The following is a 118,267-nucleotide window of genomic DNA, read 5'->3' as shown; positions in this document are numbered from 1 at the left end:
TCGATGTTCAGCCTGTGGATTTTGACTCCAGCCATTCTCCTTTTCCAGGTCTTCTTTGGAGTCTGTACATTTCAGGGAAACTTTTAGCCAGATCACAGCAGTGGAGAAGCACTGACTGTGCTCTCAGAACACTGGATACTCAGCTTCAACATGTATGTAGGAGCAAGCAACCAGCAGTGCTAGGATGGATGCTGGGATGTTCACAGCAGGTGCACCAATCTCCTCATAATCTGCACTTTCGATAGATGAGAGGTTAATTTCTCCCAACAGGTATATGATTTGTCCATAATTGCATCAAAGCCATGCCATTCTACAGTATTTCTAGCTCTGTAACTCACCAAGTGCAACCTGTAATTAGTGACAATTGCCTTCTTCTTCCAGATAACGACTTTGTCACTCGCGCAAGCGCTGAGCTGCGTGAAATCACTGAATTGCATCACAGCCTCTAAAGCTCCAGAGATATTGAGCAAGCTACCTGTGGAACTTTTGTGCTTGGGACTTAATATGTATTTAATCATCAGGAATTGTGCAATGATTAAATCCCTGCGTTTGGCCGTGATCCTTTCAGGCAGTGCCTTCTGGTGCCCTTTGCTCTGTCAAAGGAGCCCTAAGCCACTGGAAATTACAGAAGGGAATTTCCCCCATTCAGTTCTGTTTTTCCTCTATTGCTGTAATGCCTTATTTTCATCAGTTCAGACAAGGTAGTAATATGCATTAAAACAACATCTCTCTGTGAGGGTAAATAAACATGGAAGTTATGGTTAACTGCCAGTCAGTTAGGAATTGTCATTGTTTCTCATTGTAGGGTACAGGTAAAGATAGAGACAGCGTCCAACATCCAAATATGTAAGAGATGTTTTGGGATTTCTTATTTTATTCTATTTTTTATTTATTAGATTTATTGGATTATTAGATTTATTACTTATTTTGCGTTCTATTTATTAGATCTAAACCCATAAATTTACTATAAGCTAAAGTTTATCAATCAAAGAGTTAATGATCATAAGATTCCTTCTTTATCTTTCTCTTCAGAATTTAATAGTGTTTTAAGCCTTGTATCTGTAGGTCTGTTTTAGGAGCTGCATGGTCAAAGAGATTACCATTGTGGGGCTACAGTTTCAAAGGCAATCCCCCCAGAATAATGGCCATTTTCCCACTGATATATGGGTGTTTATCAAGGCTGAACTATTAAGTCCCTTCAGCACTTCAGACTTTGGGCAGGTCCTTTGGGATAAGAGAGAGGAGCGTTTTACCAGGATGCAGCAGCCTGGTGACCTGGAGACGTGCAGATCAAGGGGCTGTAGCTTTGCTGGTGGTGTCTGAGAGCAGTTTGACCTGGTAGCTCTCCTCTCTAACACCCCCAAACTGCTCAGAACTGTCACTTTCCCCACACATATATAAAAGTTATATATATATATGTATAGCTATTATATGGAAAAGACTCAGTTTTCCTTCCACAGCTCTAACTGAATGGCTCTGCAGCACTGGCACCTCAGATGTCTTTGCCTCATCTTCTGTAATACTGTTGCCTAAAAGCAGCACTTTAAAGAAACCTCCAAGGCCCAATTTGTGAGCTTTAAAAGCCAGGCATCCTTTAATCTGCTCTGGGTGCACTGGGTATCATCAGTACATGATCATTCATTTTTTGTTCCCCTCATTCCTGTTACTTATTCACAAAGTTTCCCAGCATTTCTTAGCATAGATGCATGTCCTTATAAAGTGTCTGAGGGTCTTCATCTGGGATCTTCAGTGGTGTCTCTAAGTAACCACGCTGTGAACTTCCTCAGGACAATGCACCTGGTTAAGAAGTGACTGGGTGTTGCCTTCTGGCTGCCTCACTTCTCGTCCTCGTTGTTTCTTTAAGTCACTTGGCTCGGGCTATCTGCAGTTTCTATGTTGTAAATGCTGTCACTTGTTGCTACATCTCTAAACCCCGACATCAATACGCTCAGAAGGGTTTGAGCTCGTTCCTTCTGGCCCCTGGAGCAACAGGAAGGGAAGCTGAGGAGAGGCTGAACACTTTGTCAATCTGTGTTTTGGTGCTTTGTCTTATTGTGAGTGCAGCACTGAAGATGGAGAGCAAGGTTTGTGGGGGAACCTGAGCAGGGACAACAGGAGAAGGAGGGAGCTGAGAAGCTTACAGCAAAGTCAAGTCAGGAAGACAAACAAGTTGGGAAACTAAAATAAGAAAAGGAGAGTTAAATGTGACAAAAACCTAGAAAAAATAATGTGGGCTTGATCATGGCTTGGGGAGGAACCCAAATTTAAGATCACGCTCAGGGAAGGGCCACGTGCGGATGAAGTTTGAGTATTTGCAGGTGTATTCAAACTGAGCTTTCACATCCTCTCCTGGCCAGCCTGTCCCAGTGCTTCCCCTGTTTGCTCTGGAGAGGGGGTTTCCCTGTGGCTGATGGGAATTTCCCTTTTCCCAACTTGGGGTTGATGCCCCTTGTGCTTTGGCTGTGTTTGCAATAAATCTTTTAGTTATTTATTTTTTTTTTAACTACTTTGTGCCAATAAACTGAAGGCGCTTTCTACACAAGAAGCGCAAGCAAAACGACAGCGCTCCTGGAGCTGGGGCCCCCTCCTGGCTTTTGTTTTAAATCTAAATCTTTACCTTTTTCCTAACTTCCTAAACAAACAAACCACGAGATAAAAGGAGCAGTCCAGCTGCCACAGGAGGAGGCACGATGCCAGCCTTGGTCACTTGGTGGAGCGATGAAAACTGCCTGAGGGCAGGAGCACAGGGTGAGCACAGCCTTGCTTCTGTCACTGCTCTGGCATCCAAACTGCTGCTGCTTAGGTAGCAGTGTCAATGCTCAGATGAGAAGATTCTCTCCAAAAAGCACTGACTGGAGAGGAAATATTGCTGCAGAATCAGAAGGGAGACTTGAGATGCAAGGCCACCTCCATGTAGAGAAGAGTGTGGCCTAGGAAATGGCATAAGAAACAGTGAAGTTGGGTGTAGGAGTAATAGATTTGGGATCCTTGAAATCTGTGTGTAAAGGAAAAAACTGTCTAGCCAAAGTGTCTCAGGTGTTACCATTCATGTTTGAGGCATTGCCTGATGTTGACAGAGAGTCACAGAAATAGCTATATACTGAGAACACTGATCTTTACGTATTTTTTATGGCATTTCACTATGATCCATAAAATAATTACGTCAGAGCCTGCGTTCTTTGTGGCCTTGTCCCTTGTCCAGGGGCTGTGACTCTGCAGAGAAGCATCTCCAGCGTGTGTGGTGCCATGCACACTGCAAGGCTGCTGATGTACACCCCAGCCACATGAGCTTCCCTAAATTCTGGCCATTGTAGGGAGAAATTATTTTCTCTGAACAACAATCTGTTCTAGAGTTGAAGCCGCTCACATTTCTAGAAAGAGGTACTGGCGGTCTGTGCAGGATGACCGTGTCCCTGAGCTCTACCTTAACAGAAGCCACTTAAAGCTCAGGTTACTCTGTAAGCACCTGGAGCCGGTGGCAGCTCCTGTGTACACTGGCTGACCAGAAAATGGCCTGCAGCCAACCCATTATTTTCACACAGGTCCCCAAACAGCACGGGAAAGCACCGTCCCTCAGTAGCAGCTCAAACACTGTGCTTGCAGTGATGACAGAGCCTCTCCCTGGGGTTTCTCCAGAGCCATGTGAGGCAATTGTAAGATTCTGTGGTTTTCTTTTGAATGTTCAGGAGTTGCAATAGCCAGGTACGGTTTGGGATGGGAAAGCAGTGAGCTACAGCTATTGTTTATGAAGCAGCATTAATGTATTCTGGACATCACAGATTCGGTGGAAAATACAGACCCTGTTTCAGGTTGCTTTTAAGCTCGCTCTGTTTCAGATTAAATAGTTCAGACGTGTAACAAATGGGATGAAATTGATGGCAGAGAATACATGGTATAGGAAGCTGAAGAAATCCATTTCTGTGAATACTCAATATTGCTCACATGTCCTTACCAATACCACAGTCTAGATTTCAGAAAGCAGTAATCTGCAAAGCCTGATGTTACTGTGTCAGCCAACCAGTAAATATTAATGTAGTGATTTGGTATCATCACAGCTTCTGTGAACACACCATACTGAAATGAATCTTGCTGGGTCAGCCCACTTCCACCAGCCCCCAGGCTGGGTTTATTAAACTGGAACACAGCAGACACACAGTTTCTGTAGGTAACATTGAGAGTCACCTACATGTGACTTTCCTCATTTCACAACCCACACTCCTACCCCTAAAACTACACATCCTTTACCCACAGAACCATTACCTCACACCCTTTTGTTTCCTTTTCTTTTAGACTGAATCTATTAAGCCACTTAAAAAAAAAAAAAAATATTCCCTAGTACACTGTTACACTCTTATCTCCGGTTGTAGTACCAGGAAGGTGTGCTGGGGCAGAATCAGGCGCAATGGAATTCGCTGTGGGGAAACCCGCTGATGACAGTGGAACCCGCCCGTGGGTGAATTCCCGTGGCTCCTGCCACCCCTTTATAAGCAGGTGGAGGTGAGGCAGGGCTGGCAGGGCAGGCAGGCAGCAGCTGAGCACTCGGTGGAGCACGGCAGTGTGTGTGGAGCGGGAATGGCTGGCTTTAGCAGCAAGAGCACGGTCCTGGTCTCCCTGCTGGGGCTCCTGGTGCTGCTCCTGTGCAGCCCCTCCGAAGGTGAGTGAGCTCTGGGTTCTGTCAGGAGGGAGCTGGATAGCTGGGGTGGGGGGGCTGAACAGCAAGTACCTGGAGAGCACGGCAGGTCGGGCCAAATGGGTTTTATTCACTTTGCTGTCTCCCTTCGTCCCAGCACACAGCAATCACGACTGCTGCCTGTCTTACACCAAAGTGCGTCTGCCTCGCTGGGCCCTGAAGGGTTACACTGAGCAGCTCTCCAGTGAAGTCTGCGATATCCCTGCAATCATGTAAGTCGCTTTTCAGAAGATCCTCCAGTTTTTCCGATGTGTTTTAACCTTAGGTTCTCTGTTTGGGCAGAAACAATTACCTGAATGATTTTTCTTGCTTTTTCAAAAAGCTAAATTAACTGAACAAATTGCATATAATACCTGTAAACAAAACACACAGCCTCTAGTTGACAGGGACAGCCATACAATGGCAATAATAAATCTGACTGTTTAGGAATCAGCTGTGCAAACAAAGACATGTTTTGTCTCCAGCTGAGGGCTGCTCCAGCCAACACAGGGTGTTCCCTTGCCAAGACCTGTTAGCAGACACATAAGTGATAAGGGTTCTTTTAATTCACAGGGATCGGATTTCCTTCTCCACAAGGTTTTGGCCCCACTAGGTGTTGATCTGTCACCTTAGCTTGACAGCGACTAATCTCCTTGACCTCACAAATTATTTCTGGTTAGCCAGCAAAGGTCTTTGTCCGAGTGGATCAAATAAATTGAACACAAATTTATGGTGCAAACAATGATCCCTGAGACTGAAGCAGCTATTGCATTTAAATTTCATTGGGTGTTTCTTTTTGTTCACATAATATTGGAGGAGTTTGCAGTATCCCATATATGAATGGCATTTACAAAAGCAGTTGTTATTCATTATATAGAGTAACTATGACACATTTTCTTTTTTTCAAAATATATCTTCACAGTATTTACTAGCAGGGATTTCTAATTATTTACTGATTTCTTTATCATTATTTCTTTTCCAGCTTCCACACCAACAGTGGGCTGAAGGCCTGTGCAAATCCTAAGGAAGGCTGGGTGAAGAAGTATCTTCTTTTCCTCAGGTAGGAATCTAAACACCTAAATACTGACAGGCTGATGAAAACAGGCCATGTGTGAAAGCTTATTTCTTACATCTCCTGAATGCTACTTCTGATGGCTCTGGTGAACACATTTGTCTTTCTATCTCCTGTCAGAACTGGCTACTCCTTCTTTGAGTCTTCTCAGGGACAGTCACGTTACGTGTCCCTTTTTCTACCTGAACTATTTTCTCAGAGAAGAAACCTATAGCTGGCCTGGGGCTGAGGTTTTTATTCATGTGTGTCCTCTCTTTCTTCCAACAGCCACAAGCTCAAGAGGATGTCAGTCTGATATTGTTCCCAGCAAGGAACCAAACAGGGACATGGCTGAAGAACCACCAGGTGCAACCTCTTGGTGGAGATTGTGTTGTACACTGTTGTGTGCTTACCCTCCTCTAACTCAGGCTTCTTTGGAACCGTTGAGCCTCTCCAGTCGATTCATATTGCATCGCTGGTTTGCTTGAATTAAGCATTTTGTTACAGTTTCTATTTTTACTAATAAGTGCACTAATATATGACATGATATTATTTAGTAAAGGCTACATTAAGCTGTTGTACAGTATGAATTTTATTTGGTTCATTGCATGTTGTTTTTGTTTTGTTCCGTGTGTGTAAAGTGGGTTATTTATTCTGTTTATTTTATTACTGCCTGGTGCCAAAATGTTTCCTTTTAGCTGTAGTTAGCATTATAATACTTCTTGAGCTATTGTTAAACAAAGTCTGCCTGTGGAAAAAAAAAAAAGGAAATTGCAGCTTAAAAAAATAAATGTTAAAATCAGCACTCTCTGTGTGATATGTTTATTTTTTCAATTGAAAAACCTGACTTCCCCCTGAAATTAATTCTTTTGCTTATGAGCCTCCAGCTGAAACAATTACACAAGTGTGTTGACACCTGTTAAAGGCACTTTCCACCTTGATCACTTTGCTTGCCCTGGGGGTAGCTATGACCTCCACAGGACATACTTGCTTCCTTACCCCCAGACAACTTCTACACATCAAGCTTTTGCTTAACATGATGACCTGTTCTTAGCTCATTTTGATCTTAATCAGACTTGAGAGACTTTCTTTTACGTGTTTCTTTGTTTATTCAGGAGGAATCTTACACATACTGTCACTGAGGAAGATTGATTATGGTAACACAATCTGCACTAAACTTAAAGGACTATCTCCAGAGGAGAAATCTGCAGAAATGTTCTGCCCTTTTTATGTTTCCTACGGTATCTTCTGGCTTCCACCATAATGAGGTTTTCCTGGAGCAGGATCTCTTGATGGTGGTCAATGATGCCTGATAAAAGTAACTTCATGGAAGGTAGCAGATGGGTGCAGGTTGAATGGGGAAAGCTGCTCAGCTTTTTATGTACTATTACATGGCCAACATGAAATTCAGGGATGTGACCATGTAGGCTGTGTAGTTCTCTCACTGTCAGCACTGGAGTCTTATGGATAAATTTACACCTTGGCTTGGTACCTCTTAGTCATAGACATTTTAATTTAAACTTAAATAGAAAATATTTTTGGTGCCCTTGAGAGAGGAGCTGAGATGTATTGGGTTCTTTAAAAGGTGGTCATGAGTGGAAGGCTGTTACTTTCTGGTATCAAAACTTGCTAGGACTTAAACAGTCTGCCTGTCACTCTGCAAATCTGGGAACTGTCAGTTCTCTCTGAGGGAAGCTCTGAAGGAACAAGATAATTTAGCTTTAATTTCCAGCAGGTGGATTCCATGCCCTGATGCCGAGGATATCAGGTGGGAAGCTATCAGCTTCCCAGGGAGGAGTTATTACCCAGTATGTTCCCTAACCTTTCCCCCCTTACCTGCTGGAACTGCTGTGGGCTCCTGTTTGGGATTAGAGAGTTTGTAGCTAAATCAGCTACCAACAAGATGGTACAGACAAGAGGAGTGGATCTGTGTTAGAAGTGTCAGGAGGTGGAGTTCCCCAAGCCTACCCTGGGAACAGGTGAGTGTTGGTGGAGATGTTAGGAACCAGAGCTGGAATGAATGTGGTGCAGAAAAGCCTAGAGACCAAGCTAGTGAATTCAAAGCAGAGGAACAAAATAAGAAAGTGAAGAAAAATGTGTGTAATTCTGTGGGTGGCTCTTTGCTCCCTAGTTTTGGGCCTGCTAAAAGTTTTGTATTGCTTCTGTAACTCGTCCTTGCTCTGGTCATCCATGGTCTCATTGCTACAAAACCCCACATGCTTCATCCATAGAGCTGTGGCTTATGGGATTTCTTTTTAGTTACTTTTATTCTGGTTGAACATTTTTTATACCCAACCTCTTTTGTAGGAAAGAAAAAAAAAAAAAAAGAAAATATTTGTTTCTATGCTCAGTATCAGAAATGGATAAAGTTGGTTTGTTACTGGTGCAAAAGTCTGTGTAAAAATAACATGTCCCTCCGTGTATTCCTGAGGATACAAACAGGTTTTATAAGCAAGTGCTGCAGTCCTCAGTGATTCTTGGACCAGCTGGAGTATTACTGTTGAATCCTATTTGTGCATATTCTTTCTGTGTGCTTTTTGTTTGTTTGTTTATTTTTGGTGGGTTTAAAAAAAAATATTTTTTGCTTCATTTATAGTTCTCTTCTTTCTTTCCATAAACCAGTCTCACACCATTCCCAGTCAAGACACTGCAGCATTTTGTTTTGTTAGGATCTTTGACAGAATACTTTCTGTTCACGTAAGAATCCTAATTAGATTTACTAATTTCTTGTTTGTTCTTTTTTAATCACACCCCTGCACAAAGCAACAAAATAACTTTGCAAAGAAACTGATTTTTGTAAAGAATAGCAAACCTTCTGCTGATTTAATTTTCTGGAAAATACAAACCCTGCCACATTTCACCTGCAGGGCAAATATGAAGAAGTTATTTGTTGTGTTACTCTTCAGTTGATAGTAGCTTCTAGCTATCAGTTGAAGACTGTTTCTTTGTTCCTCATCTATTTTTTTCCACCTTCCACGCAAAGGAGGGTTGAAAAGTACCTGCAAATCCAAGAGGCAAATGGGTGAAGACCCTTGGCCTGCAGTGTGCATGTTTCCAAGTATATCTGAAACCCAAGCACTCAATCACCAACACCAATGAGCCCACGTGGAGCCTGAGGTTTTTTAGCTTCCTTGAATTTATAGCATCATTCAAAGATTATGCAATCAAAAATAACATATTAAATGTAAAAGCAGCAGATGAAATTTAGAATACTGTGTGGTTAAAACAGAAATATGTCACAGGAGAAGTAGAGACTAAAATACTATTGTTAATTCTTATTATTAATTTACGACAGCATTTCTGTTGTTTTGCTCCTATGACTTCAGTTATACCCCCAAAATAAAGTAACAATTTTATTTGTAAGCACCTTCATCTACATTTCCATGTTCCTGAAATTTTGCTGCACCTTAACTTTATATTGAAAAATCCATTAATTTTTTTTTTTTTACACCCTCTTTGTATCAAGGAGACAACTGATAATCTGGGTTGAGACTCCCTGGGAAAACAGATATTCCCTAAATAGTGTCCATGTATGGAATTGTCCTGGATATACTTCCAGTGCATGTCCTATATGAGAGGGATTTTATCTACCCTTGCAGCCACACAGCTGCAGGTACAAAAATGAGGAAAGAGGGACTGCACATGGCAGATTCTCCAGGGCTAATAGTGCCAGCAAAGGGATAAGAGTGTCCAAGAACTACCTGACTCAGGAGAGATGACTGATCTAGAAGTGGGAGTTGACTTGGTATGGGTTTCTGTTCTATGCATAAAAAGTCTGGAAACAGGTTAGGAAACAGGAAACATTGAAATAGTCCAGTTGGGGTACCATGATTAGTGAAGCCACCTACCAAAGTGTACAAAACAGTGCCCAAAGCATTTCCAATTTCTTAGCCAAAATTTAGGTGCACTTGTGATTCAAGCTGTAACTTGAACTGTCTCCTCTCCTGGCAACAGGCCCATAAGCAAAGGCAAAACATTTATGTGCAGGCAAAAATGTTATGTGTGGGATGGTCTAGTACAACAAGTACTCAACCCTTCCTATAGCTCTTGGATGATAAAATTTACTCAAAACATACATTGTTCTAAACGTGGCTTGCAAGGGAATAAACTCTATTCCAAGAATTCGTAGACACAGCTATTGAGGTGACAGCAGATGGCATCCTAAGGTACCAAGGGCAGAGAAACATCACAGTCTGTTAGGAGCTGCAGACTGATACCTGGGGGAACAGCAGGTGCTATGCACTGACTGATCAAACCATCTGATTTGAGTTGTGCTGGTGAGATGGGTTCAAGCAAGGGGTCCAATTTGCTGTGAAACTGTCAATTCCAGTGTCAGGATTAAACTAGTAATTTAATATCCTTGCAGCATCATTGGCCAGGCACAAAGCAACTGATAACACTATGAACTTACCAAGCAGAAAAATGGGAATTCGATAGATTTAACGTGGCAGATAAATCAAGCTGAAGAGCAACTTCCAAATGTGGCAGTATGTCATGCACGAACAAGCTGTGTTCTGTAGCTGTAGTTAGGGAATACAAATCAAAATGTTCATGTAACAGTTTGTCGTGTATATTTGAAAAATAACATTTTGGCTGTATGTCCTCCTACAGTGATTTCTGTTTTTCAAATGTACATTTAATAGAGCTGGTTCAAAAAGATGATTATGTGTTGCTGTGAGCATCTGAACGTTTCATGTTGTTATGACTTGGAGTAAATGGTCAAAATGTCTTTCAGAGATGATGCCAGTCTCAGAGATATATGAGATATTTCAAGTCCCAGAGTTGCTCACTCTGTAGCATCCTCCAATTTGGTATGAGAGTAGGCAAAAATGTTTCATTGTAAAGTGGGTGGTGCTGTATTAGTGCTTATTACAATTAATGGCTGATATACACTCACTTCATACACCCATAGGAAGTACATTGAAATGATCTGTCCATGAAAACAACATGTACAAAACAGAATGGTTTATGTGGAATGTTTAATCAATGTTGGCAGTATAAAAATCAAACATGAAATCACAAAAGAGTTACTTTTTTTTTATTAAAAACAATGGTGAGATGAACATACTTCTCCTTTAGTGAAGCTGTCTTTTCTAAAACAAAGTGGTTTTCACTGCTTATCTTTTTCAATGTTACTCTACACTCACTAGAAATCCTGTTATTTGTCAGGAGTTTTTGCTTCTCCCAGCTCATGGTTCGACCCAATTGTGTATTAGGTAGATGTAGAAGAGCTCCTCTTTTTTCTAGCTAGAAAACTCCCTGGCTTTTATCTTGCAGCTCAGACAAGGTGACCACAGAATACTCATGTAATTACCCCGTACCGTCAGCTTTGCCTTGTCTGAGTGATGCAGAGCTCTACTTAACAAAAGGTCTTCAGCCCCCACAGTCTGGGCCATGGAAAGGAAGATTAAAGGCTTTCTGAGTTCTTCTCCGAAATGGTAAAATAAGTATCTCTTACTGGGTTCTTTGTGTGGAGGTTTTTTCACTGTCAGGTAAACTCATCAGTTTTGCAAGGTTGAAGAGAAAAGGCTCTCCCTTGAAAAGTGGACAGCAAGGAAAAACTTGTTTCAGCTAAGTGAAAATTTGACTGAAACAAGTAAGGATGTAGGGAACTGCCTGACTGGATGGGATATGCAAGCAATTTGTCAGTGATGGAAGATAGAAAAAAGAGCAAAGAAAAGACTGTTCCTTTTTGATACTCATTGTTATCTCACTGTGGGTGAACAGCACATCCAGCTACTTCTGTGAAAAGAAACTTGTAGGTGACACACTTTCTTGGTAAATTGCAACTAATTTTTTTTTTTAATTTGAGATTTTTAAAGTGATGAAAACAGCCATGCAAAGATTGAAAACAATCTGTGTGAAAGAGAACCCTCTGTCTTTTCTATAACACACTGTCATTTCTTTCTCCTAGAATAGCTCTTACCTAGCAAACAGCGAATTCCCAGAAGATCGTTTTCCTTATACAAATAATAGAGTTTTAACGTTTTTCATGGCTGTGGTGTAATGATTAGTACTGGAAATAACAGAGTAGAAGGGAGAAGGAGCTCTAGCAATGCACAGAGAAGAGTATGCATGTAGCTGAGTCTGTTTGGACAAGAGGAAGCAAATTATCTATGCCAGAAAAAAACAACCTTGAAAAAACATTATGTAAACCCATTTAATTCACCAAGCAGGAACAAGGAACTATCAGAGCAAAGTCCTTCTGCATTTGTCAGGCCTGACAATGATGAGAGAGGACAGCACACAAAAACTCCCCTTAGTAAAAATTCACTGCACCCAATACTGACATAGCAGAAATAGGAAGTGGCTTTCTACATCTTTCCCTTAACTCAGACTACTCTTGGGCTGGCCTTTCTGATTGAGTTCAGCATACCACAGACTGACCTACTTCAGAGCAAGTGGGTCACGATACAACTTTAAATCAGGAAGCCTAAACCCCACTCTCCTCTGCAAGCCTGTTTGTGTCAGAAACATTTGCTTCTTGTTATCCTTAGGACAGTTCAGCGGCTCGAGAAAAGAACGTCTGAACACGAAGAACTCGGGGTTCCCAAAAGGAAGCTCTTCATTGTAACTGAACTGATTTTGCTTCACACTGTCTGACACAGTTGTCTCCAGCACTGTAGATAAGGGTATATTGCAGTCTTTCAAAGGCTCTTGGATGTAGAGTTGATTAGGTTTATAGTGCCTTAACTTTCTACCACTCCTAGAAGCAGCCGACGTAAGCAAATAACTAATATGTAAGTTATCTTTCCAGGCTGATATGACCAATGCTTTTCATCTCTGTACATAAAAGCTGATGATTTCATCCTGAGCTCAGTCTGAGCACTTAATTTTTCTTTCCAGTTTAGGTATCTTTTAACTCCCTGCAGTGTGCATTCTTTAAAGCTTTCATGACTCAGATGCTGTGTGCAGTCTTGAGATACTAAAACTATATTAGGGCAACAGTTTTGCCCCACAGTAGGAAAATTTTCCATCTAAAAGCATGCACTAGTTGCTCATTTCCATGAGCTTGAAGAAGAGTTGTATTTCTGCTTAACAGTCAAGGTTTAATAATTGATTCAATGACGCAAACTCAGTCTTGGAGTACAGAATTGAAGAGATGCTTAATACGTAAACTACAGTGGAACTGCAGATACTCCTCATTTATGCTCTAGAAATGTATTAAACCTCTAAATTTAACGAAAAAAAATTAAATGTAGCACTTGCAGTAGGTGTTAAGTAATGCTGAAGGTACCAGAAAGGCTGCATGAATCTCTGTGTACAACAAACAAATTAATGTAGGAGGCAGTGTCCGTGCCATGTTCGTTGTTCACATCACTTAAGTTAAAAGAACAGAAAAATATTTATATTCTGTGTGGAAACATATCACGCTAAACAAACACAAAAAACTGTTAAGAAACTAGAGACCATCAAGACTTGGGGTTGTTCAAAGAGTTATTTTTGATTAGGCTCAATCCAAGTAAGGTAATTCAGTTGGAAAGTCGTTCTGCCTGTTTGCAACAAAAATATTCCTTATCTGCCCAAGACTTTCCACATACAAACAAGACAAAAGATTTAAACAAACTTTGTCCCCCAGCCATGTTCTGGGGTAAATCTGGAATTGGCCATTGTATTTTACTTCCTGGCTTTCAAAAACCAAAGGACTGTCTTCAAAGTGAAGCTGCAGGGAGCCATCAGGGTGTTTTTGGAAAAAGTCACGTATTTTTAAACACTGAGTGGGACTGTCTTCTATTGATACGCTGTCAACAATGCAGGTTGTGAGGCTGGTTACATGAAAACGTGTTTACTGCTTCCCCCTATTGATGCTGTACCATCATTTCAGCATAAAGCTCGGCTCAGATTTTTAGCTCTACCATTATATTTTAACGATTCCGTGTTGATTATCCTTTTTAAATTATGTTTTTTCCTTCTGCCTTTGATGAAATGCTTGTCCAGAGAAGGGTGAGGGAGCTGGGGAAGCATCTGTGGCACAAATCTGATGAGGAGCGGCTGAGAGAGCTGGGGGGGGTTCAGTCTCTAGAGAAAAGGAGGCTCAGGGGAGACCTTATCGCTCTCCACGGTTACCTGAAAGGAGCTTGTATGCGGGTGGGGGTCGGTCTCTTCTCCCAGGTAACAAGTGACAGGACAACGAGATGGCCTCAATCGTGCCAGGGGAAGTTTACATTGGATATTAAGAAAAATTTCTTCACGGAAAGTGCCGTGAGGCTTTGGAACAGATGGCCCAGAGAACTGGTGGAATCGCCATCCCTGGAAGCGTTCAAAAGGTGTGTGGATGTGCCAGTTGGGGACACGGTGATTCAAAGAAATCCTCGACCTATATGTCAAGCACACTTTTATTACGACCGGGGAGTTGCAGGGGCTTTTGCCCTCCCCGTGCATTCCACCGAATAAAGAAACACAACAGCTTTTCATACATTTGAAGGAGTGAGTTTCAAAATTATCTATCACAGACACTCTTTACAAAGTCTGCCTTATCTAAATAGACATTTAGTTACCTAACTCCTATTCTTACTACTATAGAGTAGTTACATAAAGTTTTATCCCTTCCAACAGTGACAGAAGACCCCTCTTCTGTCTCCCTTGCAATGCTCCATGCTGGAAGTCTTTCCTACTTTCCCTGGCAGTCCCTTTTGTTTATGTAAGTTAGCTTTATCTTAAATGCCCACAGTTTGGGCAGCAACCTTCTTTCGAGCAGTTACAATTTTGCGAAGTTACATTTTTTTAACATACGTAAATTTTATTAGCATAACTAATTTTTTATTGTATTTTATCTTGCCTTTATTTCAGCGGCTTAGCGGTGAACACGCCGGTGCGAGCTCGCGGTCGGACTCCACGATCACGGGGCCTCTTCCAGCCTTAACGATTCCGAACCCTATTTTCAACCTTGTGCTTCAGCCCCGGGGTTTACCTTTATAAAAGTTACGTTGATTTATTATTATTATCATTATTTGTTGTTATTATTTGTTTGCTCTCCGGCCCGCGGAGGGGGTGGTGCGGAGGGCCGGCGGGGCGGGCCGGGCCGTTGCCATGGCAGCCGGGAGGACGCGCGGGCCGGGCCGGGCCGGGCCGGGCTGGCCATGGGGCTGCGGCGGCTCCTCCTGCGCTACTTCCCGCCGGGTGCGGACCCTCCGGGGCTGGCCCCGCGCCTGGGGAGCCCGCTGGGTGTCGTGCGTGAGGCCGGGGAGGGGAGGGGGGGTGCGGGTTCCTCGCCGGGGCCGGGGCTGGGGCACGGGCGGGTCGCGCCCCGCGGCCGGAGGGAGTCGAGGTGTGGGCTGGGAGCAGCGCATCGCGGCTGGAATTGATGATTTACTGCAAAATAACGGCGCTCTTGTGATGACAATAGCTGGCACAAAACACTGTTGTTTAAAGGCCTGGTTAGCCAAAAAAAAAAGAAAAAAAAGAAAAAAAAAAAAAGTAGCCGCTCTCTACGACTCCCTGAAAGGAGGTGGTGGGCAAGGGGGATCGGTCTCTGCTCCCAGACAGGTAGTGACAGGATGGCACAGCCTTAAGCCGTGCTAGAGGAGGTTTAGGTTGGACATCAGGAGGAATTTCCTCATAGAAAGGGTGATTAGACCTTGGAATGGTGCAGTCACCGTCCCTGGGTGTGTTTCAGGAAAGACCGGACATGATCTGGTTGATCCTGGCACTGCTGTTCATTCACAGGCTCGTAGTTTGTTCGTGGTGGTGTCAGACCATGGGTTGGACTCAGTGACCTCAGAGGTCTTTTCTAGCCTAGTTGATTCTGTGATTCTTAGGTTTTTTTAGTTTACGAATTTTCTGAGCAGAACCACGCTTTGGAAAGTGGTGTTGCCACTGTTATCATCATTTGTCCTCAGCTTGGGCAGGAGCCTCAATGAAATTTCAGAAGGGAAACAGGATGGATATGGCCAGCTCAGGAAGTCTACTAGAATAAGAGCTTTCTTTCAAATGAAATACTTTTCTTATGAACTTCCTAAAATGCGGAGTGACACAGAAATTCATCTAAATTGTCCTTTCCCACAGAAAAACAAAGGAGGAGTAGAGCCCTATAATCAACTGTTTCAAAACAGGAAGCCACGTGGTTAAACATTTTAATACTTGAGCTCAGTGAAAGTTGCAGGGGTGCCAGAGCAACCCTAGAAATGGAAAGTGTGTTATAATTTTTTTATTCATTACTGCACACAGGCCTTTGCAAATGCTGGAATAAATATAACAGGTTTTGTAAAACATGTTTTCCAGGCTTCTTGGAACACCAAACTCCAGCAAATATCTTCGGTTCAGCTTCTTTAAAAATACACCCGATGAAATGATGCAAAAAGTTGTTGGAAAAAGGAGATGGTTCATTTCCAGAATAGAAAATGGCTCATAAATAATATCGTTTAGGATCTTTTATCATATAAGCACATCAGAGTTGTTCATCACTCTGCTTACTCTCAGCTAGAACAGCCAACCTCCCTCCAGTTCCAAAACTGCAAATACATCTCCTGAAGTCAGTGGAGTAGTAAAAGTGGAAGCACTGCTGTCTATAACACGTTATGAAATTCCAGAAGTCTAATTATGACCCATTTATCATTTTTGTTTAAAGGAATTATTTTGGAATATGTCGAAGGCGGTGAGTCAAAGACCAGACCTATAGATCTTCTGGATCTTAAACCTGAGTAAGTATGATGTTATTTCAGATAACAGTGCCCTACTGTTTTACAGCATGCTCATATACAACTCTCTTTGACTTATGTTTTAAACATAATTGAGGTCAGCTATTACACAGAGCCTGACCTGCTGTGCTCATCCAGCTCTGGTGGGAAGAGCTTCAGAAAGATGACAGAAAATGGCACCATTAAATAAAGATGCCAAAATCCGTGGAGTTTATTGGGCAGAAAGGCATGAGGTAGCATGATTGTCTTAATGCCAGCAGTGACATGGAAGAGTCCTTGCATGTAAGCCAAAGTCAGTAGACAATGTAGGCTGCACATGCAAGATGAAAAATCCAAATTTAAAAATTGCCAATTTTTTGTCTACCTGGAGCTCTCCAGAGTAGTAGTGTAGATAAAACCTAAGGAGGCACTTTGTTAAAGAAATAAATTGCCTGGTGAACAGGAGTATAAACACTGAGAGTGTACTCTTTATGGAGATCTTAGAGGACTGATACAGAAAATCCCCTTTAGATTGCAATAGTTTACATAAAATCAGAATTGCTTGGCTTTCTTCCTAGGACTTGTTTCAAGAGCATGTTGGTGCTTTGACTGCTGGGTATTGTCAGCTCTGTAGTTTCTCGTTCTGCTGGTGGCCAGGAATCAGGAGTTTATCTGATGATAGGAAGAGATGATCCAATTCCACAGACTGCCTGTGAGCCACTTCCTGGGAGCTCCATGGATATCATAGACTATAACTCATGGTAGTTATCATAACTAAGAGTTAGAGAAACAGGCATAAATTTGAAAAACCATAGACAGAGATATAACATATATATATATTTCTATATATAATTTATCTTGTTACTACTTCATGGGCAATTAATTTGGAATTTATGAAATGCCACTTTAATTTAGCTATTTATTCCAAAAGTAACAGATTGGGACACACATCTCCCATGTCTGACCCTCTATGGAAATCCTTTGGAAAAGCAGATTTCTTGCCAAGCTACAGTTTTGAGACAGTTAAATTTTTCTGTACAACTTTAGTAAAAGAGGGAAGGAAGCATAAAAACCAAGAAAGATTTAAGGCATTACAGAATGATATTTTTTTTCTCATAATTAGCACAGATGTCACTGCCTTAGTAGAAGAAATTCGAAAAGGAGAACCCCTCATCACAGCTGCCTATGTGGAACACGTCATACTTTTAGTACAAAGATTGCAGCAGAAGCTGGGGGAGAAAGAGAATCACAAATTCTCTCTTTTTAAGGTCAGAGACATGTTTAAAACAACTTGGAGCATTTGGGGGGATTTAAGTTGTGGTGCTGTGAGTATCTTTTTACTGCTGCATATTATGCTGGAGAGCAAAATTTGGACTTTATGGCTGATTTCTTGAATGTTTTCAATCCTCTCTGCACTGCTCAGAGCAACTGAGTCTGGCCTGGTTTTATCTGCTAGGAATTCCCCCAAAAGGCTGTTCCTAAACTTTACACAGGCTTTAATGCACAAGAGTGTGTTTTGAATGGAGAGAAATAAATCTTTTATTTGTCAAATAAGAATTTATGGACCAGCAACACCCCTGGTTTGTTTAAACAAAACCTGTAAATAGACCCCAAGCAAAATAGCTGCTGGGAGAGGACCAAAGTATTTTCATACCCTTTTCTACTTGTTTTTCATTTTGTGAAAATTATGGGGTTTGTGCTGTTATTTTGTGAAAGTTATGGGGGTTTTATGCAGTTGTCACTACTAATCCTGGCTTTCATTACTTTCTGTCATTACTATTTTGTTTGAATATTGATAGTTTGATCTTCAGCTTACAGACAGCACTTCAAAAATTTCAAACAAGTAAGCTTTTTAAGAACAATGCTTAAAGAGACCATTCAGAGCTCCAAATCCAGGATCCAATCTGTCCCATAACAGTACACAATTTCTTCCTAATATCTAACCTAAATTGCACGTTGCAATCTGAAATAATTAAATGTTGTGTCTTTATTGTGTCAGCAGATGGCAATGTGCAGCTGTTAGAAATTGCTGGTCAGTGCTATGTTGTTTATTGTTACTTTAACTGAGAGAGAAAAGGCAGAAGTTTTGTCCAGCTAAAAAACTCTTACAGGTTCCTAGATATAACTTGGGTTCTTTTGACCACTGGTACACACCTGGTTGAATTCTGCAAAGATAAGTGTATTTAACCTTGAAAACAGTGCTGTGTAATAGGGCATCTTAAATTTAAGAAGTTTCTGTTCTCTTTTAAGGGGTGATCTCAACTGAGATAATGTCTTGCTTTTCAAAAGCTTTTAAAATTGTTTATTCATCACAGAGACTGATAAATCCTCAAATGCTTGTTCACCTTTGAGTGTAAGTGAAACATGAGTATCGGGTGCTTCTGAGGTGGGGTGGGAGTGAGAGTTTTTTTCTTTTCTCCCCCAGAAATCTTCCATGTGTTTGCACTGTTTGGAAATGAATGGTTTTTTCCCTGTTGCACTGGAGCATAATCTGAACCAAGTGTCTGAACTCATCTTTCTGTTATTTCCAGTAATTGTGGTGGTGGTGGTGGTGTGTTAGGTACCCCGCAGAGAAACCAGCTTCTCTAACAATTCTCAGGTTTTAAACTATGACAGAGCATGGGATGCTTTGGAGATTTGCAGATTTTTATCTTAGGTCCTGCTGTAGCAGATTTTGCAGAACTGATGTATAATTTTTTAATATTGTTGTTACTGCACCATTTGCACAAGCAATTCTCCCTGGCTCAGAGTTATGTGAATGAAGAAACTGCAGCACTGGGCATTGGAAGAACAGAATTAGTCCCATGATATGAAGTTAAATATAAACCCCTCTTCTTTTCCTCCCTTTTTTTCATAACTTTTGAATATCTTTGCTCAGAGTTGCCTGCATGGAGTCCTAAAGATGTCACGGATCAAATTTCCACAAATTTCCGTAATTATCCATTCTCATGTGCAGATATTTGTATACTGTGGCTGTTTTTAAAAATCAAAATATTTTTGTCATTTCCACATCTTAGTTGATCACTCCCACTGCTGTAGCTGAAAGTACAACTTATGTTATTTTCTCAAGAGAAGAGAAATTATTGTTTCTGTAACATAAAATACATTTTCTGTTTCTCTCTCTCTCTCAGTCCTTCACTTGACCATTTTTATTTCCGTTTTGATCAGTCCCTTCTCTTCTGAGCAGAAGATCAATGAGCCTCTTTCATTTTCCTTTTGGAGACAGGCAGCTTGGAAAACTTGAGATAAGGACTATAAGTTGAAGCTCTGGTAATATGTCAGTGATTAAATGGCATTGCTCATAAATCAATTCTTCTTCATTCTTACCCTACAGAAGAGATCTCGTGAGCCACTGAGGTGTTTGTAACATCCCTTTACTTCCCTGGCAGCAAGTGCTGTGATTTCCCCGTTTATGATTTTATGATACTTTAGACTTGAGCAGAGGGCAGGGAATTGTTCAAATGCAAACTTTGTTGTACTGTTTGCTGTTTACTGTACTCTGTAGCCAGTTTATTCAAACACCAACCAGATTGTACGGTTTTTTGATCCTTTTTATAGTATCATGACCTGCTGACTTCCACTGGCAGTGTCTGAAACTATTTTCACCTACGTTTAATAAACTTTAGTATGTATTATTGTGGCCATAGAATCATTTCCATGAAACATATATACACTGTTTAAAGGACCTTAGAAATAACTTAGACAACAGTGACCTCCATAACCTACACAGCACAGGTAGACATTAAACTTGAAATGCTCTCTTCACATTTTGTCTTGCCAAGTGTCTTTGTTATGGTTTCTCATGTCTTGTCATAATCTCATAGGACATAGATGCAGTTTATGTATGTTCCTCCTGGTTTTTATAGAAAAATCATATGCTAGCTAGAAGTAGCTCCTATCCTAAAAGACTCAAATGCTCAATTCAGTTGGATTTCTTGATTCACTTTATAAGACAATATTAGTCTTAATATTAGGATTTCTTTCACCAGTGATCCCAGCAGGCATGGTCACCTCACTCATTTGTTTTACCTGTTCATCTCTGGTCTAGGGTTACTTTGCTGGTCTCAGAGAAGATGAATTAAAATCAAGCATGGGCAGTTAATTCAAGTAAAATGTAACTTTGAAATAATTTTAAATAAATAGTGTATAATATTTTAATTGATAACCTGATAACACAAAGGGAATTTTTTATTCAGGGATTAATGTATAACATCTGTAACTGGTAGTCTTACAGCAGAAGGAGAAAAAAATTGCTGAATATTTTGAGCAATTTTTAAATTTTGTTGGCATCAAATGTTTTTTTGCCCTCTCTGCCCCACTTCTGTTTCAGGTGCTTAGAACGCATCTCTTGCCACTGACTAATGTAGCGTTCAACAAATCTGGTTCCCGGTGAGTTGTTTTCAAAGTCAAAATACACAATCACTAATTGCAGTTTTGTATTTGTAAATTAAATGGGAAGGGAACTTCAGTGCTCTCCTCTTGCTGCAAAAAAGAATTCAGCTGTGCTGCTCATAAGCAGCTTCAGGCACAGCTGGGGATTATAGTTCAGGCCTCTGTGGGAGGAATAATGGGAGATGCAAAAAAATGGCATGAGAGATTCAATTTGTGCAGCAAGGTGATTGTTTGTTGATAATTAGCACGTTATAGTCAGAAACACCTTTATGGCAATAAACTATGTATTGCTAGAAGCTAAATGAGTCTTTGACATAAACTCAGTTGGGACTTTCACTGTAGTGACAGTGTAACTTTCATGTTCATTGATTTCCCTGTGGACATACGTCTTACCATTTTTTACTTCATGTCTCGAAAGCAGCAGCTTGCTTTCTAGTTGAAATACATCCAAGATTAGAAGAAAGGTGTTGTTAGGAATAATATGTTTTTAAAAGAAGAAAAGAACCTCTATGGTTATTAATCTGTATTTCTGAAAGAAAGAGATTTAGGATCTGAGACGGTGCTAACTGAAATCTGTGAAAATAACTCATCTGGCTGTGCATCAGGACCAGTAAGATATTTACTGTATTCAGAATTTAATTTCTCTTTGCTTTAGCTTCATCACTGGGAGCTATGACAGAACCTGCAAACTCTGGGATACAGCATCAGGAGAAGAGCTTCGTACGCTGGAGGGACACAAAAACGTCGTCTATGCAATAGCTTTCAATAATCCTTATGGGTAAATACATTTCCTCTGAGATACCTCATAATTGCTAACCACGTTGTTTTGCTAATACTCTAACGTAAAACAGACTATTTCAAATTGAAAGAGTTCAACTTCTGAATTTGTAAAGTTCAGCTATAGCTAATCACTGCAGGAAGACACCAGTTTATTTGTACATTCAAACATGTTTTCTGCTATAATTTTTTAAAATAAAATTTAGATGTTCTAACCACAAATATGATTACGTATTCAGTCTTGAAATATATATATATAAGTCAGTTTATTATATTGAAGCACAGATTCATTTCAGTAATACCTACATGATTGTGTTCTGAAGGTTGATCATTCTTTCTGCCTCCACATAATTGTGTGTGATGTGAGATATAAGTATTCATGACAATCTGTGTTGCTTCAGGAGAAGGAACATTTCTGTCACAACAGAAGTGGATTTCTCCATTTGACATTACACATTCATTATTATTTAGGGCATAACTTAGAAGTCCCCAGCTGTTGAGTAATATTTGTAAAATCCACAGGGGGCCGCTGTGTGAATGTCAAATATGAATCTGTGCACTAATAACTTTGCCCTAGGCTGGGATTGCCACCTGTTAGGTGAAGGGAATTACATGTTAGCTACTGAAGTTTCATTGTCATTTGCTTCCTGGGGAAGCTATCATGTGTGAGAAAATAATTTTGTTTCTCTGCAAGAAAGATAAATTAATTCCTATTTCTCTAATAAATCCTGTTACTTCTTTTGCTGTCAGGTGTCCTGTTTATCAGTTAAGCAATACACAGTTAACGTCAGGAAATAAATGTTAAAGACTTGTTCTTACACTGTTTGAAGCTTCATCTCCTTCTTTGATATGAAAAGGAAAACCTGCTTTGTCAATGTCTTATATTCTGATGTTATTCTTCACTTTAAAAAAAAAACCCATTAATGAAAATCTTTTATATACCTTGGAGAAACTAATGACAAAAATCTGTGCAAAAATCAATAATTAGATGGTAAAAGTGGGAGAAACAAGATAGACACAAGAGAATCTGATCAGAACCTTGAACTACTTTTACATTAAAGAGTCGTTTTAAAAAGAGGGTTTTTTTCCTACTAATCTTTAGGTTTTGATGCAGTGTCCCTGGCTACATTTTCTGGATACTTCAGTTCAGTCCTGCTCCAACTGCAGGTGGTCATACCACTTCCACTGATTTCAGTGGGAGTGGAGTTTGACCTCTGAAATCTGGGTAAACTGCTTACACAGGGAGTCTATAATGGTTGATAACAGAGCTGTTATCTGATGAAATCACATAAGTTTATAATGCACCTGCAAGTGCAGCAGGTAACATCATCCCTAAAGTAGGGTAGTTATGAACACTTCTGTGCTCACAGATAAGCACAGTGGCTCTCTTAGAAACTCTAATTCTGCTGCAGAATCTTGTGGTGTGGCAGGGCGTGCAAGCTTCAGTGGCTGGGTATTGTTTCTGTGAGTTCTGCTCTTTGGAGTCAGAGGTTTTTTCTACCTGGAAATGATGGGATTTTTTTTCCATTTAGTGACAAGATTGCCACTGGATCTTTTGATAAGACCTGCAGACTGTGGAGCACGGAAACAGGAAAATGTTATCATACTTTCAGAGGGCATAGTGCAGAAATAGTGAGTAGTGCTGGATATTTCTTATTCCTTTATGTTTCCTCAAACTATGGTTGGTGATTGTGGGTTCCAGCTCCCCATGAGCTCCTGCTGGAAAGCACAGCTATTCTGCTCCATCCATTCACACAGTCAGATATTAACATTTCTGCCTTGCAAGAGAAGATAGTCTGATAGTTCTGAAGAGAGAGAATGAACCATCATATATCTAGAAACATATAAATATTTTTACTTTTACTTTGTTCCAATTTCCCCTCGATTGCTAAATGTTAAAACATTGAAAAATACCATAGCATTTGGATTTTTCAGTGTATTGTACATATTTATTGCTCGATTACATATCACACTTTTTTCTAGCTATCTTGCATTGCCTCTCACATTTGCAGAACTAAATACAGAAGAACATCATTGCTTGTCTTGTCTTTCACACATAGATCTGAACTTCCTGTACAGAACCAAGTGGAGTCACAAAGAATGAATTTCTGAAATTTAAACTGTGTTAATTGGGAATATGTGGGATGCTGAAATGTCAGAGATCTATGAAATTTAAACAGTTTAAGCTTAATAATTCTTGGTTTCCTTTCCAATGCACTAGGACCCCTATCAGCAACAGCAATAGCTGTACAATCACTATTCAATAAAATATTGCTGGACATTGTTTCTGGGAAAAGAAAAAGGAATTTAATGTAGGTTGTGAGGCCTTAACTAGTACAAGAAAATGGTTTTTTACCATGGTGGAAGGTGAGGTTTGTTTCAGTGTGCTTTTGATCCTCTGGATACTGTGAAACAGTTATCCTTCACCATGGAGAAGATGTTTGCCTTTTGAGAAAGGCTGCAGTGATTTTGCTTCCCCAAATCAGTTAGGTAAATGTTTAAAGGCATCTCAATTTTTTCTGACTCCTGTAGGGGTTAGATTAGACCCAGAGTGTTATGAGTTGTGTCAGCAAGTAATTAGTAGAAGATAACAGCCAGCAGAAAATGATGTGTTTCTCTGAATGAGGCCTGTTTCTGAAAGGCTATTATTGCAGCTGATACATTGCTGGCAAGGGCATGTCCACAGTTATTCAGTATTCAAAAAACAGAGCTACTGTTTTCCTTTTTTTCGTGGCACCTCCCATTCTTTATTTGCAGAACAATCATATTGAGTAATTACAGAGAACGGGAGGATGACTGCATGATTTTTTAATGTGAAAAATGAGTTAAGCAAATTGTTGAGCTTTTGTTCTTGCTTATTCAGAAATAAATATGATGTTGTGGGGACGCCATTGGCAAATGACATAGATAACAACACCTGAGAGGGTAAGAGTGTGAGTGTACAGAGTGTGTCTGTGGTTCACAAAACTGTTTGGAGAGTCTTTGCCCCAACTAACCAACTTAAAGAGGGAGCCTACCAAATAAATGATAGTGTTAGGGAGGACTGTCAGCAGGATTGAACTGTGACTGGAGAACTTCAAGGAGAATTTTGAAATAAAGAAGTTGAATTTTGAAATAAAAAAGAAAGAAGTAGAAGAAGATAAAAACCTCTTTGGAGTTAGAGGAGGAGGTTTAAAAATTTGCAAGTGTTTATTAAGATTGCATAAGCTTATCTTTTGCATCATAGATACTGAAGACATAGTTCTCTGCCAGTTAATTTTGAGCTGTTGGAAAAACTCTGCAATTTTTCTGTATGCCATGAACTATTAATCTTGATCCTTTTTTTTTTTTTCAAAATACATATAAACAGACTCTCACTTTTTCTATCCAATGTTTCTTTCTACAGGTATGTTTATCGTTTAATCTTCAGAGCACAGTGGTGGCAACTGGAAGCATGGATACCACTGCCAAATTATGGGACATAGAGAAAGGAGAAGAAGTAGCCACTTTAAGAGTATGTTTGCCTTATGTTTTTAAAGGTGTTCCTTACTTTCTTGGTTTTCCAGCTGAGGTGAATAACAGTATAACTATTACAACAGTTTCAAAACTTGCATAGTTTCTTTTACCACACGGTCCCACAGTGACTGCAGTTACAAAACAGAGTAAGAAAGCTTGAAAGGAACGAGAAAGCTGTGGTATTTTATAAAAAGCCCTATTTATCAAAAGACAGGTTTTCTCATTTCAGTGATGTTCCTGCTATAGATTAGAATGCCCTCATTAAAACATGCTGCTATACGGTAAATTGTGATCACTTCTGTATGGATCTTCCTGGGAACATCAGCAGAGGACAGGCATCCAGTTACCTCTAGATTGGCATCTCTGCTTGGCTTGCTGGGATTCCACGGGTTTAGATTGGCCTCTGGTGTTTCAATGCATTTATCTTGTGTAAATCCTAAATAATATGCAGTGAGTAAGCTTCCTGCTGAAGGGGTGTGTGTGCCTGCTTTTTTGCAGCTGTTGGGATATTGACTGTTCCAAGCTGGGTAGGTCTTCCTGTCAAAATTGTGATATACTGGACAAGACAGTAAATAAAACATCAATGGGTTATAGAAGGGTTATGCTGCTGAAAAAATCCTACATATTAAACTATGTTAATGGAGAGGTCATAATCTGTATTCTCATACTCCTTTTTAAAAATCCTCCCAGGGGCACTCAGCAGAAATTATTGCACTCTCTTTCAACACCACTGGAGATAAGATCATCACTGGCTCCTTTGACCATACCGTAGCACTATGGGATGTTGGCACTGGCAGGTACTAAAGCACTAATAAACATAATTTAGCTACCCTTATATAGCTTACACAACGAATAAAAACATTTCAGTCACTTAAACTAATTTAGTTGTTTTCCTAGTCATTAATTTATCCATTATTTAAAGCGTGTTTCTATTAATGACAGAGTGATATTAGTATTGTGATAATAACCCAATTTGCTAATCCTATAATACATATATATCTCAATCTTTTTTAGGCTTCCTTGCCTTATCAGCCATTAATTCTCAGGAAGCAATAGCAGCTAATTGTAACCTCTCTGTTCTGATAAAGCTGAAGAATTTAATGGAACTTGTACTGCCAGTCTTGTGCAGCAAGAAATTTAGGATTAATGAGGATTAGAAATCGTATTTCAGTTTGGCCGTCATTTGCCTGTTATTTGGGAACATGCTCACATTAAGCACCTGATTAAGTCCTATTTGATCTTCAGTGGATTTTATAAAAGGTTTAGATTACACGGAGTTTTTTAAAGATGTACTGTTTACAGTTCATTGAAGTAGGATAATGGGAGAGTAATGTGGAAAAACTTGCTGTATATGTAGAAGAATACAAGGAATTCATCTCTGATACTGGCAAGTCTTGCATTTCATTGGAAATACATTCAGTAAAGTAGTTTTGAAAGAGAAGGGAGGACTCTTCCATTTTATTCCTTACTGCCTCTCTTTATCAAAGGCAGAAAATGGAACTGATGTAGTGGAAGAATCCTAAATGAACTGTACCACTCCATTTAATTGCTTTAATGGATAAAATGGTGAAGACGTGCACCTTAACTGTAACATTTTATAGACTTACTAATAATTTCTATATATTTATCAAAATAGACACTATAAATGTAAATTACCTTTTTTTTTTTCCTGTAGGAAGGTACATACTTTGATAGGTCACCGAGGAGAGATCAGCAGTGCCCAGTTCAACTGGGACTGTTCCCTCATTGTCACCGGATCAATGGACAAGACATGCATGGTGAGTATGTTGAGTATCTACTGAATACAGCTCCTTGGCATATAAAAAATATATATATTTTAAATAAAATAGCATTATTTTAGACTAGTACATGTAATTAATTAAAAAATTACAACTGAATGTAAAACCTATATGCTTATGCATTTCAGTGGAGTCCAGTTAAGTCTTGTTTAATCAATAGACTGAAATAAAAAAATATATAGGACTTTATTAAACTAAAAAAAGTGTCACTAAAGTGACTCTTTATTGATTTATATCCAGTTTTCTTGTTAATACATGCCAGATATCAGAATGGGCCTCTATATGCTGCTTTATCAAACAACTGGGTATCTATCGAGTAAATTAGTCAAAGTAAGCAAAACAATCCCCCCTGTTTATCTGTGCAGCTGTGGAATGCTGCGACTGGGACACATCTGGCGACTCTGGCAGGTCACAGGGATGAGGTGCTGGATGTCTGCTTTGATTTCACCGGCCAGCGCATTGCGACGGCCTCTGCCGACGGTGAGTGCGCTGAGCGGGCTGCTGCGAGAATCCTGGGGCAGGGGTTTGGCTGTCAGTGTAGCTTGGTGGAAGAGGAGTATTTGATTCAGAACTACAGGTCAAGCAATGTTTGTTGTATTACAGAAAGTTTGGCATTAACCTTAAGCAGTTTTCTCCAGTGAAAATGTTCTTATTTTCATACTTTAATCAACTCGGTGTGTCTGTCCGCTTTAACTTCAAGCTTGGAGGGAAATATTTCACTTGTGGCTGGAAATAAGTTTTAAATGTGCAGGTAAATAGCTTTTGAGGGAGTTGATTTTTATGGCTCAAATTTAGGCTTAAATGAAAATAGTTGGAATTTTACTGGTGGATTTACTACCACGCTTTCCAAATGCACAGGAAGAGAATGCACAATACAGAGGCAGTGAAAGAAGAAATTTTGGGTTGTTATTGGTATGCAAAAGTTTTACATGCTCATTATTTTTTAGGAATTGCAATAAAGAGGTTTTTTTCTATTTACCTGCTCAGTTATTTCTATTACAATGCATAATGACAATACCATATTATTTTTACATATATAAGGGCTTAGATTTGCATCTCTGAAAAAATTATACCAGACTGAGTGGGGGGCATTATTTTGGATATGTTTTGCTGTAGTTGCTATACTTAGGCGAAAGACAATGTAAGAAGTGTCCTGAAATTTAATCAATAGCTTATTAAGTATAATGAATGGCTTATTCAATAACAAGAGTATCTGAAATATAATGAAAGCTTTCTAGATACAGTGTACATGCTTTCTGAAACTGCAGACTTCAGTAGTCTGTGTTCTATGTGGACATTTGTATTTGCATTTTAGAAGTTTTCCAGGAGAATCCATTTCTGGTCAGGAAAGAAAGTCAGGCTATTCCAAACAGATTACAGATCCTTTTTAATAGACTTTACCCTTGGAGGAAGCTCTGTGAAGATTGCCTTCTATTTCTTTTGAAATGAAACCTGAGGATGAGTTCCTTCTGACCTCATTGAAATGTTCTTATTGAAATGCATGCTTAAGCATAACAGTCACATCTGGCTCCCCATTTACTGCAACAGGATCAGCAAGAGTCTATGATGCACAAACAAAAAAGTGCATTGCAAAGCTAGAAGGTCATGGAGGTGAAATTTCCAAGGTAAGTTGTCTGTGGCTTGCACCTTTTTTTTTTTATTTGACTATGTTTGACACCCAGTCCATGACACAGAAATACTGTTAAAGCATGTGGGGATATAATAATTAATGTTCAAAATTGAGAGGTCTGGCTAAGAAGTTATCTTTACTGAAAGAACATTCCTTTTGGCTAAAAGCTATCAGTCAATGGCTTTCTCTGCACATCTGATTTATGGAACAGCAAAAAATATTTATGTGGATAAAGACATGGAGAGTCTTATTTTCAAAAGTGCTTAAAGGACTGTTTCAAAAATCACTTGGTCATGAGGGGTGTGCTCGTGTGCTTTGCTGGAAGTCTTATCTGGCTCAACTTTGAACACCAAAGTTCTGTTCCAAATACATTTAGTTGCTTCCAACACTGTACATATTTTTCAAACTTTGTTCTTTATTACTTGCAACTTTTCATTATTCTTTCAAATGGATAGTTCTCACTAGCTTCAAAGCTAGAAAGCTAAGTCTGTGCTGCTTTTTTTTGGATATATTTTGAAACTGAATTATTTGTGTTTTGAAACTAGGGTGGTTCTTAGTGAACAGAACTCACATTCTTTTATTTGATTGTTTTGTCTCTTATAATCACTCTGCTGAGAGAATATTCAGTTTAGAAAGGCTGGTATTTCCTCATTTACCATAGTCACTGCAGCATTTCACACTCAGTGTAGATCCACTGGGTACAGTCGGGACACCTGCTGACATGTGAATGAGTTAAAGCCAGCTTCCATCATCGTCCTCAGAGCCAGCAGGATTTCCTTGCTGGAAGTGAGAATGTGCTCATCTGGGAGCGTGTTGAAAAGTCCATGTATTTCTGCAGATATTCTGTGTAGCTGTGACCACTTGGGAAGGTTATACTTGGAAGTTGGATTTCTGGGGAACAGACATTTTGCCTTCCGTGATCAAGCAATTTTGCAATATATAATGAGCTGGTATTGTCTGGGTAGTGCTAGAAAAATATACCTGATTATCTGGAAGTGCATGCAATTTTGGCAATGAAAGTTTAACAAATATGAAGACAAACTATAAAATGAATTGCCTTCAGTGCAAATTCTGATACTATAGAGACGTGTGTTATTTAATGTAGAACTCTATAAAATATGTATACATTTTACATTGGAATAATGATAATATTTCAATAAAGTTGCTACAGTTGTGGATCAGTTGTGATTTTGGGGCTTGGTATTCTGAAGTTTTGATCCTATAGCATGGTCATTGTTTATAGACCTTTGTAAATCCACAAAGTTTTCAACCAGAGAAGTTTGCCAGTGGGATTCTAGTGGAATACTATATGTAATTTTAGTTGAAAAACTGAATTCAAGAATGTCTGCTTGTATTTTCATCTTTTAATAACTACATACACTTCTTTCTCTGGGCACATCCACTTGCTAAGTAACAAAACTCATTTCTGTATTTTTTAAAGGTATGTTTCAACCCTAAAGGAAATCTTATACTGACAGCCAGTTCTGATAAAACAGCTCGACTCTGGGACGCTTCTACTGGACACTGCCTTCAGATATTAGAAGGTCATACTGATGAAATATTCTCCTGTGCTTTCAACTATAAAGGGGATACAATTATTACAGGTAACTAATATATTCCAATATATATATATTAAATTTTTTTTAGAGACATTTGAAATCTTGTTATGTGAAAAAAACATAGCCTGAAAACTGAACTCTGGTCAGATTTCCTGCATTCCAGAAAAAAAAAGTCCGAGGAGCAGGAAAAGACATGAATAGTCAGGTTGCTTCAGTCATTTGATTGAACAACCAAAATATGAGATGCAGGCTGATCTCAGCTGAAAATATTGCTCTAGACCTTGCTGCCCTGTTGCCAGTTATGGACAGGAAAATATTTATGTGGTTCCTCAGCATTCTGGGTATGCTGTTGATTTAGGTGATAACAAAAATATACAGACTGTGTGATACAGATAAATGATTCCTTCCCAATGTGTGTCTGTTACAGGGAGCAAGGATAACTCCTGTTGCATATGGCACTGACTGAAGAGAAGGAAGGATGCAGTTTGGTACCTGACTACTTTATGAGTTTCAGAGACAATAAACTCAGTCTTTGAAGTTCTGTTTTCTTTTACTCTCTTTGTTCACTTTCTGCCGAAGTAGAACAGTTACCGAGATTTGATAGGTTTGACTTAGAAGTCTGTTAGATATGCAATCATGAAATCACAGAAGCTGGAAGGGACCACTGGAGATCTTCTAGAACAACACCCCTGCTCTACTCAGCACCCTGCCAACCAAGCAGGCTGCCTGGGACTGACATGGTGTTGAAATCTCCAAGGATGGAGGCTCTACAGTTTCTCTAGACAGCAATGGAATAGTTTCTTGCATTTCAGTTTGTGCTATGTTAACTCTTCCCTGAGCACCAGAAGAGTGTGGTCTGTTATCTCAGTCACCTGAGAGAAATCATGATTAGTATGAATGCAGTAGGATGGCTCCATTTCTTCATGTGTAATTTTAACTTGTAACCTTTCTAACAAAAAAGAAATACAGCATTGTAATACTCTCAGGTGTGAAAGGAGTGTTGGTGTACGCTTGCTTGGAGTACTCTTGTATTATTATTTTTTTGGTGTGTAATAAAATACTGAGTTAAAATGCCAGTTTTGCTACTTGCAATACAATGTCCCATTAATATTTCTGGAGAAAACCAGCAACCATTTGGGAACCTCATTGCCATCAACTTATTGCAGGTGTCCTGTAGTTAAAATCCCCACTCATACTTGCCCACAGCTTTCCATTCATTCCACTCCTTTCTGCTCAGCCCTCATTCTCCCATTTTGACCTGAGATAAAAGAAAACTTTTATCAGCAGTCACTCCAGCTTTGAATTGTGGCCCAGACATGAAGTTCAGCATGAAGAAACTCTCCCTACCAAAGATTTGAAGCCAAGGATTATCACATAAACTGAAAAGCGGACGAGAAACTCCTGCAGGTTGTTTAGCAGCCCACAATGAGCTCTTCCCCAGGCTTACCTCGTGCCAGCAATTGGCAAAGGGCTTCACCTGTGCAGAGCTCATCACACATCGTGACAGAGCACCTGGAACTGCAGGTGCTCTTTGTAGGGGAGTGGTGAAGGAGCAAAACCGAGTGGTCTCTTCCAGCAGACTTGGAAGAGGAGGCAGAGAGTGTAAGAGTCTGCAAACTCTGTGTTTTGGCTCCGAGAAGAAAGGAAGTGCACAGCAGAGAGTGGACTTGGAGGTACTTTGTTTATATTCTATGTCTCTGTGTGGTTATAGACTTGACTTCAAAGTGTTGTTAAATTTAATAGGACGTTTCTAGTGCTGATGTGTTGTGACTGCCTGAGTTCTTGCCAATGTCTTTGTGTGTAAATGAAGGAACAGAAGTGCCTGTCATCACTTGGCAGATATCCTGGTTATTTCAAGTGCTGCTGTGTTGTGGGAGAACCAAGCAGTGTGCTGCAGATAATTTAAAATTAAACCTTTCCCAGTAGGAAAAGTGGCTGATATAGATGTTACTGTAATGCCTGTGGTGTTTCCTGTTGTCTTGGAGAAAACCTTGGGATATCAAAAGTGTATCTCAGTAATTTGGAATTGAAAGGGGCAGGAAGGGCAGTGCCATTCTGTGTTGCTTTGAAATTGCCCAGTGTCCCCAGATCAGTTTGTACCTGTGATATGGGGGGTTTCCAGCTGACAAAAATGGAGAAAAATCAGTGTAATGTATACAAATACTACTACATAGTTAAAACCTGAAATTTGATGTGCTATGTAACTCTTGCAAAGTGAAAAAAATTCTTTGGGCTGTGATTAGGAAGCATGGGTGTTTTTTCTTGATCCTTCAGGTTGGTTTACTTTCTGTTGTATTTTCCTTTATGATTTTTTTCTTATGCTAGTGAATCAAATATCTGTAGTAGCTCTTGGTTTTGAACTCTTTTCCTGTTTTTATAAGAAATTGGAGTTGAGGTTTCATACACTAAGGATTGAACTGGGAGGGCATCTGGGCTCCGTTTCTGATTCTCCTTAGATTCCTGAGTGTGTAGAACTGCTTTTCAGGTTAAAATATCCAGGTTTCCTGCTCAAATGTGTAATATTTTCACATCTGGTGTGATTCACAACACTGCTGAAAGGAGTGCTGGCTTGGTGCCTTGTAAGAGCTTCACTAGTACTCTGAGTACCATCATATGAGTGCTTTGGTGTCAGGTTCTCTGCACCTTGGTTTACCCATATGTAGATTTAATAATATTAGGAGTGCATTGCATAAATGCATCTTCCTGGAATGTGTATCTGCCAGCAGCTTGATCCCTTTCTCCAATTCCACTTTAGTTCCTGCAACCAAAATAGTGGATGTGTACACTCTAACTCTGTTACCTGGTGCTTTTTTAACCTTGCAAAAACATTTGGCTGCTATATACCTTGTATTCTTCGAGCTGCTGCTTTAATCACTGTGTGGTTGGAGTGAGACGTGGCTTTCAACATTATCCTGAAATGCTGACAAACCTGGTTCACTGTGACCTCATTGAAAGGGATTACCTTAGGAGGCCTCTGAAGGGTGCTTTAGGAAGTCTTGTCACTGGAAATTGTATTTTCTGTATTGTTCCTGTCCTTTAGACCTTTCTGTGTATACCTCTCTGGATATACAATTTTTGTTTTTCTGGGAAAGAGGTTTGTGTCAGGTAACTGCCCTAGGGCAGAACATTCACTTTCCAAGGATGAGGATTTTGTGTGAGCACACACCATGTGTACTTGGACTTGTGACGTGTTTTCTTTGTATCTCAGGGTTCTCTTTCTGAATAGCTGAGGATAATAATAGTCACACCCACTCATGTTCTGAAAGTGGCACTTTGTGAGAATTTCCTTTTTTGTCTCCTTCTGTGGGATCACTTGCATTTCCTGGGTAGTCAGTGAAAGGATCTGAGACATATCTTGCTTGCTTCTATTTTCCAGTTTGCTGCACTTTACTGCCTAATTCTCAGCTGAAGCTGGGAGGAGGGTGCAGTATCCATCAGCCAGACCTGACTTCATTGCAAATTCTTTTAATTAGTCTGGCTGTCTATTTTGATAATTAGTTTGATAACTGTCTGTCCTGCTAAATGCTGCACAGCTGCAAGTTGCCTTCTGAGGGCCTGTTCCTTGCAATGACTGGGTTCAGAGTTTGAACAACTGAAAGAGAGGCATTATGGGTTTACTCACACTTGGCAAAGGCTTAGGAATGGCTCTGCCTTGAATTAAAAATTCTTAAATTGGCTAGTATGCATGTGTTTTCCTTCTCAGCTGGAACTTGTTTTATTCTAAGTAGGTCATGTAGGTTCTTTATTTCAGTGGAGTGGTGCTCTTTTCCCCCCTGGCATTTTAAAGTTTAGACTTCAGGATTCTCAGTGACATTCCCATACTTGTCTGACACAACAGCTCTGCCTGAAACAGGGTGAGAGAAACAGTAAAACTGGCCTCCTCAGAAAAGGTACCTGCTGAATTTAACAGGTTACTGTATTTATCACAGATCAGGAGAAAAGAGTTCATTTACTTGAAGACACCTTGAAAACCTTCCGAGGTATGACAATACTGAGGTATTCTACTAATGTCAACATTAAAAGAACCCTAAACAAAACAAAACTGACGTTTTTAAATACTTAGTTCAAACACAGTAGAATTACCTTTTGAAAAATAAGCAGATCTACCAGCCAAATTCTTCTCTCAATTATGTGGGTGGTAAAGTCAAACCTGGGGTGGAAGCCACCCTTGGGAAGGGCAGCCCTGCAGCTGTATCTGCTACTCCCACGGCCAGGGCATCTCCTGAGACGTTTCTTTCAAGTACTTCTCCAGCTCCCACTTGATCCTGTGTACAAGTCTGACATCCTCTCATCTGATAACCTGTCGTCTCTTTTGGTTTGCCTTGAATCTGGCTCATATAAATTTCATTTTTCATGTCTTTAGTTTTTATTGGGATAGCGAACAACCACCCCCTCGTGATCCCAACCATCTCCTCCCTGCTCATGAATACAGAGAGGTTTTTAGCTAAGATTGTGTGTAGTATGCTGTTCTCATTTATGTGTAGTTAACTTTTAAAAAAGTAGTTCACTTTTAAAAAAAGGATGAAGAAATGAATGGTGGACAAGTTCAGATCTGATTAACTCAGCTAAGTGGTGGTTTCCTTTTCTGTTCAGCAGTAGAAATACCCTTGCATCTCACCAATAGGGCAGGAAATACCTCTGCAAACTTACACAAGTAGAGGAAACTCCTGGGCTTCTGTCTCCCCACCCTGCCCACTTTTGCAGGTACTGAAAGCAGCCAGAGTGAGCACTGATAGAGATTTTTACATTGGGAGTTATTCTGGACTTAATTCTCAGCAGTTAACGTGTCATTTCTCTTTATTTTACCGTGATACTAAGAATGCAATGATTAGCCTTTTATCTCTTGTATTAACTGTGGAACCTGGGTAATGATGTAGCTTTGGTACTGAGGTAAGACCTGGCCCTTACTCTAATTTGTTTTGGTCAGGGCCATGGGTCACATCATTCCTTCAGAAGCAGAGCTTTGAGAAGCTCCAGTCAGCAGAAGCAAACATTATTTAAAAGGTAAAAAAAAAAAAAATCCATCCATGAACCCAACTGAAAAGCCCATTCATGAACTTTCTAGGAAGGCAAAGAGGACGCACATTATAACATAAATTTATTTCTGAATAAATTGCAACATTAAGAACTACTGTACAGAGAAACTGCATCACACTGTTACAACTGTCATGATATTTGTGCTTTGTAGGATAAGTAAACATTTATTCTATCACAGCAAAAAATTTTACTGACAACTAACTGTATTTGGTTTAAAAATAAATACATTTTCCCATTTACTGACTCAAACAAAGCACTTTATAATTCTCGGTGCTTTTTATTCGCTCTCAGCCTCAGAAGTGCTGAGCATTCAGAGTTGCCACTCACGTTTAGTGGGAGTTATGGATGTTCAGCAATTCCTGGGAGCTGGTCCAGTGACTGCACAGTTGTGTTCAGTGTTTGCAATAAGCTGACCTTTACAGACAGTAAAGCAACCTCCACTGTTCTGTTTATGCTGCAGAGTAGATGGAGAATCACTCATGTTGTTTAATGCTCCACATCAGATTTTGGTTCACCAACAATTTGTATTTTGTAACAAAGAAGTGATGCAAGTCATGCAAGTTTTGGAATGGTTTTAAAGATAAAATCGAGAATATGGCTCTTTTTCATAAATTATTTAAAACTACTTCAAACTTTTCAAAAATATTTAGTGCAAAAGGATAGGTTTTCTTTCTCAGGAAATATTACAGAAGCATATACTGTTATACGGAAAATAAAACTTCTCTTAAATATATTTTTTGGGGAAAAGCAGGCAGGTATTCTATTATGCTGTTTGGGTAGGAGGGATGAAAGATGAGTATTTTCAAAGAAACAAACTGCAGAAGAGCTGTGGTGTCATAAGTTATTTTTACCTTTAAATTCAAAACCAACCTCTTTGGCAGAGTCGAGAGAATGTATCAAGTGCATGGTACCAACAGATCATCTCAACAAGACAATACCATAGTACATCTTATCAAACAGTTATATAAATGTCATAGTAACGTGAACTATCACATGTAGTCCAAACACTTATATCCAAAATGAACACGCATGTCTGCTGAAATTTTTACAAACATTCTGCTTTCTTGTAAGTTACAAAAAAAAAAAAAATTTAACATTAAGATTTCTAGGGTGAGATGGTTACTCTCCTCAGATGTGCATTTCTTCACCTCATCAACAACGTATTTGATTACACTAAAATCAAAACAGTATTTTTTTTTCACTGCTTTTAGCTGATATGTAGAATGTTACACAGTGCTTTAAACAGAAGCACTGTAGGTAACAGCTGTACTGTCGTTATTGCCCTTTACCAGGCAGGGACACTGAGGCACAGAGGTGAAATGAGTCGCCCACGGTCACGCAGCAGATCTGTGGCAGGACAGGGCTTGTACCCCCGCTGCCCTGGCATAACTGCACTGCTTCCAGGGAAAAGGGATGAGATTTTTTTAAGGATAGCAACTGAGAGACTCGACTTTGTTTCTTTGGGAAGATTACAGGAATCAGGAATAGCTATGGAAGAGAAACAATCACGTGGAAAAAAACCCAACAAACAAACTAAAATGTGTTTTCAGCAGCTTTTTACTGTGTTATCTAACTGCAAAGGTGTTAGGTGTTCAAAAGCGTTTGTCCCCTAGCAGACTATGGGGATTTAAAAAAAACCCCAAACCAACATAAATATCAGTTATCTAGAGACAAGGGTGTTTCCAGGCATCCTGAAACACACTCTGGTTCTGATAGTTAAACTGTACAAATATCAGTGTTGTTTCAAAACTGAACATTAGTGTACATTTTTAGCTGATTGATTTAATCGATTTGATGAAAATTGAACGTATTAGGTAATTAAGCCTTTACTGTGTAGTCCATTAATCCAGAAGGCTAAAAATCCATCCCCTCCTAGTACAGTACATCCCATAGCACAATGCCAGGAGTCCCTCACGACACAGAAAGACGCAACAACAGCTTGGCTTCACTTTGCTCCTTGGTCAGTCGTGGAACAGTGCTGTGTTTGTAGAGTTGGTGTGTCTTTGCACGTTTGACTCGGTGATGTTCAGAAATCAGAGCGTTACACAAACCACTGCTTGTTTAAACTGGAATAAAACAGAAATGCTGGACGGGCGAACTTTCTTAACCCAGCTCTAGGAGCCAGTCGAACAGGCTCGGTGTCACCTCCCTGCCCTCCTCGCTGAGCTTGCAGTACTGCACCACGGCGTGGAAAATATCCCCCACCTTCCACGACTTGCGCTGAACCAGCTGCACAACATCCAAAAACTAAACGAAAAAACAACCAAGATGAAACACACTTAGGGTTTGGTTAACGTTTTCTGGGGTTTTGTTTAATGTGTACACACAACCTGCCGTTAGTCCTTTGTAAGGGCACTGCTCTGGGGAGAGAGTGGACACCATTCACTTCACGGCAACATAAAGGTTCTTTCTGTTTATAAAACTGCATTTGTGAAGTTCCATAACTCCCCAAGGACTGATTGGATCTCATGACATTTTCTAAATTAGCTGCTTCCATCAGTTATTTCCTATTTACTGCAAGGAAAGTAAGAACAGGGAAAGTGAGTTTGATAAAGGATCACTGTTTTCCTCGTTATCAACAACTCACTGTCAAAATAATGGAAGGGTGATTATCCATCTTAAAGGAAAAAAAATCTTTCTTCATTACCATTAGCTATATTTTAATTTATATTTAATTTTCTGTATTTCTACATCTACATTCCATAGTATTTTAAATATTCACATAGTACTGGTGATAGAGAATTCTGTGTAAAACTTTGTCACATGAAGACATTGGCCATAGTTGTAGCTGATGTGCAGAGAATATCTGTATTTGGTGGGGTTTTTTTTTAATTTCCAGAGAAACCAGAGGTTAAATATATGTTCTTAAGCAGCTGTAAAAAAAAATCCTGAATTTTGTCCACTTTGTATTTAATAACAGGCTTCACAGTGTCATCCATCTGGTCCCTTTTTTTTTTTTTTTGTGAAGCACATAAATTAAAATCAAAGCTTTTTATTTCTTTGAATTTCACAATATCCAATTAGCTTTCCCTTCTATGTTTCCACTCTTCAACCACACAAGAAAACACTGTGTGTGTCTAGTTAGTGTAGCTGTTTGCTATTTACATACTGAAGCCTAAACTTTTAATATGTATTTTAATGATATTTAATAGGCACGTGATTTCCAAGAACGCTGTTGTAGGCAGGATGTGCTTCATTATTCTCTAGTGTATTTTTGCAATTGAATTAACTGTTTGCCAAAGCACATGGGTAAAGCTGACAGCTGTTTCTTTAATTAGATGCAATTTGGACTGTTGCTGTTGAATGCATTTTAAATTATGTTTATGATTCCCAAATGCATGTACTCAAGAAAACCAAACAATATCTCTGCTACTCAAAATGATCTTCCCCTAAGAGACCAAAATACTGATTTTGTACTACTTTTTTCATTAATTGCCTTGAATACTGTGACATATTTTTAGACCTTAAAGCTCGAGCTGTTCTTGCTGACCTTGGAAATGGGTCTCTTGGTCTTTCCTGAAACCATCTGAAGCCCTTCAAATGTAGCCACATAAAGGACTCTGTCAATTCTGCCTTGGGCACTGGTACTTAATATATATCATATCATTGATATGAAAAAGTGAGCAGCTTCATCAAAGCATGTTACAGAGACTTTGCAGAAGGTCTCATGGTGATGCTGTTTCTTATGCCCTGGACAGTCTGCTAAATATTTCCCATCCCTTAAATTCTGACACACTTCTGCTCTCATCACTTTCTCTGATAAACAGTAGCATTGCCATCTCGCTGTAGCGAAGATGTTTTTGCAACCTGCTTTTAAGCTCAATTACTTCAATAAATCATAACTGCTACAGTGATTAATTAGCTAATTCCATAAATATACCTTTTCGATTCTGTTTTCCTGAGATTTCTTAAAATAGATGGTTGGGATTCCCAGCTCAGAAGCAGCTATCCACTGCAGGGTGGCTCGCAGCTCCACATCGGGGCACTCTGGTTCCAGATCAAAGTTTATCACCAACAGGTCCTTTTGGCAGTTGGCTGTTCCCACTGAAAGCTCAGAAGTACTTTCTGGAAAAATAAGCCCAACAGTTACTGTGCAATCACTTGTGTTAACTTCAAGCTGTGTGCTTTAATTGATACGGTTTAACTTACCGTCCGTATTTTCTGTCTGTTCTTTAAGGAAAACCTTTTCTTCTACTAATTCACTTAGAAACAAACAACAACAAAGCTTATTAGTCACACTTAGGAACAGCCTACAACATCGCTTCACGATGAATAAACTTCTCTCTCAATGTTAAGACCTAGAAAACTGCAAGAAAAAAGTTACACAGGATGAAATAATCAAATGCCGACTATATTTAATTTATTTAATCTGTAAATCAGGAAAAGCTGTGGGAATTGCAGCATTATTCCTGTAGCAGGATGAAGTACTTGAATTGTTTGTGTCATGTATTATGTTTCACCAGGCTCTGTGTATGTTTACAGTTTACAGAATGACAAGCAAATGACATTATGGTAACACACAGCAAGTCTCATAACCTGGCTGGAAATGCTGAATTTCCAATATCTGCATTTTGCAGTGTTGTACTCCCTGGCTGAATCTTTTCCGGTCTTGCTTTCTAATTTTATCTCTCATAATTAAATACAGTCATAGCTATCAATGACTCCTACTACTGCTGGTTTTAAGTGTAGTTGCTGTTTGGATAAATGAATTCTGTTTACACCTTGCAAAATTTTCCAAAGATTCATAATTTCTTATGTACCATTTCCTTGAACTACAGGCAAGCGGTCACTGCTTTAGCTTCCATCTCTGAGCACAATATCTGAGCTCTTGTACATGTGTCAGGAGACTGTAAATTCACTGCTGATATCGCAGCTATTCCATTGGTTTCATCGCTCCTGGAGGGATTGCACTTTCAGCACACATTTCCAGGCTGCCCCATTCCATTTTGCTCTCAATCAGGGGGAATGCTGCAAGTGTAAGATTTTGTTCCTAGCACGGGAGGATTGTGTAGTGGTTACTGAAAAATGGGAAAGAATAAAATGGCAGCATGCAACCTATAGTTTATCTTGGGTTACAATCATAGGTGTTTAATAACTTCCTTATCATTAGGGGTTTTTTCCAGTTTTTCTTTTGAACAGCAAATGACTTTTATTTGTGGTAGTAGAAACTTCTCATGCCTATTGGCTAAGACCTGAATGGCCCCTGGAAGCTAACAAGGAGAGTTAGAAATTTATCCCTCTGGTCCTTGGAAATATAAGGGAGAAGGGACACGTTTAGGAACACGTGTAGGAGGTATCACTGCTGATGTGGGGATGGGAATGTTTTAACATTAGTCACGGAATCAGCAGCTGAAAGAGAACACATGGAACTCTACAGAGACGTGAATGCCCTGATTTCTTACAAAAAAAAGAACCTCTTGAAAGCAGGGCAGTTGTAGCACAGTCTGATAACGAGCAGTGACAATTTTCTGATGTCACTGCCCTCACAGAGTTCCAACATTCAGTGTGTGATTTACAGTCTAAGCACTTCTTCAGTGGCTGTGCCCTGGCTGCATCATGACAGTCACCAGCTGGCAGGTTGTACCAGGATCTTCAGGCAGGTATTTGCACATCTCTTGATAATTTAATTGCATGTTCAGTAGAAACATGCCTGGAAACAATAGGCAAGATGTACCGTGGGCCAAAATATTATTATTATTATTGGAAAGAATGCAATTATATTTTTCTTTGTCTTTAATGGATCCTTATTTGCCTGACCTTACTTGCTATAACAGTGGAATTTTGGTAATGTTTGAAGTTATTCAGAGAAGAAGGTTCACACAACAGGAAACTGATACAGCAGAAAACTGTCTTTTAGACAGAATGGTTGATGGACCAGTATCTCTTGGGAGATCCACCTGAGTGGGTTTTCCTGTAATCTTTCACTGTCTAGTGCTCTCACTCTCCACAGACACCTGCATGTGCTTTTTTCTGAAATTATGAGCAGGCACAGCAGCAGGTGCAAAGCAGGGCTTGGCACGTTTTAGGTGGCATAAACAACTTGCAGTTAAAACTGGACTAAACATCAAGTCTCACTTCAGTGACTACTTACTTAATCATAGGAGAAGATGGCACGTTCTCCTGATAAATTTCCAGGTCCATAATGCCAAGACTGCTAGTTGTACTGCTGTTGCCATTGCTGACAAAGCAAAAGTTTAAATATTAGTGCCAAGCTGCGCTGAACATGTCTCCATACATCTTTTAAAAGTTTATTTATGTACAAAGCAAAGTCAGGAGGCTGCCTCCTGTTATGCAGAGTTCCACAAAATCAATTGTGCTCAGCAAGTGGCTCCCAGAATGAGGCACATTAGTCTGCTCAAAATAATGAGGCTTTTATTAAAATAGTTCTAGATGGAGCATGTATCGAGTGCATCAATGCATCAAATGATGCTGCAGACTGCATGATGAAAAGAAGGGGACTCTCCTCTTGTGCATGCCTTATGCAATGAACATTTGGCCTCAAATGAAAAACCCGTCTGCTTGAGTCCACGAAAAGAAGTTTAGCAGGTACAGAGATGCCCTGGAAGAAACCTGCAGAGGTTGAGATATCTCTGAACATGGGGAGTTATAGTGAGACTTTGGCTGCCCATCATGCCACTTACCTGTTGGGTGACTCCATGCCTGTAACCAGCAGTGGTTTCAGTGTATTACATCAGACCCCAAATACTGTGGGGGATCTGATGGAACCCACGGGTACAGAGATGGCCCCTCGTGTTTCTGACTACTCTGAAAGACTGAGATTTTAATTCAAGCCCGTGCTCTCTGGGACCAGAAATACAGAGAAGTATTCTCTTTATGCTTCTTCACAAGCATAAAGCAGTGCATCTGAGACTATTTGGAAAAAATAGTACCAGTTCACTTTAGAGCATCATTATAAATGTGACAGTGAATGTTTATGCAGATATTGTAATAGTGTCATGAGCAGGTTGTGAATTTGCTGCCTGCAAGTCAATTACCAGGAACAAATTCTGTGTGGAAACTCATGTTGAACCACTTAATTTTTACTGGAAGAGCAACTAATATTATTTTCCCTTCCGTTAGAAGGATTGATTAGACAGTTCCTTTCCCCATCAGGCTGTTCTCAGTCAGTGCCAGCATGCCATGTATTCAGACTTGCTGGAGCAATTTCTGTTTCAATGCAGAGCTGAAAGGCACAATACTCCAGCTCCCTCAGACCCAGGACTTTTGTTAAAGGTTGATACAATAATAACAGGATGAATGTTCAACTGACAGACATGTTTTCTTCAGTTCCTTTTAGCTGGCCAACAGTGCTTTCTGACAGAGACTCTTTCTTTTCCCTGCTTCATTACCATAATGTCTTACCTCCTTGTCATGTTAATACTCAAGAGAAAGTTGTAATTACTTGACAATATTTTAAAACCTAGTCTAAGAGCATATGAAGAAAAAAACCTTGCTCAATTTCATGTCGTGAAAGGGCTGAAGTCAAACTACCACCACTTTATATAAACTCCAAGGACTAGATAACATTTTTAAACACATGTCCTGACTTGAATAGGTACAAAAAGCAGCACATGGCTATGGGAGCTCTGGAATTTATGTCTACTCAAGGGAGCATTGGTCATCCTCTGTTAATCTGCACTAAGTCTAAGCAGATCAGGGCTCAGTCTCTGCTCTCCTGGTGGGAATAGCAGTCTCCTCAACCTTGGCTAAGGAGATGTCAAAACAAACATTATGCAAAGAGTAGCAAATAAATCAAAAGAAAGACTGCAGCAATTAGTTTGTCTGATGGCCTTTTTGCTGTAGGACTGAGGCACTTCAGTGGTGCCAGGAAGTGTTTCCTTTGCCTGAATCTAGCTGCTCACCAGTAATAAAAAGACCTGGCTGACAACCCAAAGGTGGATGATTTTTCCCCCTTATTAAAAAACAAGGAGATAAAGTGCACCATTAGGCTTTGTTTACAGTATTCTGAGTCAGTCTCGAGCTGTTGCCCTCTCACTCCTGATGCATGGCAGGGAAATCACTGGCTGGGTTGATAGACCATATTGTAGAGTGAGAACAGACAACACGGGTACCTCATGGATCGCTCGCTCAGTTGCAGGTAGCTGCTTGTGTCGTCAGGGTTGTCCTCATCATTAGCTAGCTGGGACCAGCTGCCAGTGCTTTCTTCACTGCTGCTGAGATGGTTTGGGAATTCTTCAGCTGTTTTTGTCTCTCCTATGATTTCAGCATCCGATCTGCTCTGAGGGCTGTTGCTGGCAGGGTGATAAGGAAGGCATGTTGATATTATAGTACAGGCAAACAGACTGATGGCACCAACCTTCAGGCAATGCTGCTCATTAAAGTCAACCCAGCTGCAGAATTCTATAGATGCAAAAGACTGGACAAGCTTATAATTTATCCGTACAGTCCAATAGAAGATGTGGTCTGGGATGCTCTTAAAAAAGGATTTTCTTATGACTGCTACAAATAAACACAAACCAAAGTAAACATTGCACTGAAATGTGCATAGAAATGGTTTAACTTGTACAAAAGGATTTTACCTGCATGGAGAGAACTGATCACTGTGAGGGTCTGTTGTTTAATGCACTTCAGTGGTTGAAATATATGATATATGTTAGTGCAGAATGACAGCATTTCTTGGAAATATACACTGGCACTAAATCCCTCTCCTACAAATGGGTGAATAAGTTTCTTGTGGGGGTCTTCTACTCTCTTAGCATTGTAGATCTTGAAGAGGCCTAGAAGTAAAAGTAGGAAAGTATTGTGGGTTGCAAAAGACTAATGACTCTCAGCCTTCTGTGCCCTTGGATCTTTGCTGCTCAGGTTGGGGAAGGACAATATATTCCAGCAGGTAGTCAGAAACCAGGCTGAGTATGGAACCCAGTCTGAGTTCAGAAAGTACAAGGGTTAAGGGAAAAATGCTTTCTAATTCTGAACACTTGACAAATGTCATATGCACACAGGTATTTATATAATTGTGTGTGTCATATGTTTGTACACATACTCACACAAACATACACAGAGAGGAAAAATAAAAATTGTATTTATGGTAACTTTTCAGAGCTAAACTGGTCTTTTGATGCACAGAGAGAAAAGTAAATATAATCAATCCCCACAACAATGATACCATTGCAGCACCAGAATATTAATGAAAGCAAAACTGTAGTTTTGTTCTATTCACTGGATGGTCTGCATTTGCAACTTAGTGATTACAGCAGTGCAATGTGAACTGCCAGCTCTCTGCAGGATCTCTCTAGAGAAGTTCTTGCTTTCAGACCTGTACCTAAGTTATGACTGAGGCACTGGTCTTCAGTTAGTGCAAGAGATTGCACCAGGAACACTATTGCTCCTGAGTCATCACCTTGATTAAGAATATCCTGAGACAATATCATTGTGGATGTCTCCCTTTGCCAAGCTCTTGCTCTCAGAAGTTGTTGCATTAATGCTGGGTGACAGAGAGAGAGGCAGGCTGTGCAGGGAGAATGGGAGTTGTTTGCCCAAGGGCTCTGCTCTAGCAGGCAGGGAGCATCTGCCAAGTGACTGTGCCTGTCATCCCTGACCCCTCAGGGGCAGAGCTCAGATCTGCACTAACACGGGGGCTCTGAGCAGCCAGGTTGCAGGGGAGTGGTGTTATTCAGATTTTTAATACAGGGCAGGTAGCTCCTGGTGCCTGGTCCAAAACACAAGAGGTTTCTGTGGGTGATGCTTCTTGGCATTTTGGGTTTTGTTTGATTCATTATGCAATTACATCTCAGAGTAGCAATGCTTTGAACTGACAGTTCCCCACTTGTGAACAGTCACTTGGAACAGTTTCTGTGTGACAGGACTGGGTCTGTTGCACTGCCTACATACCAGAAACAGCTCCTTTTCGTTGCTGAAGACCTCTTCCCCAAGCCTGCACAGCTTTTTTTTCTTTTTTTATTCCTAATTGACTGTATGTCTGCTTGATATTTTGCCTGGAGTCCTCTGTGCCTGTATCTGAACTAGCAAGTAGTTTCATGCAGTAGGAGTGGATCAAAGCAATTGCTGCTAATGCTTTTATAGCTACATTATATATTTTTAGGTTTTCACTTCAGCCTAGATAGACTTGGTCCAGCCAGCTATGCCACAAATGGTTCAGATCTGTGTGAAGAACCACAGAGAGCTTTGCCTTTCCAGCAGGGGTACGAGCACATCTGGAACACACTCGGGCAGCTTCTATTTGAGATTCCTCTAAAAGAAATCCGCATTGCATGTTGCAAAGAAAGCTGATGTATGGAAAGGGAATGAATTGATTCAGAACTGCACTGCATTGCTGAGCCAGAATGCTCATGTGGTGTAGCCTCTGATTATTCAGCCCTACCAATCCTATTGCTTTAAACACCCCATAGCCACTTGGGGAACTCTGCATCAAAGGCAGAAGAAAAGTTGTTATGAAAGGGGTCATAAACTGCCAAAATAACTTCATTTTCACAGTCAAGATTCCAAATAGGGGGATTTCTAAATATATCTTACTAAAAGCAGGCTGCATGTTAAGGAAGAGGAAGGTTAGTGGGGGAGAATCAGTATGAAAGACTAGTGACACTATGATAATTATCCATCTAATTGTTAACATACACAGGCAAGTAGATATAATATATGTGCTTTCTCACTTCAAGCAGAGCTTTGTCAAATGCCAAAACAGAGCGCTGCCTGGAATAAAATGAGCTACAGAATGGTTTCTAACACTAGCAGCACCTGCACCTTCCCTACCACTCTGAGATAAGGGGGTGCTGCAGTGCTCCAAGGAACTGGCAGTTTAGATACCATTAAAGTAACAGAGACAATGAAGAAGTAGAGTTAAAAATAGGCAATGCCTTGGGAGAGAGCATTGCTCTTAACCTCAGAGCACCCACAGCAATCCTTTACATTTGCACTGCACTCTCAGACTGGGCTCACACTTTGCCACAGTCAAAGCAAGCTACAGATTTCTTCAGAAAAGGAGTACAGCTGTAAGGAGAGGGTGGTAAGCTGTGGTGTAAACGTCATGAAATGGCATTAAAATAAAATGTAATGTTTTTTTTTTTCTCTATTTAAATTCTACCAGAGAAGTCTTGAACCTAAAGGAGGTGAGGGGTACTTTTAATATTTTATTTCCTTCAATAAAGAATTTTTCTTACTTGTAGCTCAGACTGTAAACACAAATTTGAACTTCCAACTCTCAGAAGTTTGGTCTTGTTTTCAGGTACACAAAGCGTTAGTTACACAAACAAGCATAGCAGAGAACTACAAATTCTGCTACCCTCTGTCATACACTAACACTGATTTTTATTTATTTATTTTTTTAAATTGAGATATCAGCCAGCGCTACATGAAAGTTTAAGCTTTGCCAATTTTTCTTGTCTTGACTATAGGAGACTTAAATATCTGTAGAGAGAAAACTTATTTCTTAGTAAGTTTGAATGTTAGAACCATAATGTTGTCATATTGAAGTTTGCTCCAGAAATCAGCACTCTCATACTCGACTGGCTGATTTCATGCCATCAGAAACCTGTAGTCACAACTTAAACTGTTTGTTTCTTTAGAAGTTATATTCTTATCCTTTATCAAAATAACTTTTTCTGGGAAAATAAACCACCAAAGCAATATGCTGATTTGCTGCTTTGTCACTCACCTGTTTGCTGGGGAACTGGAAACGGTGTGTTTTCCATCCAGAGCTTCTGGAGGCTTTTCTTTGCTTCGATGCTCCTTTCCGGAGGGGCCACGGGAAGTTAAGGACTCTGAGTCTTTGTGTGGCTCATCCCGTTGATCCGTTTCTATCTGAATTAAAGGCACTTCCCTGTGCTGGCCTGCAGGGAGGCTCCCAGGGCTCTTCACCTGCTCTTTTTTCTCATCCAAACTCACTTCATCCGTTTTGGGTTTTGACTGTATCTGAGCTGTGCTTTGGGGGTGTTTGCTTTCCGGCCCCTGCTCTCGGCTGGTGTAGTCGCAGGAATCCTGCTGGACAACAATTAAACTCTTACCGCTTTCAACAATATTTGCAGCCAGTCTTTTTGCGTATTGTTCCACGTGCGGCGGGGAATCGCTGTAGAACTGCTCTGCCTCTGCAGCCTCTGCCTCATCTGCTATGATTTTGTTCTTCCGCATCAGAGATTCGATGGAGCTCGCCCACGTCTCGTGAATCAACATGTCTGTTATCTGGTCGGTCTTGCATCTTTGGTACAGGCACGAGTCAGACTTGCAAAGGCCTGAAGAGGCCACAGTACTGGCTGGCTGCACGCTTAAGGAGTCCTGGCGATGGTGGGCAAATCCATCTAAGGAATTCGCCTTGACTGGGACGTTAACCGTAAGCCTGGAGCCTGACGATCTGCTGTCAGGCATCGACGACTGCCTGAAGCAAAAAGGTGACCGTAGAGAGGGTGGTAGCAAACTGTCACACCAGTCCTTTGAATTCCGAGGGGAGGACAGGTTATCTTTGTTTTCCCTTTCGATTTCTCTGAGCATGTACCTGTAAAATTCTTCTGTTATACTCTCCGTGCTGGACTGTTTGGACGGGCAGCTCGGTCGTACGTTCAGATGGCCATTTTTCTTGGCTACCTGTTGCAAAGCAGAAGTCAAGATATTGTTGGCATTTTTTCCCGCGTAGTAATCCAGTAGCAAATCAAAGCCTCTCCCTTCGTTTTCCATCTGGTTCACCATAAATCTGGAAAATTCATCTGTAATGCTTTCACAGCTAGACTGCTTTGAGACAGAACTTGTCTGGCTCAAAGACTGACCAAAGCTGTTCATGAGGCCTAAGGTATGGAAAGAGGCTTTGGAATCTGAGTCCTCCTCTGGAATGCTCTCACAGCTTGAGGCCTTGGCTCGGCTCCATCTTTCACAGTGCAGTCTGTTCCTGGGGTGGTTTGGACCTTGCCAGATGCTGTCAACCATGGAGAGTTCGGTGAGGTTCATGATCTTGGCAGCCACTTCATTTGCAAAGATGTTGACTGAATCAGGTGTGTCCTCAAGGTTTATAGATTCATCTACTACCCGATTCATCAGTTTTTCCTTTAGCTCAGGATGCTCATCTGTTTTTCTTTTGATCTCACTTAGTCGAGGCGCCCTGTGCTTCCGAACCACCGAACCATTAGTGTGGCTTTCCTTTTTCCTTTTCATGGTTCTGCATGACAAACTCTGGGTCACTAGATATTCATTGCCTCTCTTCCATGCACAGAACCAGGGTTGCTTTCCATTTGAATTCTCTAGACAAATGGCAGCTATTTCTGTTGCCATAGAGACAACTGTTTCTGCCAATTCTTCTGCAAAATCTGCTATGCAATATTTGTCTCTTGAATTTTTCACCTGTAGCACAGGCTGAGAAGGAAGCAAGACATGGTTTCCTAATAAAGACAAGCTAAGCTGGACATCATTATTCAGCACAGAATCACACTTATGCTTGGCTTGGTTTTCTGCATTCGTGGTGGCACTGGAAGACAGCTGTTCTTGAACACCGTGTCTGCATTCGTTGCTTGCAAAGGTATTTTCTCTGTCCGAAAATGATCTGTAATCTTTCCTCTGATGCTGACTGTTGCTCCGATTTGGCGACTTGTAACAGTCTCGTGCAGTTCTTTTCAGGTATCTCTTCTTGGGAGATGTTTTTCCATCAGGTGTGTTATCCTCCGTATCTCCACTTGGTTCTGAGCTCAGCGTGGCCCCTTCATTGCTATTTACGTCTTTCATATTACTTTTCCAAGTGGTTGTGACACTTCCAAGATCTTTGCTAGTACTGGTGCTGTAGGATGTACCCAATGGCTTAGCAGCAGAGTGATCAAGGGGGCTGTGGGAAGTTTCACGTGCTGTTGCTGGTGTTGACCATCCTTCTGCTCTCGTTACCTTCTCCGCTTTTCTGCCCTCGGAAAAGAGAGGGGAACACTCTTCCACCTGCCTTATGTCGCTCATCTTCTTGCAAGTGAAATATATTATATTAAAAAGCAACTCGTTTGCCGTCTCTGTGAAAATGTCTTGTGTACTTGAGCTGTTTTCTGAACGGGGATGCAGCTGCCTCTTCTTCCTGACCTCTTCCATAGAATGCCGTAGGATAATATTGGACAAGTTTTGCGCGAGTTCATCCCTGATTACCTCATCAGCGCGCGGAACACGCGGCCTCGTCGCTGTTTCAATAATTTTCCCATTTATGGATTCCATAAAATGCCCTACATTTTTGTACGTGTTGGGTTTGGTCAAAATGACGGACGCCTCTTTGAGAAGCGCCTCTGCAATGCTCTCATTTAGCTTGTCCATGCTGCTTCCTATAGCTATGCTGCAGTGCAGAGTAATGGCTGCAGAGGCCTGAGCAGCAGACAGAAGTCCACTTGAGGTCACAGGGTACTTCTCCTCCTTCGTTTCTCCCAGACCACAGATGGCCACAGCGCTTGCTACTTGAGTCATGCCACACAGCGCAGATGGAAAGGAATATTCTGCGTCAGCAGAGTCATCAGGTAGCTGTGAAGGTGCTGCGTGCACCTCTTCATCTACAACCGCTCTGCTCCTGCAGTCTGCGACTTCTTGGTCCCGCCTGAATTTTTCCGCAGCCTGGGGACTGGAAATGGTTCCAATGACAGTGGCTGCACAAGCCAGAGCCACTTCCAGCGCACTTTGGTCGTGTCCGTTCGCGTGTTCTTCCTCCAAGTAATCCGAAACTTCAGCAGAGCTTTCTGACTCGGTCCAGTGGCACAGGCTGGGGAAGGCAGACCCTGGCCAGTCAGGAATGTTCTCAGAACTGTCTGGACTCTGCACTATGACAATCTTTGGAAGTTCGTTCCATGACCGGGAAGCAGATACATCTTCTGACTTACAGGAGCTTCCTACGGAGATGCTGACTGCAGCCTCCTCGCTGAAACTGGGTCGAGACTGTGACAGTCTAATGAATGCATCCTGCAGAACAGATTCTGCCAAATTTGTGGCGTACTGACCCGTGGTCCCCTGCTCATTTTGTGAGGGAGGATCAGTCTTCCTGATACCTGCAGAGTCTTCCCCATCTGTCTCACTGTTGTGTTTTGTTGTTGGGTCACGCACAGGCTCCGGCTCCTCTTTAGCCATTTTGGTCAAAGATACATCTTCTAACATGAGGGCTGGGCAAGAACTTTCAACCTCACCAGTCAAATTAGTAGTACTAAATGATGAAGTAGCTTTTTCAGCTAATTCCTTCTGCCACAGTACTTCCTGGTCTGACTTATCTTCAGGTTGTAAGAGGCCATCTTCAGCCACAACATTCACAGCTTCAGAGACCTGAGTAGCTCCATTATCTTTATTCATGCAATTCCCTTCAAGGATGAATGGCAACCTGGCTTTTCTGTAGTGAATATTTTCAAATCCCTTTCCTTTATTTTTTTTGACATCTGAAGATGCTTCTGGAACATTTACTTTTTCATGACCTATTAAGAATAATAGATAATCAGTTTTTCTCAGAGTACTCAGTGGCTTTAAAAAGAAAACAGCTGCACAACTGTGTACCACATCACTGCTCTGTAAAGCTACTGCACAGCCATGTATCCTTGTCTCTGAACAGCAATTTAGAAATAGGAATGGCTGTCCATTTTCTGAATTACATATGCATGAATCAAAATCAAGTGCAATTTCTGTCAACATTGCCATAGCAGTTTTGCAATACCAACAATAGCAGAATTATGCTCAGTCCCACTGCTTTTACCAGCTTTGTATTCATCAGCCTCGTTGTCATCCTCGAGGTGCTCTGATGCCGTGAGAAAATCTTCTTCTATTGAGGACACGGAGCAGTTTGTGTCATCCTCTGGCTTTAAGACACGGGTTTCTGTCTGCAGCTGCCTCTCCTGAACGAGCTCAAGTCCAATCAGAAACTTGTTTATTTCAAAAATGATGCAGCTTGCGCTGTTTCTCCTGTCCCCCCTTGCACACTGAACCAAGCAGACATCTGCCATCCAAGGACACTAGAAGGGAAAAGAATCTGAGAGAGTTATCTAATTAAAAACAAACCAAACTTATTTTAAGCTTCTTCCTCTATAAATATCTCGAGAATGTTCTGTTGCAAAGATGCGATGCGATTTGTCATTTAAATGTTGGTAACACAGTATGCAGTTACACATGTGCCAAAATAAGACTTCTCGGACTGACAGCTTTTGTCATACAAGTGCTTTAGCAGAGAACCCAGTTGTATCACAGGAGATACTTGGCAATTTTGTTGAAATTGCCAAGTTGTTTGTTTTCAATCAACTCGTTGTTTTAATGACAGAGACTTATTTGCAGTTAGCCATCTGACGTGCTGTTATTAATGGCCTCGCACCACCCGGCATTACCTGTCTCTCGAGGGAATTGTTTGTGGGCATGAATTCCCTTTCAGGATCATTTCCCTTGCAATGCTTGTTTGAAGGCAGCGCTGTAAATGCTGGCTGACAAGATTAAGAACAGGTCACCTTTAGTGTTCCTACAGCCTGTTTTAAAACAGTGTTTTATTTTGCTTCTTTGCTGCTCTTCCTCTCGTTCCTTCTTTGTCCAAAGCCCCGTTATTTCAGGCCTATATAACCTCCCCCTGGAAACAGGGCTCCAGTGCACAATGTGATGAGCCTTTATATAAAACTGTCTTACCCAGAGAGGCAGTACAATTAAGTTGAAAGTTGGACAGAGACGGAGAGAAAGGAACTCTTGTTATCCTCCTTTTATTGATATTAAAACTGCTGGACATTTATGCAACAGCAGAGCTAAGTCGATATCTCTGCATGGGACTGCCCTTGTTGTATGGATGTACTCTGAGGCAAAGCCAAGCTTTTGCAAGTTTGTCATCCTGTGCTTTTAACTCCAGGCCCCTAGGAAGGAACCAGCTTGGGTGGAACCAATTTTGGATTGAGGCAGTACATTTTAAGCTGTGCAAGAGATGCCTTGAACCCACTGGGTACTTGCACAGTATCTACCATAATGTAACCCCATTCTGCACCTTTTGTGTTTGAGTGTGAATGCAAAGCAAATATCTAGAAATAAAGACAGTGGGATGAGTGCTATGCTGGATTAGCATGTTTATTAGCCTGCCTTTCCTTTCCACCTAAACAAAAGTGTCTGAACAGAAAACCAGAGAAATTAGTGTGTTAAAAATAAAACAGAAAAGATAGATTAGATAGCTGCTATGAAACAGTTGCTGAATCAGACATGAGCACACACTGTATTGCAAAAAATGTAATAAAAAACAGATGCAGCCTTAGATCAAACATTCCCCTGCTGTTTCTCTAGGCCACAGTTTGCAGGGTTACCCTTGTGAAAAGGGCTGAGGGGTGAGCAGCATAAAAATCCTTGCAGGAAAACTCTGCCAGTCACCTTACAAATGAAATTCTCTGAAAGTCAAACAAAAGGATGATGGTGACATATCTGGCCAATACATCTCATCCAGTCTCAATGCAAAGCTTTACTTGTCTTACAAGACAGAAATTTAGGTTAGTTCCCCCTATGAGAGGGCTGCCTGTCTCACTGGATTTGGAGATGGGGATGACTTGGGTGCTTGAGTTACCTTGTTTGAGCCTCAAAACATTGATCCAAGATCAGGCTGGATGGGGCTCTGAAAAACCTGGTCTAGTGGAAGGAGTTCCTGCCCGTGTCAGGGGGTTTGGAACTGGATGATCTTTGAAGTCCCTTCCAACTCAAACCATTCTATGATTCTATTCTATGAAGTTCTTCCCATTTCACGAATGGCCCAGTGAGATCAGAATCAGGCCCAAAAATATTGACATATTTTTCCCTCTCTTTCTTCACACGTACGTGAACAGGTATAAAGGATGACAAAAATGGAAAGGAAGAAAATGCTTCTTATTACAATAAGGAGTTAAGCTTCTGGAACTTGTGCATTAAAATGTCTTTCAGCATATGTTATCATTTGCTTCCTTTCCCTATGTGGTGCCACTAAGAGGAATTCTTGGCTTCCAGATCACAGATAGGGAATGTTTAATTGGCAATAATGGGAGTGAAGGAGTTTGCACGAGAACTTTGCCTCTAGCGCCTTTAAATGTTAAATTTTAATTAATGCATTAATTACTTTTTAGGTTGACAGAAGCTAAACGAGGTTTCATCTCTGATACGGTTAATGCCACTTGGTATTTTCACATTGATCACATTCAGGCTTACAGTAGCCTCTGGGATCTTCAAGTCCTATCATCAGTCCTTTTCCGAGGTGCATGCGTGGGAGAAGATGCATTGGGAACAAAAGTGGGAAGTGGCAAGACTTCACTTGAAAGGGAGTCTGTGCCCTGGCCTAGCTCTGTGCACAGCACAAGTGTTACATCTTTCCTTTCCCCCTCCGTGCTGCCCTTCTGATTCCTGCTGCTCTTGAAATCTGGCTGTATGAATCTCATCTCTGCCACCACTGCCTGCCTTCCCTGAAGGATCAACTGCTAACAGGGCTCAAAGCATTATCAGCTGCAACCCAGGCACCCTCAGGATCTAGAGGGAATAGCAGGATCTCTGGCTATCTTTGTGTAAATGGTGTGTGTGTGTGTCCCCACCCACCACTCACTTTAATGTGTCTAACACAAGTCTGTTGGTTTTTTATGTATGCAAACTCCCACTCATCTCAAACTGCCATGGGGTCTTTGCTTTCAGCTTCATTTTTCCCCCTATTCCAAATTCCATCCTTCACAGGTGTGATGTGATCTTAAAGATGAGTTTGATTCCTACCTGGGGAACCTGGTAATCGGCCTGCAGGTTTCCTGATGCTAATCCACTCAGCAGGACTATTTCATTTTCCTTTGGTGGCTGCACGTTCATCGAACTGATGAGTTTAGGGAGGTTTGGTGAGACGCTGATCAACTTCTGTAGGATGAAAGATAGATTTTGCAGTCAGGTAATGAAGTCTGAGTGGCACAGTTTTTTTTAATATTTGGGAATATTAAAATGAAATACCACTTATGTGCACCCCTTTAGAAAGCTTATGTGAAAGTGATACTTCAACTAGGTTAAGGATGGAACTGGCAGCATTAAAATGCACATTCTTTCTTTTGAGACACCAGACCAGACATTATGAACTTCTGCACAAGTGTCCAGCAGGACAATCTGCCATCCCTGACATTGTCACGTGCTAAATGGCTCGACTGGGTTTGTGAATCTCAGTGCTTCCTATTACAAGCGAGTCCCTGAGAGACTGAAACGCTGTCTTTGTTATGGTCTGAAATAGAAAAGCTTTGTTAGGTGTGGTAATGAGAGCAGGGCAAATCTTCCTGTTTTCCTCCAGGCTTATGACCTTTCATTTGTAATGACACAGTCACTTCCTACGTGTTAAGTATTTGCGAAAGGTAAATGCAGTGACAGTCACAGCATCAGTGATTTTATGTAACACGTGAGATTTGTCCTGCCATACTGGTGGGAGTCAGTCCCCAGCCCGTGCAGAGGACATCTCTCTCTTGTGCACAGAGGCCAGGACAAAAGGACAGTGCCTGAGAGCGCAGTTCCCTCTGCCAGGGATCTCTGTGTGCTTGCTCTAAGAGCACAAAATCAAGGCTGGTCCCTTACAGAGGGAGCAGAGTAAATACCACCTCCACTTTAGGCACTGACAGAGCCCATGTGTCAGTGCACAACACATGGCAAAGACAGTTAGGGAGTGCAGATCTTGGGCACCCAGCCATAGGCTTTGCTTCACTTCTTCCTTTTCATCTTGAAAATATTAAGCTTGCCATACTGTTATTTTTCCTTAGAGTGAATTAGACACAATAAAACTTTCTGGCTTAGAAAAGCTAAATCAATATTAGAGAACAGTTCACTTTTCAGTAGACTGATCACATGAGACTAAGCATTTTTATTTGACATAACTAAATTCAGTCCTTCAATTCAGTTTGACATTTTACTGTTGTACAAAAAAGTTCTCATCCTTTTCTTATTTCAAATTATAACCTTTCTGTTATCACACCCATTTCCCTACGTATCTCTGCTTTTCTACTGCCTAGATTGCTACATTTTATCAGATTTCTTAGGTAGAAAATGATGGTATTTTATATATCCTCAGTTCTTTACCTTTTGTTCAGAATTTAAAAAAAAAGTCTGAAAACATGATTATTTTACACTAAACCCGCCTCAATTTAACTCATTCCAAGGTTTGGTGGGTAATGCAAAATCCTAACAGTACCTATTAGTAAAGAAAGTGCCAGTTAGAAAATGGTTAAATATTTCATATGAACAACAGTTATGCTAACATCTTCAAAATTCTTCTAAGCAATGCTTTCATGACACCAGTGTGTTTTAAGAAATTAATCTCCAGTCAGTGTTAATTTACACAAAATGCTTATTATACACAAAAAAATGTGATGAAAATAAAGGGTAGCTGCACAAAGCTAGTTTCTGATGGCTTTTACAGATATCTGGTTCTAAGACTGAGGAGAAACTTGTGGTATTTCCTCATGACCCGCTACAGCTTTTGTTCCTCAACAAACACTGTGAACAACAATAAAACCACTGCTTAATAGAAAACCACTAGTGCTTCCAGGGATTCAGTAAAGTAGACCCTCTCAAGCTGTTCTGCACAGCTAACGTGCTGATTCAACAGAAAAGTCATTTGCTGCAAGATGCTGCATTTATTTTTTGACAGCTGAATTTTCACAGATCCAGGATGCAGAAAACAGCATAGAAAAAAACCTAACTGGGCGTGCTAGCAAATGACTTGCAGGAGGCATCAAGGTCCCAGCACTGGTTGTTCTCTTCTGAGCTAAAAGTGGTTTCAGCAAACTGACTGGAATGCTCTAATCGAGGAACTCTCTGGGTTATTGCCAGGAGATCCTACCTTTGTTCACTCACTAAGTATCTTTATTATTTTTTTTAAATGCTTTTTTTTCCTACTCTCAAAACTTTCAGCTAAACAGATAAAAGTATCTTTAGTTCTAGATAAATATCTTATCTAGACCCCTCCTAAAGACCACATAATCATACTGTCTGGAGTTTGAGTAAGGCTGCTGAGCTGAACAAGACCTAAATGAGTAGAAGATTTTCAAAGGCTTTTAGGCAGTAGGACAGAGAGACACCAGAAATTCTTTTTATGCACTGTTATGCCAATTTAAAAAATTGGATGTGTGACACATCCGTGTATCACTTCTATGACAAAACCAAGGCTGAGCAAGAAATCTACTCATATAACTGCTGTGATTTCACAGAGTGCATCAATCCATTATGTTTTTCTGGGATGGGAGTAAGAAAAGTTATATAACATGGTCCAGTGTTGAGATAGTTTCAGAATCCTCATGCATTGCTCTCTTAAGGATTCAAAATCTAGGGCTGGCTTTGATTTGTTCACAGGATTTTAATCTGAGTTTTTACTGGAAAGTTCTGGCACACCCAACTAGATCAACTGGGAGTGTTTTCAGGACCTAAACAGTTACCTGTTTCACTTGCTCATTGCTGCAATCATCTCTGTTGGCATCTAAATTCACAAAACAAACCTGTAATAAGAGAGAAAAAGAAACAGTACCTTATGAAATGGTATTAGAGTGGCAGCAACTCTTTTAAAGTCAGTATATGTTCCTTTTCTAGCCTTGTAGCTGAATGTGTGAGGCCCTTTCCTAGTACAAGGCTGAAAGGTGAGCAAAGAAAGCAACAGAGCAGATATCAAGAAAGGAGAAAAAAAAGGAATAGAAGAGTCATGACTCTGTCTGCTCTAACAATCAGCCTGCCAATAAACTGTAATACACAGGATATTAGAAAAGGTAATGTTAAAAATGCATTTGACTGCATATCAGGTAAATTCTTCATGTCTTTTTCAATGGCTTATCTTTTTTTTCAGGCACTTGTTGCTAAATGTTTCATAAGTGCAATTGTGAGTTGCTTTTCGAGTTTTTCTGCACACCACACAAATATTGGAGTATTTCCCCTGATTTTCCAGAATTTCTAAGTAGAAGTTCAAAACCTTATAAAAATATATTTTTTTAAACTTTTATTTGTAAGCCAGTATGCAACCAGAAGTGTCCAACAGTGCTAATCAGGTACTATTATAGGTTGCAGAACTGCCTAGTAAGTACGTGATTTACCACGAAGTACTACTTTTAATGACAAATTTTTCTGCCCTTTCTTTGATCATTATGATTTCCAGTGACCATTAAATGTTCTGAAGACTTTTACTACATGCTGACTGGAAGGCTATTTTCTAATCAGAAAATCCCTCCTCCAGCTCTGCTTCTGAATTAGAAGCAGGGACTCCAAAGCTCGGCTAGCTGTGAAGTTTAGGAGAGTTTGGTGTTGTCTTGTGTTGATTTAAACCAAAACCTAACACAAATTCAAGGCTCAGTTAAAGCCAACACCTGATTCCAAATAAATTGCAGATTCAGAGTTTAACTGAGAAGAGCTGAGTGATTTCTGTGGTTTGTTTCTTTCCCCAGCAAAGACTCAATGCTTCTTATCCTAATTTTATGTAAATATCCCCTAGAAAATAAAAATGCTCCAAATTATCCTTTTCACAAACATTCTTGTGTTAGGCATCTGAACTCCTGTTGTGTGCCTGCTTTTACCCCAAGACAACCCTGATTTCAGTTTATATATGCACATACCATATGTACAGATTATGACCATCTGCAGTAACAGCCAGCACAGCAGATGGAAAGATCCAGCCAGTACTCCCATTGTACATCAAAAAAAAAACCCACTCAAAAAGAAAGCTCTTTGCCCTTTTAAATAGTTTAATGGCATCTTTATGTGAACTTACAAACGTATTTTCTGACCCTTTTACAATTTCAGCAAAAATATTTCTGTGCCTGATAATGACAACAATCAGGTGTCATCTGGTGAACTTTTAAGAAATGGTTATAAAAATGTCTGAGCTATAAAGCATTAAAAATACCCTCTAGCAACATAATGTGGTGGTTATGTAATGCCTTAAACATGTTGCAGTTTAATCATACAGGCAAAAATTTTTCTTCCTTTTCCACGGGGTTTTCACGTGTAGGCATTTCACAGATCAGCAACAGTTAGTTCCTGAGGAGCTTTGTGTCCAAGCTCCCGTGCCAGAGTGGTGAGGTCTAGTTCTGTACTGGATTTGGGGTGACACCAGTGACACCAACATCCATCCTAAAGACGTGGTCCTTCTGAGCAGCCAGAACAGTCATCTTTGGTTCGTGTGGCACGGATGGCACTATGACAGTACCAGGCAGGTTATCATCACTAACTTGCTGAGCTTTCATCTTGAAAAAGTCTTTACTTTCCAGGATCATATAAAAAGCAAATAGGGAAACTTTGTTTTTTCCTTTTTAATTCTTCCCTATTTTTGCATGGTAATTTCTGTGACTGGTAAGAGGTGTATGGGGAAAATTCTCTAGATCGGTGGTTTCAAGTCCTGAAATCTACTCTTCAGCTGGTGTAGAAACTATGCAGACACCTCACTTCTTAAAAGAACTATATATTATGTTTTTTGGGTTTTTTTTTAATATTACAATATATATACTGTATATATGGAATATTTTACTTGTTAAAAGCTAACAGTCTTCTCACTTAGGAAGAGTAAAGCAATTTCGCTTTTCTTTTCAGAGTGCAAATACTGCCAAACAGCTGAATGACAAGCAAAGAAAGACATGATTGTCTATATTTTCCTTATTGCTTTCACTTTAGCTTGTATTAAACAAGGTTGGCATTCCTGGCATTTGGAATATTCCTTAGATAAAAGAGTACACTGATGGGAGGAAAGAAACACTATCTCAGAGACACAACGCTAACAGCAGTAATTTTTTAAAAAGCGTGCATTTTTCTGAAGTGTCTGTTCTAGGCTGAAGTCTTTCTGCTCTGTACTATTCCCCCCAGACAAGACTTCTTTCTTCTGTTTGTTTTAGGAAGTGCTGATGCTTCTCTCTGCTGTCTGTGTGGATGTGTGACAGCAGGGAAAGGCTTTTCCTTTGTCCTGTGAAATGTGGCTTCTGGTGAAATTAAAACAAGCCCTAGCTTGTGGGGTTTTTATCAAACTAGCATTTCTTTTAATTAAGAAGAAAATATGTTTGTTCTTCAATCCTCTTCTGTGTCAAAATACTGAATCAGCAGAGCTGTCTGAAGGCTGGGCTCGCTCTGCCCCAGCTTTAGAGAACAGAAACAGCTTTGAGGTGCTCAGTCCCTTTTCTCCCGTGAAGCCTGAGTTCCTCCAGCTTCCCCTTAGGGAAGAGATTGAACTGAAAATCTGCTCTGTCTCTCCCTCTCACTGGGATAATAATCTGTCCCTTGCACCTAACTGATGTATTTATTCTGGCAAGTGAAATGAGAGCACAGTCCTGTGTTCTGTGCTGTGAAGGGCCATAAAGTGCTGCCTAAAGTGCCTGCAAGAGGTGGGCTTTTCCCTCCCCTCCATAAAATCAAACACATCTGCATCATATACCACCCTCCCCCCAAAATTTCAATATCTGTTTTAAAAGAAAGGAATTCAAACTGAAGAGACAAGAGTCAAAAATTAGAACTGTATACAGATGGCTGGTGCAACCTTGATTTTACCTCACATGCCCACATTTATGCAACACAGGAACAGTGAACAGGAAACCTGCAAAAAGGGGCAAGATTATGAAGAATCATAGCACTGTGTATCTGCCATTTTCTGACATTTGAGCCCATGACTTTGTAATTTAAAGGATATTCTTAAAGGTGTTTTCTTTGTTTCTGATCCATGAGTTGGTGGATTACAAGCACGCAGTTAAAGACAGTATCAAAATGGTGGCAGGACTGTATCCAGGTGACACAAATCACTTCATCCTTGTCACTGCACCACCAGATGGTCCCCAGCTTCGCCCTAGTGTCACTAGCAGGTTGGGTTTGGTGCCATATACCTCAGCATAGGCTAAACTTCTGTGTTTGGATGTGCAAGAGAATTGTGTAGAACTCTCCCTGTTCTGTGATGTCCTGGCTGGCACGTCAGAATGTAAATGCTGTCTGGAAACTGAGTTTATAGAGTCTTTATATCCCAGCTCTGTGCTGTTTTTCTTCTCCCATCCTCTCCTGTCACATCTCCAAGTCAATTTAGACATGCCAGGTGCCAACTCAGAGAGTCCAAGAGAGAGTTAGAGGGGAAAACTGGTTTGGGACTGCACTATAATCTGCCCATAAAACTCATGTTTAATTTCCTACAAACAGAAGTGGAAAAGGTAATTTTCAATCTCTCCCCAAGAGAGATGTCAGGAGAAAGTAATTCTGAGCAGGCAGTTCCTGGGTGCCAAGTTAAAGCAGTTTAAATACCTGAGCCTAAGGACATGTGGGATACAACTGTGTGACATAGGAAGGTGAGGGACTGCTGAGCCCAGGACTGAAGGTAGTTTTATAAACACAACCAGCCAAAGTTGTGTCAGGGCTATGTCCTCTCTCTCCTGGTTTGGGTGATACAGGGATGAAGCTCTCCCAGTATGGCTTTTAAATTACCACACATCTGCCTGTGCTTTGTCTGCATCTCACCTTGCTCCCCATGCCCGGTGTGAGTGATGTGCATCTTGCACCCATGCAGTGATGTTCTGATTGTTTAGCATTATCCTTTGAAATACTAAAGGCTTGGCATTTTCCTTCCATGCTGTTTCCCCTCCGTGTTTTGGGCAGGTATTGTTTGTTCTCAGGGTGTGTATTGTTTCTAATACACTATCCTAAACACTTTATCCTATGAAGATACAGTTTGTGAAGAGGGTGATCGAATTTTACATCAACTGTGATTGCTATGACAGTTGTTTTGAGGACTTAATGGAATCTCTGACCTCAATAATTTCTACTCTTAGCAATAATTCTGTGATAGGACGGCAGTTTTGGAATTCTGAGCATATTTTCATCCTCAATTTCATCTGTGCAAAAGTAGAAAAAACAATACAGTGACTCTAAAGTTTTATTAGACCTAAGTCTGAGCCTCCTGGCTTTAGAAAGATAGTTTAGATGCCCATAATTTCCCCACAGCACAGTAACAGAATATAGCTGCTCCAAGGCATCACTCTCTGGAACGGTGACTATTTCATAGGATGTACAGCTGCATGACAGGCTCCCTTAGGAGCTGAAGTCAGCAAAAGCCCCAGGAAAAATACTTTTACTCTGTGTTTCTGAGCCAAAGCAAACTGTAACCCGCAGAAAAAAAATATCAAAGGGGTGGCGAGGTGCCCGATGTTGTCCAGAAATTTGCTGTGAGCTTTGTCTCTTTGCAAATGACCAGAAACACTGACATATTTTTGACTTACATTAGAATGGCATAAAATACCTTTTCCAGCAGATTCTAGCAATACAGCCAGTCTGCATGACAAGAGCATTTGTTTTGATGGTTAACAAAATGCTGATCTGCAACCCCCCCACCCCCAGAACCCTGCATTTATTTTCACTTGATTTATTTGTGCTAATGGGATGGCTAAATTAGAAGTCTTGACTTCTTGTAATACATAGATATATTTGTGTGTGTGTGTACATATCCTGTCTGTTAGGACCCCTAATCATTGACTCTCTGTTCTTTAAACTTGTGATTTCTTGAATCTTGTAATCCCAGTAGAGTTTCAAGTATCTTTTATGTTTTGGGGTTTTTTGTTTGTTTTTTTTTTAAGAAAAAAACCCACAGCTGTGAAACGATGATTTCTAAATAAACATTCTAAAAGGACACATAAGATTACCCATTAACTAATAACAAAACAAACTACCTAATAATTTTGGAGAGCCTAGGAATTTTTTTTTTTTGCATCTAGGTTTGGTAGGACTTGTATGAAAGGAGGCTGATTGCAAATGTTTGTGGAAGCTTGGGGCTTCGGTCATTTCACCACACTTACTGAAAGAAAACTTTCACAGCAGACACTTTGAGGCCGGTGTGGTTGCAACTCTCAGTGTAAACTTCCTTCGTAGAAAAAGACTTTGCATCCATCAAGGCCAAAAGCAATACCCAGCTTAATATTTCTACCCTTTGCTGGTCTCTCATTACCATTACAAAGTTCATTTTTTTCCTCTGTCACCATTTTAATTTATAGACTGGTGTCAAAAGGAGTTCTTACTGCAGAATGAATAGAAGCTATTATCGTTTGTGCAAGACTTTAGAGTTAATGCATATTTCTGTAAAACCTTATGTGCCTGCATTAATCTTCTTAAATTATTTTTTTTTGATAGGCCTTATTATGATTATTTATTTTCTTTCTTTCTGTACCCATTTAAATGTCAAGTAGAATCTCAGAGAAGTAGATAATATAACTGTGACAGTTAACAAAGCTGAGAAATCTGATTTCAAGGCCAGTCCAAATAAAACAATGATAAATATAAACCAATAAACCATAATTGATACCATCATTTAGCTTTCTTCAAGTTAATCTTGACTTTTCCCATTTCCTGTATTTGGACATTGTTGGCATGGAAAAATTATGGTTCCATCAGACTATTGCAGGAGATGATATTTTAAAGGAGGATTTGTTCCTGAGCGAAATAATGAGTGCATGTTATTTGAAATCAGTTTGTGGGTTGCTCAGAAGCCAGTCCTGCACCTTATCCTTTTCCTGAACCCTTTATCTCCTGCTCAGCAGGGCAGGCTCATGCCTGTTACCCAAATATCAGCATGGTCTGGAACAATAGATCAGTGACCAGGCTACTCCAGAAAGACAAAGGTAAAACTGCGTAAAACAGGACTTTCGAATTTTAGACACTTCCAGGGAAAACATTTCATAGAAGTTCTTGAAAACCCTTGTGGTTGACTACAGGACACACTCAGCTAAATAACTGCACCAAAGAACATAAAATATTTAATGGCTTGGAAAAACAAACTATTTAACAATGAAACCGAGATGAAAGACTGACTCCCTGCAGCCCCAAATTCTGATTGCCTTGGCAGTCTCTGCCCAGGCTGGTCTTGGTAAGGCAAGAAACGTAACTGCCTGTAGTCTGCAAAGCCAAACAGATGAATTCTTTAATCCTATAAGCAACTGAAGCGTGAAATTATTACGATGTTTGATTTACAGAGGAGAACATTGATGGAGCATTACTAAATGAATGCTCAGATTTCTGGGGCAGTTGAGTATTTGCTACTGGTTTTTTTAAAACACACCTAGATAGTTTCACTTGGTACAGCCTTGCTCTAAACTACTATAAAAATCAATTCCTTTTCTCAAAGACATTTGTATGTCATGTAGAAGCAAAAAAACAAGATTAAAGCGTTTTAAGTCCTTAAATCCATTCTGCTTATCTATGCATGTCAAACTGTTCTGTGGTGCTCTACAGGATTTTTCAGCACTTGAGAAAGATGAGGAAGTAAATGCCGCTAAGCCTAATTAAAAAAATGCAAATGATTTCGCTAGACAAAGATGTCAAGTGAAAATATTCCTTAGCAGTGACTATGAGAGAATGATGGGATGCAAGTTCCAGCTGCTCCAGCTCTCCGTGGTGTCTGAATGAGCAGGTATTACCAAAGCATTACTATGTCTATCAGCTGGACAGAAAGAGTAAATTGTGAATTACACATCTAGATCTGAGGTGTTAGATCAGAAGCTAAAACAGCAATATCCAGAACAATGTATTTTTTTTTATTATTTTTTTTGTTTGGTTGGTTGGTTGTTGGTGGCATTTTTTTTTTAAACTGAGCTGGTTTCTTTCTTACTTGCCTCTACAATATGTTCCCCCTCATATCCTTGTTAAGTATTTCAGTGTGCATAATAGTTCAGATCATGTGTCTCATTTTTGTGCCGTTTTTCACATCGAAGGCCAGGTCTGCTGTGTCTTGCTGTCCCTTGGGCTTAGGTGCCTTTGTCCTGGGCTACAGGAGCAGAATAAACCTCTCCTGATAAATCTCTAAGCAAAGCCTTCTGTGAAAGGATTTCAGGGCTGGATCCAATGGATCAAAAACTGTTGTCTCTAGATTGAAAACAGGCCCCTTTTCTGCTCTGGTTCATGACATCCTTCTGTGGTAAAAACACATAATTCTGTTGATTCTCTTGCTTTTGAGAGAATGGGGTGAGAACTAAGGAAGGAAAACAGGTCTGATGATGGAGTTTGACTGAGCTCAGTCATACGATAAATATACATTAATATAGACATCAAGAATGGAAGTCAAGATTGTAAAACCTAACTGATCTGGATAAATTCCTCAAGTCTTCCTTCCCCTCACCAGGCCTATCCCGGTCCCAGTGCTACTTCTTGCTTCCTGGGTCATAAAATTAATTTTTTAAACCAAGACCATTGTGTTTTCTCCACTTGAAAAGGAATATTTCATCATTTCTTTCACAGTATTTGCATTCAGTACACAAAAGATGCAGCTACAGCTAACCACTGGTATAAGTAACAGAAATTACAGCTCTGTAATGGACACAGTTTGGTGAAGGTGTTTTTACCTTCATGCACTTTATTGTCAGTGTCTACTAGTCACCCTCTAGAAATCTCTTGATTAACTTTAGGTACAAATAAATAAATCCACTTCTTCTGTGACTGAACCAGTTTGTTCTTCAGAGATTTTTTTTCTCACATAAAACAAACTCTTAGAACCTACTAATTAGTGGTTTCCACTGCAGTTCAGAAGATTTAGAACTGAGTTCACAATCCATGGCACAGCCTCTAAATTCAGCAATTCATAGTCTCTAAACACAGCCTTAAATCAACTAACCTAAATTAGTTCAGCTACATAAAAGCCAATGAAGATAAGGGAGAAGCTGGTGGGAAAACAACACCATGGAAGCACAAAACCAGAAATGGCAGTGCCAGGCTTGTGGATTATCCCAGAGAGCAGTGATGCCCAGTGCTCTGTGCATCCCCTTTTAACAGCAGGCTTCAAACAAAAGGCTAATTACCCAGCTTCACCAGCTCAGCTGCTCACTGAGGGCTTTTTTCATGCTGTGCCTCACCAACCTCTCCTTTCATCATTTCTGACTAAAGTGCCACGGTAAATACAACATATGGTTGCCAATGATGGCTTCAGTAATTTTAAACTAGACCTTTTGGGACTGACCTCTGTGTCTGCTGAAGGAGACTTGCATGGCATCTGTCTGCTCATGCATGCTCTACAAATTGCAGGGCAGCTCTGCCCCAGCTGTTGGACAGGTTATAAATAGGCAGAGCTCTGAAGCAGCAAGATTACTTAAGAACAGAGAAACAGTGCAGGTTCTTCTGCTTATGAATTGTTGTGGAAAACAGCTGGTTTTCAGATTGGCCATGTGAGTGCTGGGATTAGAAAAGCCTGCTTACCTGTGTATTAACATCCTAAGGTTAACTTTTCAGCATGTTGAGGTGTAAGCTCTGGCTGCCACTTTCCCCTCAGCAGACTGTTTATGAAAGTATGGCTCTGCCTGATTTCTCTATTTTATAGGGAAGGTTTCAGTTCATAAAACCTATAGGGACTCTATCTCTGGAACCTCTGGCCTGTTGTCAAATTAGATAGATATCGTCCAGCAAGGTCGAAAGTAATACAGATTGTCCCATGGAGATCCTGATCACGTGTGCTCACAGGTTATGCCTTGGCTGGAAACGAAAATCTAATCTCCAGTACACAAAATGGGAGCTTTCTGCAGCATGTCAGGCACATCAGATACCAGATCCTGCAGACTGCAGAGGAGACACAAGAACACTGGGCAGAAGCACCAGCTCCTCCTTCTCCCACCATCAGCACTGGTGGCGACACAGTCTGCCTGCTAATCAAAGCTACCCACCTTCCAGCCCTCTTTGTTCTTCTCACCTGCCTCCCACAGACCATCAGGCTTAAAATTTGGCTTGAGAAAAGCTGAAGCCCAATGCTCAACTTCCCCTGATGGAACCTGTTGCTTTGGGAAGTTGTTTGAGGTGGCTCTGTCCAGCCAGTGGACCCCTCTTGTCTTTCCATTTAAGCTTCTCAGAGCCTTGGGGGGGAGGCTCTGTTGCCAAATGTGTCTCTGAAAGAAGGGTGCCTGTAGGTCCATCTGCTTTTGCATAAATAGGGCGTTACTTTGGTTTTGTTCTCTCTTTCTCTCTGCCTATTTTTAGAGACTGCTTTGTTTTGGCATCCATTAAAAAAAAAGAAAAAAAAGTGTCCTTTATGATACCACCATTTCAGATCCCACAAATTTTTTGAAAATGAGATCATGAATCACCATGCCTACTGTGCTTGCAGAACATGTTGTTCAGTAACATTAAAAAAGATTCTTCAAGTCAGTTAAACTGACATCTTAAATATACGCTCTCAAAACCCTAAATGCCACTGCATAATTAGAAAGAAAGCCTTAAATGAACTTTGAAATTTCTCCCCCCCCACACTTCTTGATTTGCACTCCCCTCAACTTTGAATTTCCTTTTTCAGTGGAGCGTGGAATTATTTCTGTTGGTAAACAGGCAACCAGAAACTCTAATTATGCATTTTTACTGAAGCTGCAATCCTAGGTATTCTCTTGATGCTCTAAAAAAAAAATTAAACTAATTTAAATCTAATTCAGCTGGTTTGTCAAACCATTTTTATTCACACAAACCCACAGCTGATCTGAGACAATGTTTTGCCTAACTACATGCAGTTTTTGACAGATTTAGGTCTTGCCCTGGTTGAGGTCTGATATTTACTGAGTTCCAGAATCCAGTATGAAATAGTAAAGATAAGTCATTTCCTCTCACAGAGGTCTTTAAGCACTTTGAGGGGGAAGAAAAAGGATTTAGGGTGCATGTTGTAGGGAGAGCTGAAGGGGATATTTCAGTTCAAAGGGCAGGTGAACATACCCTTTGTCTGTACAAGGTCCTGAGTCCTGGAGAAGAAAACACCCATGGCAAAACACTCAGCTGCAGTGAGGTACCAGGGACAGTGGAAGTTAAAAGTCCATGCTAAGGGTAAAAGCTAAGCAGAAGGACTTCCAACCCTGGCATGTTGAAGTTGTCACTGTCATGGGACTTCTGTGTTTATCTGCATAACAGCCAAGTGTCATTTTACTTCCTGGGAGCTCTGGTGCCGCAGCAGCCTGGATTGGAACAGAGGAAATCAGAACTGCCTGGGGCAGACGCTTTCTGCACTCACTGGGGCCCACTCACAAAGTTCTGAGCTATTTAAAGATAGAACTGTGCAGCCACACACACACACTAATGAAGAGGAAACAAGGATTATCTGGAGCAGGAGTGTGTGCACGTGGCTTTCTTGTGCATGGTTTCATAACGCCTAACGTGTCATCTTCATTCAGCTCCATTCTGGTTTTGCAGCCTCCTATTGCTCCACATGTGAGAAGTTTTGGGAAGCAGGCAGGACTTTGTCTTGCCTTGCTGTTGCATTAGTGTGCTGTCTTGGGATGGAAGAAAGTAACCCAGTAATTTCCCAGTGTTTCCCTTCCCTGAGCACGGGGATAAATGCCTGCTAAGAAGGATGTGTTATAAGGATTGACATTTCCTTTTTGTATAGATCTGAATATTACAAGAAATTTTCTTTTGCAGATATTTGGTTTTAGATTACAATTTCCTTTCTTCTCCTGAGTAAATTCTGGTGAATTATTTTCCCTGCCAATGGCTCTCATACTTCTTTTTGGAGTCATTTGAAGTTATAGCTAATATGCACAGTGCAAATTTTTAGTAGACAGGAGACTTGGAATGGTACAAGAAATGCAGCTCTCTCCTCTGTGCACAGTAGAATCCAACCTTTTATATTCAAATGGTTAAATAGGATCTTGAGTTGGAATATGTCTTATATGAGGAGTTTAAAATAGCCTGATAGTGACTCAGAATAGAAAAAAAAAAGCTTCTGGAAGACAGAGCTAATTATCCATTAGCATTTGGATGCAATGCTTGTCTCACATTAATTTCCATGCTTGCCAAAATGATTCTGGCAGAGGAACCAGCTGTGAAATGTAGAAATTAAAATATTAGTTTGGAAGTACTAGATATGCCCTGTAGCTGCTTGCAAAAAAGATTTACATGAATGGAAGTGTGAGGCAGCAGTAATACACAGGTGGGAGAATTTCTGTACCCCCTTCTCTCCTTCTCCCCCTGCTTCACATGTTGAGCATGATGTCCTATGCTATGGAATATCCTTTGGGTCAGTTGGGGTCTGCTGTCCCAGCTTGTTGTGCACCCCCAGAGAACTCACTGGTGGGGGCAGTACAAGAAGGGAAAAGGCCTTGGTGCTGACAGTTTCTTTGCCCAAAATTAAAAAAAAGGATGCAAGGCAGACTGGGGAAACATCAATTCGAAATTAAGTCGTCCCAAGCCTTCCTTCTGTTGTACAGTCCTTTGCATGATTAGATAGTGGTAGTTTCTGTGTTAATTTTTCCTATTTTGCCTTGTATTTTCATTGGGACAGCCACAAAACACGTCACTCCTTTCAGATTCTATGTAATAATCTCTCCCATGAGCTGCACAACTGCTGTCTAACATGAGATGAGGTTTCCAACTGCTCTTCCTGCAGGCACTAATGGAGTGTTTCCAAAAGCAGACAACTCAGTATATCTTCTGTGAGTCACTCAGGTTCACCTAAATAAGGTCCTGACGTGACTTTCCTGTGTCTCCCTAGACCAGCCACAATTCTTTTTTAGGTACACCTCGTATATTGTCAGAAGGACGTGCTATACTGCTCTCCCTTCAGCAGTTTTGGCAGTAATCTGTCTGAAATTTAGTCCAAATAACTCTTCAGCAGGCGCTTATCTCAAATGACTTGGTGGATTTATGGGTCTTGATATTTTAGAGACTATCCCTCCTTTAATGTCTGGGCTGCATTAATGAATGCAGTTATCTCTTCATAATCCATTGCTTCAAAAGCAGCTGTGAATATTTTCTTCCCATTAAAGCTTATTCCTTTGGGTTTGGTGTAATTAATTGCCACTTACGACTTAGGAGAAAATATTTCAATAAATATTTATGCCACGTGCACCACCTACTTTCCCCAGTGCCCTGGACACTTAACATTTAACAAATTCCTGTAAGCCTCTGGCTGCAATTCATTTTAGAGGGAGCCTGTGGTTATAACAGCAGCAAGCAGTCACAGATGTCCATTCTGGAGGCAGCATGAGAATCCCATTTCTTGATAAAGCAGGCCATGGAGGCACTGAGAATGTGCCAGAGTGAAATGCTGAAGAGGACACAGCTGCAATGCCGCACTTGATCCTCCCACTCTTTATTTATAGCTTTGTCAGAGTAAAGCTAAGCATCCACTTCCCTTAAACACAGATAGAAAGCCACTGCAGCATGAGACTGTCACAGAGGGACAGGAAAGGAGATGGCAGATCTACAGAGAAGATTAAAGAGTGCCCAAGTCTGAAGTGACAGGAAAGATAAGAAAATTTATTGTCAGTCTTTCCTACTCTGAAATTCATGAGGCAGCTTTGTGATGTACATGTGTGGTACTGGAAATGTGGAAATACAACCCTTTAAGAGCATATTTAAATTCTGCCTTGACATTAGCTCATATGTGAAGATGTATTTTTCAGAGCTAAGTACGTACAGAAGCAAAAAGCGAAACACATTTTACAGATTATACAAGCAGTGCTTTCAGTGGCCTTTTAAATTTGTGCTCAGTCTGCTCCATGATGCAGAGAGCAATTGGTGAAGAGGAGGGTTTCTCATTTCTCTGTGCAAGGGAGAGAGGGGCTCTCTGGAAGGTAAAATTCCTTACCACAGCAGCACGAACACCCACCCACGCCTGAGAAAGGACTACAACTCAGTGCCACAATTTAGCCTGCAGCTGTTGATTCCTGCACCTTGTCAGGATGTAATTAAGGTGTCGTCAAGCTGAATAGGAAGATGGGACTTAAAACTAAAAATACCTCCAGTAATTATGGTTTAGATCGGGAAAGCAGCAGATGGATTTTTGATTTCTGAAAGAGACAATGCTGTTCCTGAAGATGGTGGAGTAATGATGGAGTGAAAAGTAAAATAAACATCCTCTGTGTTTGTGTGACATGGTGCTGAGGATGTTCATGCAATCTCAGGAGAGGGGGAAGATGTCTTAGTATTTAGATCTGTCAGTTTTATGCAGAAAAATAGGGCTTTGCTATGCTTACTAGGAAATGTAAAGCTTCATTCAAGCACAATGAAACAAAGCAACTGTTTCAGTTATGCACGGTCACTATTCAGGAACACACATGTGGTTTTATTTAAAAAAAAGCCAACAAAAATATGTTCTTTGGGATTCAAGATTCACACTTGGCTGTATAAAGACCCTTGTTGACTATTGCCAGTCCTGGGAAGAAGCACCCTTTCTGAACTCCTGTAAGAGTAGATCAGTGAGGGCATGCTCTGCTTCTTTGGACACTCTGAAGAACACACTGCAATGCAAGGGCCCTGAATCAGGGACAGAAAAAATTCTGGTGCTTAGATCTCAACACTCTTGACCCAGTGTCCTCACCATTAGCAAGTTATTTGGAAGCTATTCTAGCATCAAAGACTCATGTAAAATATGATTCTGTTTATTTGTACCTAAATATCTAAAGATATGTAGTGTCAAATCTTTTAAAATACTTGGGTGAAGAAATGAATGAAAGTCACTCATAATCTACTTTAATTCAAGTGAAAGTTGCTCTCCTTTTTTTTTTTTTTTCCCTCAAAATATACCTTGCCAAGGATTTTTCCTTTTTGCATATGTTATCATTCAGTTTGAATTAATTTGTGGGATTTGTTTCCTGAATGTTTTTGTACCATCCTTTGAGTGAGCACTGGCATTTATCTGACAATATGGTGAGATGATTCAAGGAAGAACTGGCCAGAAAAAAGCAATTTCTTAATTTCATAGTTACTTCTCTCTCTGAACTGACTTATTGCATGTTTGTACAAATGCCAGGGCAGTAAAAGAGATGAAGTAGGGGCTGGAGGAGGAGGTGACACCACAGAAACCCTCATTTGGCCAGCTCAAATCAGTGCATAATGACATCCTTATCCTCCTCCTCAACCTGTCTACAAGCTTGATGGCTAAACTGCAATGGAAGTGATAATGCTTGAGTACCTGCTTAGGACAGAGAAGCCAAGCAGCCAGCTCTGAAAATCCAGCTGCTATGATGGCAAAATGACATTATTCACTCTGTCAGTAAACAGAGGGATTGCAGGCAACGAGATCCACAATCACATCACCTGTTTGCTTTGTTAACAACTTGATCTATTTCTCACCAAGGCAACAGTCTTGTCTCTTCAAATGATACAAGCACTGCTTCCCTTCCTTGAGAGGCCAAGGTCTGTTCTCTTGCACTCAACTGACCAAATTACAACCCTAAACTGTGTAACTCTTCCTCCTCCTGTGCTGCAGATGGATTAAGGTTTTTCCATGTGGCATAGGCCCTCTCGGTGGCTGTTGCTGTCTACACTGTCCCCACTTCCCCAGTCATCAGACATCTTCAAGAGAAAGTGCAAATGGCCTGGGGTCACAAAAAAAAGCAGCCAACAATTAGATGAGAGGGTGTTCCACCATGACTAAATCTGCCTGAAGTTTGGGCTGCTGTTCCTTCTTTCCCTCTGCTCTGGCCATGTGTTCCTGCTGTTCCCTTGGGCTGGATCTGACCAATATTCAACTGCATGTCTGTGCATACAGCCTGCATTGCATGCTCTGGTGTACAGAGCATTCTGGTGTCAGCATCTGTGTAGATACAGAGTAGGAGCACCTGCATACAGAAAAGTTGCTGGACTTTTTCAAGATTGTTTCAAAACTTTTAACGCTTCATTGAAACTCTTCTTTCATCCGTCTGCCTGCAAAGCCGGAGTTTTTTTCAGCTTTAAGGAGATATAAAATAATTTTAAAATGAGCTTTAGAGGCCTTGTCACATCCTGATTCTTTAAAAAGTGTTATCTTGTTATGCTACAGTAAGAAACAAGCACTGTTTTTTATTGCTTTGTTTTACTCCAGAGGCAGATATTTTCTGTCTGCCTTATCTGTCACTGCCACATAATGTGGTGTGAAGTGTTTCTGCTTCTCCAGGATGCTTGACAGGAAGTTTGCAGCATTTCTGCCCGTCTGGAAATCCACTGCCCCTCACACCGAGGCACACTGCTGGGGAAGGGAAGGGTCTGCTTTCCTAGATCAGTGATTCTCAAGAGCAATTCCTCGTTGGGAATGCCTGTCTCCCATCCTCCTCACTCACAAAGAGTGATAGGGCATAATGGTGCATTTTGTGGGGAGATCATTTGAATCTGGGTCCGTTTTGAGAGAAAATGTGGGGTTTTTTTTCAATTTGAATATATTTTCTAATGGCTTTTCCATGCATTGCTGGTTTGGAGAGTGAAAGTCCAGAGAATTTCTGGGAAACTCCCTGCTATACTTTAAGATTAATCTTGAGGCAAACAAATGCCAAATGTCTTGCAGGGCTACATCCCCATCTTTTTGTTTTGTTTTGTATCCTAATTTTTTTCTAAATAACTTCCATTAAGAATTCCTAACAGACAATTAAGGGACATTTTTAGTGGTGTGGCAATACCCCCATAATCATGGTGATACTGCAATGGCACTGCAAAGAAAAATGTTAAATCTCAGGAACTGCTAAGATAAAGTAGTAAATGACATTTCTGTATTCAAGATTAAGAGTTTGCACTTTAAGAGAGTTCAGTGTTAGAACAAACTATAAATCATCTAAGCAAGGAAGACTTCTTAAGTTGTACTAATGTAAGCCAACCACAAATTTTCAGTGCTGGTAATTAAATAATTTTAGATCTTTGGAGGGAAAGTAGGGACAAAATATCTATTAGTTTTTTCTTTTCAAATAAGGTCTACTTAAAAGCATGTCCAAAGCAGGAGACATTTGTTGTAGGTCCAGAGAAAGATAGCTGGCAATAGTGGAGTAAACAAAGGTATATATTTTTATGTGAAACCACATTTATTTTGTGAGATCTCTCCATGGGGTAATGTCACCAACAGATATTTTAATTATATTTATAAATCACTACAGGGAGCTTATGTCTCATGGATTGATGTATTTTTTCTATTTGGTGGGTTTTGATTAAGTTCTCATTCAGTAGAAACAAACAAAACAAGACTTGCATAATTAAACTACTTTAAAAATTTTTACTACCTAATTATATTAGCATGAAACTGTGTATTCTAATCTACAGTGGTAAACTGCTGCTAAACAGTAGCACTGTTAATTGAATTAAGTTTAATGAAATGTTTAGCAATTAGTCAAATATACTATGAAGAGGAAAAAACTGCTTCTAATATTGGTGTAGAAGAAGAAGTTCTTTGAGGTAGTTTAACCTGTTTGAGTAGCCTGCATGGCAAAATCAGACAGGGTCACCTGAAATAGGGAGGGTAGCAATGGTATAATCTTTCTATATAATATATAATATAGTCTTTCTATAATAAGCTATGTTTTCTTGGTAGCTCTGTCATATCAGAGATAGGTTTAGTTTCCTCTAACATTCTATGAAAAAGTAACAATAAAGTCAAAGCTCAACAGGTCAAAAAGCAAGCTGTAATTAATTTTTATATTATTATTTGGAGTAATCCTTTCCTCTGAGAAAATAAGCCCGTTTTTTAGTATATTAAATACTAAATATTAGTATTAGCAAATACTAATTAGTAAAACTAGGTGACTGTGGTCAATGTGTTCTGCCTTAAAAACAACCCCTTCTTACATCAAGCAACAAGGGTACCACTGATTATTTGTCTGATGAACCTGTTTTGGTTAAGAATGCACTCAGGGTACTGCTCAAGTGACAAGATTTCAGCTGCAATTGATCAATGTTTGTACTTCACAATGTTTGTTTTTCACAAAGCTTGTGACCCTTTGGCTTGGGAGAACAACGCAGAATGGTCGAAAGAACAGGGAACTGCTGTCTCTCTGGCTTTAGAAGTTTAGGAAATCAGTACCACTGGGCATTACTCTTTAATATCCTCTCCCTTGTTTCAATCAGCATCAGGAGTCTGTTTAGATGGAGATTGTGTTTCTTGCAGCAAGGTCTGGGTTCCTCACTCAGGGTTGGTATCTCCATGTCCTTGAGGGAATCCCAGCAGGCTTCATGAGAGCCCCCAGCTGGGCTTTAAGTTGTGTGCAGCGCAAGCAGTGCTGGAAACCTCTCACCTGAGACAAAGCTGATCTTTTCTGAAGTCCTTCTTGGCTCACTGAGACCAGGGAGTAGCACTCAAATAGGATTCTGACTAAGGATCTGCTCTCCTGAGTCTTTCATCAAGTAAAAGACTATTAAAAACAAAGCAATGTGTTTTCATCCAGTTTTATGTAGATGGTGTGTAAAGCAACATAACTCCTATTTCTTCATGCATATTGTTAACCAAAAGCTGTTCTTAATGGCATTATAACCCAAAATAATGAGATTTAAATTTAATTTCAAATGTAAAGTAGTTCTGTTTGAGTTCTTTAGTAGCTACTCCTCATCTAATATGGGAAGAGTTTTCTCTTTAATTGTGTCTCTGCCTTCAGGAACATTGAGCAGCCTTTTAAACATCTGCTCTTTCCAACCTGCCACTTTACAAGTTATGGTTTGGAATAATTTTCTCTTTGGCTTATTTTTCTCTCTTGTCAGTTGCAGACTACAAACCTAAAAAAATACAGAGGGCCACAAAATCTGAAAGCCAAATGTGGAGAAACCTCTGCTGTAATCTTTATTAATGTGTTTGTATATAAATATCTACTTTTTCTTTAGTTTATAGGTTTGCTTTTAAAAGAAAACCGGAAATTTCAGACACTTTTAATTCAACATGTGCTCTTGTCAGCCCCACACCCTACCCAAACAACTCTCAAAGGACTTTTCTCCAGAGGAGATGACAGTGGTACTCACTGAGGCACAGTTGCTTTCCGACTTGTCTTCTAGAAAGCCAATCTGGCATGGTGTCCTCTGATTCTGCAGCCAGTAGTCTGTTGATTCTAGCAGACTGTTACTGCAGAGAATCTGTTGAAATAGTTAAAAATAGTTAAAATAATTTAAAAAATTCACTCAGTCCTACTGCGCTTTGGAGGCCTGAACACTGTTGTTGTAACTCAAAGGAAAATTTGCCCACAAAATTTTGAGGGGGCAAGATGGACCCCTTTTTGGTTTGGACCCATCCAGTTAGTGTACTTTAAGCCAAATCATTTATACATCCCCTAAAGTACTTCAGAACTGAAAGTCCTGAGACACTTGAAGGAGACACCTAAACCCAGTATTTTTACTGGAAAATATTTCTATGAGTTTTGTTCTATGCTAAAGTCATAAACATAAATGTTGGGAAAACAAATTATTTAATTATACCAGAGTACACAAACTTGCAGCCTTTAGGAACGACTGCATCTCTCTCCACAACAGATCAGCACCAGCCCTTCTGCCAGCAGTCTCATTTCTGGGACCGCCAAGGCTCCAAACTCTTTCTTCTTGGACAATTTTTTCTGCTTTCTGAGAAGCTGAAGTACTTAAGATCTTTTCTGTAATGAGTCCTGAGCTCAGTCAGTACCCTGAGATCAAAACTTTGCGTTTCATCTCTGTGTTGACTCAGCCCTGCAGACTCTGCCACGGGCTTTGCTCGAGCAAAAAGGAAAGGGGGCTACAGATGTCTGCAGACTATAAAGAGGCAAAGCCAGTTTTGTAAATCTGACGTTTAGATTGAACTGAATTCTCTGTTTTCTGCCCCTGTACTAATATTCTTCCATAAAAAAAGCAGTATTAGGGACCATTAGTATTCGGGAATAACAGGAAGAAGAAAATAGCTGCAACATCGATGCTACTTACAGAACACTTTATATGGTTTATCATCTTCCCCAGGCAGCAAGCACAGAAGTGAAGGGAGCAAGTTAAGTGTGTTTGTGAAATAGGTGTGTATTTTATTTGTACTTCTTGCAATTCTTGTATTACATGGAAATAGACTGTACTCTAGTTTTTACAATTTGATTTTAATAATATTTAAAAACATCAATTCGTTGCTATACCTGAGGGAAAAAATAAAATCTATCTACAGTGCTTTTCTTGACCTTAGTGAAAGTTTTGCACCGTCACACATTTGTCCTGCTTCCAGAACACTTGATCTGTAAGCCTAGATCCCTTCCTTAGGAAGAGAAGTGAGAACTTGTGAGCCCTTCTCATTTCTCAGGGAAGATGAATGGCTGTGGGAAGCTGATCTGGCCAGTTGATACAATTTCCTAACACTCAGGGGCAATTCAGAGGTGAGCTTGCTACCACCCACAAACTAACCCACTCTAATTTTTATCTTTCTGCTAGAAAGCCAGTTAGATAGTTAATACTTGACTCCCTGTATTATTCTATATTGATTTCTGAATAAATAGAAGATGGATGAAGAGTTAACTGTACTTGCCCTGCTTCAGTGCCCTGCTTTGGTACTCTCCACAAAGCCTTTCCACCTTTGAGGTGGTTGTTTCTTGGTACCCCAGCCCTGCTACGGGATTTTTTTCCAAAGAGCTTTTGAATACAAATTTAGGGTTCACAAAATACTTGGAAAAAGCACTGTGCCCAGGGTGAAAAAGGCTCATGAATGCTTCACATGAACACCAGCCTCTGTTTGGGGGCTGCTGGCTAATCTTGTTTACCAGTCGAATGACTCAATAAATTTTATAACCTCCTGTCTCAGTGCAAAACGATTCCTGCCGCCATAACCAGACTAGATGGGGAAAATAATATACTCCATATTCTAAAGAAGCAATTTCCTGTTAGTGTAATAACATGTTCATTTTTTCTTTTCTTTTTTTTTTTCTCTCTCTCTTTTTTTTTTTTTTAAGAAAATCTTTCTAAATGTGGAAATACTGAAGCATTATGGACTGGTTGATAAAATCTAGAATTAAGCATTTTTTTCCTCTTTTGCAAAAATTACTATCCTCTGAGCCCTTTTATGGAAACATATAGAATTGAACATATCCAGACATGCACATATGTATCTACAAACATATATGATTTCAGATCTCATTGAATTCTAGATATTCTCATCCTCAGGGGCTGAAGTTCTACCTCTTAAGACATAATTTTGCATACACAGGAAATAGTTCTCTTTAACTCAAATCGCTTTTGCTGTAACAAGCAATCTTGTTTCATTTCCTTAAAAATCCCAGTGAACTTGTCTTCAGCCTTAATCACTTTAGATCTATCCTTTCCCAAAACTCAGACAGTTTCTGAGAAACTGTGATAGGCAGAAATTTATCATCCAGAAACAAGCTGCAGAAATCCCTGGCACTGTTCTTTTTCTCGTAAGGACTTGGTGTGCATTACAGGACAGCTGTATCATAGCAGAATTGTGTTGTAGATGATAAACCCACGAAAATGACCTGTGTAGTCCACACTTCACCTGGTTTGTCTCCTGTGGGATGTTAAATGACCCTTGGTAGTTCCCTCTTTCTTTCAGAGGATGTTTTTATCAGGAAGCACATACTGGCAAGGCAACAGCAGAAGAAATAACTCTCCTGAACAAATGTTTCAGTCAGGTCAGGTCAGGCCAAGCTTGGGTCACTCCAGGATGGTTTATAAGTTGCAAAGCTTTATATTGCATTTAATTTTTTTGTGTGAAGCTTTTCATAGTGGACTTTGAAGTCAAGGGTAGAAATCATTACATGGAAATTTTGGACAGCACGTGATTTTTAAGTAACCTCAAGGAAACGAACATTGGAACAATTATATTTGCCCTGGGCCAGACTCTTCTCTCCTGTGCATAAGCAGTTCTGTGCAGCCAGAAATGCAAAGGGTGAAATAGGCATAACATTTTTAGTACTGGGGGAAATAATTTGCAGCATTTGGATTTGAAAAAGACAGGTGAGAAAAATAAAACCAGATCTATTCAAGTCTACGCAGTAGAAGTTGGCAGCAGCGATCTAAGGAACACAGGGTGGCCCAAAGTCATCAGGAAAGTGTCCAGAAATTCCCCAGAAAAGACAGTGCTGTGGGAGCAGGAGGCATGGGGGGACATGTGCAAGAGGTCTCCTTGCACATGGCCTGGTTTTACATGTATTTGAATGGGAGATAGAAGGTGACATTTGAGTAAGCAGTGGCAGGAATGAGGAGTAAAACTTTGGTTGAGTTTAAACTCCATGTTACAAAAACACAAGTTACTGCATTAGGATCATTACTGCTGAAAGCCTTCCCATTAGTACTTCTAAGGAAGTGGAGGAAGAATAATTTGGGCCACCCTGCAGTGCTGATCACAGTTAGGGTTCCACACACCTGCTGTGCAGAAATGCATCTCTAGAAGTGAACTTTTGGGCGCATTTCTTTGATAACAGACAGCAGATTATCGTGGTCAAAGACAAACATACGGTAAGAATGAATGTAATATTTCTTACACACCCTCGCTGTTGTAAGGCAATTCTCCCTGTTAAATAGGTTCATGTGTTTATATAAAGTGTGAGTTTGCATGTGCATTAGAACTTGCTGGGATGTTCATGCTTTTAAAGGAATATACTGAAGTCCTTATAGTAAAATAATGTATGACTGCAATGATCAAAAGTGCATAAGCTTGAAAGAGTTGACCTAAATTAGCAGAGCTAAATAATTGATCAAAAGCAGTGTGAGAGCTGGTATTCCTCAGATCTGTATCTCCACCAATACATTCCAATTGCTATTTTTGCATTTAAGCATATGTTCAAAATATACTGAGGTGGTCTGCACCAAATGATAAAAAAACCTAAGCCTGTACAACGTCAGCTGCCAGTCTGCACTCCTAAGGCAAACAGTATCACTTGCCAAAATTTCCTCCTCCTGTCTTGTACTTCTATTCATTCTTACCTAATTTAGACAAGTTCAGGGCCAATCCCACTGACATATTGTTAGCATTTTTGCTGAACTCAGCAAGGTTGCTTTTGGTTTGCAGTGGCACAACGGAAAGCAGAGCTTGATTTGTTGACCGTGCTCGTGTGACAGCTGCACACGCTATACTGCTGCATATCTGGTTTGGAGCAGGATCATCACACTCAGAAAATAATTCAGGATGAATCTGCATCATGCACTAAATGTGAAATCAGCAGTAATTCATGGTTCTAAAAAAAGTTTTCCACTCTCATCTAGAGACTCAGCCGTCAGCATTACTCACTGTGTTGTGAATCAATGAACTAAATCAGCCTCTGGCAGAGTGTGGATTCGAAAAGTCACTCTTTCCCAGAGGAAAATACTGCATATGAGTTTAGTGTAACAGCTTCCTGCTCCCTGATTTAGATCATAAGGCATTAAAATACACTAAATATCTATAACCGAGACAGCATTAAAAAAGCTCTGCTCCCCAAATGAAACATCTGCGTCTCCATGACTGATCCTCCTAATTGCTTTGGTTAATTACTACTCATCAAAAAAGACAGGAAAGTGGGACATACAGTGGGACATACAGAATAAAATGAGATATCAAGGGGCACATCTTCTGCATTCATTCAGGTTCCATGTCATATGGTTCCTGGCAGGAGCCATTCATGCCAAATACAATCACTCAAATCTGCAAGTTTAAACTGTTCCCTTGCAGCAGGAACTCATAGCATTTCACTTCACCACCAATTACACATCTAACTTAAAAATTACTGTACCTAACAAAGGCTAAAAGAGAATTCTTTATCCTTTTCCACACACACAAAAGAACAGTAATACTTTCTCTGACAATGCTGTTAAGAAGCCCAAAATATCCTGCCGGTTGTCAGAAGTGTTGTCAGAAGTGAATCACTTACTTTAGTGTGCTGACAATCACAACACGGACTCGTGTTACAATGAACAGTCCAAATTCATGGGATCAGAGAGGTGAAGCAGCTCTCAATCATGTGGTAAAGCCCAGCCTTTAAAAGACAGTGATGTTTCTGAAGGTGACCAAGAAGGGCACTTGTAAAGACAGTGATGGCACTTCTCAGTGCTGTGCCACTGTCCTTCACTCTTACATGAAGTAGACAACTCTGAGATTAAATGAAAATTTAAGATGTTCTCCCACACAGTAGATTTTCTGCGTGAAGGTTCCTATTAAACACGGCAGCCTTTTTAAAAATAACATATTATTTTGCAAAGGAGCCTTTTGATCAATGAAATATTGACACTTCATGTTGAGGTGAGCTGGAGAAGCCCAGTCCCAGCACACATATCCACTTTATTGAGTTCTTTTTTTTTTTTTCTATCAATGATATTATATCTACCAAAATTTCTTGTGTGTGGTTTTCAGGATAAGGAAAATAAATCTTTAGCATCTACAAGTTTTATCCTTCTCTCTCCTTACATACATAAATATATATTGTAATTAGTCTGAAAAACAAAAAACTCCAAACCCAAAAGGAAAGTGTATTATTCTTACTAGTGAAAGAAGGAGGAGGAAGAAAGTAAGAATTACAGGAAGACTGAATGCACTGTAAAGGTTTATAACAAATGCTATGTTTTCAGCTCTGGAATTATGGCTGTGGGAGACAGTAGAGCTCTGAGGTGAAAGGTAGCCTGTCCTCCTCAATAGTCTTTGGTAGTGACCTCCTTCCCTCTGCCACAGCATGGTTCTAGGGAGGAGAAATGGTCTTCACCTTTGTATTTTCAGTTGTACTGAAATTAGCTGCATGCATAAAATAACACCTGAGCCCTCCTAATGACACACATACACACACAGGTGCCATTTTTTCCCCTCTAAATTAAACAAGCACATATAAACCTGTTTTTAGGAAACAATAACAGCAGTGTATACCACCCCCTGTTGTAGAAACCCTGCCAGTGAGACACTAGGGAGGACAGAAAACCTGCTTCATAGACGAAGCAGACAGAAACTGCAAGATACCATAACAGCACCAATATTTATTTTTCTGTATCAAGACCTTTTCTTTTCAAAGTATCACTTAAATTTTGTATTCCCCAACAAAGGCAAAAGCTAAAAAGCAGAGCCATGTATATATCTGACTTTGAATATAACATAAACTTAGAAGTTACCTTCTTACATGCTGTGACAGAGCTTCCCAAACTGCTTGCAGAACTGTCTGTGCTGCTGCCTTGGCGCTCTGGGACTTCGTGCATCAGTGGAGATTCGAAGTTGCTGAAGAACAAAGAAGAAACAAGCCCCCAAAAGCCTTTCTAGTGACTCAGCTACGTAAATAACTCCAATTATACCAAAACACAGTTCAGTAAAGAGGTGTAACTTAGAATACAGGAAGCAGTCTATAGTCTCCTTGCTGATGTTACTACTGCTGTTTATTGCTAATTTTGCCTTTTTGGGAGATTCTCCTGAGCTACATACTTTTATATAAAATAGCAGACTGCTGTCTTTCAAAGACTAGAGGATAGCATAAACTGCTTATAGTCATATCTGTCTGTCTTGAATGACACTGTAAAAAGTGATACTAGCTCATTTTCACAAGCAGACAGGTTGGAGCAGCAAATGAAATACTTGTTGCATAAATTCAGCTTGGTAAACAACAGAGATATTTGCTGCATTTTTACCTGCTAGGATAGAAGTAAAGGGGTGGGGACTAAAATGCAAAAAACCACAACAGGAGAGCTAGAATTCTGCAATCCAGATGGAATTGCTTGATACATTGCGGGTTTAGAGCGAAGGCAAGTCGTGCTCATACTCTGTTTTGTGAGTCACTTGTACACAACAAATATATTTACTTTGGGACTGTGCAGATGTGAAGTGCAAAACCACAAAGGCAAATTCCCCCCTTCCAAGTTATTTGCACACACTGCAGGTACCACCCAGGCCAGTCTTGTAAGATCTTCCTTCATGTAATAACCATAATGTCACAAGACCAGTGAAGCTTCTCCCTCCTTTACCACCCAGAGCTAAAGGGTTATTTCTCCAGAAAGGTAAAGAGTGCCCAACATGATCAAGTTCTGTTTCCCAGACTGGGTCTCTGGAGTGCTATTAATTATTGCAAGTCACCTATGAGAGACTGTGGAGCATGTTGTGATAGACCATAACGAGTGACCAGGTTGCCAGGGCTTGAGCAGTGATCTTTCATCAGTTCCAGTGGGATAACAGACCATGTGCCATTTCCTGGTACACTCAATTAAAACCTAAAATGCATTTTCATAAGCCACCACCAATTCTGGAGCTTCAAACCAATATCTTAAGAGAAGGCTAGTTAAGCTCCTGTCCTTTCACCCCCACCCCCTTCCCCCCAAATCTACAGCCAAGCATCAGTAAGGCTACTTTTCTCTCAAAGATCCGTGGATATACATTTCACTTGATACTGCTTAGGACTAGATATGAATATATCCATCCCCACTGACAAGTAACTTTGTCAAAAAGAAATTTGCTGATGTGTGTGGTGCTCTTCTATAATTATTTAAGAAAAGTACCTAGACGTGCTGGTATTAAAAGAGTGAATGAAAAATGTAAAACTAACTTAGTGCTTGTTAATTGCCAGCTGGGGGAAATTCCATGAATTGCATGTGAGGATTGAATACCGATGCACAAGTGAGACCAGAGGGTTAACTGACTCCACTTGAAAAGTGTGATAACACTTAATACTCTGGAAGATATCAGCATCCTTTGTATCTAGAACAAGTACTTTTGCCTGTTTACAAAATTCTGCTTCATTGCTCAGTTGATAAAGATTACCAGTAACATTTCTGGGCAGTGATTTCTCTGGCATTTGACAAAGCAAAATAGCATTTTATTGGCCTTATACAGAGTTCTTTAACAGAATGAGGGACATTAAACATAGTAAGTCAGTTCTGCTTTTATATCTTCATTAAAAATAAGCACCACTTCAGAGGGTCAAATATGATAAGTATCCTCCTTGATAAGTCCACATTTAGGTGCAGCCTCTGTAGTAGGTAAAGCTGACTACTCCCAGGAGAGGCTGTGCCCTGCCTCTTTCTGTAAGATGTATCACCCCTGCAATCTAAGAGGAAATTACAGACCAGGTCTGACCTGTAGGTTGAAGTACAGGGCTTGTGTTTTTCTCCTGCTTTTCACTGAGAGGAACACTGAGTGGCTTTGCCACTTCTTTTCCCTACAGGGAGCTGAGATGCTGGTAATGACTCTTTGCTCTCAGTTACACCCTGTGCTCTCAGTACACCTGAACTGCCAGTGCACGAAGTGCTGCTGAGTCTAAAGGCAACAAAGAGGACAGATTGACCACTAACTGAAGGCCTTGTTTGGAACTTAATTAAACTGTACAAGGAGAATAGTACATTAAAGCATAGCTGGAAAATATAGTTGAAGAGTCACATTCTGGAGAACTAATAAATCTGTGCTGTCTCTGGACAATACTCCAGTAATGGGTAGCACATGGCGTGCCCCATACAGAAGTAAATCTCTCCTCCTGGTCATGTGGAGAGTGAAATATCTGTAAAATCTTCTTCATACTTTTAAATCTGTGTTCTTCTCAAAATAAGCCCACTTTTCATTCGTAAATATAGCAAATCTTGTTAAAAGTATGTGATGAGTGAAATAAATGTAGGCTGTCATTAAATGTTTCCAAAGAGACAAGATTCCGTCTCTGACTGAAGTTCAGACAGGAAACATAACTGCCTGTGGTGTTCCTGAAATCTGGTAAACCTGAATTCTCTTGTCAGGTATCCCAGTCCTCAGCCACGTCCAGCTGATTACTTGGAGCACAGGAAAAATCAGCACCTGTGTTTCACAGGACGAGGGGCAATGCATTTACAAGTGTTTGTAACACTTTCAGGGCTTCTTTTTGTGTGTGTGTGTGTGTTAGGTTCATGGTCATCTCTAGGTATCACACAAAGTAGACACGTGGCAGTGCATGCTAACTGATGGAAAAATGAGCACCTAGCTGTGCTTATTGAGGCTGGGAGTCTTGCATAGCTCAGGGAGGTGCAGTGTATGAGGTCCTGCCTAGATACCTTCAGATTCACGTGTCTGTCTTCCAACGTGGAATACAGGTTTGGCTTTTAAACATCTCTTTTTCAGTTATCTCAGACCTCAGTAAAAGTTCCCTCTTCTTTTTTTTTATCCTGTGGGTGCCCTTTCTAAGCTTTCATTTTCAAGAGGTGAGTGATTTCTCAAGAGCCCCTCCTCAGGCCATACAGCTCCACCACTTCACTCTTTAGCAAAGGCAGTAAGATAAACCTACTTTCCATTAACTCCCCAGGGAAAAACTATCCTGTCTTTGAGAAGGTGCCTGCTCTCATTAGTTCCTCAACAGCAGGAAGCTGAGAGAAGCTCTTGCAGAGATGTAGCCAGCTCATCATCGAGTGCTAGCTCTGCATCCAGGTACTCTTTACTTCCCATTAAGAGTTTACACAAAGTGCTCGGGTCTTTCAAGGCATCTGGCACAGATTGGAGCCTTTACACTACAAGATAAAGAAAGATATCAAAGATTTCAGGTCCCAGTTCTCAAGTTAGCTTGGCTCCCTTGTTTAGTGTGTGATGGAGAATGCTGATCTGACTTAGAGGTGCTCATCTGACTTGACACTATCATGAAAAGCCACAGAGGTAACAAAGAATCTCTGTTAAGGGACGGCTCATTTGGGGAGTTTTCTTTTGGTGACAGGTCCTAATCCACAACTCAGCTTTTGAAACTGAAGTTGGGAACCTGGACCTGTGACTCAGCATTGAGAATGTGCCATTTTCACTTTAACACTTCTATTAACAGAAGAGTCTACACAGTCACTGATTTGCTACCAGGTACTGTCTTACTGATTAATGAATTCTGACTGGTAATTTTTTTCCTACAAAGCTAAATGCACTCAAAAAAAAAAAAAAAAAAAAAGAACAAATTTCTTGGAAATTAGAGGACTGTAGTAAATATCTACAAGGTTTATGTCACTAACTATAATAACAATGCATCCTCTATTACTGACAAAATACAAACCAATTTCTTCTTCCTTCCTGTGTTGAATAATTCAAAAATACTGACCTCGATGACTCAAGACTTAATCAAAAAACCCACAGCTGCTCCTAAAAATAATTATCTTCTTTGCAGATGTGGCAGATGGTGCTTCATCAACTAAGATGAGGTAATTTAAAGAATTCCCCAGGTTATCACTAAAGAAAATTAATCTTGTGAAACAATATCAGAAACTTCAATTTTCTACTATCTTGAACAAGCATAACCAGCTTCCAAAAACTTGCTGCTCAATCATCATTCCTAAGGAGCAATCTCAATAAATAGGTGACCATTACATATATTTTTTTGAATCAATCGTATTACAGCCTACTGCTTTTCATCTTTACATTATGATTCCTAATCTCAGCATTTTGAATATACAAAACATACTGATCCATGAAAAAATAATGTTGAAGGAAGTGAACTGAGTGAACACAGTGAGGTTTCTCAATGCAATTAACTCCAAGCTACAGTGAGCTACATTTCTACTGTTTTGCTAATATCTGTACTGAACACTGTGAACAACAAAAAGGGGATGAATCTCATTTTGAAATAGAAGTGAAAGCACAGCAAAATACCTCAGCATATTCATACCCTTACCCTCACAAATAAACCCCAAAGCTACTCAGAAACAGAAGAAGGCAGCCAGCTTAATCCAGACCCTAAGCAAGAAGCAGTTTTGAAAGGCATGCAGTGTTCAAACAGCATCTCTTAACTTCAAAGCCTTTTTGAAGTGGACAGACTACTTACACTCTTTCCTCATGCTGCCTTTCAGATCTTACAGTTTCAAAATTTACCTTTACGTGCAAACAGGTCAGCAAAGTCACTAGGAGCAAACTCTTTAGATGTAACAGTGTCAAAGTTACTATTCTAATTCATATAAATGGTTTTTATTCAGTCTGGACCAAGTGTATACTTCAATCAGAGCACAGATGGTTAGTCAAACAGATGCTCTATAAATACCTCAAACAAATGTCTTTCTGATTCTGTTATGGATTTGAAACCCATGTGCAGAATATAATCACTGGCAATATGAGGATCTCATCTTGTAAGGTATTCATAGACTTGTTTCAGTCTCCCATGGCTGCTATTGACTTCACTTGGAACTGAAAATACTGAATACTTCTCCTCATTGTCTATGCAGTCTAACAGGTTCTTGGGTTTTACTGATCAGTTCACTGAAAAGACTCAAAGTTTAAGGCCTTTATATTCAGATTGCTCATTTCACAGTGTCTATTGGGTATTCTTGATTTACATTTCAGTTTTTATCAGTGATACAGCTGCAAAAAAGCCAGGGCTTTAGCTACAAGCTGATGAAAAACAGCAGCAGAGAAAAGGCAATGCACGCTAAGGCACACTTCACAATGCTGAAAGAGCCCTGAATAACCTTTATTCTGCTCCAAATTAAAAAAGTAAACAAATCTAGAAGTCTCTGTACTAGCAGTAGCAATTATTACCCTTCTTTCAAATCATGTTTTTAAAATGTTATAAAAGAACAGTCAAGTTTCACCGAAGAATAAATGTAAACAAATTAACTGAACATTATATGATCTATTTAGAAATATTCCTTCCTTCCTGTATTTACTGATTGAATTACTAAGGGAAAAATAACAAGGCTTTATGTACAAGTCTGACAAACTCCTCCACATTCAATGGTTATGGCAGGATATATTCAGCTGAGGGAGCTGACAATCAAATCACACGATTGGGTTGGTGGTTTGGGATGGTTAACCATTTCAGTAGCTTACTGACAGAATCGACCCAATACAAACTGGCTTTTGCAGGCAGCTGATGGGCCTGCCTTTTCCCCCACCTATCCCTGGGTTTGACAGGGCTTTAGGACAATTCCTGGTGGACCTTTGTTATGCTGGTAAAATGGTTGCTTACTAAGGAAACTTTCTAGAAAGAACAGGCTTGGACCTGTGTCAGAAGAGACCACAAAGCACAGGAGGGACTGTGAGGTCTCTCCGTGGTGGGGGGTGTAAGGCAGTGACAGAATGGTTTGGGGGTAACAACAACTTCTGCAGAGTTCCTGACTTGTTGGATTTCATAGCAGGTATGAAAAGATGCCCTGAATCAACAACTAGGGACCAGGCAAGGTCAGATGAAGAAGAATGACTGAAGCTGGGAAAGATTAAGGAACAGACCCTTAAATTCAGGGAGGGCTAAAGGGCTGCACCTTATGGAGATGGACTGAAAGGCAACCCAGGCTGCTTTTCTGCCCCAAAAGCAAGGAGTTTATACTTAGGTCTGGTCTGCCAGCCAGGTGGGAAACAAAGGCACTGTTGAGGGTTCAGCTGCAGGAAAGATACAAAATCTTCTTAAAGGAAGGATTCTTCAAACCAGTTAGTCTGCACATATAATAATTTAAGTGAGCAGTGCTGTGAGGAAGATGATTTTAGAGAGATGTAGACTGAAGTCATGACAAACAGGCATTACAGAAACAATAGCATGAGGCAGTTTTATTCCCTCTACAGCAAAGCAATAGGCTTGTTGCTATTTGAGCCTACTAAGTCAGAAAGAAACAATATAAAATCTGAAATATTCTTAAAAAGATGACCTACAAAAGTTCCTTATTCACTTAGCATATACAGTTGTACTGTACAACAGTATTGTCCTCGTGCTATAGAAAGGCAAAGGAGGAAACACTTGTTTTTCCTGTCCAGCAAGAATGTTCATGACTGTGTATTTATTAAGCCACTTATATTATTACTGTACTTTCAATGGCAATGCCTATTCTTTACATAGATTATGTTGTTAGTGCAGCACAATGTAATAGTCCAAGTGTGTGATGTTATCTATCTTCTTCCTTTAAAAATAATGGAAAGAACATTGTGACACAGCTGGAAACAAGTGAAACTTGGTCCAAGTTAAATACATAACAAATGTGCAAGCAGCTCCCGCAGATTTCAGCTAGAAATGGAAATTCTCAGCATTTTTCCAGATGAAATCAAAGATGTTGCCAATTAGACTTTCATGCCATAAAGCACTGGGTAGTTTTTTGAAGTCTGTTTTATTTGTTTCTTGTATCTAACAACTTGTGTTCACTGACTGTTCCTCTCCTTGTGCTGTGCACAAACTGCCAGCTGGGCATTTCAGGAGAACCAGTGGAACGTGACACAGGAAGATACCAGTGTTTTTTATGTGGAGGATGTAAATCTTGGCTTAACTAGTTTAAATATTTTTTTTTACATCTTTTTATATTATATAGCCAGACTTCACAGTCAAACTTCTCAACCAGCTTTTGTTATCAATCCATGCTGCGTGATTCTCATTTGGAGCATTGGAGCAACAATAGTCAAATACTGACAAAACAGGCCTCAAAGCACAGCATGTGCAATCAAATATTTCACTATCTGACAACTTTTTTAAAGGGTTACCTTTTAAAGACTTGTAAAAATCTACTTTATAAAAGCTTCTCATGAATTATATTCAAGACAGATATTGAATATTTCTGAAAGGAAGAGAAATGTGACAGAGATGTTCGTAGCTTAAAAGTAAACGTGTATGTCGTGATTTTATTTGAACAGAAAATGCATGTAGCTAATCAAAACTTGCTAGCTGTTCCCGTGTTTTCCTTTTCAGATTGATTACAAATCAAACAGGTTGTACAAGTGTAATTGAAATGTGGTAGGCAGTCAGGATCCTGTGCGTGATCAGAAGGTGAACATGGCTTTCATCCTTTTAATGGAATGTTTCTAATGTCTGCCAGACTTTCTGAAATTCTTTGTATCCACTCTCCTCTGAAATAATAAATCTGGCTTTGGAGTTATGAGATTAAGAAAGGGCTGACTTATCCACAGACATTTAAGGGAGAAGTGTGGTAATTTTTGGGGGGGTGGGGTAGGGAGGGTTGGGGGCTGCATTTCAGCCAAATGCCCAAAGATTTAGTTAATATTCTTTCATAGAGAGTCTGCTCTTCTTCCTCTGTTCTCAAAGATAGCATCACCCAATTCTAACATAATTTCCATAGCTGTAAAAATGAAGGCAATTTGTAGTCTATTGTCATTAATTTCTTTGGTCAGGCAGCTTCACCAACATAGCCATATACTGAAAAAATAATTGGTCAAAATGACACCATACAGTTGTGATGTTGGTCCCTCCTAAACTCAATTTCATGATGGTAAATACTTTACTTTCAAAAGTACCTATCTCATAAATGTATTATTTCTTCAGCTCTATTCAGTTTTCCAACCCTTTTTATGTGAAAGGGAGTCAAGTTGGTTTAGATTCCTGCTAAATTTTTCAAAACATTGTTTAGGATTATAATAGGGTTCAGAAAGCAATATGTTTTTACCTTGGCTAATGATACCAGCAAAATAAAACAATGGTCTAAAAATAAGCGTTTTCATCTGAAATATTCATAGAAATTTCCTATTCTCTTTAATCCAGTATTGTTCCTATGACCACCTGCAGTTACATTCATAAACTATCTAGTTAAAATGTCAGAGTACATTCTGGTTGTTTTAATGCCAAGGAATACATTCTGTCATTGCTTATTCACAACAAATCTTACTTTAACATATTTTACACGCCTGAAATATTCCCAAGCAATTCTGATTTACTGCTAATATCCCAAAGGAACACAAATCTTATCAATTTTGATGCTATGCTAATATGTCAATAAATACAATCTGTGTTAACATAGAAAACAAGACCTCAAAACCTACTTGCTTGAAAGAATGTTTGTTTTTGTTTTTTTTTAAAAAAGCATAACAGTATTCTCAAAGATGCGAACAAAATGAAGCTGCTTTTAATTAACTTGGCTTCTAATATGATAAACCATGCTTTTATAGAGTTCTGTCAAGATACTGCAAACACTGTCTTTGGTTTAGCTAGCTTCAATTTGTGAAACCTGTAATGTGATTACCAGGATTTAGTGGTGGGTAGGAAGGCAACATTCTCAATTTTATCCCCACTTGTGCCAGCACAAGGTAAGCATGAGATTTCAGTCCAAGAAATTAGGATCGAGCTTTTTTGGCGAGATGAATCCTTCTTCTTTCTACCCCTAAAGTCTACTGCCTTTCTAACTCTACATAAGGGACGCAGGACATTATCTCTGAGAGTCTAACAGCGAATCAGGTCAATGAGTTATTAATTTAATTAATCTTTTTCCTTGGTGATACGATGTAGGTAAACAGCCACTGCTTGGCAATGAACCTCAGATTAACTATAAAACTGTTGTGATAGCTGGGCTTGAGATGGTTGCCTTGTTCACAGTGGGATGTACAAGGTCCAGCAGGACTATCTGCACCGTGGACCGAGCTCAGGTTAACTTCAGTGGACCTGACCCTGAGGTTTTATCCTACCAGATGAACAAAAAGGGTGTCTAAACTGAGCAGCTGTATCACAACCATTAGCTTAGCCAGGCTTCTCTTTAAAAATAAAACCACCATGGCAGCATGGATTTTTTTGTGTTTTGTGATGCATCCAGAAGTGCCAAAAAAGTAAGAAGGAAGCTGAAAGTACTCACTGCCCCTGGGGCAGAGATGTTACTCTGCTTCAGCAGAGCCCAGCAACAGCCAAGCTCTTTCTGTAAACTTCATTAAGAGTAGAGGTTGCCTCTTCTTCCATGTCTTTGGGTGTGTTTAAGTTTTACTCTGATCAACACTGCAAAGTCTAAGTTCTTTCAGTTCAGATGATCAAAAAAAAAAAGGTATGCACTTAAATCCAGGTTTATGGTCTGTCACTAATTTTTTTCAGTAGTTACTCAATTATTTTTCTAATACATGATACCTTAAAAGCCTCACCCTTACAAGCCTCGCCTTCCGCATCAGAAAATCGCCTGTTGCAAATACCTGCCTATTTATGAATTAATTTTACTTGTATGACATAAAAATCTGCTACTGATGGTAGTACCAAAAGACACCTCTCTCTCATAGTCAGATGTGCTGTTCCACACTGCACAGAATTGATTTCCATAATCTTACAGGTGTGGCTGTACTTGTAAAAGTACCAAAACGTGGTGCTTGGTAACTATACCGACATTTAAATTGCATCATGTGAACACTGATACAGTTCACAGATGCCACTTTCAGGAATGTGGATAATGTGACCGAGGGATTTCACTGAATTTATGGTATATATTATGGTTAGGATTGAATTTACTGGCAGACACAACGTGATCACTTAACTAAGCTCCTTAATAGCCGTGCTATTACTTCTGTATTTCTACATATTCAAGAAGCAATTATTTTTTATTCCTATTGAGGGGAGGGTCTTATTCCGGAATTTATGTGAGGATAATGAGTTTTCATTTCAACATCACAGCACACAAACCTTTTCCTTTTCAAAATAAATGACCTGTTCATTTTTATTAGAAGTCTACAGTGGTAAAACACATTTTTCACTGAGAAGGAAGACATTGCCCTGACAACATAGAAGAGAAACAATCCATAAGCATGTTGTTGAACCGTTACCCTGCTGATTTGATCTCTTCAAATTGAAATAGCATGGACAGTTATAAATTAATCTTGGGGGGAAAAGGATTCGGACCTAATTTAAACACAATTCTGAAAACTAAGAGACACCATTTCTTTCTCCCTTTAATATTCTGAAGAGCCACTGCATGGAATAAACAGCTCCACTGCCTGTAGATGAAATTCTGATAACTATGCAATCTCCCAGGGACTACATGAGGACCATGGAAGTTTTTCACCGCTGGAAGAAAATCTAAGTCCCATGGAACTCTGTGCATCTTTCTGTTTAAAAAGTTTCATATATACACATACCACAACAGTGTCTTAGTTCAGTGAATTCCAGTTTTCCAGCAATTCATATAATAGATCAAAACTTTTCCAGAAAACAAAAAAAAAAGCTCCCCTAACACTTGGAAGCTGGTTATTGCAAGTGCATGGAGCCAGCTTAGGATGGAGCGTGGAGGGCAGGTCCCCAGGGTTAAAAGTGACTACTGAGGGTTACACAGGACTTGTTGGCCAGTTCTGAATTTCAACAGCAGGGAAATATAAACTGCAGCATAAAGTTCTGTGTTAGAACTTTTAGAAAAGTCCTTCCTCTCTCAGCTGTAAATTAAATTTGGTCAAGACTTAAAAAGTAAACTATCTTATGTAGCACTCAAGAATAATTAGATATGTAATAAATTGTGATGCCACAACCAAGAGGAAACATAGCTTTGATAAAAAACACTGACTAACTATTATGTGCCATGGGCATTGGCAGTAGCCAGATATTTAATAACAATCAGGCAAGTATTGAAGAAAATTAATGATGGGAACAAAAAAGTTTAATTAAAACAATCCAAAAGCTTTAAAATTCAAGATGGGCACCAAATAAATCCCACAATCATAGTATTAATCTGCACATGCTAAATTTGTAGTTCTTATAAAAAGCAAACCAGAAATATGCACTACAGGTTTTTCTCTCTGTTTTCAGTGAAGCAGGAGGAAGGGAAGGTGTACTGTACATGCAGTCTGAAGCATCTGAATTCACTGATAAGCAAAGAGATTTTTAAAAAATTGGGAAAAAACCCCACAAGTTTCTGGCACTGAGCTTGGGATAGATGTGGCTTTTCAAAGTGCATCACCCCCACGAGTGCCAGTCAGGCTTTCCCTTCCTGCTTCTCCCCAGACAGCACAGCCAGGAGCCTGCAAAACACATCAGGAGAGGGGGAGCTGCTGCTTCATTTTATTCAGTGAGCTGGTAATTAAACCAATTGTTTTGCTGTAGAAGTTTAATTAACTTTTCTTCTTCTTTTGAGAAAAAAAAAAACCTAAAACTGCCTGTTCTGCTTCTGAGTGTCTGCTCTCAGCTGCGTGGCTCTTGGTGCTTGCATTCCTGGCTCTTCATGTTGATGATGCAGATAAAGGCTCCCGCCAATCTATCCCTCCTTCTCGGGGAGCAGCTGAAGAAACAAGATGTAGCAAGAAAGACTAAAGTGATTAACATAGGACTGAGGAAGGAGATGGCAAAACCTCCATGGCCTAATGAGGGTGCCTACAGCAATTAAGGGAAGGAGGTCATAGCCTAAATGATGTACAAAATAAACCGCAGAGCAACAACTTATGGATGTTCCAAACTGCCACAGTTGTTAGTGCTTCTCCAGTCTATCCTAGGGGAAGGGATGTTTGAAGAAGGACAGGATTGCACTCAGAAGGACAAGGGTTGATATGTATTGGCAGACTGAATGGACACTGTTATAAGCATTGCAGTCAGATAGGGGAGAAGTGATGCATGGGATTGGAGCAGGAACTAAAAGAGGAGATTAATGCATATTTTCAGGAAAAGAAGTCTGAAGTTCATGCGAGAGGCTGGGGCAAAGTGGATTAAAGAATTCAGAACAGATGAGATTGGTAAAATAAAGGAAAAAGTGGAGATGCAAGTCTGGAAATAAGCAGTAGGGTTTTGTCACTACAGTGCATATTGGGTTAGTGAGACAAAGCATGGAAATTATATAGTTAATTTCTTTACAACTTCTGCAAGTCTCCCTCCTCCTGTTACCCACAATCCCACTCCTCAAAGGGATAAGAATCCTCATTCATAGACTTATAACCTTTGACAATTTAAGTTCCTTCTGGTTTTAGCTGATTTTTTTCTCCCCTGACCTCACTCTCATCTCTGAGAATTGTTGCCTATGTTTAACAACACAGGTTAACCAGGTTAATGAACTGTTTAAAGTAATTCCCCATGAAAACAGGGCACAGCATGTTACTTCAAGAATTCCCACCACTGACAATCAAACTAACATTGTAAGAAGTTGGTGAATGTTGAAAATTACCAGAGAGCATTAGATAAATTTTCTGGCCGCTCCACTCATAACATCTGGCAAATTCATCTGCTAATTTGCAAATGAAAAGCATATACCCAGTAAATATTAAACTGATTCCTCTGGTTGTGCTGCAGAGCTGGTTCTGCATGAGTGCACAAAAACAAATTTCATCCTCATATGTGACACCAGCTGCTGTTCTAACACATGTAGTTCTCTTGATAATGAGAGTTCTGACATTACACTCTAGTTCAGAGGATTTCTTTATTTGCCCTCTTTTATTTAAACAATATTTTTAATACACTTGGTTCTCCTTTACTCACAGAGGTGGAAAAATCTGGAGAACAGACCTGTAAGCTATGTGGCCTCTGTGCTCAGTCTCAGAGAACACCTCCCATCACCCTGAGTAGTTGCCTTCACTTATTTCATTTCACTCATCACTGACAATTCTTCAAGATACATTTTTAGTATTTAGTCTTGTTTACGTGCTGCTGTTATGTCTGCTTTATTTTTGTTGTCATTCTATTTTCTTTAATGATTTATTCAAATTAATTGTTATCTGTAGCTTAGCCCCACTGCTGCTGTGTAGTCTTTGCCTGCAATCTTGTCTCCTTAAAGGATCAAAGTTTTATTTGATTCGTTCCTAAAAGCATCTTAGCACAAAGCCACCAAATCTGATTTCTCTGTTACACAAGATGCAGGCTGCTTTGCTGGACCACAAGAAGCAGCTGTGAGCTCTGCCTGTGACAGAGTGTTGCTGTGTAAGTTCCCAGTGGCACTGAGTGTGTGCCACCTGCCTGCTGCCTGTAAGGGAGCTCTGATCCAGCCCTGGCTTTTGGGTATCTCCTCTCAGCTTTGAACATCCCAACTTACCTCTCTACATCTGTCTTTTTCACTTTTTAGATTAGAAAAAAATGCTACTTCTCATCTCTGAGCGAATATGAATTTTAATTCTTCTGAATTATCATTCAGTCTAATGTTGCCTCTAAGCCCTTCTAGTGCTGCTTCCAGTTCTGAATTGAAGAACACTTTTAATTCCTCTGTTTCTTTCTAGTATTCCCACAAAAGGTGTCTTGAAAGTAGGAGCCACTCCGAAAGAGATGTCTGAAGACTTTTATTTGTCAGTTAAGGTTACTGTCAGATGTACAGGGTTGGCCAAAAATTGCATATGTGTATAGCTTTAGTTTCATTAGCTTGAGCAGAGAAACTGCAGTTTTACCAAAAGGGGTGGTTGTGTGTCTTTAGGCATCCCAGATGGTCACTGAGTTGCAAAGGGGACAGAAACACGTAAGTTCCTGCCTCATATGTAAAAAGTTCTAGCATTTTTATTCCGTCTCTTGCCTGAAGAGGCAAAGTTCAAGCTGGTATGCTTAAGATATTAATGTGGGGTTTTTCCCCTCCACCATAGAAACAATAAACCAAACCCAAAACACCCACCACAAACAAACAAACAAACAAAAAAACCCCAAACAATAAGTCATTATAGACCACACTTCCAGCTTCCCAACTGCAACCTGCACCAAAAATGCCTTTCAGCTGCCTGAAGAAAAAGTGGCAGCTGCCAGTTCTGTGCAGTTCTCTGCAGTTGCTCATCTGGACCCCCAGGCTGAGTGTTCACTGCAAGCTACTGCTAGAAATGCTGATTATCACTGGATGTCCAAAGGCCACCGTCCTGCCCTGCTATGCTCCACAGTAACATCCTCACCTGGGGCTTACGTTTTTTTGCCTTCAGATATGGAGGCCAAAGGAAGGGAAGGCACTGAGCAGGAATTAATGTGCACCCTGAGCTTCTGCTGAAGTCAGGGAGTGATCATAATGTGGGATAGGCAAGTCAGCAGGTGGGCAGAGCTGTGGCCTTGGTTTAGGAGGATGTGTGTAGGTGGGTAAGATCAGGCATGAACAGCCACAGAAACATGTCAGAGACTGAAATGATTCTGAAGGGAAGATGCAAAATACACTTGATTTATAACAGCTTGACAGTGAAAACTTTCTGTGGTGAGGTCTGTAAAGCTAACTCCTGAAAGCTAACGTTCACAGTTTGTATTTCTCAACAGCTGCTGTAGCTAGATGTCAATCAAAAGTTGCCTAAATATTTTATGGTGGGAATAATGAGCTGAAGCTGTATGGATGACAAGTTACCTGTCCCCTGGCTTCCCAGGTATGCTTTTTTCAGATCAGAGTCCTCTGATCCTTATTCACAGACACAAAGTATGAAGCTTACCACTGTTCAGCAAAGAAATTAACCTTGATTAACAAATAACAAGCAGCTGTCCACACACCAGCCTCAGGAGATAAAAGGGATGAAAGGGAGAACTGTGCTTCTTGGTGTAGGGAAGTCTGACTTGCTTAAGCTATGGGAAGAGAATTGCTCTTCAGGAAGAAGGAAGAGGTATGTAGCTCACATGAGCAAGATTAGCCTTGGCCTTTCTACAGAAATAGGCAATATTATCTGGGTAATAGGCCTATAGCTGGGGTGAAGAGACGAACAGATGGCAGAGCTCTGGTATAGAGGAGGATTGGTTTCCTCAGTTCCTTCGTGCAGTGATGAAAATCCTAGCAACAATAGTGTGGAGTTGGAAGATGGCTGTATGACTATAAGGAAGTAAATTCGTAACAATGAGAACAAGACCACAAGCAAGGAAAGCAGCAGCTTGTCTAACTCTTAATATCTTTAAGGCTGTCTCTTTGGAATATCTGTTTCTCCTGGGGTCAAGACTGCATTCTAGCAAATTTTCCTTGTGGAGTGTGAAATACAGGATGTCATATCAGATAACCTAAAAGCCTCTTTGGCCTTGAACTCTGTGTCCCTCACTCTTTCAGATTGTTGCTTCCCATAAAATACTGAAGTTTGTACAACCTCTTTGTTATTCAGTGGGCAAACATTGCATATAAAATTACTAGCCATGATTAACAACAACAAAAGCTAAATCCTTCTCATTTCGCCCTGAAATGCCAGGGGAGAAATCGTAAAGGACTATTTCTAGATTAGGCAATTCAGATCAAAGTAGAAAACATTATTAAGCTTTGGTCAGTAAATGTTTATTGATACGAAGCACTACTTAATCCACTCTCTCTCTGAGGGGTTGCTTTAAAGCTTTTTGTCTTCTTCAAGCAAATAAAAGCAATTTCTACTGCAAGTAATTATCGCCCACTTAGATGTCCTCGTGTGTCCCTTTCCTCCCCAACCCCCCCCCCAGTAGTTCCTCCTGCTCTATATCGTTTCACTATCTTCCTTTTAAGGCTGTACTTTCTCCAAACTTTGTTTCTAATCGGGTTATTACCACTCATTAAGACACTGCCCTGGAAGCAACTAAACCAAACCGAATTGTAATGATTTGCAATATATGCTTTTTATCTCTGATAGTCTGTGTATCATGCTTAAACGGTACAATTTCTGTAGCACTTGTCTGCCTGCTACCATCAAGATGCAATTTACTTGTGATTGTTAAAAATTACGCTTAACCACACATCTCGCATCTCCGGTAGGCTACTGCTATCTGTGCATCCATTTCCGTCTCGAAGGAAGTTTTGCTCTAATCGGTTGTTTGCAACCACTATAAATACACGTTTGGTGGAGCCGGAACAGCAGAAGTACAGTGATTTTTTTTTTTTTTTTTTGAGAATTTTCTTTCAGATAAGAATACGACTTAATAGGTTGCGGACACGCGCCGCCGTGATTTGAGCACAATATCCTAAAGGTATCATCAAGCACTAATTAACTTACCGACTCTCTTAAGGCGCTACGGTGCGAAAAACCCAGCCGCGTTAGAGCAAATTTAGATGGCAATGTCTATTTTTTCCTTTTCTCACGTAAGGAGAAGCCCCCTAACTCCCGCTCTCCCCGGCGGGATGCTCACCTCCCCTCCCCGGCGGGATGCTCACCTCCCCTGCCGGCGGGATGCTCACCTCCCCTCCCCGGCGGGATGCTCACCTCCCCTCCCCGGCGGGATGCTCACCTCCCCTCCCGGCGGGATGCTCACCTCCCCTCCCCGGTGGGATGCTCACCTCCCCTCCCGGCGGGATGCTCACCTCCCCTCCCGGCAGGTGCGGCGCTTCCCCCGCCCCTCCGCAGCCCAAGGCGGATTCCCGGCTCCGCTCCGCTCCCCCGCCAGCGGCTCCTCTCGGCCGCGTCCCTGCGGGCACGGCGGGAGCGCAGCGCGGGGGCACCCCTGGCCCGCAGCCGGGGATGGAGGGGGCTCCTCGGGGCCGGCCCTCAGCGGGAGCAGCGGGACCCGCGGGCTGGCTCGGCGGGCTCGGCGGCCCCGCGGTCGCTGCTGTGGCCCGGGCGGGCGCGGCGGCCCCGATGGCGCAGGCGGCGGAGCGCGGGGAGGGGCGCGGGCCCTACCTGGGGGCGGCGGGCGGGGGCTGCCCGGCCATGGCGGGACCCTCCGCTCCGGCGGGCTCCGGGCAGGCGACAGCGCGGCCCCGGCGCGATGCGGCGGCGGCGGCACCTCCCGGCCCTGCCCTCTGATCACTCCTCCCTCCCCCGCCCGCCTCGCCCGTCCCTCCCTCGCCCGCTGCGCTCCGCGGGGCAGCGCCGCCCCTCCGGACACCGCATCCGGGGCAGCGCCGCTCCTCCCGGACACCGCATCCGGGCAGCGCCGCTCCTCCCGGACACCGCATCCCGGGCAGCGCCGCTCCCCTCCCGGACACCGCATCCCGGGGCAGCGCCGCTCCCCTCCCGGACACCGCATCCCGGGGCAGCGCCGCTCCCCTCCCGGACACCGCATCCCGGGCAGCGCCGCTCCCCTCCCGGACACCGCACCCCGGGGCAGCGCCGCTCCCCACCCGGGCAGCGCCGTCCCTGCCGCTCCTCGCACCTGCGAGCCGCTGCCTGGCCGCGGGTGCCCGGGCGGGACATGCGGGAGGGATGCAGCGGCCGGGGTCTGTGTCGCCGGAGCGATGTAGCGCCCGCTCCGGGATCGGGGCGGCCGCAGGAGTTGCTGGCGTGTTGTGCGCTGTCTGCGGTGCGGGAGCAAGGACGTGACAGCGAGGTGCTGGGTGACGGTGGCTCCAGCAAGGAACTGGCGATCGTTGCCGAGTCCTCCTCGCGAATGTCATGATGTTCTTCGAGCCCCAGCCCCGTAAACCATGTGATTTACATGACGGGGGTTTCTGTCTGTTTAGATGTGAGACTCAAGCATTTAGAAAAGGACCCTACTGAGTTAGCTACAACTTACGTCTTGCTTTAAGCACCTTTAGACTGTTTTATTTGGTTACTTTCAGTAAAGTTCCCCCCTCCCTCCCTTGTTTGTTTGTTTGTTAGTTGGTTGGTTTTTCAAAAAAATACTGAGTGTCCTGTGGCTTGGCTCTGTCGTGTTTGCATAACCATGTTGGAGAATCTGTGCAGCACAAATGATTAGAACCGGTCTGTAGTCATGGAAAGGTGAGATTAAAAGCACCTGAATCACAGGTGATGCATGGTGCAAATGTATAGTTTTGAACCCAGAGCTAGAGAGGACACAGAGCCTCCTGGGTTCAGCAGGACTCCTTTGGCTCAGGTGTGAAATTTGCAGGGCTTGAGACAATTGTCACGACCTCGATGCTGCAAGATTCTCCTTTTGCTGAGACTTGTTTCCAGTAAGTTTAGGATCTAGGCCAAAACCCAAGATCTGCTCTGTCCAGTTAGGTGATGAGTATTGTCCTTTTGTTAGTTATGTAGCAAACACTGCGCTCAACAGAGAAATTCAGTAGTAAAACCATAGCAAGGACTTACACATATCCCCAAATACTGCTGAAAGCTTGACTCCTACATGGTGAGCCCTGTTCTTTAGTCATTGCTCTGTTCAGAGATTTGGTGAGTGAATTCAAAGGCAAAGAGGGAGGGTAGGTTATAAGGGCAATAAATCCATGCTTGGACAACCATCTTTTTCTTTTTTCCTTTTTTTCTCCTGCAACAAAGATTCAGCGTTTCTCTTCTTTAAATACATCATTCCTGTGACTTTTCTATACTTTGCTATTCCCTTTAGTTGGCACAACGTTATGAAATCATGAAGTTTAGTGAGTTTTGGAAGGGCCTGGGGCATGCAGAGAGAATTATTTTATATATTAAATCAGGTTTTGTTCTCTGTTCCAATTTAAAACGCAGAAATTTCTTAAACCAACTCTGCAGCCAGAGGCATGGTAGCACTTAACCACTGAACCAACATTTTTCATTGTGAGGAAGGGCTACCTGAAGCGTTTGTTCTTGGTGACTTTTGCATAACCAAGAGGAGGAAGTTTCATCTTGATTTTTAAATACCTCTTCAGACTTTGTGGTAAGGATATGGATTTACCCCTTCTGTCAGCTTGTGAAGTGACAGCTGAGAGATGGCAAGGCTAATACCTGCATTGTGGTGGTGAAGGGTAAATGGGAATCAAAGCCAAGGGAAGTATTGGGTTTTGAATGTAAACTGGAAAAACTGAGGAAACTAAGAGACATAACAGCCTCTGAGGGGAGTGTTTGAGACATTCTGACCTTCTCTGCCAGCCCATCTAAGAGCATAGAGACCTGAGACAGCTTTCCTGGTTCTGAGTGACTGAAAAGTCCTGAACTCCAGATCCACAGTGGCTTTAGCTGCTTAAATGCAAGCCCAGATTAGCACTGGAATCAGTTGTCTGCATCAAACATCTACTGAGTACTTAAATGTCAGCCCCTTTGACATGGCTTCCTTGTCACTGTGTTGTACTTTCCTTGTGCCCTTCAAATGCTTTTGCATCCTTTCATTCCTGGAAACAGATCATTTCCTCTTCCTTAGTTCTCCCTTTGCACATTCTGTGTTTTGGGGTCACTCAGACTCCCAGGTCTATTGTGTCTCTTATCCCTGTAGACTGTTTCTCATCAGCCCTTCTCTAACAGACACCACTGCTCTACACAAGTAGTGCTTAATATTTTCTATCACCTTCCACTTGATCAGTTACTTTAATTTCATTTATCTTTAAGGTGCATCAGATTTCCAGTTTTGTATTTGAAATGTTCTTTTTTTCTCTTCCTCGTGACAGTATTTTCTCTCAGATAAATTCAATCTTGTCGCCACTGAGCCTCTAATATCTCACATGTTCTTCCTCGCTCAGTGGCATGTCTGCTCCTCCTTTGCTGTCATTATCTGATCCATTTTCTGTCACTGTCAGTGTTCTTTTGCCCCAGAGATTTCCTCTTACCTCAGACTGAGACCATGTGTGGCACTGCTGGACAGGGTCCAGTGGAGGGCTATGAAGGTGATTAGGGAACTGGAGTGTCTCTCATGAGGAAAGGCTGAGAGATCTGCACCTGTTTAGGCATGGAGAAGAGATGACTGAGAGGGAATCTTATCAATGCATACCAATATCTTCAGAGCCAGTGGTGTCAAGATAATGGGGTCAGACTTTTCAGTGATGCCCAGGGCAGCAGGGCAGCAGACAAAAACCGAGCACAGGAAACTCCATCTGAATATGAGGAAAATCTTTTTTTACTTTGAGAGTGACAGAGCACTAGAATAGGCCTCTTCTCTTCTCTTCTCTTCTCTTCTCTTCTCTTCTCTTCTCTTCTCTTCTCTTCTCTTCTCTTCTCTTCTCTTCTCTTCCTCTTCTCTTCCTCTTCTCTTCCTCTTCTCTTCCTCTTCTCTTCTCTTCTCTTCTCTTCTCTTCTCTTCTCTTCTCTTCTCTTCTCTTCTCTTCTCTTCTCCTCTCTCTCCTCTCTCTCCTCTCTTTCTTTCTGGGTTTCAGAACAGCTTCTTCAGTATTGTTGAGATGCTTTTCTTCTGTTATGAAGGAAAAGGACAGAGAGACCTTTGGTTACGGACTCAGAAAGGAAATGACCATTTTCTCTCAGTAACTTTGGCACTTCAGAAGTTCATGACAGGTTTTCTACTCTCTAATTTCAGGTTGTCTGCTCTTGTGAGTTGTCAAGGGTAAGAGCTCTGTGACAGAAAAAGAGAGGAGAGGTTTTTCCCTCATTAGAGGCGGGGATATTTGTAGCTCAGTCTCACCTTTAGGTTTGGTTTTTGTTCCCTGATGTGATATGACTCTGTACCATCATTTTTCCATCATGGACACTGCCACTCATCTGTCCCTTACTCCAGCAGATAGAACTGAGGTTACACACAAACTGGTTCTTTGGTTTTTACCACATCCTTGTAGTTGATATGAAGTTCTCTGATTCTCACCACATAATTTGATTTCCTCTTTTATTTTTTTGCATTATTAACTATTGTCTGTTTCCATCATCCTGCAAAAACTCCACAACCATGTCTTGTACAGACATGTCCTCTTCTGTTGCTTCTTCTTGCTGTTTCAGAGCCCTTCTTTGAGACAGCCATTATGACTTGACTTCTTCACAATCTACCAGAAGTGTGCTTTTCTCAGGTAGACAGCTCTCCTCTTCCCTAAAAGCCCATAATCTTTATTTCTGAGGGATGTAGCCAAGTAATACTTTGTGCTTTTGTTCTTATTCCTTGACAATGTTGGCACGTTGCCTAAAATAACTATTCTTTTTCCTGGAATCTGACTTGACAGAAGAGAACTGATTACTGTCACACACTGACTTATATCAAAGCTGTCACCAGGAGTGTGTTTTTCCCCTCAGCTTTTAGGTATGAATTGGCAACAGGAAGAGAATACTGTGGCATTTTAGTTAGCTGTCATCTTTTATGTGTCAGCCCAGGACAGTGTTCTCCTACTGGATAACAGAAAGTTATGGTCAGAGAATACAATATCCTTATATTTTAAGGATAGAGATTATTCCAGTTGTCAACATTGTGCATAAGATTTTGCTGGGTTTGACTTTTATCAAAACCCAAAGAGGTACTTAAAAACAATTAGTCAGCCCTTCTGTTGGGAATGTAAGCAGAATAAACTGCTGCAGAGTTGTGCACATCCCAACTGTTTGCTGTGCAGTTGGTGTGTGCACACAGACTACTGTTAGGACAGATATGTAGTTAGTCCCTTACAACTAAACTATATCCCTACTCCAGGGAATGTAAAAGGGGTGATATGTGGTTGTTGTGCAGTCATTTTGAAAAGTTTTCAAAGGGTAAATCATCCAACGTGGTTTATATTTATTTACTAGATGTTTGTTTACTGAAATGAGTTACATTTGGCTGTTATTACCACGTGGTTGATTATCGTACATAATTAATGACCTCATGTACTGTCAGGTTATTGATGAGGTTGCATAATTCTCTTTGTGTTGTTGTTCAATACATTGGCTGAGTTCTGACACTGTACATGGACACATATCTTTTACCCAAAATATCAGGTGTATTTTGCTTGTAGAGTTGCATTGGTTAAACTGTAACTGCTTATACTGAAGATTAGGTAGTTAGCTTTAATATATTAATATGTTTTAGACAAGAGGTTCTTGTCCAATACCTTTTTCACCTGCATTTTTGTTTGTTTGTTTGGGGTTGGGGGTGAGGGGGTGTTTTTGGGTTTTCTTGGTTTGTTTGGTTGGGTCTTTTCAGTTACAAAATCTTGTTCTGTCAATTGAAGTGCTTTTCCTTTTGAGCTGTGTACTTGGGCTGTGACTAAAGCACCCTCAGCTAACAAATCAGTGTTGAAGAGGTGCCTTAGTGTGTTGTAACAGTTAAGTAGCATGATTTAATTTATATCAGAACACATCTAGCTCATGAGATTCTTACTGGCAGTGGCCAGGAGCTTGAGGGAAAGGCAGTTGTTGAATACAGTAAAAAGAGAATGGACAGTGTAGGTTGTGCTGAGCTCCAGACTGCATGGCAAGGCTCCCCATTTAATACATGCAGATTGTTACCATACAGCATGGGTGCTAGATCTACTTGTTTTTCATCTATACACATATCTGTAACTACAAAGAGAATATTTTCTAACATAACCACAATTTTCTTTGAGTTAATATGCAATTTTAAATATTAAACCCACTCAGTCTGTCTACCTGTCTCTCTCTAACTCCCAAACCTACACTCTATTTTCAGCCTACCTGCATTCCCAGAAAACATCGAGGGAAGAGAAGGGACTAGGAGATTGCACTTCAGTTCTGAAAGATCAATCAAGAATGTTAAATTGATCCCAGATCTTTGAAATTCTGATTGGTTTGTCATCACTCTCACTGCAGTAAACTTAGAGAGCTCCTATAACTGAGTGTTCCAGCTGATCTCAACTTATTCCACAGAGAAAGAAGGTGGTGTTTGCAATAAGCTCAGGCTGAGCCATTTAGCTCCTCTTAGGTCAAAACTAATGCACTCATTTTATTCAGGACTGGGATAGAAGCTGATAATAATAACCAGCTGGCAGGCAATGAGCCATCATCTCTAGCATTAACTGAAATCTTCTAGGCATCTAAAGGTGATGAAGCATGTTGAGTAGACAGAAGGTGACACATTCACAAACACACTTCTGAGTTCATCTCTGCTGTCTTGGGTTTTTACGTAAAGATGAAAAATGGTTTTGGCTTCCCCCTGTTCTCTGAGCATCCAAACCTAACGTCACATGAGCTGTGAGAATATATTGTACAACTGCTCTGTGTTCACTCTTACCCCTTCTTGCAACTCCAGAGGTCTTCCAGGGTGCTGATACTACTTACAAAGGAGGCTGTGATTATAAGGGGTCATCTCTGCTTTGAGAATTCATAGGGAATTTTAAAATTATTTTGAATAATTAATGAACGTGGGATCTGGAATTCTGAGTCTTCCTGAATATCTCTGGAATTTTTCATTACTAAACTATTTTTGGAAGTTTTATCCTAATTCTAGCTGCCATCCTTCAGTGTAGTGTTTCCCTCAAGGCATCATATTTTTGGCTGTTCTCCTGGGTGAAATTTTCAAGTGCTAGAGCAGCCAGTTTTTAAATAGGTATTACATTTTGTGTGTCTCTAGAAAAAGAGGTCAAGTCAAAAGATTTACTAAACAGGACTTATAGCAGCTATCAATAAGAACTATCCATTTTTCCTTCGTGTCGATAGGCAGGCAGAAAACAAGGAAAAGTGGAAGAGATCTGAAAAAGAGACTGAAAATTAAAATACTAGTGCAACTCGTAATGCAGAATGTCTGATTTGATGGGGTTCTCTGCAGCTATAGCGCTCTGTGCTTCGTGAGATTGTTATTGAGGTATTAAAATTGCACAGGTGCTATGAAAATACAATTAAAATGCGAAGGAAAATGTTTTCCTTTTTTGGTGGATTTTTCATGGAGAGATATACCACCTGCTGTGTGTTAATTTTCTGGGTAGGTTATATATTCATGAGATGCAACGTGAGGTGCTGCTCATGCAATATATTTGAATAAATGACAGGATATTCTGACAATGAAATGCAGGCGTATGGAAAGAGTTACTATCAGTAAAAAGAAAAAAAAAAGAAAAAGAAATCTTGTCCCTCAATCTCATTTTGGACATCTCTGGCTAAACTCTCCAGAGAATAATAAAAAGCTAGCAATCTTCGTGCAGAAGCCAGAAAGGACTTAAATAAATGTGAAAACCCCGACCTTTCTTATTTTTCAGACTTTGTGCTGCTAAATTACCACGTAGAGTTGTTTAAATAGCTGCAGGAGGAGGGATTGTAAACAGAAGCCCACAGTCACATACAAAATCCTATGGAGTTAAAAGTTTCAAAATGACTGTGAAATCAATTGGCATCACCATAGTAGCTAATAGTATTTCCAAAATGATAAATACCAGTTGTGAAGCTGAAAGGCATTATTTCCACTGTAACAGGTACAGTTGATCCGCAGGCATGAAAGCCCCTCTGTGCAGCCCTTTTAATGCAGTTCAGACCTCCTCTGTTTTCTGAGGAAATTTAAATAATAAATAAATAAATAAATAAAATAAATAAATAACATTTCAATGACCCCTGCACCCATAATCTTCTGCATTTTCTCAGCAAGCTTGTAAAACTGCCAGTCACAGAATAACTTTTTGAGATATCCGTGAGAACCAGGATTGCATCAAAGCCTGAATTTGCAAGAGCTTAAACACTTCTGACTGAAATTTTACTTGTAGGGTGACCCAGGAATGAGACAGATACGTAACTAAAATTAAGGCACATTGTGGGAAGGTTTCAAGAAGGCAAAGGCAGTTTCATTCATAGTTCAGAACAGAAAAAGCTTATCTAGATTTGAGGGGAAGGGAGGAGTATTTACAACTTGATTAGGTCCTGAAATAATTTTCTGTTTCATGAGAAAAAATAAAAATTCAGATCTCGTAACGGCACGTGAAGTCAGGTTTGTCATTCCACACATCTCTGCATTTCAGTACATACTTTTTGTCTTCTTTCAGTGAATTTGCACTGCAGTATTTATTTACATTCTGATATAAGAAACAGTCATAAAAATGAAGCAAAGCACATGTACTTCTGCTGTGTGTGTGACTTCTAATTCCTAAAAGCACAACCAGCTGGAGCCAGAGGAGATGCTTCATCGAAAAAGGTGATTGAAGATTCATCTAGGGAATGGTGTATGTGAGGAATAAGTGAGTGTTTCATGTGGATGTTCAGTGCAACTTCCCCTGAATTGGATGAGCTGCTTGTGATTGGAAGAGGAATGGATAAAATAAAAACGCTTTCATATATTTTTATAGTGCTCAATTTAAATCTTGATAAATTAAATTTAATTGAAAATTCATTACTTGACCTCACAGGCTCATGATTGTAGGCTCAAAGATACACCATGTAAATAGAAACATTCTTTGAATGTAATGCATAATTAGCTTGGGAGTATGGAATGAAGTCTGTACTTCCTCGGGTGAGTTTTACTCCTTTTCTGGTATTTTTGTGCCTCAGTGCATCTCAAAATCTTTCATACAATGGCATAGCTTCAGCACTGGAAGATGGTTTTTGCCATTTTGGGCTGTCTGGGCTGACAAGAACATCACCTGATGGATTGCTTTTATGGTTCTGAACCTCCTGAAGGATATTAGATCCAGGTCTTTAATTTTCTGGGCTACTATTCTAATTAGCAGGCTATGATATCTTCAAAGATCACACTCATTTGACAAGCTTTATGCACTAGGTGTGTGGCTGAGCTAACAGGTTCACTTGGAGGATGCTGTGAACAGCTTCCCTGGAGTCCTTTGTCAGAGGAGTGTGAAAAGTGCATGAATAGATTAGGTGAATGTAAAACCATCTAATGGGTGGTTGCTTCCCCAGGAGCACTGTCAGACCTTTTGATCTCTCTTCTAGATGTGTGTGCACTGATTTTTGCCTTGGACTCTCCCCTGGCTGTTAATTCACCATTTGTCTGATATTCCTGTATGTTGGACTTGTCAGTCCAACAAGAACTGCTGTATTGAACTCCTACCTGCTGGAAACCCCCTGTATTCCAGCATGGAGAATGTTAAAAATAGCAGAAATTATCCTACCAATTTTTTCGTTGACTCATACTAGCTGATTGTTGGTTGTCCATGTAAAGTAATTACTGCACCTTGAAAGTTTCTCTAAAACTGCTTTAATACATTGGATTAGATTGTGCCCACAGCTTCATGACTGCATTTCTGAAGTGCTATGACCATGTAATAGCATCTTCAGTCCTGACCATGAAGAAGCTATTACAGAATTGGCAAAGTGACTGTTGCTTAGAGGTGAGCAAATAGGTATGAAACTTTGCTTTGCCAAGAGCTGTGCTTTTTTGGTTGTTGTCCAGAATGAATTTTTAGTGTTATTATAGAATGAACAGTTATTGAAAAGTGAACATTATGTTTAACATCAAAGACTTCCAATAAAAAATGAATTTCTGAGGCTTAACCCATCTTTATAAACTATTAATTTAGATTACTAAAACCTTTGTATATTCAAGAATCCAGTTTCTTTTCTGGTGTTTTAAGAATACAGTTATATTAATACCATTGCTGTGTCTCTGATGAGAATGTTAAAACTTGGTGAGTGTGCATAGGAAGATCCTGGTTGGTGTTTTCTGTTGCCATAGAAGGGGCTCTGCCATGGTTTTGGAGAGACTAGTTTGCTTTAGCATGGACAGACAAGATAAGGCAAATAACTGGAGAAAACCACTGTAAATGCTTTGGTGTTTTAGTGCACTTTGAGGATTTCTGTAGTACAATTGAAATGGCTTACGTGAGAAAGGTCTTCAGGTTGAAGAAATGGAACTCTGAAAGATAAAACTCCTGGAAGTCCTTGCCAAAAATTCTGGGTAGTGATAATCAAGCTCTGTATAATTTTTTTATTTATTTTTTTTGGGGGGGTGGGTTTAGGCATATTTTTTTAAGCTCTCCAGGGCCAGCAGCTTCCTGAGCAGTGTGTGAATAACATCACAGACTGAGGCTGCACTTGCTGCACTGTGTGCCTTTAGAGAAGGCAGAACTTCTAATTTGTCACCATAAAGCTACTGCTTTTATGTACTTTTAGCACTTCTGCTGTCTTTGAAACAAATAGATCTGTCAGCACGTGGTAGCCTCTAGAGACTCATCGCCAGAGTAGCCATGCCATTAAACTTTAATCAGTCCACAGTAATTCACTGACAATAAAGATGTGTGTTAAGGTAACAACAACCTTTTGATCTGAATAAATGAAGACTGTTTAAGGAGCTACAGATAATGTGCAGATTATTTTTAAGAAGTTTGTTATTTCATGTTGACATTCTCATTGTGAAAGTACATACCAGCGTGGCAAAGGGTCTGACAAAAATGGAAAGATTTTATTATATGGATAGAGGTTTCTTCTAAGGATTAGATTTCATGGTGTCTGTCACTAACCTTTCAATTTTCCAAAGCTGAGCTGTATTTACTTCCAAGTAGATAAGTAATGGCTAGTTATTTATTTTATTTTGGAACAGGAAGGATAAGAGTTTAGGTGATTTAACCCCCTCCAAAAACATTACCTACTAGGTAGTTGATTTTGAAATGAAATCACTATACCTGGGGAAAGATATTTTGTAGAATTAACAGAACTCAAGACCACAAACTGTAGCAGAACGACTTTGTAAAAATATCTGTCATGGACATCTCATTTTAAGTCTCTAAAATAAGGCAGAGGTTTTGCCTTATTAATTTAGTTTGAATGTCAAATGTTTCAGTGTTGCTACTTACTGAAGTTTGTAAGAAGTTATTGCATAATTCATTCGGAGATTACAATTTAAAATTTAAAACCACTGCAAAATCCTGATTATTTTGGTTTTAATGTCTCACAAGAGTTGTGTGGAGATCCCATAGAAAACCACAGAATTCTACCAGTCACATTTTGCCCTGAGCATTTATCACATGTGCCTTTGGCTTTTACTGACATACCTAATGACTTTTCCTACATTTCCAGTATTACATTTTCAACAAGCAAGACTTTTCAAAAGCAGTCAGAGTTATCCACACTTTCCATAGCGACTGTCCTACTCCACCAGTGGGATTTTTAGGAGTTTGGCTGTCAGTCAGTAATTGATAATTCAGTGAACTTGAAAACTGTTTCATCTTTTTCTTTCTTCATGGATTTTTCTTTGCCATTCTGTCATATTTCCTCTCCTGATCATCTAAAAGCATGAAAATTACTGTGCCAGCTCCACTACTTCTTGCAGAGTGAAGCTGGTCTTTAATTATAACCTTCAAAATTAGAATTGCCAACTAGTTTGGAATCTGGAAAATGTTATATCCTGTGCAAGCCGTTTCATAGGCACAGCAGACTAATTTTGGTCCTCTGCAGGATTCACATTTTTCTTCTTCATAAATTCTACCTCTCCTCTCTTCTGACTGAATTTCTTGCATCTGTACAAGAACACACTGCATGCACGAGAAATGCAACTTTTTCCAAATTTTGAATTTGTTCCTTATTTGTCCTGCTACACTCATGCCAGCAAATCCTTTTGCACTCTAGGAAAGAGTTGTTTGGGATAGATTTGTTGGGTTGTGTTTGCTTGTTTTAAGGGACAGATATTACCAATGTAATTAATGCTGTCTACATGTTTCTTCCTAAGTGCTAACACTGATTTTGGGCTTCTTGTGCTTACTGACCATGCCACCTGCTGGGGATATTTTGGCCAAAGTCAGAACTCCTTCTGTAGCTCCTGACATCATTAATTATCATGTATGATTTTTGAGATTTAAATTCTGGTGGTGTTGCCTTAAGATTTTGCACTAACACCTCAACTTCCAGCTCTCAGAGGCATCTGTACGGTCTTTCCAGATGCATCCATTGCTGGGGGTGGCTGAGCAGGAACAGAGCACTGATACAGTCCCTGTTCTTTTCTTCTAATCTTTAGTGCCATTCTCAGGTCCTGCAGAGAGCTGGCATATACAATAGGACAGACTTATTTGACTTTTGCACCTTTAGGCTTGCCAAAATGTTTGTAGTTCACAAATGAGTGGAATATCTCACTGTGCCTTTACAGAGATCCAGGTTTCAGTTCAATATTGATTACTGGTTAGAGAGGGAAATGCAAGAGGCCTGGTCAGGATTGTAATAAATGCAGCATGTCTAGTGATCTGAATGCAGGCTGGGCACCTCTACTGATCCCACATTTCTCAGATTGCATGTTCTGTCCTCCTCTCGATGAAGTCATTGGCAGTTCTTCTGTTTCTGTTCAAGTTGCAGTGTACCACGTGCTTTCAGATTCCTAAAAGCCATATAGCCGATTTTAAGCTTTAAATTTCCTGCCAAACACACCAGAGATTCCAGTCATGCAACTCTGACATCTGCCATGTCAACAGCTCAGCATATTTGTGGATGCAATTCAGACAACCTGAATACCCACCAAGCACCTCAAACCTCCAGTGCAGCAGACACCAAGTGGGAGTAGGCTCAGATTGGTAGTTGGGCTTCAGGTTTCTGATTTAGGGGTCTTTTGTTTCCCTCTTAATTTTTTTTAAGCATCTATTTAATCAGCCTTCAGCAAGATATTAGAAAGCATGTGCAGACCTCATTAAGGGCAGCCCAATCTAACCACTAAGGTATGTTTAAATAATATCCTGAATGCAAGCCCTACATTTCAATTTCTTTTTTGGTAATAAAAGTTAAAATGGAATAAGAGCAGAGCCACACAAAACCTGCTTTGTCAAACTGAGTTAGTAGTTCAGTAATTTAATTAAAGCCTGATAAAATTAGACTTGCTTTGAGGGGGTTTTCCCATGGCTCTCAATTATAGGTTCTTAAACCTTAGGGAAAGGATGGTAATTATATTGTGTCTTGCTTCTCTGAATGATTTACTTTCTTATTTTATGCCATACTGAATTGACATCTTTTTGGTTGAGCTTTATAACTGTATACCATAAAATATTTGGAGTAGACCTCAGGAGTATGCATTTTCTCACTGCTTATAGTCTAGGTGTAAGCAGATGGCTTTAATCAGTGTTTCATTAGGAATGGTCTGATATATATGGGTTTTAAATCATATTATTTGGGAAAGAGGGGAATTTTCTTGTTTATTTGGTCTTTGATTTATTTTTATTTGGTTTGTTTACTTTTTATTTAAGAAATCTAAAGGCAAGCTCATTCATTCTTAATTTCTGGTTGATTTATAGGAAAACACCATAAAATAAATGTAAGACTGAACAAAGTTTTATACTGTATGGACTTGGTTGATTTGCTATTGGAATACAAAGACTACTGATGCCATGGGATTTAGAGGGAACTCCTCCCTTGTATGAACAAGGACAGGTCACATGAACTTCTTAAACTTGACTGAGTTCTGTTTTGTATGGTTTTTGGTGTTTTGCATGGTTTTCATGCAAATCTCAGCTCAATTATCAGCACCTCCAAATCCTTCTTAAACTAAAGACTAAAAATCCAGAAATAATTATAATAATGAGGAAAAAAATTAAAGTTAACTTTAATTTGGTTTTGGGATATCAGCAATGTAGTTTTTAAGTTTTAAGAGAAAAATAAATAGACCAGCTTTACAGCTTTAATGGTGTTTTGGGCATAGCTAATTTTTATCTGTCACCAGAATCTCCAAATGTTCTCATTCTTATGGAGCCATGAAGCTGTTTTTCTTGTCAGAAAACGCTTGATGAGAAGCAAATTCTAGAGAAAGAAATAAAATTATTGTGTGGGTTTATAACACACTATAAATACATGTAAATTGCACCATGTATCAGAAGCTCATTTATACAAGTCAGATAATGAAGCTAGTGTGCTGAAGACTGAACTCAAGAATGTTGATATTTTTTTCCTAAGTTAATAATATCTTGGGCATTTTTACTTTATTCCTGTGTTGAGATCTTAGAACTGGCTCAATGTATTTCACGCTCCTAATCCATTTTATACAGGGAAAAGTGTTCACTGCCTCACAAAGTCAGTGATGTAAAAGTTGATTGCTGCAGCAGCCAAGTTGTTACTTTTACTTTAAATTAAATTTTGAACAATTTTTTTCCCCTATTGTTCTGAACGTTCATCTGTGAATGCAGTTCAGGTGGATGTGAAGATATTTCAGAATGGTGTAAAACACTTCGGACAAATTCTTAACACGTGGAAGTATCCACTAAAATTCTCAGAATGTGGTGCTTTCTAGAGGAAAAAAGAACAGCTTTGAGAAATAGAAGGGGAGTATAAACAGAGCACAATGCAGAGAGAAACAGGTGGGGGTGTGCACATATCAATCCATTTTGCTATGCAGAGAATCAGGGGGCAGGTCAGCCTGGAAGGGACTTCAGAAGGCCATACAGTCACACCAAAGCCCAAGATAGGTGAACTGCTGCTGTTTTTATAAATTTGTACCCAGGTTTAAATGCTGCTGTACCATTGAAACTCTACAAAATAGGTCTGGGAAAACCCCTGAGAGATAATCCCCTTTACTGAAAGTAATGTCAACTCTAACTAAGCAACTCTCAGTATCTGTTAGTCCAACACGTTCTTAAAAAATTCTCTCTGCCAGACATTTCCAGAACCACTGCAGGTAATCTATTCCTGTGCTTCAGAGCACTGGGTAGGCAACTGTTCTTCAGCAGTATCACAGTTCCAGGTGCCCCTGCACCACAATTCGGAAGCAGAGACAAGAAGTACCACAATTCAGAAGCACAACACTCATTGAATTGGCACAGCAGGAGACAAACAGGCATAACTTCACTTATCTAACTATCAAGTTCAAGATACTATCTTGCTTTTGTGTTGCCAGACAGATAATTTCTGATAGATTTGTGCTGTGCTTTGAACTGTCAATTGTCGCAGTAGTCACAGGAGTATTTATCTTGAGATGTTTCAGCTGGAAACACTTAAACTGAGCCTAATTGAGAGAGACTGAAAAGAAATCATAATAAAAGGATTGAGCTGAGAACAATTAATGGTATACTTGGATAATTATGAACCTACATTAATTCGAGGACTTTTAGAAGAGGAATTGAGTGGAATTGTGTGAAGTATTTGCCTGGATTGTGACACAAGTGCTCTTATGCTAGTGAAAGTTAGGTAACCATTAGCTGAAGTCGTTCATACAGCTGTGGAAGGAAAGCTGTGCCGTGCAATTTATATCTGATCTGAAGAACAGAAGGCAAAGGTGCTGAATGATGGTAAAACTGAGAGAATGTCTGCATGGAGGCTTAGATTTTGGGAAGAGAAGTGGAGAATTCAGTCCATTAACCCCTGCGTAAATGAGCCCCTCCAGGCTTTCCAGAGCTGCAGAGTAGTTCAGCTAACACCAGCATTTTGCTGAAGGAAGGTTGCTCTGTTATGCTGAAAGATGCCAGCTAATATCTGCAGAGCAGCAGTGTAACGATGCCAGTAACGCTGCAAAAGCCTCAGTGTGAAAGCCTCATCTTTAGTCCTTGTTGCTGCCAGGGGTTATCACGACTTGCTACTTTCGTGATGTTGTGGGCAAAAATAGGCACTACTAGATTATCTGTTATCACTGTCACAGCCCAGCCCTCTCTGCTGCGAACACAAGATGGAATTATAAGCATCAAAGGGAAATGAAAAATCAAATCAAATTGCCTACTGAGTGACTCAATTGCATTTTCTGTTTATTAGATGTGATGACAAGATAAAATACCATCATTCCTGGGCAGTTCAAAAGCAATCACTGGCAATTTATTTGATAGTTATCTCTTTAGGCTCTGTCTTTATTTCCAATCTGCACAAGAAGAGGTATTTATCTGCCTAAATTTAGCCATTTTCCTTGGATGTCTGTGTTTGCCAGCTTGTCTTCTAGTCTGCCTAGGAGAGACAGAAACATCTTCAGAGAATTTCTGAGTAGGTGTTGAACTCTGAATCACTGTCTGGGAGAGCCCACTGAAGCCTCTTTTTCCTTGTTTTGTTGAGTAATTTCCCTCCTTTATATAACAGTCAAAAGTTAGACATTAACTTTGCCCCTTGATATAATGGGACCCCTCTGGGTATGAGCTGATAAACTCCTTGCCACGCTTTCCTTTCTTCCTTGTTGTTCTTGGGACTGGGGTGTGATTGCAAACAGCAAAGTCAGCACAGGCCAGCCTTTGGGAAGAATGAAATATGTAAGATGCTACAGATAACGAACCCCACTAGATGTCCTCTAGGACCTCTCTGCTTTGGGCCTTTTTTAGATCTCTGGGACTTCATGGATAGAAATATTTCTTATTCTTTATGGCTTACATAAAGAGGTAACAACACAGAAATAGCTGTATAACGTTATTTTAGTTAAAAAAAACCAAAACACTATATCCCAAGGCCCTGCCTCCAACAAAAGTCAAGAGCAAATATCTAGGACTGAGAATGAGAATAGGACAAACATTTATGTCCAGCATCCTCTTGTCCCTTCCCCAGCTCCAAGTGTTTTTAATACAGAAACATGCTGAGGTAATATTATGTAGAAAGTAAACGCTGATGGATTTACTTCCACAAATTTGTCTTATTTTCTCTTTAATCCATATAAACTTAAAAACTCTCACTGATACATGGCAAGGAGATCCACAGCTTTACTAATTTTTTTAATGAGAAACAACTCTTTTTGTTTGTTCTGAGTTTGCTTTTTGTTAGCTTCATTTGAGGCCACTTGCTTCTTGCCCTGAAAAAGACAGTGAATGGGCATCTTACCTTACTATCTCTATGACATTCACAATGTTGGGGATCTGTTTCACATGTCTGTTGTTTGCTTTTCCAGATTTCAAAGTCTTGGACCTTTACAACAGGTAATCTTTTAATGTTTTCTCTCCATGAATTTTCCCTATCCTTCCTTTTTTTTGAGAGGAGACCAGAATTTTCCACAATATTTCCCAACAGCCCCTCACTCTTTTGCCTTGTCCAATGTTTCAGGGTTTGTTGACGTGGCATTTTTCAAAGGTGTGGTATTTGTGCAAGTTTGGAACAGCACAGAGCATAGATACAAACATGCTGTTCTTCCAAATTCAGGGTTCCTATTCTACAGCCTAAGAGCACTGAGAATGAAAAAGGAAAGGTCACTGAGATTGCCCTGGGGGGCTGTGTGTACTCTTTTTTTGTCGTTGTTTTGGGGGTTTTAAAAATATCTATTAGACATATTTCATCTTAAGAAAAACCTAAAGAATGGCTGAAACGTGAAATGGGAAATTTCAGCCACGTGCAGAGTCTAACAAATTGCTCTGTAGCTGAATGGTAGCTGTGGATTGAAATGTGCTACCAGAGGCACTTTGCTGGCTGCTCTGAAGTGGAGCTGCACACAGAGATAAGTTGCCAAATGTGGGCCTCCTGCTTACTTTGTCTCACTTCTTGGCTGCTGTACTTCTTGTCCAGTGGGTGACAAAGCTGGTGAGAGAGCTCCCGTGCTCTCCCTCTTTCATCATGCTCCTGCAATGCAGTTTGAACTTGCTGCAACACCTGCTTTTTACAGGAACAATAATCATCTTCATATGACCTCATGCAAATCAGCCCTGAACCTGAATAGTCTTCGTGTTTTTGCTCATGTGTTTGAAATGCACTGCAGTGAAATGATATACCAGCTTATTTTCTTGTGGTGAGAGCCCTCTGGACTGAATTTACAGGGCTCCTATGCAAAGCTGCTGCAGAAGGGTAAATCCTATTATGGGATTTCTGAAGGCAGACCAAAGAACTGACAAAAAGATGGGTCAGTTCAACTAATCAGCTTTGTAAATGCATTAACATTTCATTCAGGAGAGATGACCTAGAAATGGTCAGCTGCCTGCAGTGTCCATGGGACTGAAAGGACCAAAGCTGCAGAGACTGTGCAGGAGGAGGGTGTGGCTCTGTGCAGGCAGGCTGCCTGCTCACATCTCTGGGTGATGGGCATGAGGGATGAGCATGGTGGCTTCACTGTTCAGCTACGCTCACACATCTTGCTTTATCCTGTGATTAGACTGAACAGGCATCTCCCACAAGATTTTATCCAATGATCATCCTGCAGAGGGTCTATGTGAAAAATACCTAATACTTGATTGATGTGTAGCTGCTGTCCTAATTGTAACAGCAGGCAGCAGCTATTTATATTCACAGGGCTAATTTTAGCATAAGAGGGCTACAAGCATTTTAATTGCTCTGTCGATCAGACCTTCACTGGTGAGGTAGCAGAGGCCCTGATTGGGCAAATTTTGGTTCTAATTAGCTGTGTCAAAGCCAACTTCATTGAAGTCAGAACAACCACTCTTTGGTATGTATGTGATTAAATAACTACAGGTTTTTCTCCCAATTTTACTTCACTGGCTTTCCAGGCTACAGTCTACGAATTTGAACAGTTATTTATTAGATCACAGTGGCTATACAAGCTGCAGAAATGCAAGCATAAACTTGTAAAAGAGGTCTGACCCTGTGATTTAGAAGTGCCAAAGGTTAATGAAAAAGGATTGCTTCCTAGAAGCAGGAGGTGATGTGCCATGCTACTGGCAAGTCCTGAGCAGGAATTGCCATGTTTGTAAAGATGGTCTCATGTCTGCAGTGATGATGTGGCTCAGAGAAAGCAGGAACTGCTGCTGCTAGTGTAAATAGAGATGTCAGTAAGGCAATTTGAGTATACAGAGGATTTGTTGGATTACCACCTGTGTAACAGCAAGAAGGTACAGGATTTCCATAGCCAGGGTCATTATCCTTTCTTTTAGGCCGATGCCAAAGAGAAGGATGAATGATGTGAAAGATAATTAAACCTGGTCAAGAAAAAAGAATGGGGGTTTGTTTGTGCTTTTTCATTTCTCATATTTTTGGGGGATGTGAGGGGATGGGATGAAGTATTAAGTGCTCACATATAGTGCTGTTAGTCATTTATATAATTGCATTGACTCACCGTTTTCGATGCACTGAATTTTCCTTCCAAATTCAAGAAGATGCAGAGGATCAAGGTAAATTATGTGGCACCCAAACAGAAGTTACAGTGAGGGAGGTGTAGTGAAGAGTGGCTCTGCAGAGTTCATTGGTCTTGGGAGAAATAAGGGGCTGTGCCAAGAGACACAGTCCTATCAGCAGAAAGAAGAATGGGTTTATGTTGTAGGCTGAGTCGTTAGAGCTCACACCAAAAATCTGCTGCCTGAACATCATAAATATCAGTCATGGTAGTCAAATATGTGGGGAGCCCGTGCATCTCCAATGGGTTGTTGATGGCAAGGTCTAAAAGAGATTTTAGTGCAGAAGTACCATTTCATTCTTCATATGCCCAAGTGTTATCCCAAATAACAGGAAGCTAACATCACTGCCAACATCACTGCTATCCCACAAAAGACGTTTACAATTAAAAGGGAGTCCTGTTAGGGATACTTTAGTTCTCCTCTTGAACTAGCATTGTTTATATGTTGTTACTTTGTATCAACAAGTTGTATTGAGCTTCAACACAAATATATATTATTTTTTTTTAAATCTAGTAAAGTTAGACTTAAAAGCATTGAAACCCAGGAGTGAGAGAGTGTTTCTGCTGGCATTTCTCTACCTGTTGCCTAAACAGCCTCAGCTCTCCTGTTGCTGCCAGGAGACTCAGCATGGCAACAGCTAAGTAGTATTTTTCATAGAAATGGTGAAAAATACATTCCTAATGACAAGGAACACTCATGCATAGCAAACTGCTTAAAAATGTTATGTAGTGGATATTGTTAATAGGGACAGAAGAGAAGCTTCTACTAATGCTAATCTTTATAAATGACTGAAATACTTCAAAAAAAAAGATCCCCAGTAAAAATTGCCAGTGTGGAACAGATAATGTGGGAAATCTTCAGTTCCATTTCCTGGAATATGAGAAAGTTCTAAAATTGACTGATGCTTCCATTGTAACAGTTACATTATAATGGTAGACACTGTAATGGCACCCGTAGGCAGCATTGCTTGCTTTGATTATTTTCATTTACATCCCTCTGTTATGATTTAGCTCATGGGCTTTCCCAAAGTTTTTCATCTGCATCAGTAACCCCTGTTTCACCTATTCCCAGGCTGCCCTGTTTTTTTCTTGTAGAATTGTCTCCACCAGTGGGAACCTCTATAACTTTGCAGTTTGCTGTGTAGGTCTGATCGCTGCTTAAGAACACCATGTGGCACAGTATTACAAATAAGAGCTTAGAATAAATAAAGCAGGTTCTTAGTAGGAATTATTTTCTTACTGCTGTTTACTGATTTGTTTACAATCAAAAATGCTGGCATTAGAAAATTAATATAGTTGCTTTCCATCTCTTTTGGGTTGTTTAAGGACATAGACTTCTCTGTACACGTGACTATACAAAATTATTTGTTGAAAGACAGCAAGGTTTGTTTGCTAACATTCTCATGATCAGCAAGACAAAAATAACCAATCTGTTTCTGGTGTAGAGTCTTGTTTTGTTTGTTTTTAGTGGCAAGCTGTTGTTTTTGGTGAGTTAGACTACTCTATGAACCCTCCCTTTGGTAACTATTGGAGTTTGCTGTGTTTGTGGCACAAACAGCAGTGCAAAATAACAAAACTCTTTAAAGCTGAAGGGATTGCTCCAGTTTTTGAGATATTGCCATCCACACTAAGAAGTGGATTGAACTGTATTCATACTAGTTCCGTTGGAAAGGATCTGCAATAAAATTTTCAAGTGCAAATTTCGGTATTAGATATTTCAAGGATGAAAAAAGGATTAAAAAAACATAGGTAAACAATGTGTCAACAATACCAGGTTAAGAAAAAAAGTTTCTTGTTATATTTATCTCTAGATTTTCTTTGAAGTTTACTTTTTCTCTCAGAATACTCTCACACACAGGTTTTAGTTTTCTCTTTAGGTTGGTTTTACAGACATCCAAATCATGTCAGGCTGAGCTCCAGTCTCCTCCAGCTTTATGACACGTTTCCAGAGGAAATGTTGAATTTGGTAGATTTCATGTCTCAGTGGCTTG

The 118,267-nt window shown here is 40.4% G+C and overlaps 3 protein-coding genes across 6 annotated transcripts; 2 read left to right on the top strand and 1 right to left on the bottom strand.

Moving 5' to 3' along the window:
- Positions 1-4,572: 4,572 nt before the first annotated feature.
- CCL20 (C-C motif chemokine ligand 20) lies at positions 4,573-6,463 on the top strand. The gene is made up of 4 exons (XM_050307942.1): positions 4,573-4,654; positions 4,788-4,902; positions 5,652-5,729; positions 6,009-6,463. Exons 1-4 carry the CDS (start codon positions 4,573-4,575, stop codon positions 6,034-6,036), a joined length of 303 nt encoding a protein of 100 aa, XP_050163899.1. The 3' UTR covers positions 6,037-6,463.
- Positions 6,464-14,767: 8,304 nt separating this feature from the next.
- Positions 14,768-31,045, top strand: DAW1 (dynein assembly factor with WD repeats 1). Its single transcript, XM_050308142.1, has 13 exons — positions 14,768-14,840; positions 16,288-16,360; positions 17,460-17,604; positions 20,667-20,725; positions 21,384-21,506; positions 23,038-23,137; positions 24,891-24,998; positions 25,691-25,797; positions 26,676-26,778; positions 27,165-27,279; positions 28,348-28,424; positions 29,871-30,033; positions 30,416-31,045. The coding sequence occupies exons 1-13, from the start codon at positions 14,801-14,803 to the stop codon at positions 30,448-30,450; spliced, it is 1,248 nt and encodes a 415-aa protein (XP_050164099.1). The 5' UTR covers positions 14,768-14,800; the 3' UTR covers positions 30,451-31,045.
- A 4,024-nt stretch (positions 31,046-35,069) lies between these two features.
- Positions 35,070-98,264, bottom strand: SPHKAP (SPHK1 interactor, AKAP domain containing). Of its 4 annotated transcripts, none has more exons than XM_050307898.1 (12): positions 98,010-98,263; positions 80,599-80,701; positions 74,539-74,649; positions 56,340-56,399; positions 53,656-53,790; positions 50,675-50,930; positions 46,658-50,399; positions 43,098-43,277; positions 41,117-41,203; positions 39,175-39,227; positions 38,906-39,090; positions 35,070-37,272 (listed from the first exon to the last, which is right to left on the bottom strand). In XM_050307898.1, exons 1-12 carry the CDS (start codon positions 98,048-98,050, stop codon positions 37,129-37,131), a joined length of 5,097 nt encoding a protein of 1,698 aa, XP_050163855.1. In that variant the 5' UTR covers positions 98,051-98,263; the 3' UTR covers positions 35,070-37,128. The 4 variants fall into 4 exon arrangements, with proteins under 4 accessions (XP_050163855.1, XP_050163856.1, XP_050163858.1 ...); XM_050307899.1 differs by lacking the exon at positions 98,010-98,263 and adding an exon at positions 97,219-97,242; XM_050307901.1 differs by lacking the exon at positions 41,117-41,203 and having other exon boundaries at positions 98,010-98,264.
- Between the last annotated feature and the right edge of the window lie 20,003 nt (positions 98,265-118,267).

Source organism: Myiozetetes cayanensis, unplaced genomic scaffold (genome assembly GCF_022539395.1).
Source record: "Myiozetetes cayanensis isolate MyiCay16 unplaced genomic scaffold, myiCay2020 scf13, whole genome shotgun sequence".
Lineage (NCBI taxonomy): Eukaryota > Metazoa > Chordata > Aves > Passeriformes > Tyrannidae > Myiozetetes > Myiozetetes cayanensis.
This window is presented reverse-complemented; position numbering and strand designations above follow the sequence as displayed.

Bases quoted from the DNA above. Each gene is read 5' to 3' on its own strand.
- SPHKAP (XM_050307898.1), bottom strand. From the start codon at position 98,050: ATGTCCCGCCCGGGCACCCGCGGCCAGGCAGCGGCTCGCAG. The intron at 56,400-74,538 runs GTGAGTACCACT...CTCTTATTACAG, and splicing joins CGGAAAGCAACTGTGCCTCA to GTTTGTTTTGTGAATTTAGA. The intron at 39,228-41,116 runs GTAAGTAGTCAC...TTTGTTTCTAAG, and splicing joins CCATCTTCTCCTATGATTAA to TGAATTAGTAGAAGAAAAGG.
- CCL20 (XM_050307942.1), top strand. From the start codon at position 4,573: ATGGCTGGCTTTAGCAGCAAGAGCACGGTCCTGGTCTCCCTGCTGGGG. The intron at 4,655-4,787 runs GTGAGTGAGCTC...CCTTCGTCCCAG, and splicing joins CCTGTGCAGCCCCTCCGAAG to CACACAGCAATCACGACTGC. The intron at 5,730-6,008 runs GTAGGAATCTAA...TTCTTCCAACAG, and splicing joins AAGTATCTTCTTTTCCTCAG to CCACAAGCTCAAGAGGATGT.
- DAW1 (XM_050308142.1), top strand. From the start codon at position 14,801: ATGGGGCTGCGGCGGCTCCTCCTGCGCTACTTCCCGCCGG. The intron at 16,361-17,459 runs GTAAGTATGATG...TCTCATAATTAG, and splicing joins CTTCTGGATCTTAAACCTGA to CACAGATGTCACTGCCTTAG. The intron at 30,034-30,415 runs GTAACTAATATA...TGTCTGTTACAG, and splicing joins AGGGGATACAATTATTACAG to GGAGCAAGGATAACTCCTGT.